At 41.1% G+C, this 144,179-nt stretch overlaps 3 protein-coding genes across 7 annotated transcripts; 1 reads left to right on the forward strand and 2 right to left on the reverse strand.

The window, feature by feature from the left end:
- Positions 1-8,182: 8,182 nt before the first annotated feature.
- Positions 8,183-47,216, forward strand: PDZD8 (PDZ domain containing 8). The gene is made up of 5 exons (XM_083741207.1): positions 8,183-10,456; positions 25,086-25,208; positions 26,059-26,161; positions 39,244-39,406; positions 42,826-47,216. Exons 1-5 carry the CDS (start codon positions 9,579-9,581, stop codon positions 45,114-45,116), a joined length of 3,558 nt encoding a protein of 1,185 aa, XP_083597333.1. The 5' UTR covers positions 8,183-9,578; the 3' UTR covers positions 45,117-47,216.
- Positions 47,217-49,432: 2,216 nt separating this feature from the next.
- Positions 49,433-76,633, reverse strand: SLC18A2 (solute carrier family 18 member A2). Of its 5 annotated transcripts, none has more exons than XM_083741414.1 (16): positions 76,423-76,633; positions 73,659-73,809; positions 69,050-69,407; positions 65,059-65,117; positions 64,343-64,426; positions 63,697-63,789; positions 62,705-62,794; positions 62,551-62,594; positions 62,409-62,469; positions 58,077-58,172; positions 56,615-56,693; positions 56,317-56,368; positions 54,538-54,601; positions 52,821-52,940; positions 51,711-51,844; positions 49,433-51,133 (listed from the first exon to the last, which is right to left on the reverse strand). In XM_083741414.1, the coding sequence occupies exons 2-16, from the start codon at positions 73,777-73,779 to the stop codon at positions 51,023-51,025; spliced, it is 1,566 nt and encodes a 521-aa protein (XP_083597540.1). In that variant the 5' UTR covers positions 73,780-73,809; positions 76,423-76,633; the 3' UTR covers positions 49,433-51,022. The 5 variants fall into 5 exon arrangements, with proteins under 5 accessions (XP_083597540.1, XP_083597539.1, XP_083597541.1 ...); XM_083741413.1 differs by having other exon boundaries at positions 76,277-76,435; XM_083741415.1 differs by lacking the exon at positions 76,423-76,633 and adding an exon at positions 76,162-76,213.
- Positions 76,634-102,541: 25,908 nt separating this feature from the next.
- Positions 102,542-112,975, reverse strand: KCNK18 (potassium two pore domain channel subfamily K member 18; the record flags this gene model as incomplete). The annotated part of the gene is made up of 3 exons (XM_083738594.1): positions 102,542-103,353; positions 111,547-111,690; positions 112,756-112,975. The coding sequence occupies 3 exons, from the start codon at positions 112,973-112,975 to the stop codon at positions 102,542-102,544; spliced, it is 1,176 nt and encodes a 391-aa protein (XP_083594720.1).
- Between the last annotated feature and the right edge of the window lie 31,204 nt (positions 112,976-144,179).

A 144,179-nucleotide genomic window follows, 5' to 3' on the forward strand; every position in this document is an offset into this window, starting at 1 on the left:
TAACCACTACCCCACACATACAAAAGAGAAGACTCATATTCAATCCCTAATCTTTGTTTTAAAGTTCTACATTTTCAGTTTCCCAGACTCATCATTCCCGTTCATTTCACGGCAATGGTGACTGGCTAGTGTTAACTCCTAACTCTAGTACAGGAATTATTTTAAAACTCTTCTCTGGATCACACACCTCCTTTCCCTAAGTCACAGGTACTATCATCAGGGCCGTCTTAAGAATATCCGGTGCTGTGGTGCAAAGCTCCCTCCAGTGCCCCTGCCCCCCCCTCGTTTCCCAGACTTGTTGACCTTTTTTTAGGGAGGACGGTGCTACCGGTGGGGCTGCAGGAGGCAGGCAGTAGCTGGAGGGGAGCTCCTCCGGTGGGGAAGAGGCGGAGGCTGGACGCAGTGCTTCTCGGCTTAGCTGGACACTTCGTGCCGCTGTGGCCAGGGCAGATGGAGGCTCCAGTAGCGGTGCTGCTTTGGCAGGGCATAGCGGAGGCACACGAGGGTGGCGAGCTGATGCTGGGAGCTGCCGCATTCCACCTCCACCTCTTCCCTGGTGCCCTTCAGAACTTGATGCCCTGGCGCCCTGCACCTCTAGCCTCTATGGGTATCTGACTATCATTCCCCTTACTATCATTCCCTTTCATGCTCACAGAAAGCCCATTGAAAATGTCAAAATTCTGTTTCTTTGTTCACCTTGGCTTTGCTACTTGCAAGGTGTGCTGCTCTCTCTTAATGGGGTTGTGAGTTAAGGATGGTGCAGGCTGCAAGTTGTCCCCTTCTTTTCTCCTAAGAGGTGCCGAGAAAGGAAGAGGTCTCAGTTCTGATCACACTAGGTGGATATGAGGCAATGACCATGTATGCAGTACTGGCACCTTTTTGGTTGTTAAAAAGTGTGGCACTTACTGTAACAACTTTATGGGGAGTACCGGCACCTATTTTTCTAGGGGGAAAAGCACTGCTCAGGACTGATAACAGATGTTTCTGTCTAGCCCTTGTAGAGACAGCAAAGCAATGGAGGAAAATTACCTTCATCGTATACCCACAGGAGCATGTGGGGAACGAATATTCCATGTTGCTGTGCAGTTCTTCTGCTATGCTGACCTAAAAATCTCAGGGAGGAGCAAACAAATAAGAGTTGCTTTCTGGGAGCTGGTGCATTCATGTGGTCATGCTAAGCCGTACTCCAGTTTACCATCATGTACACACCAGATCATTAGCCTCAATGCCCAAGCTGCAATACAGCGCTAATAATACCTCACTGCCTTACAGGACTCATCTATGTAAAACTCATTAAGACTTGAAAAGTGTCATATGCCAAATGTTGCTTATAAGAAAGAAATCATGGTCCTTGAAAAAGGATGAAGTCTAAGGTGGTATTCAACTCTGTTTTGCTCAGAGTAAATCTGTCGAAATTAATTTAATTATGCTCATTAATTTAGTGGATCTGCTCTGAGTAAAACGGAGTTGAATGCCACCCGTAATGTTTACCCCGCTCATGGGACATTAAACATTTCACATCTTTAATATTTTCAGCACCCTTCCATAGATTTAATAGTACGATCCCATGCAAATTTACTCCCAAGTAAGTCTCATTGTTTTCAGTGGTGCTTACTCCCAGATATGTATGTATAGGATTGCAGCCTTAGTCAGAGAGTGGAATAGAGATCACATTACAACAACAGATGCACTGAACAGCTGGTGAGGAGGTGGTGTTAAGGCCTACAAATCTCTAGTATAAAATTAAACACAGACAACTACCTTGATTTTAGCAAAGGCGGGAGGGAGGATATCAAGCCTTTCGATAATCTCCCAGGTTCTATGTGGGATTGCAGGCTTGTTGAAGAGAATATCGGGATGATACAGTAGCTTTTTTGGCTCTCCTTTATTTGGCAATAGCCATGCGCTATTACTGGTCTCCTGGGCAGACTTAGAAATGCTCCTCATCCAAACAGCCATTGACAGTGTGGGGTGAGACAAGGACGAAGCTTAAAAGGGATGCAGGTGCACAGGCCAAAATGGATTAGCCTGGCTGATAACACTGTTCACCCAAAAGGATTTCCCCATGCATTAATATCTCTAAGCCACGGGCCTGCTTTTAGGCTGAGCAAAGTGGGACGAGAAGGGGGAAGAGAAACAACCTGCTCTCAGGGAAAGCAAGGGCAACAGACTTCTGTCTTAACAGCCTCTCTGCTTTGGAGCTCAGGATGTTGTTTCACTTGCTGTCCCCTTCAATTGCCAGAGCTGCTGGCTTGTGGAAGTCCCTCTGTGCTAACTTTGCACAGGAGGCTGGGGAAAGAGGTGAAGCCAGTTGCACAACATTCTCTTGCCGATTCTTATGCACAAATCAGATGAGACTTGTGTAAGGGGACTTACAGGGTAAGGATGCCAGATGGGGAATGCCGCCGCCAAGTCATTGATACTTCTTTTTCAAATGCAGCTTTCCCCTTTAAGATACGTCAAGGTGCTGTGGGAAAGAATTAGGGCCCTGCTTATGTATATTTAAAGGGAATATCTAAGTTTGAAACACGTGTCCATTTTTGTAAACAATTATGTTACAGGATGCAGGCTTGGTCTGGATGTCACCTTAGGTTTCCTCCAAGCCTGTGGTTTTATATCTGTAAGATGTAGGGAAGAGGCTGCAAAAGTAGTCATTTTGCTAAGTTGATGGTTCTAACAAGTTCTGCTAAGTATATATTTGCATGAGTAAATAGTAGGCCAAGTACAGGTGTGTTCCTATAGGAATTACTAGTGTGATATGCTTCCAGGAGAAGGGGGCAGGTCTTCCTCCCCTCGCCAAGGTGGAGGCAATGTCATTCTCAGTGGGTGACTAAAAGGTCAAGGGCCAGTCTCATCTTACCTCTTGTGTATCTGGAACTGGGAAACACAGAGGACTTATGCTGAGTCTGAGTCCCGCCACTTCAGCACAATGAGGGAGCAAGAGTGTTAATGTTCTGAGCCCTTAAATTGCATGCTCATGTGCAAATAAAGCCATATATCTCAAATACAACTCAGTCTCTAGTGCTCTTAATTTCAAGGAAACAAAACAAGAGATATGCACTCGCACCTTCAAATTTCTCACTGTTCAGAGATTGGGAAGCATGCAGTGCTTTTATTCTAGAAAAAAGGTGCCGGTATTCACTATGATGTTGTTATGGTAAGTGCCACACTTTTAACAAGTGCTTTTCTTCGGGAGGGGAGGGTGCTGGTACTGTGTACCCTTGAGTACCCCCAGAAAAAAGCACTGAATACATGTAGAAATGGGTATAGGGACTCCTGACCATTAGGTCCAGTCGTGGCAGACTCTGGGGTTGTGGTGCTCATTTCACTTTATTGGCCAAGGGATCCAGCATACAGCTTCCAGGTCATAAGGCCAGCATGACTAAGCCGCTTCTGGCGAAACCAGAGCAGCGATTGGAAATGCTGTTTACCTTCCCGCTGGAGCGGTACCTATTTATCTTGCACTTTGCCATGCTTTCGAACTGCTAGGTTGGCAGGAGCAGGGACCGAGCAATGGGAGCTCACCCTGTTGTGGGGATTTAAACTGCCGAAAGATTGGCAAGTCCTAGGCTCTGTGGTTTAACCCACAGCGCCACCAGTGTCCCATAAAAATATGTACAGAAGTCTAAATGTTTCATAAAAAGCAGCAAGGGTGGGCATGTATGCATTGCCAACAAAAGGAAAGATGAAATTCATTACTCTCGGAAGAGAACAGATTTGCATATATTTAGCATAAGGCGGCATGAACTATTGTCAATCACTAGTTTAAGCCTTCCAGAGTTCTTTGCCCCATGCAACTATCACTGCATGAGGGGAAGCATGGCAATACTCCCTGGCTGACCTCACCGCTCCTTCATTATCGTCACCTCTCCCAGAGCTCTCTCACTTGTTGGGGGCTGAACCTCTGCAGCAGGGAGCCAGTTCTAGTCCTGAAAGCTTCTTGCATGGTCTAGAACCCTGGAATATTAGGATTCTAAACCATTTGGGAGCCTACATGTATAAAAAAGCCTTGCTTCAGAAGTTAACTCTCCAGTGCATGGAGGGCTGCGGGAGTGGTGGGGAATCTGTGTCCCTCTAAATATTTGTTGGATTCCAAATCTCATCAGCCCCAGCCAGCATGGCCAGTGGTTAGGGATGATTGGACCTGTAGTCCAACATTGTTTCTCAGGCCTGGGCTAGAGGGAGGCATTAAATAGAAGGATGAGAAAATATGTGTGTTTTGGCTAAGGTATGGTTTTGTGCCTGTGCTTCAAAATAGAATTTAGTGTATTTTTGGCAATAAGGTGTGGATACTGTTTGAATCATAAGGTGGCTGGCTGCCATGTCACTATATTTGGTTTCAATAAAATTTTATTGGTTTGAGTTTCTGCCCTACATTGAGTATTTGCATCTTTAAGATTTCAGCTATTGCAAAGACATTTGTGTCTCTCCACACTGTGCCCCCCCCCCCATCACCAGCAATAGTGGTGGTTTCTCTGCTCTACCTCCTCATTGCCTCACCTCACTCTGAGAAAAGGCCAAGGGGATCCTTCAGAATGAGACCTTCTGGCCAAAGTGGCCAGAAGGATACCAGAGTTGCTCTCGCAGTTTGTCATGGAAGCTAGAAAGGCTGTTTTTAAACATATATGCCAAGTTAATAATATATGCCAAGTTAATAATGAAGTGAGCAGAGGATCTGGGGAGCACCAATGTCCTCACCCCTCCTCCATCCTAAGATAACTGTCTCACTCTGCCATATTTTGGACTGGCCCTGTCCAAGGATGATGGGCATTGTAGTCTAGCAACATCTGGAGGGATGTAGGTTCCCCATCTCTGCTTTGTGATTGTGATGCCTTTTTTTTTTTACTACCACCACAGCATGTAGCTTAGGCAACAGTTCTTCCTGCATACTTAAGCACCAGCTCTTTATTCCTCTCCAGGCTTTTATTATGCATGTTTATCTGCAGACCTCTCTTCCTGTGCCTTTAATCATCCTGCTTCCTAAAACTCTCCGGAGAACAAATAGAGGGGTGTGTGTGTTTATAAGCTGAATAATGGATGAACACCATGCTGCATTTACTGTGCTGTGTTTCCAGCTAAAGTACATTATTTCTACATGGCACCATGCTGCAAGACCTATGTTTAAAGCTAATGAGCCATAGATTAGCATCTCGGAAAGACAATTAACACAACTGTCTCTCTTGCTCTCTCCCCCCCCCCCCTTCATTAACTTGTATTTATATATTATTAATACAGAAAAATACGTGGGCTCCTTCTGTGGTGCATATAATACCTGTGTTATTGCTGTGGACAAAATAAATCATGTTAATGGCCCTGAATATTAATCCCAGAAGTGTGGCAACTTTGAAATCAAAGAGTTGTATGTTGCTTCTGGTAAGCAATCAAACTGCCACAGTAAACATAGCTGTTGATTTAGTGTAGCTCCACACACTTTGCTTGACTGGGCTTCACATTCCTGCCTTTCTGCTGATCTCATATAATGTAAATGTAATAGTCTCTAACTATACATGTAATGTGATTAGCAAAGGAAAAAAACTTAAGAGCCCTGTTGAACAAGCCAAAGGTTCATTGGTTTCCAGCATTCTGGTCTCACAGTGGCCCAGGAGAAGCCTGCATGGAGGACCAAGAACAACACTTTCCTCACTTGTGATTCCCAGTGACTGGTATTCAGAGGCATACTGCCTTCAGTAGTGGGGGTAAAAGCATAGCCATCATGGCTAGTGGCAATTGATAGCCTTTTTCTCTTTGTGTTTGTCTAAGCTTCTTTAAAGACATCCACTTTGGTGGCCATCACAAAGTGGGCACCCACAAAGTGGGTGAGGGCAAATTCCCCAGTTTATTTATGCGCTGTGTAAAGTATGAAAGTACTTTATTTTTTCCTTAATCTTCCAACTTTCCTGCTTCATTGGAGAGGGCAAGGTTCTACTGCTCCCTATCCATCTTCTCCACACAAAAGACACAATGGAAAAAAGTAGCTTGCTAAAAGACACATAGTTGGAAATCTGCCAGTGTTTATGTTGCAAGATGAATCTATGTGTTGGGAATCAGAAATACTTGGTGTACAAAAATACCAAATTGGAATTAAAGTTGCTACCTACCTGTGACAATTGCCTTAGCTCCCTTTAAAACACATATACACACACACACACAGAGAGAGAGAGAGAGAGAGAGAGAGAGAGAGAGAATGAATAAGAGGACAAAAAGCCATCTGCCCAGTCTTCTCCTCTTTGCAGCAATGTGTCCTGCATTATCTGGCCAGGTTGGATCTATTCACATCCCTTAATGTCATTTTTTTTGTCCATGTGCCACATGCCAATTGCATCCCGATATGTTATGTGACACTGGCAGGCTAGACAGCTGCACCTGTCAGCAATTTCAGCTTCCCTTCCATAAAGTGGTTATGCAAAAGCAGGGTTGCCAGATCCAGTTTCAAAAACAAGAGCTCTTGTGTTGGAAATAAAGAACACACCTTATGTTAGGTTGAAATACGGTGTTGTGAACTGAGGATAGTCATTCAAAACAAAGGAAATGCTTTATAATTTCAGTGTTGATATGCCTCTGAATGCCAAGGACTGAGGGGTAAGATATAGGAGAGGGTAGTTGCCTTCATGTGCTTCTGTGCTTCCCAGAAGGTCCCAGGACTAGGGCTGTATACATACCCAAGTGCTAATGAGTTTGTGCGTCACGTACATCAAACTTTTTAATGTGTGCTTTTGCATATGTATGTCCACACATGAGCCCTTTCAATTAAAATATCATCTCATTGTTTTCCATCCGCACAAGGGGGCAGTGTTCAATGGGATGTATTTGAAATATGTGTTCCCACCCACCCTGAATATTTATCTACCAGACCTGTGCAAAACAGTGAGTTAAAATGTGTGTGTGCGTGTCTTCTTGCCTGCCTGCCCCGCCAGCAGCCCACCCGCCCTGAGTTGTGGAAAACCTGGTTTCATTTTGGGCATGCATCCTTTTGCCTGTGCAGGCACTTGTTTGTTTATTCAAATTTTGTGGAACACCAGACTTGCTCAAAACAGCTGCAGCCCACTGAGGGTGTTTGGTGATGGATGGCACCCAACAAAAGATTGCCAGACATTTTTTTAAAAAAACCACCCCCACAATGCACTGCAGTATGTTGATTGGGGGGCAGGTCAGACACCCACCTATCCCCGCCCTGGATCCGTCCCCAAAACAATTCAGAAGACATGTCTAAGGGTTTTTAAAAGGATTTTTTCAAAACTCAATTTTAACTTACAGGTATTTATTATTTTATTTCAACAATGTAGAAGTGCATTGTGCAGTAAGGTCACAAAGGATACAATATTATCAATTCTTTGTCCAATGTGATTAAATTTAGACTCTTGATTAATTGACCTATCTCTAGGTCACTTATCAGGTAACATGAGGTGTGATATCACCACCTGTCTTTTTAACTGAGCAAGGGTTTGAGGGAAGGAGAAGGCCCAAACTGAATGTGCACTGGCTAGAACAGGCTGCATTGAGACATGGATGGGGACATGACTGGCTGCTGCTTTAGACCCAAGCTTGCTGAAGCTATGAGAGGAGCAATGAGAGCCACTATTGGAGTGTAATGTTCTGCACTTCCTCCATCAAAACTCAGGTTGTAAATTTGTATAAAACAAACCTTTATTCTCAAAAACACTAGTCGCAGGTTTGCCTCAAAGAGAAACTCTTTACCCAAAGTGCCAAGACCCCGGAATCTTGCTGTTGCTCAGCTATTTCAAGTAGGTGCTGTTTGGACTGCAATCTTAAAGCATCACTCAGAGACATGTAGTTTTTCATACCATCCAATAACCATTATTGTAGAGGAAAAGAGGGACAACAGTGACTCTGAATCATTAATACTCCATTGCACTTTTGAATCTGGATAACATTAATGGAAAATCGGAAAACCTGTGTTTGTTATTCTTTTCCCTTTAACATAATGAATTCTGTGCCTAATTCAGTTGCATTGTGTAACTGGTCCGTAAACAGCATATATGAAGCAATATACAAGTTCTGCGTGTTTCTTAAGGTTAAAGGCCTTGTTTTAAAAAGGTAAATAAAGGCAACCCCCATCCGCTGGACTTTGATTTGGTATTTTGTCATGTTCACAAGAGCCTAATTTCACACCCAAAACCCACTCCCGCTCCTCTCCCTCTTCCCCTTATTTTTGCATGGGGGAAAAAGTTCACAGGTTCCTTTCGATTTGTCTGTTTCATTACAAAAGCCATCCTTCGTGTTGATTCGGCATATTTAAGTCACTGCAATCCTTCAAGGTCCGGCTACCTTCTTGCTTGAAACTGTTATGTTCAGTGAAGTATAAGCTGCGTGCCAATGTTATCTTGGCTAGAATACTTTCATGCATTTTCTTGGCAGTAGTACTGTAGTTGTCTAAATCTGAACTAAAAGCAGGAGAAAGGGAGTGATTTTCACGGAGATCGGAAAACGACGCGGATGGGAGGAGCATGCCGTTGAAGTGCAAACAAAAAAAGGACGTTTGTTTCCCACGACATTCGGGTAGCACCCAAGCATTTGATGCTTCTGCTCTAATTATATTTTTGATGTGCTTGCGTATGTTTTACTCTATCGCTTCGGGACGTTCTGTTGTGGGAAGTGGCTTATAAATTCAATAAACTAATGCGCTGGTTGCAATGTCTTTGTCGGTGGACCAGGTGGGAAGACAGCAAATAAAATCCAGGCCAGCAAAGCGGGTTGCGGGTGCGCGCGTGTCCGAATTCAGAATCCCTGTTGTTATTCTTAGAACACCGCTTGCATCCTATGCTGATAAAGAAAACACCGCTTCCGCAATCCCCCTGGTGGAGACAGGATTCAGCCCAGGCTTCGATCACGTTTCCTTCTTGCGGTGCCTTTAAGGACCCTCACACTTTCAACCCTTTTGCCTTACAAACACTAAGTAACCTCTCAACCAGCCTTGAACACAGAACATGCCGGACGGGCGGGGGGAGTAGCGGGAACCAAAAGCAACAGAAGGGAGGAGGAGGAGGGGCCAGAAACAAACACGCACGCGCACTTCCTATCTCATTTTTTCCGCCTTACTTTTTTTCCCCCTCCTCCCTCCGCAGTATTATGAGGTCAGCGTATGGGACTGCGTAGCCTATGACGTAACCCACCCACTCCCGGACCTCCCCAGCCTTCACAATCCAGACAGAAGAGGGGACGGGGCAGCCAAAGGGAGAAAAGTGGCAGTTGGTCTCTCCTCAGGAAGGGGGCGGTGGACGCGAGAAGACGAGAAAAGACCCGGATGCCGCGGCCGCTGCTGCTGTGTGAGGCGGAGCGGGCCACGGAGGGAAGGAGTTGTGGATACGGCGGCGGCTTGTCGTCTGGGGCCGGCTGAGGGGAGCGAGCGTTGGGGGGGCTGCGTCGAGCTCCCCGGGTTGTTGCTTTTGTTTTTTGACGGAGTTGCGGCGGCGCCCGTTTCCCCTCAAGCCGCTGCTCGCAAGATGGAGGTAGCGGGGCTGGCCGTGGCGCCGGCGGCGTGAGGCGGCGAGGGCCGCGGGGTAGGCGGCTCGCAGGGAGCCGGCGCGGCTGCGTGAGGGGCGGCGAGAGGCGCTGAGGCGATGCTGTCGGTGTATGGAATGCTGCTGTCGGCTCTGCTGGGCTCCTGCCTGACGCTGCTGTGCCAGATCCTGCTCTTCTACCGGAGGAAGCCCGAAGCCCCCGAGGGGCCGTCCTCGGCGCCCAACACCGGCATCTACACCACCCGGGCAGTGCCCGACACCAGCCTCAAGGAGTACTTCGCCGGCTTCGTTGGCGGCGGCGGCGGCGGGGTGCAAGAGGGGGCTGGCTCCCGCAGCGTGCCCCCCAGCCAGTCCCCTTCCAAAAATGACCAGGGCACTCACTCGGACTCCTCCTCTAGCTCGGTGGTGGAGTTCACCGAGGAGACCCTCTACTGGCTCAATGCCATCTGTCTCTTTCTCTTCAGGGAGCTCAAGGACACTGGCTTTGTCAGGCACTGGGTCACCAGGAAGATCAAGGTGGAGTTTGAGGAGCTGCTCCAGACAAAGGTGACAGGCAAGGTGCTGGAGGGGCTCAGCTTGAGAGACGTTGCCTTTGGGAACGTTGTGCCCGTTTTCAAGAACATCAAGATCCTAAGGCCGGTGACCTGTAGCGAGGAAGGATGCCCCGAGGAACTAGACTTTGAGGTGGACGTTGAGTACAACGGTGGCTTCCACTTGGCCATTGATGCCGACCTTGTCTTTGGCAAGTCGGCATATCTCTTTGCCAAGATCTCTAGGGTGGTGGGTCGGGTGAGGCTGGTCTTCACCCGCTTGCCCTTCACTCACTGGTCTTTCGCCTTTGTCGATGAGCCTGTGATTGGTCTTGAAGTCAAGTCACAGTTTGAAGGAAGGCCCTTGCCACAACTTACTTCCATCATTGTCAGCCAGTTCAAGAAAGTCATTAGGCGCAAACATACTTTACCTCATTATAAAATCAGGTAAGGTGCTTTGGGTTTAACTGGAGCAAAGCTATACTTTACTCACCATTATAGTTTGGGTAATTGTTGGAAGGAAAACTTTCTATTGACTTACTCTTAGTAAACATTGTGTAGTAGTATTTGAAACACGGTAATAACAACAGTGATGATAACATTCGCAAAAATGCCTTCTGAAGGTGGCATTTTTAGAAGATGAAATGGTTTGTATACATATGCATAGGTCTACAGATTTTTGGTTTGTCTTATCAAAGCTATTATTTAGTTGTACTGCTGACCCCACTCCCCCATTCCACACCTCATGGTGCCCCTTATTCTGTTGTTGTTTTTGAACAAAGTGCAAGCAGTAACTCACTGCTGTTTTCTTCCAGTCTGCTGGAAATCTTGATCATGTGGAAAGCTTAAGGTGAATAGAGCCAAACATGTTCCTTTGATTTCAGGAAAGCTGGATTTAATCAGCTCAGAGAAATGCTAGGTAGGATTCCATGGCTAGATATACTAATAAAGAAAGGAGCCCAAGACTAGTGGGAGTTCATGAAGTGAAGAAGTTACTAAAGGCAAATCACAATTCTAATGGGAGAAAAATATGAGGCAAAATGTAAAGAGCTGATGCTGCTGACCAAAAAGTTTGGTGATGAATTAAAAACCGCCCCCCCCCCCGAGACTTAGAAAAAATGAAAGGAAGGAGAGGTCGTCACAGAGGGCAAATACAGATGCATACCCAGACCTGTTAGAGCAGTGATAGGAAAACCAAGGCTGGCATACTATGTAATGAAATGGATTCTATGGTTTAAGAAAGAGGAAGGTAACTAGGCCTGCTTCATTGTAAGGATGATGAAATGTTAGAGAAGGAACTACTTAATACCCTTTTGCCTCTTGTTTTCTCCTAAAAGGGGAACTGTATGTGACGTTGCGACAGTAGTTAAGGGTCAGGATTGCAATTTAAGATAGAAGAGGAATTGGTCAGAAAATGCCTAGCTACCTTAAAAGAGTTCTGGTTTTTAGGACCAGATGTATTGCATTCTTGGGTACTAGAAGAAGCTGCTGATGTATTCTCGGAATCTCTGTCTATCATCTGTTAAAACAAAAAAAATTCCTTCCAGTAGCACCTTAAAGACCAACTAAGTCAGTTCTTGGTATGAGCTTTCGTGTGCATGCACACTTCTTCAGATACGTGTGCATGCACACGAAAGCTCATACCAAGAACTGACTTAGTTGGTCTTTAAGGTGCTACTGGAAGGAATTTTTTTTGTTTTGACTATGGCAGACCAACATGGCTACCTATCTGTATCATCTGTTAGATATCCTTGAGAGTAGGCAAGGACTGGAGATAGCCAAATGTTGGTCCAGTTCTCAGAAAAAAGGAAGATTAGACTGCTTTTGCTACCAGGAAAGATACTTGAACAGATTAGATAGGGACAAATTTGTAAGCATAAATCTTGACAACACGCAGTGGTTAGTAGAAGCCAACATAGATTTGTCAAGCATAAATACTGAACAGCTGTTACATAGTTCTCTGCTATCCCAGAGCAAGAGCATATATAATGGGCTTAAGTTACCAGAGTGTTGCATGTTAAGTTAGACTTGGGTTGCATGTTAGGAAAAACTTTTTAGTGGTAAGAACATGAAACCAATCAGTTATCTGGGGTATATGGTTGGGCTTTCTTTTGCGGGAGGTCTTCAAGTAGAGACTGGTCATCTGTTGGGGATGCTTTTGCTCTGGATTTCCTGGATCTAGCTGGGGGTTGGACTAGGTGGCCTATGAAATCCCTTTCTACTCTGATTTGCAAAAGCCTTTCTGGAAGGAAAGAAACTTCATGTCTTTCCTCTCTAGTTAGGGAAAATAACTAATATTCTCTCTCTTGCAAGAGATGTAAATAACATCTCACTCACTCTTTGGTACTCTTTGACCTGCAGAGAACTCTGGGAATGGAGGACTCTCTGTGTTTCCTCTTGGTATTCTTCTATTTATGGACAACTTGGGGTGGGAATATTTTTGTGCTGGGTGTTTGGTGCAGGGATGCTTGCAACTGGCAAACAGGTGAGTGTATTTATGGAACCCTGTTTACAAATTGGAAGCATGGGTTTTTTTTTTGTTTTGGTAAACTACATAAACTTGCTAGAATTTTTAAGAGGCATGGTTTTAATGCTCTCTTATTTTGTAGATAGTCTCTGTTGGGAAAATGACTTTGTATAAAGTAGCAGAAGAAAGAGAAAAGTTGTTGTCTGTTCACTGACACCCCTTGGCTACACCCTTTTCTTCTAACACTTTAAAACACCCACGCCATGTTCAAAAGATTATGTACTCTGTTGATATTTAGTACAGATCAGCTGCCTTTCACAGCTTTTGGTTTTGTCTTTTAACCACTAATGCAGGTAGAAAATATTTTTCTGTGTTGAGCTTGTCCTGAAAGGAGTGGTTACTTGTCTTCTTCCTTCCTTTCCCTTTACCATCTTTATCATTAATTGTACAAGGTATTTCAGCTTAATGTTAGATTGTGGATGTGTGCCCATACATTTTAAAAACACCAATTTTGAGATATCCTACATATCTCAATCCCAAATACTAAGTTTAGAACTTTATAATGTTTAATAATAAAGCACTTGGTTTTATTCTAAATGCAATAGTAGCTACCATGCAAGGCGCTGGGAGATGTTGGATGGTTTTTCACATAGCATGTGTTTCTGAGCACTAGAAGATTCTGTTTCCATCAGCCTGATCCCCTTGGAGAGGAAGCAGGCTCCCTCATTCAGGGGTGGGAGTGCCTTGCAGTATTCAACTAATCATTGGAGTGATTGTGTTGTTTGCACACTACAAAGTATTCTGCAATTGAACAAATGGTGTAAGTTTTGCTTTTGTGGAATTTCAGTTTAGATGAGTAAGAGGCGACATGAAATAAGCATATAAAATTATGCATAGCACATAGAAAGTCAATAGAGGGAAAAATTCCCTCATAATGCCAGAATTTTTGGATATCTAATGAAGCTGAATATTGGAAGATTCAGGAAGATTTTGAGTGTGGGGTGCAGAGGGAGGAGAGAATCCTCATTGTGTGAGTGAATACCTTGCATTACAGTGGATTTTAACCAATGGATATTGGTAGAGAAAATTTAGTAGGGCCTAACTGGCAGTAAATCACTGATACCACAGAATTATAAAATCATAGAATTGTAGAGTTGGAAGGGACCCCGTCATTATCCAACTCCCTGCATTCCAGGAATCTCAACTAGATCATACATGACAGATGGCTATCCAACCTCTGCTTAAGCACCTCCAAGGAAGGAGGGTCCACCACCCTTCATGGGAATCTGTTCCACAGTTGAACAGCTAAACTTTACAGGCATGGCTATTCCATAACAAGCCTGGAATATACCACAGTATAAAAGTGACCTCCTTTATTCATCAGATAATACCTCAATATAGACAGAAAATAGACAGCTTTTTATTTTATTTTTCAAAATTTTAATCCTTTTCATATTTACCTAGAAGTCTGTTCCGTTGTGTGTGGAACTTGCTTCTAGATAAGTGGACATTATTGGCTAGGGTTGCTGTTCCTTCTTGCTTCATTTTTTTTTAAATTAAGCTGGAAATTTTGGCTGAAGAACCCAAAACACTGAAATATCGTAAAAAGACTTTCCACTTCCATTCTCACAGTTGAATTAAATGCCAAAAAGACTGAAATGGAAAAGGGAGAGACAACTCTGGTCTTTACTTTATGATACAACTTTCTATTTTCCTAGTGATTTTGGAAAGCACAGATCTTGGTTCCTCATAGGAGTTTATCTTGTTCCTGGTGACAAAATTGATCTGTGATTATTACATATGTTGGTGTTTTCATTAACTGAAATATGGCCACTGGGTCCAATAGGTTTTGCTAGTACCAAAGGTTAAAAGTTAATTTTTCACAGATCTAGCTATTGTTGTTCTCTCTGTTTGTAGTATGCAGATTCCAGGTCTATTATAATCTGATGCTGGTCAGGCAATCTTCCAGGTGCTTTCTGGAGTATTAATAAACCCCTACTGGAATGATGTACTGTTTCAGCTAGCAAGTCTCTAATTTGAACTATAATCCCAAATTTAGACTGGTTTTTAAAATGTAACTTTGTGGTTATAAGAGCCTTTTCTCACATGGCACATCTTGTATTTTAAAAACGTATCTAGTGCATATCTGTTTTTAAAAACAGCTTCTCCCTAGACGAAAAATAAAGGAGTTAGAATATTAATAGCTGCTTCGTAACAATATTGGCTCTGATTTGATATTTTTCATCTCTAAATCAAGTGAAGCTAAAATTGGCTTCTTTTGTTTTTCTTATATCCTTCAATTGGTTCTGTTGATAGAACTTCTCCCTTGTTTAAAAGTTTTCCTGATTTTTTATGTTTTTGTATTCTGATGCTGTGGCCTAGATTTAGTTAAACATGATTTAATTATAATAATATTGAACTTGGATAGTATTAAAGTGATAATCAAACTAGATATTTAAAGAGGAGGGAATCCTTTTCTAAGGTGGCATTTGCAGGTTTTAAGTACTGTTTGTGTAATCATAGAATCTGTCCAAATCTATGATGCTATGATTCTAAGTTGAATTGTAGAGTTGGAAGGAATCCCGGGGGTCATCTAGTCCAGTACCCTGCAAGGCAGGAATCTCAACTAGATAATACTTGACAGATGACAGTTCAACATTTGCTTTAAAATCTCCAAGAAAGGAGAGACCCTCACCTCTCATGGGAGTATGTTCCACTGTAAAAACAGCGCTTATTCTCAGAAAGTTCTTCTTGATATTTAGTCAGAATCTCCTTTTTTTGTAACTTGAATCCATTGGTTTGGGTCTTGGCACCTGATGCCTTATTGATCATGGGCACCTTTTTCAACCAATCAAAATGGATATTTGATTAATTGGATAATTACATATTGCAGCCTTGCTTTTGGTAACTAGAAAACTAGCATATCGGGATAAAGGTTAGACTAAAACATAAATGTGCTAGACATTTTTTATGGTATTTCTTGCAGGCTGAAGTAATACACGCTGATCAATCTTCTCAGTAAGAAGTATGCCTGAGTTGTAATGTGTTGACCCAGCTGGATCAACCCCAAGGCTTTGACATTTGTCCAAATTATTCTTCTCTTTTTTGGCAAGGTGTCACCTTGGTGTCAAGTCATTTCCAGATATTTGGGAATAGTACTTCCTACCAGTGTATGACTGAAGGACAGAACAACAATAATAGGCAGCCTATTTACTAATTAATAAGATTTGAAAAGAAGTGGTGTGGTAATTACTCCTTTTCAAAGAGGTACTTAAATGAAAACGATGAAGGGATCTTTCAGAGATGAAGAAAAATAGCTGTTTTGCTCAGAGCATATGAAATGCTATTGTTTTAAAAAAGCTATTAAAGTATGTCAAGAATTAGAAGTCCTGGAAAGGATAAAGTAATGTAGAGTACAAAAACAAGGTACTTTAACATTTCTAATCACCCATGCATAGGACAAATAAGGTTCAGGTAATGAAGCTTTTCCCAATGTGCTGCTCTCCTGTTGTTTTGGACTTCAAATCCCTGCAAGCATGGCAAATGGTTAGGAATGATGAGAGCTGTAGCTCATAATGTCTGGATGACACCATACTGGGGAAGGCAACTTTGACCTCAAGCTGCAGATACATTGTTTGTTATTAAGTTATGTATTTTTTGTGTTTTTATTCTGAAAACCAACTCTGTCTGAAGGGTGGTATATAAACAGAACAAACAAACAATATAGGTATTAACTGGCAATATGGACATAAAACAGTAAATAGTCTATTGCTTGTTCTTTGTTTTGCATTTTGTTCTAGTAAGTATTAGCAATTGAAAAAGAATTAGAACATTCTTTTAATGGGGACACTGTTCTCTGGGGCAAACAACTGTTGCATTGAAGGTGACTGGTTTACTCTCTAACATCTGTTTGGTGAATTTGCATGTTGAATGATGTCCATTCAAGTGGTAGATACACAAATGCAGCCAACACAGATTTTGAGGCTGTTACTGATTAGATGTTTGCAGGTAAAGACAGTCTCCCCAGCTTTGTGCAGTACTACAAGAAGGTTCCACAAATAAATCAGTAGATGGGTATAATTGCTAGCTGTGGAAGGAAAAGTTAAGAGTTTAAGTAGATACTTTCTAGGGCAGACTAATAGTTAATCTAGTCCAGCATCCACTTTCCCATAGCTGCTAACCTAGTGCATCTCTGTTTCTCACAGGTAGGGTATGAAGGGAATAGGGCACTGCCTTTGTTGCTCCACAACTGCTGATACTCGGTGGCATACTGCATCTGAACATGGAGGCCTGTCTTTGATAGACACCTTCCATGTATTTGTTTAATACTCTTTACAAAATAGCTTAACACTGGTCATTACAGTGTCTTGTAGCAGTGACTTCATTTAATTTCTTACACACTGTGAGAAGAAATTATTTTTTTTATTTCCTGAATCTCCACCATTAAACTTCTTTGGATGATCCTAAGTTCATCCAAGTTTTAAGAAGGTAGGAGACAAACTTACCTTGTTTTATTTTGCCCACACAAATCATAATTTTAATAACTTTCATCATGCCCTCTCTTTAGGTTACTTTTAAAAAAATAATCTAAATATTAATTTTTAGCAAAGGTGCTCCATTCCCATGGAAAAAGACTTGTGGAAATGAAGTATATATAATTAGCAAGAATGCCTATATTGAGAAACAATCCCTTGGGCCTGTGGGACCTCCTGTAGAAGAGTAATGCTTCAAAACAGCCTTCCTAATTGCATTTGGTTTTCCAGCTCTCAGATCTTACAATATGCATCCATCCATGTGCTATAAAGTCCAGAGGTCCTTTACCTTTATCTTACATTTACTATTACAAGCTTATAGTAGAGGCTTGCTGTTTGTTTTGAATTAAAGGTAAAGCTAAAGGTACCCCTGCCCGCACGGCCCAGTCGTGTCTGACTCTAGGGTTGTGCGCCCATCTCACTTAAGAGGCTGGGGGCCAGCGCTGTCCGGAGACACTTCCGGGTCACGTGGCCAGCGTGACGAAGCTGCTCTGGCGAGCCAGCACCAGCGCAGCACACGGAAACGCCGTTTACCTTCCCGCTATAAAGCAGTACCTATTTATCTACTTGCACTTAGGGGTGCTTTTGAACTGCTAGGTGGGCAGGAGCTGGGACCGAAAGATGGGAGCTCACCCCGCCGCGGGGATTCGAACCGCCGACCATACGATCGGCAAGTCCTAGGCACTGAGGTTTTACCCACAGCGCCACCCGCGTCCCCTGTTTTGAATTAGTATGGGTAATTTTGCAGCCTCTGTCACTATGGCTGTTTTGTCCAGGGCCACCATATAGGCAGTGTTGTTTCTGTCTCCTTTCTTAGGCCTATCTTTGTTGACCCTTAATACTTAACCTCTCAATATGGCTCCCTGATTATGGGTTTTTCTCCAACTGGAGATGCATCTTCAGGTGATGAAAAGACATCAGAGGGAATTGAAGCATCTGCTCCACCTGGCCTTCAGAGGTTTATAAGATGGTCACATCGGTACTGCATAATGATAATCTAAGCTGCTGGTGGTTATTTTTTATCATAGTTATGACAATTATAGTTGTATTGTTTCTTGTTTTGGGGGGGGGACAGTTCTGTGGTTTATTGTATACTATTCATTGCCTGGGGAACTTTTATTGAGGCTTGGTTTACACTAATAATAATAAAAAATATTTGCTACATGCATTTCAAAAAGTGCTTTGCAACTAAAGCATTGAGTTCTGCTTTTCACACACCTGCTTTTATGAGAAGTTATTTCCACATAAGTAATATGAAAAATCTGCCAGCTGCTGTGTTTCCTAATTCAAGGTCTTGCGAGTTCATCCATTAGATACCTAATCTGCTTAACATAGCTAAATCAGTAAGGGAGCTCTGTATATAATAAGGACATTAGTCTGTTACATAAAAGGAGCGGAATTCTTTACTTTTTTGTTTCACTTGAGAAATTTTAACTTGCAGGTATGGTAATTTTAAATTGAAATATACTTTTTTTGCAATTTGGTTCTTAGATTAGGTTTGCAGGATGCTAACAGTTTCCCAGTGGAATTCTTTATCTTTCGGAATATGACATAACCATTTTATGTGGCACCTATGGTGTTTAGGAAAGAATGAATAATGTGAATCCTCATTCTGACCATTTATCAACATATTTCCTCAGATTTGTCTATCTCAATAGTATACTCTTGCATATTGTTTCTCCTTTGCCTTTGTTAGAGCTTCTGTAACATTTCTGCATTACAGATACAACAGTAAAAGGTAATTATTTTGCGGAATAATTATTAATATTTTCAAGTAAACTTTGGGTAACTGGAGAATATTCTTTCTGGGAACCATTATGTTAATCCTCTATCTTCCTGCATTCTAAAAATTGCCAGTGTATATTCCAGAAAGCATAAGTTACAAATATAGTTTACGTTTTTTACTTTGAGACAGTTATATATCATACAAATTAAACTGAACATAATTGGTGTCTGTTATAACATGATTCTTGTGATGATGCCTTGGACATCAGATGAGCTTGTGTGATGGCACAGAACATTCTAACTCCTCAGAGAACCAAGAACTTGGCAACAAAAGGTTCACTGTCTAAGTTATAAAAAGGAATACTTGTCTGTCTGGGTATAGAACCCCATAGACTTTATTGAAAGAAAAGCTGTATGGGGTGAGCTAAGCTGACTGAGAGAAGGCCTGGGAGGATAGGGAATGTATGAAGTAGAGTGCCCAGAGGCTAGGCAAATGAAGAAAAGCAGGGTGAAATATATGATCCTGAGGGAAAGGCAAGTATAGGAGCCAAGAGGCCAAAGGAAAAGCATTGGGGATGTGGGTGAGGGAGCCAAGAGGTCACGGGGTGCCAGATCTCCTGTGCCTTTAAGAACTGCATTGAAGAGAGAATTCTGCCAGTTATTGCTTCTAGTCACTGCAGCATTTTAAATTGAGATGGCAAGAGCAGTAATGGAGTACTTGGTTTTATTTCACATCTTTGTCACAACACGTGTCTTAAAACCGGGGAAATATTCCCTCTTGTCTGTGAGGGGCAACTGCATATCACATGCAAATATGTGTTCTTAAAAATGAAAAGCACCCTCTGAAATCTGACTGGGGTGTTTTTGTGTATGTACTTAACCCCTTTCCCCGCCAGCCATCTACTCCAAATCATATCTTTCTCCAAACTTAATTTCCACAATGGAAGTGTGAGTAGCAATGCCTAAGTACTCTTGTAAACTTTTATATGGAACCTTTCAAGGAGGGAAAGCTGCTGGAGGGGTGTGTGGAGATTTTGTAATAATTCTGTTTTAAATTTCCCCCACTTCGCCGCTCTAAACAGCAGCTCCTTGTGGCTGCTTCTTTCCTCTCCACATAAAGCCCTGTTCACATGTATTTGTATATGTACTTTTTAGGGCTGTTTCAAATTTCTTCCTACATTTGTTCTTATGACAGTAATGGGAAGATAGTATTTTCATAACTTGAAAGTAGTCAGACGTACGTTTAGAAGATACATTCAGCAAACCTCCAAACGTCTGTTCAGCAGAAACATCTTTGTAACTTGATAATGGTCAGGGGTGTCAGTCAAGGACACAGATCATTTTACTATATGTTACTTAAAGATTGTGTGAAAGAAGAAGTAACAAGAGTCTATTTTAAGTTTTATGCGTTTTTACATACTGCTTCTGCAATGTTTCCTCACTATGGTAGGATATATAAGCAGCTAGCCAACAGTTAATAACTGCAATAACTGTTGTTATAGCCTGATTTTATTCCTGTTACCTGGGAATAAACACCACTAAATTCATTGGGACACATGCATTCAATTTTTAGCCTTTAGTTAAGGTTAAATTGGCAGCACTAAATTACTGTTTTCGATGACTTATTTTAAGAACTCAACAACTTAAGAGGTTTTCAAAGGTGTTGTGTGTTGAAAATATGAGACAGAAAGTTTAATGCTGAATCTCTCTCTCAAAAGGATAAGAGAAATCGTTTTATTTTTATAGTCTGATGATGGCAAGCATCTTTCCTGGTGGCAGCTAAAAATAACAGATATATTTAGGAAGCTATGCTTGTTTATATAATGATGTTGCCACACATTACTGAAGTTTTAACTGGTCATACCTTAGAAATTAAAAATGAAAGCAATCCTAAGTACATTTAATTAAGAAGCTCTATTTAACTCAGAACTTTCTGAGTATAACTTTCATGTATAAATAATTATGAAGAGGATTGCGCAACATCTGTCTTATGTATTCGCTAGAGGGACTAGGGCTGGAGAGATTCTTTTCATATTCTACTCTGCCATGAAGCTCATTCTGTGACCTTGGACCAGTTATTGTATTGAGGTTTAACTTACATCACAGGGTTGTTTTGAGTATAAAATATGTTAGTTCAAGTGCACCAGTCTGATCACTTTGGAAGGATGGGATGAAAATGCAATAATAAGCTATAGATCATTATTCTATTTAAGATAGTGCTTGATTGAAGTATTCAGCCCTACCCAGTTTTGTAGGTTTGGCAGATGGTAGCTGGGTTAACCTCTTCCCAAAATTGTATTAATCTTCTAGGAGGGTGGGCAAATTTAAAGAATTTTCAAGTTGGTGAAAATTGAAGTTGATGACAAAGACTAACCATTTGTCATCCTCTTCAGGGGTGGTGCCGCACTCACCATGACAAGTGGATTTGTTGAAGCCTGCTTATTCTTGAAACAATCATGTATTTATATAATATATTATTGACACACATTACTGAAGTTTTGACTGGTCGTATCTTACAAATTTAAAATGGGTGCTACAGTTCAGCTAAACCTAGCTGTAGAACAGGTTCTGTATCTTTTGCTGGTGGAAAATGGATCTGCCTAAAGTTGCAAATCTTCTTTCTCTCAAGAAAATCCAATTTTAAATTATGCTGAGCTTGAGAATTGTTTTAAATTGAATTAACAAGCTGCTTCATGGGGCAGTTATTTATTTTGGGGAGTTCCGTATTGAAAAACATGCCAAATTCCATTCTGCTCTCTTTACTTTTAAACTTAAATAATATGCAATGGGTATCTTGACAAGGTTCTGTAAACTGCATTGTGAATGCAGACAAACATCTGCACCCTTGGTTAGAGTAGAGCACTGTAGTTCTGCAGCACTGGTGAAATTTGTATCTGCAGCAAATGTAGCCATATGATCAGTTATCAGATCTGCTGGGTGTAAAATGTATTGCAATAGTTATATTGTATATGCCAGGCCATAGTAGAAGTCTGTGTTATAAACTTACTGTCTTGGTAATAGTGTATAAACATTAGCTCCTAACAAAAATAACTTGTACTAATTATTTCCAGTACAAGTTTGCTTTTCGGAAAACACTATCCCACATGATAAGGAGGAAATTGTTCTGAATGGCATAATAAAATGATACCATTGTAAAATTTGTTAGTCTTTAAGTCTAACACAGCTGCCCCTCTGGAGATCATAAGGGTTTGTTGTGCAATCCTGTCATTTGATATTCCCCTTGTCATAGAGGTCAGTGAAAGGACACACATAAACTCATAATTTCAGTGGCAGAACATTGACAGATAGTTCTGATTAGAATGTGTTAGGAGTTATTTTATTTCTTTATGCTGTTCTTGTTGAAAAAAACTATTTTTCAGCAGTTATTCCAATACTAGCATGCTAGTATTGTATACATTAAGATACTAGCATGCTAGTATCTGCATCCATTAACATTTTATGTATGCAAAGGTGAGCAAATTAATGTGAACTCCGCTTAGAAGGATAGAAGTCTATAGTAATTTTATCTTGGCATTTACTTGGCTGCATCTGGTTGTAACAATAAGCTATGGTTAAACACTGGATTTATCATTACATGAACAAGCCCAGGTGAATCTCAGCTTGTGTACTCCTCGCTCAACTGCCTGTTCAGTTCTAAAGAGAATAGAAGCTTTCGCTTTCATTTTTAACTAACCACAGGTTGTTGTTGTTGTTATATTAAAAAAAACCAATTTCATACTGCCCATTAGGGCAGTTTACAATTGCACATTAAAACAGCAATAAAACAAATTCTAAATCAGTCTTCCAAATAATTAATACAACTACACAATTAAAATGAGATGTATAGCTGCAGTAAACTGATTGCTTTTCTTGTGGCTGATCTCATCCAGAGATTCTGTTTTGTTCAGTATTCTGTGAAGGCCTGGGCAAAATGCTGTCTGGTTGGCACCAGAATTACAGTAGTGAAGGTACATTATGCACCTTTCGGATGGGGCAGTTCAATAAATGTGTGCACTACAGAGAAAGCCCTCTCTAGAATCACTGCTGAGCTAAGCTGTCAATGAGATCCAATGGCTAGGCAGGCTGATATAGGCAGAAGCACTCCTTCAAGTATTTGGGTTCCAAGTTCTTTGGGACTTATAGGGCAGACATCTGAGGCCCAGGGCATGAATTTCGTTAGAACAAATTTATAAACTCAAAAAAGCAGTCAGTCCCTAGTCCCTCTGAGGCCCAGGGCAAGTGTACCCGGCTGCTTCCACTTCTGCACAAGCCTGCTTATAAGCTAACAAACACCCTGAATTGATCCCAGTAACATTTGGCAATAAGTGCAACACCACTTAGAATCCTTGCAGCTCTATTTTACACTAGCTGCAGCTTTCAAGTATTCAAAGGCAGTCCCTTGTAGAACATGTTAGAGTAATCTAATTAGAAGGTTACTAGGGCATGGGCTGCTAGGCTATCCTGGTCTAGGAATGACCATAGCTGGCAAACTAGCCATAAATGCTGATAGACACTCTTAGCCATTGAAGCCACACACACCAGCACCTATACCATCTGACTGGCTTATGGAAAAATAGAGTCACGTTTCATCAGTATATTGGTGATGCTATGCTCCATACTTCCTCAATAGCTCTCACCATGGTTTCATTAAACAGCAGTGGGAACAGAATAAAACCCTGCAGGACTCTTCTGCTTATCTGTCAAGGCACCTAGAAGAAGTCTCCCAATGTTTATTGTCTGGAGACAGCCCTGCTGGAAAAACACCCACCATATCACAGTGCCTCCAATCCTCAACCTCCAAAAGGACACATAGGGTCAGTGGTATCAAAAAGCTTTTGAGAGATAAATGAGGATCTACAAGGTTGCACACTCTCTGTCTCTCTCATAATAAGTCATCAACCAGGGCAATTTTAGTGCCGAACCATGACTAGAGTGGGTCTGAACCAAACTAAACTGTGGTTAGTCTTAAAGATAGATTACTGAAACAAGCCAACTTCAAACCATAGAGTATAAAGAATAAGGTGTCTTGAGGAGGCAAGCCATATGCAACTTGTTACTCAGTAAAAATTGAACGTCTGTGGATAACTTGGAAACTTTGTCTGAGCCTCTGGAACTTCCAGGCCCAAAGGAGATTTTAGGGATCCCAAAATATATTGATGGAAGAAACAGATATTTGCAAATCATTAATTTATAACATGAATAGGCTGGCTGACTTTAGTTTCAGTAGGGTAAAAAGTGGCTTTTGCTGTTGCAACAAAAGCCAGCCTCAACATCTGGCGATAGGGACATGGCCATTCAGTTCCAATCCGCATGTCAGGCAAATACCTTATTGCAGGGATTGGCAAACAGTGGTCCACAGTGTGTCTGTGAAGAACACTTAATATTTGAGTTCTTTGAACTTCAATGTATTCAAATTGTAATACAATAAAATACAATACAATACAGTGGTACCTCGGGTTAAGAACTTAATTCATTCTGGAGGTCCATTCTTAACCTGAAACTGTTCTTAACCTGAAGCACCACTTTACCTAATGGGGCCTCCTGCTGCTGCCATGCCGCCGGAGCACGATTTCCGTTCTCATCCTGAAGCAAAGTTCTTAACCCGAGGTACTATTTGTGGGTTAGCAGAGTCTGTAACCTGAAGCGTCTGTAACCTGAAGCATCTGTAACCTGAGGTACCACTGTATAAGAAATAAAAAGTAATAAAAATACAATTAAAAATGATACAGCACCTAGCACAGCACATTACAATTTCTACAACAGACAGAATAAACATCAAATGGTCCAACATGACACTCAGCAATTTTCAAGTGACCTATGGGGGGAAAGTTTGGGAAGAGGGTAGGAGCTGGGTAGATTAATTTTAATCAGTGATTTAAATTGGCAAGAAAAAAGACTGTTTTAAATCAAGTTTCCAATTGATAACTGTTTCATATATTTCTTAAACAAATCTGAAAAAATCATGTTAATTTTCAATTCAACATACAGTGGTACCTCGGGTTAAGTACTTAATTCGTTCTGGAGGTCCATTCTTAACCTGAAACTGTTCTTAACCTGAAGCAACACTTTAGCTAATGGGGCCTCCTGCTGCTGCCGCGCCGCCGGAGCACGGTTTCTGTTCTCATCCTGAAGAAAAGTTCTTAACCCGAGGTACTATTTCTGTAATCTGAAGCGTATGTAACCTGAAGCGTATGTAACCCGAGATACCACTGTATTGTATAGTGTTACTTACGCAGTTGCTTTGTTCTTACAATCAGACCTTTCTTCTCTTTGTTGCAGTGTGTAAATTTTGTATGCTTTTTTCACCTATGGGGGAAAGTTTTTAACCTATTTATACATATATTTTGACTAGGTTCAAGCCGTTTTTTCCATTTCAAGTTGTGCCACCTGAAGAATTTAGAGATTGGAATCTCAGTATACAAAATTTTTCACTAACTGAAGGACGACTGAAAGTTTCCTTAATAGAATGTTCAAGGTATGTTCTTGGTACTCTCTGCATGTCTGGTTTCACTGAATGTCTTCCATTGGATTTCCCTTGTGGATTGTGGAATGGGACTGTAGCTCTTAAAAATAAAATGAGTTTGTTAACCAACACTATTTAAAATTAATTCCTAAATATGTGTTCCTTTACATTAGTTTGCTTTTCTCTGCTAATTACAAAGACGATTAGGAGTTGTTGCTCGCAGCTTCTATTAGCACATTTTCTTCTTTTCTTTTTTTTTCTATCTTCTTTTTTTTTGTATCTTCGAAAATGTATTTCAAATGAAGAATACCTTTTTTCATTTTGTTGGTGTTCTAAATGGAGTAGGAATAGACTGTAACTGTAACACTGCTTCATGCTTAAGTATTAATGGTGCAATCAAGTGCTTGCTGTGTTCACTGTGGTTTACTGCCATGTAAATTTGTATAGAAGTACTGCCTTAGCACTTCTTGAGCAAAAATGAGTAACTCTGTCAAGCAGATCTTTAGATAGCAATTCAAATTTAAAATGTATTGTCAACCCTTACATATGTAGTAATAGTGCAAGATTCAACTTTCTGCCTACTTCAGTGTGCATGTTATGTTTTTGAGAAATTGAGAAACTGCATCTGAACAAGTTCATGTATCCTCCTTTCCCACTAGAGGGGGCAAGTGCTTTATAAAACTTCTGATGTTACTTGTGCTACATTTGTCAAGTAGAATCATGTGGGCTTAGCTATACATTCAAGTTATTTAATATTTTAAGGGGTTCCTTAATATGGGCAAATGTTAAACCAATTACAAACAATGAATGATGGCTTAAAATATATGTTTGTGTTAATGCTACTGATATTCTTGTGTTGCAGATTACTTATTTTTGGATCCTATGAGAGAGAAGTATCTATTCATTGCACATTTGAATTGGGTGAAAAAGTTTGGGAAGAAAAAGAAAGATCTTTTATCAAGACGGTAAATTATATATATGCTATTTTATATTATTTTTATGTGATGGCTCATATTTCCCCTCATTTCACTTAATAACTTGACACGCAAGCACAATTGAATACAAAGTACTCACTTCTTGACTCTAAGAAGTTCATGAGATAAAACCAATAGGAAACCCCTCCACCTTTAAGAATATGCACATGAAGTAGCTATGTAACCTTTTACCCAATTACATCAAAAATTTTGTTTAAATAAATAGCACTGAAATAATACTATGAATACAGTGTATCAAAATATTAAGGGCAGGATCTATTTCTCACACACTCACCTACACCGCTCCCCACATTCTTTGAGAGAGATTTCTGTAGATCCCAATGGAAATCTCCCCTGTCAATTCTTGGGCCAGCTAATGGACATAAGGATTGGCCCTTGTGCTCTTCCTGTACATATATACAGTTGTTGTTTTCCTCCCTGGGCCCCTGGCCTTCAAATTACAGTCATACCTTGGAAGTCAAATGGAATCCATTCCGGACGTCTGTTCGACTTCCAAAATGTTTGAAAACCAAAATGTGGCTTCTGATTGGCTTCTAAAAGTATCAGCTCCTTTTTGCACAGAGGGCCAGTAAGGTTAAGCAATCTAAATACATCTGGAGGTTTCTGCAGGATTTCTTTTGCAAATAAATACCACCTGCCCACAACCCAATTGCGTACTTTGTAAATATGTGTTTCTTCCCTTAACATACATAGTGGTTACATACATTTCAGCACCAGATGGCAGTATTACTACACATATAACTAGACAGCAGAGTAGGAATTAGACCAGCAAGAAAGAGAGAACTGTGTTTTGAAAGAAGTTAAAAACTGATGATGATGTGTGTGTTGTGTTTTAACCTACAAGATGTTTATTCTTGGCATTATGGTGATACCAGAAACCAATTACTCAAATTGAAAAAATGTTTAAAACCAGGGTGGATTTGATTTAAAACGAATCAATTTAAATAACGATTTAAATCACTAGTCAGCAAGGCTTGACTTAAATCATTTTTTACAGAAAGGTTCAACCCTGCTGGCATCCTCTTAATATTTACAACCAGAGGAAGGTTTCATTTTTGGAATAATAAATGTTCAGCGTAGTTTTTACAGTTACATCAAAAAATTACTGATTTGGTTATACCTATCAGAAATACATAGATAATTATGAAATTATTGTTTATATTTGGACAACTTTTCTGCTGTACTTTATTGGAAGGAGAAAAATAATCATTTCCTTAATAACAATTTAAACAATTTATTTAACTAAAACAATAACATTATAGCATATGTATCTATGTTTGTTAACCGATGTGGTTAAACAATTAAAAAAAAACCTTAGACTGAGTTTTAGCACACATGAAAAACTTGAAACAAATCCTCATTTCCTGATGAATAGCCTTTGGGCTATAATGTAACTTAAATAGAAAACTATATTTAGAAAGATTTTTCCTCCAAAAGCATTTTATTTTAAAAATCCAATTTAAATTTTTTTAAAAAAACTGATTTTTTCATTATTTTTTTAAAAAACAGATTTTTTCATTATTTTTTTAAAAAAACTTTGATTTTTATTCACCCTGTTTAAAACTCACTCAAACTGCTAGTGAAAATACTCAGATTCTCCTTTACAAGCAGAACAATAGTCTGGAACATGAGTTGGCAGGGGACAAGATTAAGTTTGCAAGGAAGAGAGACTTCAAGCTAGATGAGCACTGTTTAAGGAAATATTTTATGTGTGGTGACATCAGTCAGGAGAGAGACAGAGGAAATGTGTCCTTGTTACTTCTCTTTGACCTCTCAGTGGCTTTTGATAACATTTGGTCATGGCATCCTTCTGGAGCGGCTCTCTGAGTTAGGGGTGGCACCGCTTTGCAGTGGCTCTGGTCCTACTTGGATGGTCGTGTCCAGAAGGTGGTGCATGGAAAGTATGTTGTCAGCAATAGGCTGATGACACACAGCTCTACTTTTCCTTTACTTTTGTGGATGTGGCAGTGGAATTGCTAGACTGTTGTCTCGCCTTGGTAATGGACTGGATGAGAGCCAAGAAACTGAAGTTCAATCCAGATATGACAGAGACATTGTTAGTGGGTGGTTCCCTGGACCGGATGGATGGGAAATTGCCTGCTCTTGATGGGGTTACACTCTCTTTGAAGGAGTTGGTATGTAGCTTGGGGGTACGCTTGGATCCTTTGCTGTCACTTGAGACTCAGGTGGCCTTAGTGGCATGGAGGACCACCTCTCTCCATATGAACTGACCGAGACCCAGTGATCATCATCTGAGGCCCCTTCTTTGTGTGCTGCGAGGGTGGCAACACGAGAAGGAGCCTTATCTGTGGTGGCAAAGCCAGTGACAACACTGTAGAGAGAGGTAGGATATCTTACACAGAGTATCCACAGGATCAGATGAAGCCACAGCCCTTCCATGCAAAAGTAATATTTGAATGGTGAGGATAGGCGACATAGCTCCATGGCAGAGCACATGCTTTGTAAATCAAAGATCCTTGGTTCAATCCTTACAACCTCCATTGTGATGAGAAATATTCTGATTTCCCCATACCACTGCTGTTTTTTAAAATGTACACCTATAAACACTTATGTAGAAATTGATCCCACTGAAATAAATGAATTGTAATGGATTAGCATGTGAATAATGGTCCTTTGTGACCTAGAAACTAAATCACAGTATAGGGACCTCAAATGTCATAAGTCTGGATATTTTCAAACAATTTCTTGTTTTGCAAGTTTACAGAAAGAGCTAAATTTGTTCATGGGCAGTTGACAAAACAGTTTTTTTCTTACTATAAATTGTCCTCTATAATTATTTCCAGTTGCAAAATACCCACCTTAGGTCTTGCTTTCATACTATTGTTATGTAAGCAGTGAGGATAAATTAGACAGCTTGATGCGCAATGACTAAAAATAGTGAGACTTTAATCAAATCATGTCCCTTTACATATTGGTGTATAATTGATTTTGAACAAAGATTCTAGGTTATTAAACCTGTCCAGTACATTACTTCAAATGTCACTTGCAATGGAAGATGGATCTGTTTCAAGCAAATTTATATGGTGCATGGGCTGCAATTTTCCACATTGCCCCTAATATGCTAACATTGCAAATAAACCATTACATGGAGAAACCAAATGTACAAACGTATTAATGGGAAATAGTTGTGGTTGCACATGGATGCTGTTGAGATAGTTTGGGCATGGTAATAGTGAAACTGCATGTAGAATCAATACTATTATAGATAGGTAGCCGTGTTGGTCTGCCATAGTCAAAACAAAAAAAATTCCTTCCAGTAGCACCTTAAAGACCAACTAAGTCAGTTCTTGGTATGAGCTTTCGTGTGCATGCACACTTCTTCCAAAGAAGTGTGCATGCACACGAAAGAAGTGTGTAAGAAGTGTGCATGCACACGAAAGCTCATACCAAGAACTGACTTAGTTGGTCTTTAAGGTGCTACTGGAAGGAATTTTTTTTGTCAATACTATTATGTAACTCTGCAAAACTTAAATACTTCAGATAAAATATTGTACATGAGAGGTCGCTACATATGGGGTTTTGGATTTATTTATCCAGTTCAAAGTTGAGATTAATATGGTAGGTGAACCTATGAAGCTGCCTTACACCAAGTTATCTAGCTTGGTATTTACATTGATGGGCAGCAGCTACAGGGTTTCAGACCAGAGTCTTGCCTAACCCTACCTAGAGATGACAGGAACTGAGCCTTGGACCTTTCCCATGCAATGCCCATAACCTATAACCAAGCTACAACCCTTTTCATATTTTGTTGGCTGTGGAATATACAGTAGTTGTTGTGGTTGGAAATTTTCCATTTTCCATTACTAGATTGATTTTAATCAGTAGTTGGATATGAAGTAAGGCAGGACTTTCCTTTAGACTTTAGATGTTCTCCATTAAGTGACATTGAACAAACTATTTGTTAAAACTGAAACCTGGAAAATTAAACTAGTGTTAGTCTTTTTTTCCAAACAAACAAATTGTTGAGTCTCCCGATTAACAAAGACTGCATTTTCATTGAATACCAAACCATGTTTTAACATTAACAGAATGAACCATAGTAAACCTTGGGTTTGCCTGCTATCTGCTCTCCTTTCTCGCACTGCTCTGAAGAGATGGTTTTGCTTCCATTTTAGACTAAATGCAATTGGTCATGCTTAGCCTTAACCACTGTCTCCCCCCCCCCCCTATAAAAATAGGTGCTAGTACTCACCATGAAGTTGTTAGAGTAAGTGCCACACTTTTTAACCAAAAAAGAGAGGTGCCAGTACTGCATACCCTTACGTCCCCCCTGGGCTTAACTATGGTTAGTAGAAACAAGCCATCTTTAAACCCTGGGTTATGCAGCTGACTTGCTTATGCTAAACATAGTTAAGGTTAGTCACGTTTTAGGGTTTCAACAAAGCCAAACTGTAAATGCTTCTGATCTTCAGTTGGTCACTTTAGAGGAGGAGGAAGGAGTGCACAAGCTCTTCATACTGCTTTCTCTCATAATGCTGAAACATAGTTTAGCATTATGTGCCAACTGGGTTAAAGAAAACAGTCTTACTATATCTCTACCTATTGGTTGGCAGATGAGGCATTCTGAATTTAAATAGCTACAGTGGTGCCCCGCAAGACAAACGCCTCGCAAGACGGAAAACCCGCTAGACGAAAGGGTTTTCCGTTTTGGAGGCGCTTCGCAAAACGAATTTCCCTATGGGGTTGCTTCGCAAGACGAAAAAATCTTGCGAGTTCCCACGGGTTTTTTTTTCGCTTTCCCCCCCTTTTCCTAAGCCACTAAGCCGCTTAACAGCTGATCCACTGATAAGCCGCTTAACAGCTGATCGCTAAAAGCCGCTAGACCACTAATAGCGCTAATCCGCTAAGCTGTCAATGGGCTTGCTTCGCAAGACGAAAAAACTGCTAGACGAAGAGAATCACTGAACGGATTCTTTTCGTCTTGCGAGGCACCACTGTATTATAAAACAAGCCAACTTAATCATATGGTTGAATTGATGTCATCCAGTAAATGGCCAACACTGTAGGGTACCAAAATTGATGGCATTCCTAGAGGGTTATTAGCATTAATGGCTAGAGAAGACAACTGGGGTACATTATGCTGCTACTTCACTGGTAGATGAGCACAAGGAACTCTGTTGTTGGCTTGAGCTGGACTTTCATGACACCCAATGTAATAAACATATCAAAATATGTAACCTTATTGGGTCCTCCTTTAGTTTTTTTTCCCCCATTGCAAAGAAATTGCAGTAGGTGTGGCATGATACATACTCTAATAAAATGCCATTTTTTCAACTACTTGGTAAACTTGAAGTAGTTGTGAAATAATAGTGTAAATAGACTCAGTCAAATGTCTCTCAGTAATAGTATTTTAGTGAGCTTACTGAAGTCTGCCATTTCAGTCTTTAATCCTGTCAAAGGAAAGAACTGAGATTAAGGCAAAACAAATAAAAAACCTTCCATTTTTGAAAATGTCACTTTTTATGAAAATACCAAGTCTTGTAAAACTTAGCATTTGAAAATACAGTGGGGGATAATTTTGAGACTTGCATAACTTTCTGTAATCCATATTGCATGTAAAATAGAAAGCTGTCTGCTTTCTCATGTTGAGCATTAACTATTTGGCTTACTTAGTAACTGCCTTGATTTAAAGTTGTTATATTCTGTTGAAATAGCTTTCCTCTATCTTCCCTTTCCTGGCAACAGTTGCAAGCATTACCCTGATGTGCATATTATTATAATAATGATTGCAGTCATATGATATCTGTCCTTTCCCTCCAAGATCCTTCCAATAAATAAAGGACACAATTTTGTACATACTGTGAATGCACCAAGGTGTGTTTTTTTTAGCTGAACTTGGCTACTTTGGATGAGGAAAAGTCAAGGTGTTCCCAGTCCTATTTTATGTTACAGTTTCCCCTTTCTTAACTCTGTTCTTGAAACAGCAGGTTTACTATTATTAATTAATTAATTAATTAATTAATTATTGTTTGGATGGCTTAGGTGTTAATGATGGTTCAGTGCGCTGTAACACATGTTTTGTAAAGGCATATGTTATCCTAGGGTATAAACTTAACTTGGTTTATTTTCTTTAAGCAGCTACAAATCCTAAAAGAAACAAAGAGGAGTATTTATTTTTCACAGATGCACTGTGCTGACAATCCATTTTGTATTCACATGGTAATCTGTTCTTTTGCTTATATAAATATTGGACACAAGGCAGAGTTTTCAGTATTACTTGCAGACAGCCATGTTTCTCATTTGAAATTGATTTACAGTGACAAGTGATTTCAGCCATAAAGGTGGACTCAGCATGAAAGCTAATTATTTGTGTAAACAATATGGCCTGTTTGTAAGAGTGATAACAATGTTTGTTTTCTTGACCCAACTAAACATGGTGGTTTCCAGGTAAGGTGCTTAGTTTCAAATGACTTTCTAAAGCATATGTGATATATTGTACAGAAATGTTGCTGCCTGGTTATAAGGTTCCAGCGTAATCGAGTTAACATTGTGTCTATGTATGTGTGTGATTTACTTGGGAGTCCTGGCTTGTGTTCAAACCAGAGTTTCTCAAAATATGGTCTGCACACTCCATTCAGGTTGTCCATGGAAAGGTTGCAAAACAGTCATCTGTCCTTGGCACTGCAAGTTCATATCTAAAAGAGAGGCAAAGTTGAAATGGTTCAAGGGCCAATTGTCATTCTTGGTGTTCTGGTTCATAGCTACTGCAGCCATGTTTAGAATCTGTTCCTTCTGAAGCCAAGTGCTGATGTCATAGCACTAGCAATACTAGTTGTTGTTGTTGTTGTTGTTGTTGTTGTTGTTTCTCTTTGGACACATTAAACATGTTTTATGACTATATGAACAAACTAGAATGAGCAGAGTGAAGCCTCAGATTAATATGCTACCTCACCTCCTCCCATATGACCAAGAGAAGGACTTCTGGCATGTAGACTTCAAATTTCTACAAATACTGGCTTGTTAGTTATGGCATAAAACAAACTCTTTTTAAGTTTCAGAACAAGCCAACTTCAAACCATGGATTGTGAAGCTGACTTGTTTAATTTAAGCTTAAACAATTGCCCCTGATTTGTGTGTAATAAGAAGCCAGGATTCATGGAAATTTAATGTAAACATGCCAGTTCTATTCCCAGCTGTACAGGGTGAGGTGGGGGTGAGGGATGAGAGAGTACATGAGGCCAAGACTTTGCTCAAGCTTATTCTAGTTCATGTATGTAGTTCTAAGCTATGGTTTAACGTTATGTGCAAACCAGCCTCTTCTGCCCAAAAACATATTTTTGCAAGTTATTGGGATAAGCTCAGTATCAAGCAACGAATATATTGCCTTACCGAGCATTTCCTCTCATTGTTACTAGAAAGATGTTCTATGATAGTAATGATCTCAGTTCTTGGAGGAGAGCCTACTCTTTTAATCTTCCTTTATATAAAAAAATTAAATACAGCCATTTACTCCTACTTTTGCTTGTTTCCTTCTAGCTCGTTGCCAGTCTATATAAGAGGACCTTCCTTCTTACTGCATGGTAACCATATTTTTTTAGAAGCCTTTGATAGGGGATTCCTTTCTAAAAGGTTTGGAATTCATTTCACCAGGTTGTCCTTATCTTCATATTTGGTGATACTCCAGAAAGCTACTGAGGAATGACTTCCCTTTTAAACATGCTAAACTGATGCTTTCTGAATGTTTAATTGTTAATAGGCGCTTTCTTCCAGTTTGCATTTCTGAGACAGAAACTAGGTTGACAGATCTGAGTTTTCTGGATCTTCTCTGGGTGTATTTAAAACTTGGCTTTACATTGGCCATCTTCCGTATACCTGGCAAAGGGAGTGTATGATCTTTGAGGAGAGAATGTTCAAAATTTAATAAAGGCTTAAGCCCAAATATGAATTATGGGGAGGAAGAGGGGAAAGGCACAAGAGATAACCTACTGAAAGCATTAAAGAAAAATACCCTGGGTGGAATTCAAAATAGCACTAAGAAGAGTTAGTTATGCCAGCACAAGAATTATTGTGCTGGCATAGCTATCACCTTAGCATGACTTACATGATAGAATGATCTTTCCTGTCCTCCCACCACATGCTGTTCTGGGGACTCTCCTGACCCCCTATCCTTGATGGGGCACACAGGGGAAGGAGTCAAGGGAAAGCCTTGTTGTACCAGCCAGACATCTTGTGTTGGCTTCTGCTAGCGCTGCTATTTAGTTGAATCTGGCCAACTGTGTTACAAACTAATACTATTGAGAGTGACATTTCCAGTCATATTTCTTCCTACCAAAGGGTTTTTGAAGTATACTGATGTGGTCTGGTTCACATATGCTAAGAAATTATTTATTATGTGTGAACCCTGTACACTAGTGAGATTTTTTTATGTCCAAAAACATGATCAGAAGCTTATTGTTGACTTGTGAACCTTTGTTTAACTATGACTTTGTGTTAACCTGCAGACCTGCCACACCTCCTTAGCCATGGTTTGTTCAGCCATCCCATATCATATGCTTACCAAACCAGAAAGGCACAAGGCAAAAGAGAAACATATCAAACTTTGGAGAAACAAGCCATAGTTTGTTTGAACTTCTGTGGGACAACTTGTGCTTTATTGTTTACTGTTATTGTGCAAATCAGGCCAGTGTTGGGTCTGTTCTCTGCCCCTGTCAAGTGGTAGGTGTTAGGGCATATGATTGTCCAAAAATGTTTGTTTTCTTTACATTGCTGTTTCCTTATTTTTACTTCTGTGCTAAAGCATTTAATCATCCTTGAAGGAAAAGTGGCATTTAAACAAATCCATAAATTAAACCTATTTTTGTACAATAAAACTCAAAACAATATTGGTTGATTTAATGACATAGAAACATAATTCCATCTTTACTTTTCCAAGCTATCAAATCATTTAAATGCCATCATACTGTAGAATCTTTTCACTTTTAATTATTTTACCACACTCGTGTTTAGAGGATATTAAAGTATATAGGTCAAAGGATATGAGCCACCAGAGTTCAGTGATGAAAACAGAGGTTTACTCTTCATGATTTTCTGCTGACATTTGAAAGCTAACAAATTTCCTCAGTAGGAAATAAAACTGCCTTATTGATGTATTATGGTAATTGACAGAACTGAGTGATCTTAAAATGATAAGGTAACATAGATCCCTTTGTTTGCAAATAGGAACAAAAAGGGGGGAAAATGTAGCACTCTTTCTGTCTCTAGGACTTGCATAATTTCCTGAACATTCTACTCTTTGAAAGGCTCACAGAAAAGATCATTTTTTAAAAAGTATTAAAAGCACAGACAGTTTTCAGCTGCATATATAGAGATGAAATGTCAAATTACTGCATGCAGAGGAATAATAGTCATGATATACTGTGCAAATAATACTGATATGTTTCACAAATACATTGTGCTCAAAGCAGTTCACAATAAAATTTAAATAAAATGATAATTATAGTATAAAATTGCCAGTCAAACAATTAGTTTATTTAAAAGCCTTTTTTCTTCCAATTGTGGTTAAAATTTACCCCACCGATACTTTTCTTTACACCTAATTAGTCCCTCTTGATATATCATCATCTGCACAGTTGTCACCTACCCAGGGTGCTCCCAAATTTCAACCTTTAAGATTTATTTCTGTCAACAACAACAAAAACCTGTGAAATCTATTGATTTCTGCCACTGAGGTGCATTTTCTGTCTCAGTCACTGTTAGTATATTGGAGTAACAAATGTACCACGCAGTTTTTAAAACAAAAATCAACCCAAGGAAGCAGATAAGTGCCCTTCTTCTGATAGAAAACACATTGCTTTTGTTTTGGAACATTTTACTACCCAGATGCATATTAGAATTTCACTTGGGATAGTAAAACATCCCCCTCCCCCCAAATTACCTATGTTATTATCTTAGTTTCAGCTTAAGAATTATAATATTGGGGTAAAAAAATCCTAGATGGTTTTTCAAACAAAAGCAGTTACAGGGAAGCAGATGAAAGCACTCCTGACACACACCACATGGCACTGTTGGGGTCATTCTGCTTCCCTGAGATGCACTGAAATTTGGTTTAGTCAGCTGCTGTTGAAACGTGAAAAATACAGCACAGTGTAATGTTGAACAATAGTCCTTGGGGGAAAATAAACACAAAGAGGTAGAAACATTTTATAGCTCAGGAAAAAGAAATGGAAAAGCAGAAGAGACTATTGGTACTTAGGAAACCATAGACAAGGGGTGCAATCCTAAGATGTTCTTTTTATGTTAAGTATATTCTGCTTAGAGAAGGGCTAGCTTGCACCTTGTGCTAGAGCTATGCACTGAAAAGCGAAAGAGTTTTGCATCTTGCTCCACTCAGCCTGAGACAGTTTTTGGAAATGAAATGCCCTTACTGACGGTGAAGAAGGAGGGGCCTTGGTCTGCACCAATGGAATGTCATATTGTCCCCTAATCAAGGGGATCAGAGATTTAATTTTAAATGCTGCATAAGAGAGTCCTAGATTGGGCATTCTGAGACCTCCCTTAGATCTATGCCTAAATAATGTTTTATAATTTATTCTATATTCCCCCCCCCCCAGATGAAATAATAGAATTAGCTGTCATTGCCATTTTTTTTTTTTAGTAAAGAGGAGGAAATATGGATGAGCAAAACCTGGAAAAAATATGAAAAATGTGGAAGAATAGACATTTTAATCACAGCTATTCTGCCAAGTCAACTCAGATTTCTAAAGGCAGTGCTCATGGCGTGGAGACATTGGGACTCATTTCTGGCCCCCAAACCCTCTTGATTCTCTCCCCCCCCCCAGCTCTTCTTGCAATATTTGAAAATTGACTTCATGAGTCAGTTAATGTGAGATTGTACAACATTTTGCAATAACTGATCCATGCTCAAGTGCTATATTAGAGGAATCTTTTCTATCAGTGGCTGTCAGAATTGAAATATGAAAAATCAATTGTTTTCCATTTTTTCAGGACTGAGAGAACATCACAACTGCATTTAGCAAGAACTAAAAGTCAATGAGTAATAACCATTCAGCATGAGTTACACTAGCATCTTTTTCTAAATTGCTTTCTTTAGAAGAGGAACAGAATTGCATGTAAAACCAATGGCTTCCTTTTTACATGGTGCAGACATTGTCCTCCTAAATGCTAGTTACCCTGTTGTAGTTGTTTGTATCTGCTGCTTCCATAATTGTCATTGCTTGGAATACCTGGGCAATTCATGCTAATCGCTAAAGAGATTGCGTCTTACATGTCACAGAAACTGGTTATTTCTGAGTGTTCTGAAAAATTACTGCTTTGCAATTCGAAGGTAAACATAAGCTATTACAAGTATGCCCAGAAAAGCCCACTTTTATATAAATCACATATTCTAACAGTAGAGAATGTTTTCTATGTTGGGAAAATATGAGCATTTGTACATATGAAGTTGTCAGACGTTGGTCCATCTAGCCCTGTATTACTCAAACTGTTAGTGGCTCTCCAACTTCTCAGGCAGTTAACTTTTCTAGCTCTACTAATTGCTTTCCTTTACTAGATGGCAGGGATTGACCCCTCTGCATGCAAAACATATGCCAGGGACGGCCTGTCCCCTTGTGTTGCCTGAGGTGTCCCCACCCTTCCACCCCTGCAAAAAGCTCTGCTTACTAGGGTCATGCAATGGCAGCTTCCAGCAAGATCTCACAGAACTCTCCCAAGATCTCTGCAAAAGCCACCATTGCAGCCACACGACCACAGTAAGGAGTTGTAACCCTTGCTTAGAGGAATCTGGGTAATAACTGCACTTAATGAGGTCCATGGTGTAGGGGCCCATGAAAGGTTTTTCCTTGTGGGGGCTCCGCACCTGTTGAATGAACACCCCTCTGAGGTGTGTCACACTCCAGCATGTTTTTTTGTTTCGTCAGCAGGAAAAAATATGTACCTTTTTGCCCAAGCCTTTGGGGAGGGGTGGTGGTGCCAGGTGGCTGAACGGGTCAGTGCATCTGGCTTTTAACCAGAAGGTTAGTGGTTCAGGTCCACCCAAGGACAGCTGTGGGCAGGATTCCTCATTGCAGGGTGTTGGACTAGATGATTTCTCGGGGTCCCTTCCAGCTCTATGACTTCTATAACTTCTGTTGAGAGAGCCTCATTTTGCAGCTGCTGTTGCAATTTTATTGGTATGTGTTTCATATTGTTAATAAATTAGTTTTAGATGTCTGTTGGGGGCTGCCAGGTGCCATCATACCCACAAATGCCTTCATTGGCATGCCCAGACACTGAGCTTTTATTTTTTATTTTTTTAAAAAAGTAGCCCTAGAAACGTAGTTTCTGAAGCAAAATGTGCAGGTACACTTCTAAGTGATTTATCTTAAATGAGTTAACCTGGGTGTTCCCACCTGTCAGTGTCCACCATAAATGTATAAGTTTTTCTGCCCCTGGTTTTGTTTGCTTCAGACTGTACCTGGAAAAAAACTTAATGTTCCTCTGAGAAGGGAGACAGATGTATTTCCCTGATGCCCATATGATGTTTTTTGAAAAAAGGAAATGGGAAATAGTTTGAGCTTAGTTTATCCCCTACAGCAATAAATGCTCTATGATTTCAAATCACTTCATCTTTAGTAAAATAAGATTTTTGAATGCAAAATATGTTGATTTGCAGCATTTCAGATTAACTTCTGCTTGAGACCCTGAGCACTACTTGTACTGGAAGAAGCAAATTGTTTGCCACATGGTTTTGAATACAGCATATGATATCTGTAGAGCTGATCTTAATTTGGTTTTCTTTTTCTGTTAACTGGCTTGATTAAAGTCATGGATCACATAGTGTTCTGCTGAGTTGGAGTATGCTATAGTTCACGTAACATGTTTATATTCAACTTTATTTGATAAAAAGCATTCATTTTGCAAACATGATTAGAAAATGACATTGTTCATTATTGATCAACCCTGTTTTAAACATACCACATTTTGTAAGACAGATTTGTCTAGAGAAAACATAGCAACCTTATGCATTAAATCTTTATTAGATACCAGATTAAATGTCATTTCATTTTACAATTTTACAATTTCTTTCTTCCCAGGCGGAACTAATAAAAGGAAATTCACCAAGTGTTGGACTCACTCTGCGCCAAATACAAGTTAAGGAAGGTGAAACAGGGCATGTTGTCATTGAAACTATCACACCGAACTCAGCTGCAGCAGCTGCTGATCTTCAGAGAGGGGATAGGCTTATAGCTATTGGAGGTAAGTAGTAAAACAACTTGGATAAAACTGTATGTCAGATCCATCTTTAGCTATCCTCTCTGGACCAGCTTCCCTAATACTGTACTAGTCACTTCTTGCACACGTAGCATATTGTTGCTGTTGTTGTTGTTCACTCCTGTCCCATACTTAAGTGATCTGAGGTTTATTTATAACCTCTTCTTGCTTTCTTTTCCAGTTGTAACTGTCCTTTTCCTCAAGCCCTACTCTCTCTCTACATTTTCTTTGGGCTCATTTCAATCCATACTTTGTCCTGCTGCTTCACCCTCCTAGAGCCAGTGTGCTGTAGTGGTTAAGAGCGGTGGACTCAATCTGGTAAACCGGGTTCGCGTCCCACATGCAGCTGCTGGGTGACCAAGGGCTAGTCACTCTTCTCTCTCTCAACCTCACTCACTCCACAGAGTGTTTGTTGTGGGGGAGAAAGGGAAAAGGAGATTGTTAGCCGCTTTGAGACTCCTTAGGGTAGTGATAAAGCAGGATATCAAATACAAACTCTTCTTGGCTTTCTTTCCCTTAGGTTTTTGTTTTGTTTTGACATCGTAAAACCTCTTCCCAGTTCCAAGCCTGTCTGTGTATGAGGTTCCAATCCTGTCAGCCCTAAGATGTTAGTTTTACCTACCCTTGGAAAAACAGACACAGTAAAATCTTTTTCAGTTCTGTGGTTCTAGGTTTACACCTACAGTTTATTCTAATCCAAAACTATGTTTTTGTGCCTCTTGCTGTTAACAGTTAGGTTGCACTTGCTTTGAAAGTACCGTATTTTTCGTCCCATAGGACGCACCTAGTTTTTTGGGGTGGAAATCAAGGAAATTTTCCCCCTTTATTCCCCCCCCAAGCAGGTCGGAGAAACCGAACTAGGTCGAGGAACAGCTGCGCCTCCCTGCTGTCCCCCGAGCTTGTGGGGCTGGCCGATGTCTGTCCGGCGCGCGGGGCGCTCTGCTTCAGGGTGCCCCGCGCGACGGGCAGCAGGCTGCTATCTGCAGCGTGGGGAGCCCTGCGGGGAACTCCTGCAGGGCTCCCCACGCTGCGGATGTCTGTCCGGCATGCCAGGCGCTCTGCTTCAGGGTGCCCTGCGCGCCGGGTGGCAGGCTGCTATCCGCAGCCTAGACATCCCTGCGGGACCTCCCGCAGGGCTGCCTAGGCTGTGGATGTGTTCCCAAAGCGCCGGGCGCTCTGCTTTCAGGGCGCCCAACGCTCCGGGAAGCAGGCTGCTATCCGCAGCCTAGACATCCCTGCGGGACCTCCCACAGGGCTCCCTAGGCCGTAGATGTCTTCCTGGAGAGCGAGAGGGGTCGGTCCAAGCTTCAGCAAAAGCCTGCACTCACCCCATAGGACGCACCCAGATTTCCCCTTCATTTTTGGAGGGGGAAAAGTGTGTCCTATAGGGCGACAAATACGGTACTTGCTGTAATGCATTACTGTAGATTTAAAGCTTCCTTAACACCTGACTTCCATAATTGCACTGAAAGCATCTGAAGATCAATATAAACACATTTAAATTGTTCCTACTCAAAGACAGACATGGTGTCTCCACTCATTAGACATTTCTTTGTTTACGTGCAATTGTGTTTTTCTTTTTCATGAATACAATTTTTTAAAAAGTTTATTTACACTTCAATCCTATGATCCATGAGATGGTATCCTAGAGGATATTTAGAGAATCTCTTTCCAGAGTAGAGAAAAAGAGAGAGGCCCACTCTTGGGTGAGTGATATTGATCTTGTGAGCTGTCTCCTAACCATTATGAAACTACAGCACCCTTGCATTGCAGATGTCAGTAGTATAGGAGCCAGCTCCTAGAGGGGCCGAGGGGGCTTTGCCATTCAAATGGTGTGTGTGCACTGCATCATGTGATTGATTATGTGGGGTGGATCTTACCTGGGCCCTCCCAATATTTTATTCAAGTGGCACCCCTGGTCAGTAGAGACATAAGGGGGGCAAGGAAAATGTGCCAGAGGAAGCCCTCCCATTCTCCAGCTGAAGTATGGAACAAACTATGCTAGTCCTGGACATGACATTTCTTGCCTGCCCCCCACCATTCAAAAACAGTAGGGGAGGGATCATAAAAAAGGTGGAGGAACCAGAAGGAAGGATGGGGGGGGCGCTGCTCCCTTCCTTTCTTCTGCCCTGCCACTTCACTCCCAATAGAACTTTGGAATCTGAGGGTCCACTAATTTCAGTCCCAATCCCTCCTTGATGGACTCGTGGAATTGCTATGTTGGAAAGATAAATTTACCTACCCCAGTGCCTGCAGATCAAAACCATAAGGCACTGACACTGTTCTTGGTATGTAGTGTACCAGTGTGATGCAGCTGCTAGAGTATGTGTGGAAAATGCAGATTCAAATGTGCATTTGGCAAAGGGTGACCTTGAACCTAGACTTCACTTATGTGGCAGGGGGGCGGGGAAGGCAGCTTTTACTGCAGCCCCCCAGCACCATTCTAGAAGGTTGGAAGGTACATTAGAGGTATAGCTCATCACCCTCTTCAATATTTTAAATGTGAATGGGGTTCATCTGAAACTACCTTTTGTTAAAATCTTCTAGATGGTATCACAATGTTTCTTACCTGGCAGAACTACAGGGTGGTTTTTCCCAGCAGCTGTTGCTTCACAGTTTCACTTCCCTGGCTATTGCCTGTGTGTAGATTCCAGCTGCACCTAAACATGGATCATGGTTTTTGCAGGCACTATGGGCTGATGCAACAATAATTATTGATAAATTATTACCTAGAGACCTGAAAAATATATAAATAATTTGGCCCATATCACATGATTAGGCACCAGCCATTCCGAAAGTGAGGAAGTATTTTGGGTTCTTGTGCAACAATATCCAGTAATTCGGAGTTCACAAAACAGATTCCTGAAGATTTTTCTATATGTGGTATTCTGGTATATTAGCAACTTACTTCTATCTTTGTAAGTTCATATTTATTTCTTCATCATCAGTTGGAGTGACAATAGTGAAAATATTCTCCATGGCTCTGGTTTGTATTAATAGCTTGTGTCTTCTTCCTTGAATCAGGAATGGTTTACATGGTTAGCTACTGAACCAAGTGTTTCACACTGCCATGTTTGATGGTACCAATTCCCTTTAGGATCAATAAGGAGCTGAATTCAGGTGCCTATCACCCTACCACTAGGAGGGGCCAGAGTTCCATTTCACATGTATGCTGTCAAATCTGATTGTCTTGTTCATCATGGAAACAAGATATTCCGGTCAAAGTGCTGCCAAGATCTCCATGTGTTGGGCCCTTTCTGTGCACACAGTTCCCAGTCAGCAGAATCTGGTGTTTGGTATGACCATTGTCCTCATTGAAACAGGGCATGAATGTTTTATAAAGTCAGCTATATATATTTTTTTTCATTACTGTTGATTCTTGGATTTTTTCTCTTTTTTGACAGGAGTGAAAATTACATCAACAATACAAGTGCTAAAGCTCATCAGACAGGCTGGTGACAGAGTCATCGTACATTATGAGAGGCCTGTTGGCTATAACCAACAGAATTCAGTACCGCAAGATAGTCTTGCACCATTTGTAAACTCAGTGTTTCCAGATGAGGAGACATCAGCAGATCTAGAAAACAAAGAACTAGATTTACAATTTGAGGATTTGGCAAATGAATTAAAGTCATATGAACCCGGAGATGATTCTTCAACCAGTCCCAAGCATACCACAGTGTCATCTACAGCAAAACCACCTGGAACTGTATCACCGCTACCAAGCCGCAAGGGACATTTTGGAAGTCCTCAGGCAACTGGAAAGGCACTTTTCAGAGAGGCAGCCAAACAAGTGGTACAAAAAAATTCTGAAAATATGGATGTAACCCACCAAACAAACAAACAGACAAGTAAACCTCCTGTCCCACCCAGGCCACAGTTTAAAATCACACCACTTCCTAATGAAGTTCAAAATACACTAGAAACTGGTGACTTATCTGCTGAGAAACCAGAGAAGCAGCCACTTCCTGCAAGTAATGGAGATAAAAATTCAGTAAAGCTAACAAAAAATACTGATATAGAAGAAGAACCTACAGGATCCAAATTAGTTGTAAATAAACCAGAAGCAGTTAAGGAGCCTTCCGATTCCACACTGAATGTTAAAGCAGTTACAAACAAACCAGCTGCAAACAAACTAGAATTAATGAAGGACACTTCAGAATCATTACAGAGTCCCAAAGCAGTTACAAACAAAGCAGTTACAAACAAATTAGAAACAGTAAAAGAACCTTCAGAATCTTCACAAAGTTCTAGATCAGCTACAGAAAACCATAATTCATGGGAAACACCAGAAATTTCTTATCGCAAACGATTAGGTAAATGGACAAGGACAAAGACCTCTTCCTACATATTTGAAGTAGAAAAAGAGCACAAGTACCTAAATGTTGCTGTTTGGTGTAGGGATCCTTTCAAATTAGGTGGGCTTCTCTGTTTAGGATATGAAAGCATAAAACTTGAAGAAATAGCTTTAGATTGTATAGCTACATCCTCCATGGAATTCATTAGACAATTTAGATTAAATCCTCCTGCACCTAAAGCTTCAGTAACTAGAACTGCATTGCGTAATTTGATTTCTCACAAAGGTTTCAATGAAAATTTTTGTTACGGTGATATTACTATACATTTTAAATATTTAAAAGAGGGTGAACCAGAAGACTCCAGTTTTCTCCTGGAAAAAGAAAAAGAAAATATTTCAGAAGATGAATCTGCTCCCATTCTTCCCAAAGAGGATCCTTATTTTGGACAGATTATCTACACTGAAAACAAGCATAATTTTCAGGACACCCAGTTTCAGAATCCAACTTGGTGTGATTACTGCAAAAAAAAAGTTTGGACTAAAGCAGCATCACAGTGTGTTGTTTGTGCATATGTTTGTCACAAAAAATGTCAAGAAAAATGTCTAACGGAAAGCCCATTTTGTTTAGGAGCCACAAGACGGCTTGAACGAGACCTTCGCACTTTTAAATTTGATAGCCCTGATTCTCTAAGCGTACCAGCATCTCGTGCCGATACAGAATTGAAAACTGCAAACAGAACAACAGGTTTAACAAGACATATCATCAACACTAGCTCCCGGTTGTTAAATCTTCGTCAAGTTCCTAAAGTTCGTGTTAGTGAGCCAGGGGCTGATGTAGTAGAACCTTCGCCAAAGCACACGCCACATGGTTCCGATAATGAAGGTAGCGACACAGAAACTGGTGGTCCAAGTAGCCCTTCCAAGCAAGCAAGTACAGGGATAAAGTTAGCAAGAAAAGAAGGTGGATTAGATGATAGTGTCTACATTGCTGTTAAAGAAATTGGTCGAGACCTTTATAGAGGTTTGCCTACAGAAGAAAGAATCCTAAAATTAGAGGTTATGTTGGAAAAACTACAGTATGAAATAGACCAGGAACTGGAAAATAACAATTCTTTAATAAGAGAAAAGAAAGAAACAACAGATACAAGAAAAAAAATGCTACTGTCTACTGCATTGGCTAAATCAGGTGAACGACTGCAAGCCCTAACACTCCTTATGATTCACTACAGAGCAGGCATTGAAGATATAGAAGCTTTAGACCTGGAATCCAGAAAAGAGGATAAATATGAAGACGAAGAAATGGATAATGAAGTTGAAAGTGCTCTAGTAATGGAGCCAGTACTCGAACAACTACTAAAAGAAGGAGAGCTTGAAAGATCTGATGACTTAGTAGATTGATGTTGCACATTTGGCCTTGAGAATGATAAACTGGGAAAATACTTTGCACTTAATCAAAACCACACCAGATACATTAAAATGTAATTAAACACTGGTAAAATGTATACAAGCTGCTTTCCCACAAGTGTTTTTTTAAATCTCTGTAAGAGTATAGTTAGAGTTTTCTTTACAAGTACAGTTTCCCTTTCTTGTTTTTTGTTGGCATAGCTGGTCCAGTTTGTGTTTAAAGAACATTTTGGAAGTTTATACTGGAAGATTAATTTATTTGAACTTTTTCTAAAGTTTCATGCTAATACAGTTGTTTTATTTTTTGTTCCGTTCCATTTAATTTTCCAGTTTAATGTTTTGATTTTTAACTGCATGCTGAAATTTACAGCCATGGGGACCAGGTTCTGAAGATTTTGATTGTGTCTCATTATTTGGCTCTTTGATTTATTTCAGAGCAGGGGTGTTTTGTTTTTTTGCCAATCATGCATCATAGCCAACACAGGCTTTATTTTCAGTTATTTAGTAAAGGTGTTACTACATATCATGATGCTTACTTTCCATAATTTTTTTCAGTCACAGATTTTTGAAGCTTAATTGACACTTGAATACCTTTTTCCTTTATGGGTTTAGCAGAATTGTAAGCTGGGAGAGAATTCTAAAACATGTCTAGTTCAAAGCTCAAATAATTATCAGTAGGTGCTCATCTCCCCCTCTCTCCTTCCTTAAAGACCACAAACATTCAATTTCGCCTGATCATAAGCTGTACCAATATTGTATAGCAATTTCTTGGAAATGTACCAGCAAAAGATATGTTAATGTAAAAATAGGTGGAAGCCTTATAGAACATATCACTGTAATATTATAATGCATAAAGACCTATTTTTAAGTTGAGTTGTAGCTTTTTCTGTTTACCTAAGCATTGATTTTTCCACAAAATGTATGACTTTTGTGTGTTAATGTTTAAAGGGTAAATGAAATGCTAAAATAATTTACTTCCACTGGTTGTAATGCCATCGTGAACAGAAAAATGCTAGTTAGATACCCAGCTTTTTAATATAGCATGTGAGTTTCCTTACTGGTTCCTGGGCCCAACAGAAATTGGGGACCTTTTTTAAATTTCTTTTTTAAAAGCCCCAGCTGGTCTGCTAAAAAATATATTTGGGGGGGGTTGACATTTATGTGTCATAAGGCTTTGTTTTCCATATCATTATTTTAGGCCCTGTGCTATATATACAAACACCTGTAGAAACTGGCAAAGCTAGCACACCTAAAGCCTCTTATTTTGACAGACAAGCAGTCAGATATCCTATTATGTAGAATCTGCTTTTCAGTTTGTATAGGAGTGATAACAACCTCTTCACATCTTTTTGGCCTTAAGAATAACCTTTTGCTTTTTAAAAAACATAACTGAGCCGAATATTAAATTAGAATACAATCCATACTAGTAAAAAAGGGTACAATTCTGCTCTTTTAAAAAATTTGCTTCATAACTTATACTAGATACTTCCAAAAAATAAACCCCTCCAACATTGTGTTCAACATTGTGTTTAATGAATTTTATCTCTCAATTTATTTTCTGCAGTTGCTTACCAACTGAGGTGGTTTGGAATAATTCTCCATTAGTTTTTCGCTTGAGTCCAGATACTGCCTTGAAACACTTGCTCATTTGAGAAAGCAGCTGCAAAAATAATATAGGCATTAGGTTTTTTCAAAATAATACCTTATAGTTTATCAGTTAATGAAACGGGCATGAAAAGTTTGGTATCAATACTCTGCTATGATGATTGTATAATAAATTAAATGTAGTGCAATATTCTAAATGTTGCGTGAGAATGGTGGCAAAATAATTGTATGGTAGCAAGGGAAAACATAATTATAACAAACACTGATCTTGAGAGGCAAGCTGTATTAATACATTCCTATTATATTCTTTGCTTCTGTGCTTTACTGTACATAGCTGAAAATAAAAAATGCCACTGAAAGCAAGGCTATCTTGATGTAGTGGTATGTAACTACTTGACACTTGCACATATTTATAGAAAGTCTGCCCAAGATGATTGTCAGACATGATTTTATCATGAAAACAAGCTTTAATAAATTTTTTTAAAATAAGTTCTCAGTTTCTCTGTTGCAAGCTGTTATATTTATAGGATATTTTCAGTACTTATCTGCAAATATCTTATCCATGTTGTAGAGGATTGACATCCAAAGTTTTTATCTTCAAGTGAATCCTTTCAGTGATGCCCTGGAAAACAACTCAGTGATAGAGAACATGCTTTGTCTGCAGATGGCCCCATCTTTACTCCCTGACGTCTCCAGATAGAGTTGGAAAGGCACCTGCCTAAGCCCCTGAGAGTCACTTCTACTCGCTGTAGACACTACTGAGCTTGATGGGCTAGTGGTATAGACTGCTTTCACTGTTCCTTTCCATTGACTTCTTAGCTAAGGAACATCTTTCACATCCGCACAGAGGATTCAATGATACATTCTAGGTAGCATGCTAAATTTCTCCTGCATTTGGGGGGCCTCAACAAGTGCAGGGGATTGAAAGTATTGTAGGCTGCCTATCAGGATCCATTCCGTTGCAAAGCTGCTTAGATAAAAATCTACTACATCAAATTAGTATAAATTCCTTAAATGCACTTTGGCATTGCAGACCTAAACTTCACAGTATTTTGATTTTTTGTGGGGGGAATGTTTCAGTCTCACATATCCTGAAACTGGCAATGCAACCTTGGAAAGTTGCTTTAGGGCCTATAGTTCATCTTGTGTGGGTTTAACCTGAGTCCGAGAGCACATCCCTTTGTAGCTGCACACTACAGAGCCTTTCTCCTCCTTCCAGAAACATGTATCAAAGTGACAGGACCAATGTCTTTTTCACATGCAAAAACTGACAAATCCTCATATGGATGTGGGCCTACAGGTACAAATTGCAGTGCAATGTGTTCAGAAGAGAATTTCCACAATGATGCTCTTTTTGTGAAACAGCTATGGCATATTGTCTAATGCTTGTGGGTATATCAAAAACATTTTGAAATTCATTTTACCATGAAATTAAAGCTTCAGTCATAAAGTACTTCAGATTTAGTATTAATTTTCATTTTAAAATAATAAAGTTAACCATCTCCTCTGACCCAAGTTATACCGACGCCACTTGAAGGGATGTTTCTGAAGTTTAGTCTGATAGAAAAACAATATGCAGACTACAGCGTTTTCAGATAAGTTTTGAAACAAATGCAACCATTATGACATAGTTCTAGTTACAGGTAGCTGTGTTGGTCTGCCGTGGTCGAAACAAAATAAAATTCCTTCCAGTAGCACCTTAGAGACCAGCTCAGTTTGTTATTGGTATGAGCTTTTGTGTGCATGCACACTTCTTCAGATACACACATTATGACATAGATCTCACTTCCACAGTGGCTAGGGCAATCCAGTCTGATGGGTGAGGTATATTATATTCAAGGTTCTGCTGAAACCATGTATTATTAGCATTAGTACTGTTTCCATTAGAAAAAAATTAAAAACATGTTTGAATAGTTATCACAGGATATTTGATTTATAATTTGAACCATTCAGAAGCATTTTGATAGTGTACAGGCATGTCCAACGGGTAGATCACTGGACATCTATGGTAGATCACTGCCCCCCCAAAGAAGCTCAACAACTTTGACCTGAACCCCTAAAAAATGGGGCTTTCCTCCTACCTAAAAGCTCAACCTGAACTGCCAGTTTTAAACTCTATTGAGTAGATCGCAGTCTCTTGGGAGTTGGCCACCCCTGGACTATATAACAAAATAAAACAGGCTTATATCCAAAACTCTGAGCAGCATTCTGCTCCTGCAATAAATAGGGCTTCTTCATCTTCTCTCCCTGTGCCCCCATCTGTTCCACAGGGGGAACAGAGACAGACGTTCTGTTTTCGCAAGTGAAAATCTGTTTAAAGCACAAACATTTATCTGGAAGTTAAGTCAAGCCGTCTGAATTTGTATATGACCAAATCCTGTACTCTTAAGTGACTTTGCAGCAGAAGTTGCAACTACAGCTATAGAAGCACCCTTTGCAAAATAGACACAACAGAGTACTCTCTTGTTATCAGTCACTATACTGTCCTGTGCTACAGGAATGGTGCTGACTTAAGGATATGGAAACAGCATGCAGGAACAAGTGTGGTTTGAAACAGCTTCCCCTAAGCTCTCGTATGATCATATCAAGAGCTGTTACAGCAAGAGTGCAACAGCATGATGATATAATAAGCCTATTTTCTTCCTAGAAGACAATGTTGGAGTCATTCTACTAATCTGTACATCACTTGTAGCAAAACAACATCAAATTGTCCACCATTTATTTTGGGGGTTTTCCAAGAAATGATAACATTCCAAGTTGTTACTTTTCTGCATAATTAACAACAATAATTAATCTACAGCATCTCTAATTTTGACCAATATATACACTTACAAAAATATGTAAACAAAGTGTCTGCTTTAAGACACAAACCATCTGTTGATAAATGAAAGAAGGCACAGAGATCATGTTTTACAAACAGCATGACAAGTACATGACACTAAATATTTGATATTGATACATGGTCTATCATTTGTTGGAATTCTATTTTCACAACTAAGGACACCACACATCCTTTCATGAGCTCAGGTCCAAATGAAGGACAACACTGTTGTAGGGCTCAATGGACTGCTGAGTTGCCTACCAATTAGAAGAGGCAGGGGTATTACATTCCTCCCATATAGCAATCTACACAGTCCTCGTCTCTCCAAATCCCCTTGCTGCAAGTTACTCTGCCCAGAGCAGGAATACTTTCTAAGGCTCTGTTTCTGTAGTCTCCTCATGCCCGAGGGCCAGCCAAGAGTGAAAATTTTACTACCTAATTGATAGCTCTTAGATTTATATTATTTGGGCAGACACACAGGTCCCCCAGGAGACATTTGTGTCTTGCAACTCAATTAAAAATCAAAATAAAGCTTTAAGAAATAAAAATAAGAAAGAAAAAACAATTTCATCCAAATTGTTGAGAAGTTTCAAATCGACTACGTGAAACTGTTCAGACATCGACCAGTCTTGCTTCTAGTGTCATATATTTGTCTAAACTGTCTTCTCTTATGTTATATGGGAGGGATTGTCCATCTGCGAGTATTATGCATCTGTAAGTGTCTGACACAATTTAGATTTAATTTATGGTGTGCACCTAGTAACACTTGCCTGAAATTTAAATCATATAATGCACTGTGAATCAATATTTCTATACAGATAGATTTTTTCCACCTAAGTTGCACAAATGTGTTGGCAAGCAAAATATACAGCCATTTTTGGTTTAGTGCCTACTATCTGATAATAAAGAGTTCAATTAAATGTATCCTTCACAATTTCCATATTTTATTTTTCAATGATTTTTTCCTCTAGGAATAATGGGGAAATGCATATAATGAGGGGAATTACATATTCTATTTCATGGCTTCAAGGAAAGCTATTTAACAAATGCAACATTTTCATTTTTTTATGTAGTGTCCAATCAGATAATTTATCATTGTTAGTTTCAGGCACTCTCTGCTGCTGATCAGTCAAATAGAGAAAATGGTGGAATAAGCAAAGTGTTAATGAATGGACATTTTAAAGGCATAGATCTGGATTTAGATTTACACTACTAATTTAATCAAAAATATAGTGCATAATGTGAAATGCACAAATTCTTGACACTGTAGCAAACTCCTATAAAAGCTTCCCTTCTCCTTTTATAAGGCAGTAGGTAATCTGCTTCATAATCAAGGGCAATAAATAAAGCTACCTTTGGCTTTTTCTTGTTTACTATTTTACCATTAAAAGTACAGTACAACTAAAACGTCTTGATGAGATGTTCCACAGGAAACACTTGTATACATTAAACTACTTGATACGGCTTTCAGAAATTACTCATCACTTTCTGATTCTTCTTCATTATCGCCTATTGGATGTGACTGGATGTTGTTCTGCGTATACATTTTGGTTTTATAGTGACAGTTATGGTCCATAAGTATTGCCTGCAAAAGAACAAAGCTGTGCATTAGTAATCTGTTAAGCATTTTATTGCTTTCAGCAACAGATGGCTTAGAACTGGGACCAAGTATCTCCTAGCTTCTGTGCATGCACTGCAGCAACCCTGAGGGCTCTCACACTGAAATCAGATGCCTGAAGGTTCTCAAGACATTCCACTGTTCCTAAAGTTGCCTCAGGTTTTTGACACAATTTGTTAGCATGAGGGTTCAGAGAAGGTGTTAGTCGTCTCAAATACCCTTCCATGTGAACTCTTCACAGTTACTTGAATTCCAGCATCAATGTAGCAAAGCCTCACACATCAAAGAAAACCAGGTGTCTAACATGCACTGTTAATTCAAACTTCACCCAAAATATAGTAACTTTGTTACTGCTGGTTTCCAAAGATAAGCCAGCTTTGTATTTTTTTTTGTCTTGTGCAAACCAAGTTACCCCACTCAATACAAAAAACTGATTTCAGCTAATGAAATAGAACATTACAAAATAATTCGTTTCTCTATTTGCTTATGTACTAAAATATATCAGAATTGAAATACAACAAAGCAAGAAAAACTTTGTGCTTACAATTTTTTCTTCCTTGGCAGGAGGGCTGCGCAAAAACAAACACAGAGGAGCGAAGAGGATGTCAACGATTCCTATAATGGTCATGAGCCATGGGAATCCAATTGCCTTTGCAATGGCACCACCAGCAGATGGACCTTTGGGAAACACATTTTTTTAAAAAAAAGAAAGAAAGAAAAAGTCTTAGGGTACATACATAAGAAAAACAAGAACTAGCCTAAAAGATACTGTATGAGCAGAATTAACAAATATACGGTATGCTTGAAAACCTGTGTGTTGGAAAATTATTCATTTTTTAAATGCCTTTTAAAGCCAGTGAAAATAGTACAAATTCAACATGGATTTTAAAGCTACCCACTAGTTCAGTGCTTTTGTTTCATTACCAAGCAAGAGGCTTGACAACAGTTCCCATAATTACAGAAATGGAAGGCATTCTGCCTTCCCTCTATTCTCCTCCCGCCCCGCCCCCCCACCAGTAGCCACAAATTAATACCAGTTCATGAGTCCTCTCTTTTTCTGTAATCTGTGGAAGCAGAATGTATGGGTCTGAAGTCTGCAAGGGCCTGGGCCTATAACAGGCCTGGGCCAGCTAAGATCTTAAGGCCACATCTCTCTTGGAGAGTAAACAGAAAGTAAGTGTGATGGTGGGAGAGAAAATGAATGTAGATGAATGGAATTGTCAGGGGTTTTGATTTCAACCTAGCTAGTTTCTTGCTGTTCCTTACTGACCAGGTTGTGACAACTTTGTCATCCCTGTAAGAAGCTGTTATCTCTGTATGTAAGCAGAACACTCTTATTGATCAGTTCAGAAGAGAGTCTAGCTGATGGAGTTTTCAATGCAATTGCCTTGTCCTAACAGAGACTTGGGTAGATATTTACCCCAATAGTGTGGAGACTGAACAGCATGACTGTGTGATACAGCTAATAGTGCCAATGGAAAAGGGATATTTCATACCTTCTTCTACAGCCTTATCACCTGCATATTCTATGCAGCAAACCCCACTATTGCTGCAGCCTACCAGGCAGCTGGCATTGCCAGCATTTGCTCCAAGACCTTTGTAATATCCTTTTGGTACTCTTAGATGCATTTCAGGAAGCAAATTCAGCTCTTACCTAAAGCAAATCCCATACAAAATGCAACATCTGCAATTGCATAGACACTTCCATAGACTGAAACATGGCGCAGATCAACAAGGTAACCCATAATAGGCATCATCGAAGAATCCACCATCCCTGGTTATAAGATAGGGAGAAAACAAATGCTATTTTGAGAAAGACCTTTCATTTTTCCTCTTTCCACAGTTTAGAAAACTTATTTTAAAGCATGAATATGTGAAAAAAAAGATAATAGTGAGACAATTGCTCATTTTTATGACCAATATGTTGTGTTCAATTTTCCTTATACCATCTTTGAATGTATGAGGGTTTTTTCATTTTAAGATGGTGCCGTTATCCTAAACACAAGATCTTCCAGCAAATGCAAAACCACCCTCTTCACAAAACCTTATACAATTATAATATTGCACAGCCCTCTGACCCTTTTCTCCAGAATTGGAAAAAAATGATATTCAGAGAACTTTTAAAACCTTCAAAAGAAGCTAAATTTCTAAATATCAAATTATTTCATCACCTGTCAACTCCTGTACTGTATAATAAAGACACTTACATGACTTTACTACTCTCAGCACAGTTTAAACACATTTGCTTGAAATAAGATGAGATTGCTAATATACCTGGTTGAATTACTTAAACTTGAATCTGTTCACCTGTTGCATTTCAAGCAATACATAAATTGCTCTTTGAAAGGAAAGGAACAGTAGGGAATTTACATTTAAAAAATTAAAAATTTATGTCATATAAATTACAAAGAATTTTAAGTTTTCTGACACACACCCCCCCGAAGCTAAAGCCCAAGCCATAATTATTCACCTGAAGCTGTGGGCCACACCCACTGCTGTGAGCGGCAGTGCTGATCACCCATTAGCAGTGAAAGCTGGGAAGGGTTCTGAATTCAGAGCCACCATCCCCCCAAAAGCAACCATCTCTTAGAAAATCCAAATAAGCAGGCCTAATTCAGAAAGGATCAACACATCCACAGTCTAGAGCTTCCCTTGATTTTTTAAGCATATCCATCCATACGGAGTTTGGTAAGCAAAGCCACACATGAAAGTCTACTTACGGGCCTTACTGTTTAGAGTGACATGCTGCAACAGAATCATTAAAATCTAGAACACAGCAGAGCATGGGAGGCAATCCCCATAAGTTAACCTAGCACTTTCCCCTTCCTTCCCTTTTCCTATCAGTCACTAGCCTGGTGCATATGCACCAGCCCTTACTTGAAATGCGATCACATGAATGCACACCTGGCAGGACTACTCCTCCCCAGTTATTACACAGGTGGACATTCACCCCATCTAGAGAAATCTAAACCGAGTCCTATCTATTAACAAATATATTAAAGTGCAGATTGTTTTTAACCCTATTAGCATGGGAGGAGCCAGGATTATTGTGGGGGAGGTGAGGTATTTGTTGGGGAGCAGAACCGATGTGATTGGTTAGTTATTTCTATTGTTTTACTTGATCTAGGAGGGCAGCTGCCCCCCCCTGCCCCCATTGGCTATGCCCATGCCTATTAAGATAACATTCAAATGTGATCCTGTATATAACTTTGAAGTCATACTTTCAACCACTAAATCAAATTCCCAGCTACAGTTTCACTTACTTAGTATTTGTACAGTATATGCCACTCAATAACATACATTCTCTGAGCGACTCACAAAAAAATAGAATACATCAAAAAACAGAAACAAGTATTTTGTGTTTTCCTTACCAATGGCAAAACCAACCCCAAAATTTGGTGCTATGAGTCCATATATATTTCTAGCAAGTGGCACCTGAAAAAAGAAAAGCAAACATTCAAAATCAAACATCAAGCTGCTTACTAGATTGTATCATATGACCTTCATTTAATTACTGGTGAGTGTTTCTTTCATCTGATCTATTAGCTTTAATCTGATCCATTAGCTTTCTGATCTATTAGATTTCTGCTTATTGTTTATTGTACTGCTTTCACTGAACAATTATATTTGAAATCTCTCTTGCTTACCCTCATGAAAACTCTTCACATACCAGTAGCTCACTAAGTCTTCAAATACTGAGGGGATCCCTAATCACAATCTTATATCCAGAGCAGCTGTCTACCAGCTCCTCCTCATACACTGGCTGAGACCCTACTTACCCACAGACTGTCTTGCCAGAGTAGTGCATGCTCTGGTTATCTCCCACTTGGACTACTGCAATGTGCTCTACATGGTGACACCTTTGAAGGTGACTCAGAAATTACAACTAATCCAGAATGCGGCAGCTAGACTAGTGACTGGGAGTAGCCACCAGGACCATATAACACCGATCCTAAAGGATCTTCATTGGCTCCCAGTGCGTTTTCAAGCACAATTCAAAGTGTTGGAGCTAACTTTTAAAGCCCTAAACGGCTTCGGTCCAGTATACCCGAAGGAGCATCTCCACCCCCATCGCTCAGCCCAGACACTGAAGGGTCTTCTGCTGGTTCCCTCACTGCGAGAAGCAAAGTTACAGGGAACCAGGCAGAGGGCCTTCTCGTTAGTGGCACCCTCCCTGTGGAACACCCTCCCTTCAGGTGTCAAGGAGATAACAGAACTATACAACTTTTAGAAGACACCTGAAGGCAGCCCTGTATAGGGAAGTTTTTAATGTTTGATGCTTTATTATGTTTTATAGATTCTGTAAGCCATCCAAAGTAGCTGGGGAAACCCAGCCAGATGGGTGGGGCATAAATACAAAAATGTTATTAATATTATGCTCTGTAGTCAGTAAGTTCTGACATACAGCGATCAAAGGGCAGGGTGCAAGGAGAAGGGTGCATTGGCCAGGGTATCATTTTCCTGCACTCTTCATATTATGGGCAATGGAAGGGAATTAACTATGCCAGCTTCAGCTCGAGCCTTTTAAAAGTGGGATTTTGGGGAAATGAGGGAATTGGATCATGAAGATTCACAGCCTCACCTGGCACTCCCCAAACGTGTCCTGATCCTGGCCCTACCACTGGCAGCTTTTTCCTGCCACACCAGGGACATCATGCCACACCATTCATTCATTCATTCCACCCACCCACAGAGGTCCACAGTTCATTAGGGCCCTTCAGCTGTCCTCCCAAGCAGCATATGATTGCTCCCTACTAGCATTAAACATGAAACATCTAATAACCCATAACAGTTTAGGTTCAAGTTAAAAGAAGCTAATCAGCCATAGTGACGCTGCTGTAAATGAGGAGACTGTGTGCAACCACAAATAAAGACAGCCCAGATAAAAAAACAAATATAATAGAATCTTCTCGCAGCTCTCTTCTCCATATTCTCATGCATGAAACCAAAAAAGCATGAATGCTATAGCACCCTTCAGGGGATTACATTCAAATTAAGATTGAAGAAAGTTAGTGTCATCACTGAATCCCAAATACCCTCCCCCAATTTACATCTACAAATACGCACACCAAAAGGATAGAACCATCAGTAAATTATAGAAGTTATAGAAATAACAGAATTTGCTCTTCAAAGTATCAACTTTTACTCACACACAAAATGCTTATTCCCACTATCACCATCCCAATTAGAGCACAAAGCCACCTATGAAAGAAGAAACATTATCTTTTAGACACCAAGAAACGTAGGCACTAAACATGCTTTTGCTTCAGCATTTCTGCTACAATTACTACTAAAATATTAACTTTAAAATAAAGCAGCAGGTTAATTTATTTATCATGAAAGCTGCAGTTTGTTTCTCATAATGCAGCTACCTGAAGGAACACTGAAAGAATAGAAAATACTGTACAACTGTGTTAAGGAATTAGATAATGTTTAAATTCAGCATACCGTCCCATTTTGTGTGCAAGGACCCCAAAAATATTAGTTCCAATCAGATAAGAGACACTGGCAGGAATAAAAGCAACGCCTGAAAAATATGAACGGGTTATCTTATCAACACTGGTTTCTGTGAAGCATTGGGAAAAGCAATAAGTTCAGACACAGCAGTTTTGATTAGAACATATCTAATGAAGGTCTTCAGCCTGAACCAAAAAAAATTAATATCCGGTTTGTTTCAAGCCTTTTGTTTGATCTAGCAAGATTATCCATCAAATTTAGACCATTGTTATATTTAAAAAATAATACTTGCTATTGGACACCAGTATCTGTGCATAAGTGAAGTAGTGTGTGTGTGTGTGTATAAAACAAAAGAAAGGTAGCTTCCAAATTAAACACAATAATAAACTGTGTTAAAAGGAGATGAATTAAGATTAAGAGTATTGCAATCCAGACCTGGACGGGGCAGAATTTATTCAAACAGAGGGGACAAATTGCATCTGTAGCCCTGCTGCTCATGCCAGCCAGAGTGAAGGGGGGGGGGGCAGAAGGCAGGCAAACATCTGACAGCCTGGACGTGGGACAGCAATGAGGTTCCATGTCATCATGTGAGGCTCAGCCCCTCTCCTTCCTCACCCCCAGAAAACAGCAGGTTACTTATAAGGATGAAATGGGTAAAACTCCCAACACATTGCCCTGAGCTTCTTGGAGAAAAGACAGGATACATATGTAATAACTTTGATCATGCATATTCTCTTTTCCTATACTGAACTTGGGTTATGATAAATGTAAAATACCATATATACCAACACCAAACTCAAAAGACTTCAGCGGTTCACCTTTCTGTAGCCAAAACCATATCACTCATGCACAAGAACAGGATATCTAGAGATCTACAGAAGTACAACCCCCCCCCCAAAAAAAAACACCTTTGGAACAAACACTAAAGTAGGGAAGAGGAATAAACCAGCCCAATGAAGAATGAACATGCTCGGTGCACACAGAAAGCTGACACAACCAGGGGTGGGGTGTGCTGAAAAACAGGTGGAATGTAAAGGAGTTACTTGGGGAAAAGAAGGGAGAAAGACACACAGATATTTGTGTAGGTTAACAATTGCTTGATGCAACAATGCATATCAAACCAACCAAAATGAATGCTCAATGACAGCATCATATAACCTCTCATTGAAATCAGGATGTTGTTGTTTAGTCGTTTAGTCATGTCCGACTCTTCATGACCCCATGGACCAGAGCATGCCAGGCACTCCTGTCTTCCATTGCCTCCCCAATAAATAGGTACCAAGGTGTCCCTTGATTATAAACTATATAATGGCATACCAGCAATCTACAGTATTCACTCAATTGTCTAGAGACACATTTTTTAAAAAATGTTACCATTTGTCATATGATCTGAGATGGCAATCACAAACATTCTCAGGATTAGAAATACAATAAATGAAAGAAAACACTTTACCGAGTTGCCATTTTCTAGAACACATTGTCTCCATCATCCAGATGGGCAAAGCTGGTTCCAGCATAGCAATTGCCATATTTGAAAAACATATTGATCCTTGAAAAGAGATGGAAAACAAATTGCTGGAATTGTTTCACTTAAATTCCAATCAACAGCTCGAAAAAGCAACACTTACAGAAACAAAACGTCTTTTGAAGACTTGCTTGTCAAATAATACAACACTGATTACTTCTAAATTACTAGTGTGGGAGGAAAGTCATTTAATCTGTAATTTCATATATAGTCCCGTTATCCCCCCCAAAAAAAAAACCACCCAAAAGATTTACCTATTTTCATTGCATTTCAGAATAGAAAGACAAAATATTTCAGTATGTGATGATACTGTGAAAGTGAACTCTAGTAGGAGCAACACAGTTATCAATAGGAGATTTGCCAATAATTCTATTGCACCTGGTTCACATGCTCCGGTTGTAACAAAACAATTAATCTGAAAATATACTTCTAATTTTGTTCAGAAACAGTTTACTTTGTTGGACACAGATTTGTTAAAAACCTATTCCTCAGGTACTTGAAGCAGAATAAAAGAAGAACACCGAAGACTTTCAGTTGTATTCAATGTAGTACTAATGTGAACTTTTTGGCAGCTCATTTGCAATGGAGCATGCTCCCCCTCATGCGTCTCCTAAATCTGTTATTGGGGTCCCACCAACTCTCTGGAGCAGATTTGAGGTTGATAAGGGGGGGAAGTCTCATTGTGCTAACATTAATCCATCCACCAGAACATTTAGTTAGTTGAATTGCCTTTCGTCCCTTTCATCCCTATGGGAACTGAAGCGTCGATCACTTGTTGGCATCCATTTGTCTCAAGAGACAATGGAGTGCACCTCCAGGGGTGAAGTCAGACCAAAGTGACCTTCCCAAGGTGCAAGTCTGGGCAGTGTGTATGGAGGTCCTGGGCTGCCCAGATGACAATACCCCCCTCTCAGCCTCACTAATGTGGTCCAAAGGAAAGCAGAGTGATACATCTGGCAGTTAAGGACTTCCCCTGCATGCAAAGACAGGCTCCAGCGAATTGATCACTTGTAATAAAATAGAATTGTTGCCTGGAGAGATAAAGCTAATGAGAACTAAGAGTGGATTCAAATGCACACTTTGGTACATGTGCATATACTTGTGGATGACATTCACTATATGGTATATTATGAACTTGCATGCGTGCAAAACATAAGCAGATTCAGGATGCAGTCCTAAACATACTTACTAGGGAGTAAACCATATTCAAGACAGGAGGACTTACTTCCACAGAAAACATGAATAGGACTCCATTGTCAGTACTCTAAGTACACACCCAAATTAATCTTAATTAAGGATTATTCTTCATGATAAAAAGCTGACAAAGATCACACTAATTCTATGTATATGATGATGCATATATGTGGGCTGCCTTACTCTCTGCTGCTTAGCCTGTGATGAAATGGTCACCACTAATTTAACAGGATGCCAGATCCCAGCTAATCAAATGTTTAACAGGACAATGTCCCAATATATTGAGTGCATCTAATATATCCAAAAGAAAATGTGATATTCCATGTAAGGGACATAGGCTAAACAGCATTTGTCAATACATATCTGAATTTCAACTTTGGACTATTTGATATATTCTTGATGTACTATGCCGTGTGCAACAAAACGCACATGGGTTTATTTTGCCATAGCAATATATCATACTAATGCCCCATCATTATGGATTACAATATGTACATGTGACAAAGCAGGCAGTGTGGAATCATCATGCACACACTATATTCATGCAATTTTTCCTACCTGGAAATCTAGGATGTTTGTCTTATGTAAAGAAGCCCTGAATCTACAAACTGCCACTCCACTTTGTCGAACAGCACATTCAGTGCTGAATGTACCTTCAAAACATGTTTATACCCTTTCGATCACAATTAAAAAATACAACAGACTCATGCTGCAGCCATTTACAGCTAAATGAGCTTGTTATCTTTAAAATTCAAGTCTAATTTGTTTTAAATCACGGATAAATTATTTCTCCTAGGAAAAGGCTCTCCTCTTGTAACACAGTTCAACAAAAAAAATGACCACTGCTGTCATTCTTTGTTCAAATATGCCAAGTTGCATTAGACTCTGTATGAAGAATCCCTAAAACAATATTGTGGTCTCACTAGTGCTGTGATCCTGAGGGCAAGAAGCAATAGTTCAGTGCTGTTCTTACAAAGATAAAATGTTATGTCTAATGTAATCTTTCCACTATAATCTCCACCTGAAAAACTCATGTCTATGAGCACAAGGTAGTAGATTTGTCCTTCTATCACAACTGAATACCTGAAAACAACACTGGCTGTTTGTTCACATTATAGTTTTAACTATAATCAAGGATTCCCTGGCAGACGAGGGAGGGGCATCCCTCGCAGAGGATCTGAATGCCTTTTTTGCCCGTTTTGAAGCAACATCTGCAGCAACACCTGCTGAGGCTTTACCACCACCACCACCACCACTCCCTGTGAAGGCTTTGCCACCATCACCACCATCGTCATCATCAGTACAAAGGAATGTGGTAGTCTCTGTGGAAAAAGAAGAGATGAGGAAGGTGCTGAAGGGAATCAACCCAAGGAAGGCCACAGGGCCAGATGGGGTAGCTGGAAGGGTACTGAGAGACTGTGCAGACCAACTAGCAGGAGTTTTCACTGGGATTTTAAATCGATCCCTAGCCCAGGCTATTGTTCCATCCTGCCTAAAGTCCTCTACTATCGTTCCAATAGCAAAAAAATCTAACCCGGAAGATCTGAATGACTTTCGTCCAGTAGCACTCACACCTATAATCATGAAGTGCTTTGAAAAGCTGGTACGAAATTATGTCATTGCCTGTTTACCAGAGGGACTGGACACATTCCAATTTGCTTATAAAACGAAAAGATCGACAGAGGACGCTGTGGCGATTGCCCTCCATGCCGTTCTTGCACATTTGGAGCAGCGGGGGGGGGGGGGGTGTTATGCCAGACTGCTTTTTTTAGATTTCAGCTCGGCATTTAATACCATTCTACCACAACGTCTGGTGTCTAAACTGGAAGATCTGGGGCTCCCGTTATCACTTTGTGGGTGGATATCGGCCTTTCTGTCGGACCGCACCCAGAGGGTTCGGTTGGGCCCTTATACCTCTAATACACTTAAGACTAACACAGGAACACCACAGGGATGCGTACTTAGTCCGCTCCTTTATATTCTCTACACGTACGATTGTGTCGCTGCTCACCCTAGTAATAGGGTTGTCAAATTTGCAGATGACACAACCGTGATTGGGCTCATCTCTGAAAGGGAGGGTGAAACGGACTATAGAGATGAGGTGGAGCGGCTGACAGTGGTGCAGAGCTAACAACTTGCTCATAAATACAAGGAAGACAAAGGAGCTTGTGGTGGACTTCAGGAGACAGAAGAGCAATGTCCAGCCACTTCTGATTGATGGGGTCTGTGTGGAGAGGGTAACAACGTTCAGATTTTTGGGTATTGAATTACAAGAGGATCTGTCCTGGAGTGTCAACACAAGGGGGCTTGTGAAGAAGGCGCAGCAGAGACTGTACTTTTTAAGAATCCTAAGGAAAAACCATCTTCCGCAGAAACTGCTGCTTGCCTTCTATCACTGTGCCATTGAGAGCGTGCTCACTTATGGCTTATGTGTGTGGTACGGAAGCTGTACTACCCAGGACAGGATGGTGTTGTGCAGAGTTGTTAAGGCAGCAGAGAGCATTGTTGGCTGCCCACTCTCCACCTTAGAGCAGATTTATGCCACAAGGTGCCATAGGAAGGCACTGGACATAGTAAAAGATCCATCGCATCCTGGTCACTGTCTCTTCGAGCTCCTGCCGTCGGGACGGAGATACAGGACGATGATGACAAGAACGAGCCGTCTCAAGAACAGCTTCTTCTCCAGAGCGATCTCGGCCCTGAATGGGAAACCTGGACTTTGAAGTCATCTAATCTTCCTTACTGTATTATATTATATTGTTTTAATTAGTGTTTTTATAGTTGTTCTGATTTTAAGTGGAGTGCCCTATCTGGGTGGATGGAGCAGCCAAGTAATTTCGTTGTCCCTGAGAGGTGGCAATGACAATAAAGATATTATTATTATTATTATTATTATTATTATTATTATTATTATTATTAACCATAATGTGCACAAGCTGCATGCTGGTGCGTGCAGCTCAAGTGATCCTTCCTTAGTTGGACTAAGTGATCCTTCCCACAGACTACCCAATACAGATCAGAAATGACCACAACAAATAAATGCAAGTGTGCAATAACTGCAAATACCTGCAGCAATTATGATGTATGGATCCCTCAAGAGTGTCAGCAGCGATGCTCCTTTCTGACTCTATCAACAGATAAATAACCTCAGTTTTAGGGAAAGTGTAATACAAGCATTAAAAAAAAAAACAATTGTTGAACTACTTACTTCTGGTTGTATCCTGGATGGTTGCAGAATTAGCAATTGTATTGCTGCAGGAAAAGAAATCATAATGTTGGAGTATTTTTCAAAAATAAAAGTAGGTGACAATGTCACAATTCAAAGCTATTGGTCATGTCATAGATATGGGAATTTTACTTACCACCATCTAAAAGAGCCAATGCTGCTAACACCAGGAAAGGTGCTGTCTTCCCAACAAATTCATACATTACACTTCCAAAAGGCGGTCCCACTACCAAAAAAAAATCATTTACACATTTCTTAGGGTGGAATTCAACATACTTCTAAGTGGGGTATGTACACAATGAATGAGGTCCACTTATGCAACAGGACTACAGTTATACCTTGGAAGTCGAATGGAATCCATTCTGGACGTCCGTTCGACTTCCAAAGTGTGGCTTCTGATTGGCTGCAGGAAGCTCCTGCAACCAATCAGAAGCCGTGGAAGCCCTGTCGTACATTCGGCTTCCAAAAGAACATTTGAAAACTGCAACAGTCACTTCAGGATTTTGATCATACGAGAGCCAAAATGTCCGAGTTCCAGGGCGTTCAATGACCAAGATACAACTGTATTCCATCCCCCTCCACCAAACCTGTTTTGGGAGTTCACACAACCCTCCTCCAGGGACACAGAAGAGGAGAGAGGGGAAGTGGCACTGAACAAGCAGATCTTGTTCTAGCATATTTTAGCTATGTCACTAAAATGACTTTATGAGACAGAGGGAGGGCAAAGAGATACCTGTATATTAATAACTGAAATATTTGACACTTAGCAGAAAGGAACAATCCTGAAGCAAATGACTCAATTAAATGATATACAGCAGAAATAATTAAGATTACACAGCGCCTCAGGTATATCTTCTCCAATCTGTACCAATATGGAAACTCATACTAATTTACTAGAAACAGCAGAGAAGGCAAAGGCAGTGGTGTCCTGATGGCAGCAGCACTACCCCTGCTGGGATGGGGACTGCCTCCTCCACCAACACCACCCCCATTAGCCGCTGTTGATTAGAACATTTTAAATTATGCATTTATTGCAGTGTAGGTACATAAAGGCATCAGTGTATGAAAGAGATAGAACTTGTGGGAGGGGACCACACATTCTTTTTCAATGAATTTCCTCATACTAACCTAATACCCCCATAGCCATGCCTCCCAAGGCAATCCCCATTGCATTGCCTCTTTCTTCATCATCAGTATACACACTGGCCAGCATACCCATACCTGCATAAGCAGTAAACGAAAAGGACAAGTCAGTACTGATGATTTTTCTCAGTGTGAAAATCAGACAGGAAATCACACAGTGATATGAATGGCAAGGTACATATGAAGCACAAGAACATGCTTCGTTTGTTCACAAAAAAAGCTAAACTTAGCAAGCTTGTTGAAAATAGAACACCCAAATGAGAAGGAAAAGGAATCCCAAGAGCCAAGAAGACCTGCAGTAAAACGTATCCTACCTCACACAAAATATATTAATATCATCTGACCTATAAAACTGAATTTTAAAACTTTTAAAGCAAAAGAAAATTATGCAATAATTATTTTAAAAAGCAACAATAATGGGGTCATTAGACCATTTAAGCTTATCTGTAAACAGCAAAAAGCTAGATGGACAAAATTTATCTGATTAAATAGAGGAAGTAAATGAAAGTAAAAATTATTTTAACTAAAGAAATACTTAGCTAAAACGACAGAGTCAAGAATATGTTGATTGCTCAAAATGACAGATCTAGCAACCACCAATCTATATCATGAAGTGCATATGAATACCTACCAGCTACAGAAGAACAAGAAGATCCGACTCCTTGAAGAGATCTTGCTATAAATAGTAACTTATAGCTTTCTGAAAAGGCAAACACTGTGGAAAAGACAGAACACACCAACACAACTGTATTAAACTGAACTAGATTGATCCAGGATCTTGTAAAGGCATTTCACAATGCATTTACCATAAAAAACACACCACAGGAAGTGTCCCATACCAGATACAGTTCACACTTGCTGGCAGAAGTGCTTTGCTGAAAATAGCACAGGAAGAGCCAAGCTAACGTCAAACCTCCATAAGAACATGGATACAGCACAAGGAAACATGCAGATGGATGAGCAGAAGAGCATAGAGTTTCCTCTTTAATTATTCTGCGGCTGCTTGTAAACTAGCAAAGGAAGGCGGGCAAAGTGGAAATGCCAGTCTTCTCTTCCCACTGACTATGTTAGGTTGTAAATAGTGCTGCTGATTCAACATTTTGGACTGGACAAGAAAAGCAAATATTTTAGGCACCAAGCAACACCACCCAAATTGAAGCAAGGAATGATCATGTCCATACTATACTGTTATGGAACAATATAAGCAGGGAAGTTCCTCAGTACACTCATGCATGCTTTAAACTAGTCTCCCCATTTGTGTATTTCCTATCCGTCCACCCCTCCATCTCCAATATAATATAATATAATAATTTTTGGTGACATGGGCAGGGGAGGAAATGCACTTACTAATTGTTGAGACAAACATGATGCAGAAGCCAGCAAACATGGGAATCTGATAGCCTATTCTGGAAAACAAAACCAACACAATTTTTTGGCTTGCTGTTTATGCTTTCCTGCATCTTAACATACTTTAAAAGACTTATTTCACTAGAAAGCTGCTTTAGAAAATTCAGTTACATGGACCTCTCTGTGGTCTCTCCATTGGGCCTTACTATTTAGCTGTAACAAATACTAAAGCATCAGGTGCTATTGGACCATTCACTAAGTCCTAAATGCCACTAGTTATCAACAGGGCAGTTATCAACACATTTCTAGCAGATAGTGTCAAGGGGTAGAGGCACTTACCTGATCTCCCAGCAGGCAAGTCACCACTGCTTACTAGGGGAGGCGGGGTGGGGTAAGGCACTGAGAAGGGCATTGCAGTGCAAATGCACCAGCAGGAGCACCAAATTGACTCTGCTGGTGCATTTGCACTGTGCCAACCTTACCTGGCAAGCAGCAACAAGTTACCTTCTAGATCAGGTAAGTATCTCTGCCCCACCATGCCAACCACAACTGTCATATATTGTGGAGCAAGAGGCAGAAAATTATGTTTAGATTTCATTTTATCTATTATATTAAATTTATATCCCAACTTTCCTCTAATATGCTCTATATGATGTACCTTTCATCCACACAACAACCCTATGACAGGACAAAGGTCACCCAATAAGCTTTATGGCTGAGCTAGGATATGAACGGTGATCTCCCAATCCTAGTCCAACACATTAACCAGTGCACCACACTGGCTTGGTTAATTTCTTGGCAGCATCTGCTTTGGGTAATGGCTACTTCCACTCTAAGCCACCAATTATTCTGGTAGATTGGAGGCTTTGGATCAGCACATTTCTCTTCATAATGCTCTGATACAATGCTTAGTTTGTCATTCAGGAGGGGCAAAAGTGGAGCAGCTCAGAATCCAACATGTTTAAAAAGGTATGTCTCCAGCTAAAAGAAAGTACTGATCTCCAGAAAAGTGTGCATTGTTAGGCTGATAGAAAGCAGGCAGTGACTAGCAATGTATGTATAAATTGCCAAGACTGTGTGAAAAGATGGATCCAGTATCACAGAACTGACTGGTAATGAGAATGTACATTAAAAAGAATGGTTTAAACGTTAAACCATTTATAGATTTATTTTCTTGCAATGAAATAATGTGGAAAAATAATATACTTGCAACAAGTGTCTAATTCTACTTTATAATACATGGTATTAGCACATGGTAATAGCACAGTTCTATTAGTTGTGCATAGTTAGCTGCACAGCTGTTACACGATTCAATCCTCCAAGTGGTCTATAAGTGAAAGCCAGCTTTGCAGCTCAGATATCACATTGTTCCAAAACTCTGTCTGTGATACACCTATCATATGTGGGTGGCGCTGTGGTCTAAACCACAGAGCCTAGGGCTTGCCGATCAGAAGGTTGGCGGTTCGAATCACCGCAATGGGGTGAGCTCTCGTTGTTCAGTCCCTGATCCTGCCCACCTAGCAGTTCGAAAGCACGTCAAAGTGCAAGTAGATAAATAGGTACTGCTCCAGCAGGAAGGTAAATGCTGTTTCTGTGCACTGCTCTGGTTTTCCAGAAGCGGCTTAGTCATGCTGGCCACATGACCCGGAAGCTGTACACCGGCTCCCTCGGCCAATAAAGCGAGATGAGCGCCGCAACCCCAGAGTCGTCCACGACTGGACCTAACAGTCAGGAGTCCCTTTACCTATCACACATTTTCCATCTGCAGAAACACTAACAATCTGTTTCACTTGCATCATATTTACTTAAAAGCACTTCTAAACAGCTTAATATTTTGAAATCTCTTCTACAAAGATACATTTAAAAAGTAGAATATTATAAAAATTAAACACAGATTCAATGTTCCAAGAGTTCTGTCTGCACATAGAGTAGCCAGGTGAAAGAGAAGATAGGACTTCTTCACCTTTAATAGTTGTGTAGAAGAGGGAAGTTGAGTAGAGGCAGGCACAGCTTGTCATTCAAGCAACACCTGTTGAAATTGTATCTTCTAAACAACTATTAAATGGTGCAAGAGCCATGTGCCCTTTTCCATTTGCAATCACCAGCAGTCTGGACAGTTTCACAACATGGAAGAACATGCATACATATGATGAGCAAACCCCACATGTTCTGTGGATCTGGCTGCCAGACTAAAGTTGTGTACACACTATAGCAGGGAAGCACATTCAAAGTACATTTTCAGTCAAATAATTCTGGGCATTGCAGCTGACCCCATGAGTTACATTTCCACCAATTTAAACAACAGTGCCCAGAATTATTTGAGGATAAGAATGCACTTTGAATGTGCTTTAAATGTAGTGTGTATAAAAAGCAAAAAGAAAAGTGGAGTAGGGCAGATTGATAGTTCATTTCATCCCAGATCTTTAGTGTTCTCTGTTTCGGGACAATTTCACATGGATACCAATACAAATGTGATGTATGCAATGTTCTTCATGCTGTCTTTGTGGGGATCCTTGGTATTGCATCAGGACTTGAATCCTTCTTGGGAAAGGAAGATGATGGTTCCATAAAGGTATTACATACAGATCTCCTAATTAATGGGCCAACTGAAGCTCTGACAGACATGTTATGGCCTTTTCTTCATAACATGATTGTGCATTGTGTATGATAGTATGTGTGAGTGGAACATCATCCTGGAATTCCACTCATTGCTCTTTGTTTATTGGTGTCTTTCATGCATGGCTAATGAGGATGTATCACCAGGAAATGCCACCGTAATCAGTAGGTGGAGCAGTTGCTAAGCACTCTGTGGGAGTGGATCACAATATTGTTGTTAGCTTTTGCTTCTACCCCTATTTTTTGTGCTTTTGACTTTGATGTTCAGAAACATAGGATTGTGACACTGGGTGGAATCCAACATGGAGAATGTTCTGTGAGTTCAAGGATTTCCCCAGCAGCAGAAAGGGCATGAGATACACTATTATAGATTTTTAGCTCTGCTTAGCTATCAGTAATATGCCTTATTTAGTCTGTTTAAACTGTGATCCATTACGGTAAGTGTGCATTCTTCAGTTATATGCTTTTTGTGCTTTAATAAAACCTGCTTTCCTCACTCAAGCATGCCTATTGCCTCTGAATCCATAAAGCAACTTACTGTGGCAACACAATTGGCCTTAGCAGAATAGATAGCTGCACAGCCTGCAACCAATTTCTGCTACTGAGTTGACCAGCCTGTGACCTGTGATACAAATTCCCCTAGGCTGAGGACATTGGCACCTGCTGAAATTGGGGGTCTTGGTCCCTCACTCCCAGACTTCCAACTAGTTTTTAATTAACCAAGCAGGATGGTGGCCTGTTTGTATGAGATACTGTTTTATTGCATTTTGGAATATGCTGGAAGCTGCTCAGAGTGGCCAGTGCAACCCAGTCGGATGAATAGGTTACAAATATCATCATGATTTAGATTTAGATTTAGATTTAGATTATATATATTATTCTGAGATGTAAAAATCCAAAACCTTCAGAAGCTCTTCAATCTTACAATTTCATATTTTGTAGTTGTATGAAATAATCCTGAAAAGTTCTGAAGACAAAAATAAATATTCAAAAAATTTACAAGTATAACAACCACTGTTACGTATTTCTACTTCACACATGCTGGTATTTACCCTGGTATAAAAGAGGTTCATTCTTTCTACAAAAGCCTTCATAAACAAGTGCTATTCAAAGAATACAGAAGGAAGGAGATGTTAAAATTATTTAACATAACCAATAGAAGCCCGTTATTTAAAAAATATTGCAGGCTTAGAGGAGATTTACTATTCAGATATATATTTTAGTAAGAGCAATCCATTAATGTGAGCAATCAATGAAAACATACACATAATGCAAATGATTAAAGGAAAAAGGCAAACCTCACTCAGAAATGCTGATATATAAACTGGCAGATCAGTATTAAATGCCACTTTAGTGCGTAAGAGATAGAGCATACCTATTTGTCATTGGCCCTATAAAAGGGTTAGTAAGCAGCTGCACAGTTGCTTTGGAAGCAAACAACAAACCAACTTGGACATTTTCATTTAGCAGGTCTTTGTCTTCCTTGGGGCAGTCAGAGGATGGTGATGCCTTAGTCATATTTACCACCATTTGCTCTGTCCAAGCGTGATAAAAATCTCCTGGTCTTGTCCCTTCAGAATGATTTCCAGTAATCATTGTGGAGTTGTCATAATAGGAGAAGATACTTTGAAAACTATTCAGGCTTGATGTAGATGTCTCCGGCCTAATAGTTTGGATTTCAGTTGCATTTTTTTGGTGTGTAATGCTGTACAAGTAACTGGGAATAATTGGCACTGAAAAAGCAAACAGAAAAAATATTATATAAGGAAATATACAAATACCACTACCAAAACACATATAAATGTTATAACTTTGCTGGATCAAAGTACAAGAAGATTATGTAAGCTTTCAGGTTATACAGTACTTATTGCCAGAAATCATGGAAGAGTACATAAGTTATAACTGAATCATAAGCTGTGATCCTTACAAAAAATGTGCAGGAAGTTCTCATGCAACCTGAAACACTGACACCTTAGGCATCCTCTTAACTTACCTCCATCTTTGGGGAAAACATAGGTGCCGCTACTTTCTAAAACGATGGAAATTCAACCTCTCTCCCCTACTCTTTTCCATACGGTCAGGAGAATTTGCAACAAGGCTCAACAAAGTTCTGCATGGCATCCATTTTCAATGCAAAGTTCATTTCTCTAAAATGCAAGGAAACTAAACTATAAAGTTCCCAAAATTTTTTCCAATGTTTGGCAAATAGAGAGTGCCAATTTATCAAATATTGTGGGGGAAGGGCTTCTGGATAGACTTGAGCACCAGCAACCAGTAATCCAGTTATTAGGTACTAAATGTATGAGAGGGCAGGTCCAGGGAGAAGGGAAAGACCCATATAGTTGATGAAACAGATTTAAATGTTTTTCATATGAATAGGAAAATTTAGTATTTCAATTTTTATTATGTAAATTGCTTTGAGACACCTTAGTGCAAATATGTAGCTAATAATAATACTGTAATTAAGATGAATTTCTTTGTTGGTTTGATAATGTGGGTATAAAATACTTTGAAAGATGTATTTAATATATGTTGCTTTTTATGGAACACATTTATTCTTTATTTACTGTTGTAATTTGAGTATACTTTGAAACAGTAGCATATAAATAAGCATCATGATGATACATTATTGCAAAATAACAGTGGGGTAAGTTTTGATGAAAAGAGAAGTGGGATTATGCTCAAATCCATTTCTAAATGGATAGGGCTTGGGAATGCACAAACAGCTGAAAATTGTGAGTGGAAGCCATGCCTAAACTGATTTTTAGTTCTAACACAAATCAACAGTTTTAACCTGTATACCCCACAGACTCCAGTGGTATTTTTGATATGAATTACAATATAAACTTCCAATCATTTAAAATCAAGAATGAAAGTGACGCATGCAATGCACACACTTCCCTTTCATAAAAGAATTGTCCTTCTGTGTCTCAAATATATTTCATTTGTTGAGGCAAAAGAAGCACTAATATTACAAGAGTAGGGGAATAAAATATAAACAAGAGATGTTTATACTGAAAGTCACCTAACTGCTATTGTCTTCAACACATCACAATAATTGTTCCAATATGCTAAGAATTGTTTTATTTACAATTCCCATCAGCACCTGCCAGTTGTAGTAAACATCTAGAGAGCATTGTGTACTTATAGTACAAGTTTCATTCAGTATCTTTTATCAGGAACACTATATTCCTCTTCTGCAGGCCTTTTACCAGAGTTCTTTATTTTCATTGTTCTTTATTTTATTATTAAGTTTGTTTATTCTTCAAACTGTTTTACACAAAGCTTGAACGTTAAAGAATAAAGGACATATACAGACTAAAACGCAGCACTTGCAATTAAGTCTCACTGATTTCATTGGGAGCTAAGTCACAGCTATTTTTTATTGATTTCAAAGAGACTTAAAGTGTAACCAAAGAGGCAGAGAAGCAACTTGCCATGGCCCTGCCTCCTACATGATCTCATGCTCCTGACAATAAAAAAGCTGAAGAATCCCATATAACATTGGCTTTACCACCACTAGTACCTCGTTCCCTTTTATATAATGCAGGAAGGATAAAGCTAAACTCTGAAAGGTAAGATTAAACTTCTGCATGCGATTTAAAATCCTAATTACATCCTAACTGTATTGAAAGGAAGGAAACGAGAACTAAAAATAGTAGAAGCAGGTGAGGCAGCATGTTTTATCAGGAAATATGAGTGACAAAATCAACAGTCATTTACGTGCATCAAGACTTGCAGATGTCTGGATCGATTTACTGTGGCAACAATTATATTTATTTAGGAAACCTTTCTGTCGAGATGTGAAAGGTCAAGTGATACAGCAACAAATTTGCAAAAGGGTGTTTTTCAATTTCTGAACAAAATAGCAACTCTGGCAAGAATATAACATCAAACACACAGGAAAATAAACACTTCAGAGTGTCACTCAGACACATTGTATTGCTCCTGTTAGAGCACAAACGGCCATAAAAGGGTGTTATTCAAATAACTACCCAAACAGTTACACGGTGCTTTCAAGCAGGGAGAGGGGGAAGATGCAAAGCACCGAGAAGACAGGAGTATAAACTGGAACAGCTAGGAAATCTAGACAACTGAGACAGGAAAATGAAGATATGATAATCAACTTCAAATGTTATCAACATTTGGAAAGTCCATTTTTTAAGCCAGTCTCATTCCAAATTATTTCACTGTGTTGAAGTGGCAGTCTGAACAATGAAGGCGAAGCTAGGTTTATAGTTAGGGGAAAACCCCATAGATGTCAGATTATTATTTTTTAAAAGCAAATCTCCTTAACATCAATCACACACATGACTTGGTAGTAGAATTAAATCCAGGTTAAAACAAAAAAAATTCCTTCCAGTAGCACCTTAAAGACCAACTAAGTTAGTTCTTGGTATGAGCTTTCGTGTGCATGCACACTTCTTCAGATACACTGAAACAGAAGTTACCAGACCCTGTTTCAGTGTATCTGAAGAAGTGTGCATGCACACGAAAGCTCATACCAAGAACTAACTTAGTTGGTCTTTAAGGTGCTACTGGAAGGAATTTTTTTTGTTTTGACTATGGCAGACCAACACGGCTACCTATCTGTAACTAAATCCAGGTTGACACTCAAGGTTTCATGTGTGTTTGTGTGTGTTATAGTGGGAGAGATACAAGACAGAAGAGCATCAGCTCTATAATTTATGGATTTCAGTTTATTTTGGTAAACCTAGACTGCACAGCAATAAGGAATTTGTAAAATGGACTTCCATGATATTTTGAAATGCTGAAGAAATCGTGTATAGAGCATGGTGGATTTAAACCACTGAGAAAAGAGGCCAACTTAAAGGACAAGTATAAAGCAATCTGCAAAGTTTCTACAGCACATAATTTCTGATTAAGCACTTTATTAACTGGTTGCAACAACAATTAAAACACTTGGGTCTATATTTAAACAGAGCCTTCATTCTGCCAAGGAGCATCCTGGAACCTAGTCCCTCCCAGAAGCATCTTACCCACCATGCTGTCCACTACTGAGTGAGTATTCAATGCCATGGAAAGAAATTTTTCATGCCTTTTCATTGGCTACATTCAGACAGCAAGATAAACAATGGTTTATCTTGGTAGCAATGTACTGCAGCAAGCATCATGTTCTTATGTGGCTTTCTCAGGTTCCTCACTTTACAGCACTGTGGATGCATTCCTCCCCGCCTTTTGACGCCTAATTACACAAGATAACATCTCGGTAATGGCATACACATACAACCCAGAGCAATTAGCTCACCACTGCTGAGTCAAAGCAGGAAACTTGTGTTATTCCATGATAGTAACCACTTGCTTCAACCTTGGCCCTATAAGCTGACCAGCAAAAACAAGAGCTGGGCAGCTTAAGAAGATTTCACTATGGGTTTAGTAATGTTAGTGAGTCTACTCTGAGTAAAACTAGGTTGAATGCCAACCTAACAGTATTTTGGTATTGATCATACCTTGCTGAAGTCAAATAATGTGGGTGTCGTGTTTACTTCTCTGGCCATTTCTTATTAAATACAAGCAGTGGTGCAAGTTTTTCCATCTGTGGCCATATTCATAATCTATGATGACTAAATGCTGTAGCTTTGCAAAGCCAAATAGTCTCATAAGCTCAAAGATGAAAAAGAGCCTATCTAAAGGAAACATGCATCTCAAGTCCTATCCTCACTGTCATTTTGGTTTGTGAAACCACAAAGGAAAGTACTGTAGATTTTTAAAAAAAATAACTACATTGCTATTTTTGTCTTATGAATTTTTTTTTATTCAAAGCATTATTTGACGGTTCCTGCAGATATCCACAGAAGCAATACTGTTATAATTGTAACTGGAAATGGTTAAGTGATATGTCCTAACAAATGGCTAGCTATGTTTATAAAGAAATCAATTGCACTTTCATAGCAATTGTAGCATTTTAGCCTCCTTTAATGGTTGTTAAAAAAAAAAAGAGGAAAGAATAAAAAACTACGTACCAACTACAGTAAGCAACATGTTGTCCAAGAGCAGAGCAATGAAGACAATCAACAAGATTAGTTTCCGGGATTGCCGACTCTCTCTGAGCCAGCTGAGGACACCGAATTCACTCCAAGCCATGGTTTAGTTTCCCTTGAGTAATGGCTTATACTACAAACATAAAAAATAATATTTTAATACAAATCCAAAATTAAAATGCCTCATCCACTTTTGTTTTCAAGGCAACCTTCTTAAGGAAGAACATGATTTCCAATCTGCCACCAGAAATGTAAGAGATGTTTGCTTCTCTTCCATTCCTGGGCATAATAGGGAGGGGTCAATGAGGCTGCTTCTGCACTTGGGACCTACTTATAATAGCCAAGTAAATCAATGTTTTCCTGTGATCACTATGAAAACAAATGATAATTCCAGCCAAGCTCTCATCATTGGTTTCAGCATTACCATTCTAATTTACTATACAAAAGCCACTTGCCCTTTTCATAAAACTGACTACCAAAAAATAAACTGTGCCAAGTCTAATTATGTAGGATTTAAAGGGGTTGTGGGGAAGGGTGGAGATAGAACTAGCAATGAGGTGCACCAGCACCCAAACATATTAAAATAAGGGCAATAAAGATGCATTCAAATACAGTATGAGCATTAACTGAACTGGTATAAATGGAAGATATCTCTAGCCAGCAGGTTTCATTTCCACTTCTGTATTAATTAATCCCTCTACACATATTTCCCAAGGCAAAGAACATCAAGCACTTCAGCTTCATTTAGAATATTCTCAAAGCACTATGAATGGTCAGCAGTATCCAGTGAGTATGTATCTTCTGCTTAGCTTTCAAATCATAAACATCTAGAACTCCAAATGCTACAAATATATACATTTTTAAAAGAAAATCTACATTCAAAGAGGACTGAACACATCTCTCTGAATTATGTTTTGTTCCAATTCCCATATTAGAAAATGCTCACATTCTAATTCTTCACTGCTTAATCTAGTTTGGCCATAAACAAACAGGATATCAGACAGGAATAATGGATTACTAACATTTGACTTCTCAAAACCTTGTCGAAACTCCAGACCAGGGATCCCTACGTTACTGCCGCAACTTGGGCTGTGAGGACAAGATACTCAGCACAATGGGGAAGGGGCAAATTTGCCTCAAAGCAAGACTCCTGCACCACCTTGATCAATCCCTCAAATTCCCCTCTCAGAAAAAATATGTCTCTCCTGTTTTCTAACCTGCAAACAGGGCAAATTGTAGTTCAACAATCATGTCTGATTCAACAGGTTGGAGAAGTGTCCATCACACAAAGAACACAAAGTAAGGATGCTATTAACACAATGGGGTATTATTGTGCGAACTACCAAATGCATGTAAACCCCGCTATACACTCTCGCCGACCAACAATTACACTCCCTTCTGACTGACAAAGCAGTTTTTGCACCAGAGACTGGTTGCTCTTTTTCTGCAATTGCATTTGGGTAGAGGTTCATTACATGGATTTACTGTGTGCCCTGCTAACTAAGAAAGCCTTAGTTTTGAACCAGTCATATAGCGGGTTTACAGTAGATGACTGAAATCTCCATTCATCAGAATGGAATCTGAATGTATCTTTGGCACTGTCCAAAAAACAGCTTGTGTTACACAACAAGACACATAAAGTGAACTCGGCGTGCACTTTCAGAGCACTACCTTTGTGCTCCCTGTTTTCCTCCACTGTCCTCTCCTACAAAGTGCTGAAATAAAACTGCCAACAATTAAACCAGCTTGGAAGCCACTCTAACTTACAAGCAGCTTCCTAAACCTAGATGCGTTGAAAGTCCAGCAGTGAGCCAAATGTTTTTTGTGCATGCTCAGAAGCACTCTTGCCCAATTTCAGGTCTGACCTTAGTGCAGAAAACACATCATTCACCCCTTACTTTAAGGACTTCAAGAAACAGGAGCCAATTTACAAAGCTAATAACCCACAGGTGCCAGCATCAATTTTTGAGCCAGCCACAGCAACCAAGGTTACTGGGATTAATGCTTCTAGACCACTTCTATTGCCCTTTTTTCAATACTTGTTTGAGTATTTTGTCACCTCCATTGCCCAACTAGATACTTTCCCTGCTCCATCTCAGTATCCCACACAGCAGGGGTGGGGCAACTGCAGCCCTACAGATGCTACTGGACTCCAAAACCCATCAGCCACCCCATCCAGCATGTGTGGCGTAATGGTTACAGAGTGAACCTGGATCAGTCCCTGCCTCACAGGGTTGTTGTGGGGATTGAAGGAGGAAGAGAACCGCGTGCGCCACCTTGAGCTCCTCGGAGAAAAAGGTGGGATATAAGCGCAATGAATAAATAAATGTCGAGGGAGATGGGTGTTCCAGTCCAGCCACGGGCACAGCTTCCCCCCACCCCTGCTTTGCAAGGCCTAAATCTCGACGTTTCCCTCCCAAGTATGCCTCACATTCGTGACCCCTTTTTTCCTGCCCGCCCCCTCACTTCTCCACGTGAGACCCACCCCACGCCTCTCCCTCTGGGCGCGCCGCTCGCCCTCACTTTTTTCCCGCCTTTTCTCTCGCCTGCTCCCTTTTCCCGCCTAAATTCCCTCCCCGCGCGCCAGGGGCTTCGCTTACCTTCCTGGGCGGGCGAGGCTTCCCCAGCCGCGGTCCCCCGAGCTCGCCGCTGCTTGCCTGCTGCCCTCCGCCTCAGCGAAACGCTGCCTCGTCCTCTCCAGCAGAACTCGAAAGAGCTCCCAGCGCCTCTGGGCAGCTCCACTTACCAGACTCCTCTCTGACGTCACGCCAGATCCTTATCGCTCCCAACAGACTCCTCTGGGGCGCTACTTGTTCCAAGCAGGCACCCAACTCGACTCAAGCGTCTCTCCCAGCCCCCGCTTTTACTCCCCGCGTCACCTCGCCGCTGCCTTGGACCAAATGCTCCCCGCTTGCAAGGAGCTCCCGGAGGATGCTCTGCTCAGGCGACTCTGCCAGACTTTGGCAAGCGCCTGGCTTGGAGGTCCGGGAAGAAAGCAGCAAAACCATCGCTTGCTGCCGTGCACTTGGTCCCTGTTGCAGCTGCGAGGCGAGGGATAAATACTAGGGGCGCGATGTGTAAAGAACTCACTCAGCCAGCTGGGTTTTCTGGCGTCTCCAGCTGGGACTCATTGAACAGGATACTGACACTCCTCGCCTCCTCCACGCTGCTGCTAATAGCAGATGCACCTTCCTTTGTTATAGACAAATGTGTAAATATTTAGAAACGGCATCGGTCCTTTAGCAGCTTTGTTAAACCACAGGGACCTTTAAAATAGCATAAGTTTTTAAACAACAACAACAACAAATTAAACTCCTATGTTTCCCTGTTGGCATTCTTTGTGGCTGGGGAAACCCAGCCAGATGGGCGGGGTATAAATAATAAAATATTATTATTATTATTATTATTATTATTATTATTATGCCTTTATAAGGGATCAACCAGAATTATAATGAATATATATGGAGTCATTGAATCATAGAGCTAGAAGGGAATCCAAGGGTCATCTAGTCCAACCCCCGAATCTCAACACACAGTCTCCAATTCAATTTGAAACCATACCAGACCCTGCTTAGCTTTGCAAATGTGCTAGCCAGTTTATTTCTGCACCTTTATATATATTCACTTACCCAAGGACTCTTGCAGGGTACTGGTGGCAGCCGAATCCTACATATAATTCCTTGGAAGTAAAATAATAATGAAAAAACACTGATTTTACTCCCAACAAAATATATTTAGGAACAGTTTTCAGATGGCAGTGAGGAAAGGAGAATCTCATGGTTATGCTTCCCCCTCCAAACAAATAATTGAATTCTAATTTCTAAAAGAAGTGAACATTTGACTAATCTCTTTCAGCAGGTTCCACAGCTGATTTGATAATTTGTCCACCACATAAGTAAGGTAGCACAAGGAAGGGGGCAGGTCCGGCAAGACTCACAGCCGATGCTCTCAGGCCATTGGTAGACATCGTTCACTATTCTTTGCTTGAACATAATCACTATCATTGGCATACCTATGATAATAATTATGATCAGAGCTTTTCTGATCAAGCTGGAGCTTGCCGGAACTCAATTTCAGTTCAGATCAGAAGGTCAGCAGTTCAAATCCCTACAACGGGGTGAGCTCCCGTTGCTCGGTCCCTGCTCCTGCCAACCTAGCAGTTCAAAAGCACATCAAAGTGCAAGTAGATAAATAGGTACCACTCCAGCGGGGAGGTAAATGGCGTTCCCGTGCGCTGCTCTGGTTCACCATAAGCAGCTTAGTCATGCTGGCCACATGACCCAGAAGCTGTACACCGGCTCCCTTGGCCAGTAAAGAAAGATGAGCACCACAACCCCAGAGTCGTCCACGACTAGACCTAATGGTCAGGGGTCCCTTTACCTTTATATTTCTATCTAACCATTTTGGTCACTTCTTTTTAATTTATTCTTCCAAGAAGCTCAAGGTAGCATGCATGGTTGTTCTATCTTCTCGTTTTATTCTCACAACAATCCTGTGAATTAGGTTAGGCTGAGATGTGATGAATGCCCCAAGGTCCAGATCCTTGCCCACCACTCTAACCCAAATCCCACAATGGCTCTTGAGAGAATGAAAGAGACTGAAAGGCATTGCTGAACTATCATGGCATCTTTGGGTCAGACTCATGAAGCTTAGGTCTGTAAAGCATTAGGCATGAAGAAGGCATTTTAAAAATACGTAAGAAGTCATATCAAAGTATGTATTAATACATTTTCCTGGGATAGAAAATAATTCTCCTCATGATATGTAAATGCCTTCTGAAACTTCCATATGTACAAAAACTGACCAGAGTGAGAGGGACAGACATGCATTTCAGGTTGAAGGTTTAGCTGTAAACATATGTGTAACCATATTTGTGTTTGAAGTCCTAGTCCATCAAAAAATGAATAGTTGTGTAGATAATGCTTCGGTGATAGGGAATCACATTTTTAATGCATTTAAATGAAACATCAATAGAAATATTGCATCAGAAGAAAAAGGAATTGGGCTTTCATAGAACATCAAAGCAGAATTAGCCTTCAGTTGTATTTCTACATGTTTTGTAGATAGAATGGAGAGGAACAAATTTGCTTGTGACAGAATATACTATACTGCGAACATCGTGACATGAAAGGTCTTCTGATCTGTAGACTGTTATTCTTTGCCCCATCTCACTGCAGTCCATGTTGACAATGGCTATTTAGTATTGCTCAAGTTTAAATCGTTGGCTTTCTTAGTCTCTCAAGCCCTCCTTGCCTCCAAGGAGCTGACATTCTCACCGCCAGATACAAAAAGCCAATATATATTAAAAGGGATCTTGTCAGTACCTTAGGCACAAATGGTTGAAATTGTTTCTGAGAATACTTATTTGTGCACAGATATATTATTAATACTTGCATTGTGGTAACATCCAAAGGTCAATTTGGACAGGTTTCCATTGCCTACAGCAGAACATGCATGGACATTTGGACAAACTGTTTATTCACAAGTATCCATGTGAATTAAGGGCCCTTCCAGGTGTCCTTTTTATTGTGCATTCATGGTTATCTGTGCTCACAAGGCATACTATCGGGACAGTCATATACAATCCCCCTTTCAATATTATTTCATTTCATTGTACACAGGTTGTACAATGACAATAAATGTATTATTATTATTATTATTATTATTATTATTATTATTATTATTTGTCCCTGTAAAGGTTTTGGGGGCAGTCATACAATTTCATTTCCAATCAGGGCATATACTTTAACTTTCTGCTGAAATTCTGATCTTTTCACATTGATCTCTCTCCTCTACCTTTTCCCTCCACTCTCCTTCCATAGTGTGCATTCATTTTGTTTGTAAGCCTGAGGGAAAATAGCTCTTCCTCCCCCCTCCCCTGCCCACATGATAATAATTATCTGAAAAGGTTCACTGAAATCTATGGATATGATGAATGTAGGTACGTTAATTTCAATGGTCTACTCTAAGTAGAACTTAGTTGGATACTGCCCTTGTTTTAATCTAATGCTTTAGGAAGTGTGTATGTGTGCTAGGACCAGTGATATACACTGTTAATTTCATTATAGTCTGGTCTGGATCTTATCAGTGAGTGAAGATGTATTTGAAGCGTAACTGCATGCTGCCCTGGGCACTTTGCACTGCAGTTAGCCCATTAAGTGGGCAGAAGTGCCATTTTGTTCTTATTTGATGTGGTTCATTTAACGTTTGATGCTAAAACAAAAGAAATATAGATGAAGTATTTTAAAGTACTTCTGTTAACAGCCTCCTCTGATGGCCACAGTTCAGCCAAGATCTCCAAGATCATTAGGCTTTGAGTCACAGTGATGCTCCTACTAGTCAAAGTCATCACTAGAATCTTTAAATGAGAAGGAAGAAAATAGATGTCTGCTCACAGAAAAGACAAAGGTCTGCCAATCAGCTCCTGGATGCTACTCACATCTCACTCTCTTTTTCTTGTAAGGGACCTATAGAAATCATTCCAAAGTTATCATTTCATTATCCAGAGGTCAATATCTGTGGAACAATATGGCAACATTTTGTTATTCTCTCTGCACAATATTTATATTATAATTGTAAACTAAATTTCAAATAATACTACAGCCAAAATCCATCAATAGTAAAATCATACTCAAATACTATGGCTACATCAGTATGCTGGTCTGGAAAGTCATGTAGCCTTACTGAAATCCATAGTTATTTGAGAAAACTCTGTATGTTTATTCTGGAAATTTTTGGTAATTTAGGATTTTCAATTTAAGAGCTACCAGCAGGCCATATTTATTGCAATATTTTCAGTCCTTTGCCTCGAGTCTATCCCATAATTTTGTCCATCCCAAGAACACCACATTTTTGCACTTAAGATACACTTAAAATTTTGAATGTTTACTCCCAAGTGACCTCTGCTCCATTCAGAGTCAAAGCAAAAGGAAGTTCAAAACTACAAAAAGCACGATGCAGTGTGGCTTCAGATGAAATTATATTATAAAGTGAAGCAATTTTAAGAATATATATATAATACTCTGCAGCCCTGAGAATGTGCAACAAAATTTAGGGTCTAACCTGAATGGAATTTTGAGAAATTATAGTAATTTATGTGTGTCACGACCCCTGGCTCTGAGTTCTTACAATGCATGGAGGATGTTGCAGACAAGCAGAAGGTTTGGGGTGTTGTCTCAAAGTGGGATCTTTTGGGACCCTCTTTTGCACTGCCCCAGCCAAAATACATAACCACATTGTCAGAGGATGAGCTACCAAGCGCACAACACCTCTCCTCACCTTCACAAAAGCTTAAGAATACAAAACCAGGCAAGGGGCCTTTAGTCTTTGCACAAGCAGAAAGTGGCCTTTGGGGAAACTATTTTACAGCAGCACAGTGTTTGCTTGCAATTATAAGCCCTCATATATCACCAGCTCCTTGTTGTAGGATTTATGAACAATTAGAATAGAGGAGTAATAATGTTATAGCCTGGAAATGCCATTAAAATCCAAGGAGAACAACAACTTGCTGTGTTAACATCTTCCCATGTTATCCAATGAGCGAAGAAACTTCTTCAGGTTTGGCTCACTGGGAGCTCTCTCAGGTGCTGATCAGGTTACTCGAACTTGGAAGCACCGTGACTGTACCAACTGTGACTACATGTGATCCTAACTGCTAAATTTCCCTTGAATAATGTCTTGGGCCCTTGCAGAACAGGTTATGATTGACACGAGTGAACTTAGAATAATCATCAGATTATTTTGCTTGGGTCCAGCAGAGTTCTTCCTGTGTGTTTCATTCATCCTTAACATATCACACTTTCTAGCACCCCCCCGAAATTAAGTCAAAATTAATAATAAGTTCAAGCACTGAATTACTACTGTTTTCAAAGTAGTCAATTTTAAGCCTCATCTTATTTAGGTGAACTTTTTGTAAACATTTAATATTAATTTACAAATGCAGATTTGCTTCTATCTACATTAGAACGTAGTTTTAATTTCCTGGAACTATGACTGTAAAGCTTTTTTGAGGAAAGGCTAATGCAAAGCAATTATTATGAAAATGTTTGTTGATTTGTGAAATACAGTGGTACCTCGGGTTAAGTACTTAACTCATTCCGGAGGTCCATTCTTAACCTGAAACTGTTCTTAACCTGAAGCACTACTTAAGCTAATGGGGCCTCCTGCTGCCGCCGCGCCACCAGAGCATGATTTCTGTTCTCATCCTGAAGCAAAGTTCTTAACCCGAGGTACTATTTCTGGGTTAGCAGAGTCTGTAACCTGAAGCGTATGTAACCTGAAGCGGATGTAACCCGAGGTACCACTGTATTTTGGTTTTGTGTGTCTGATTAACCCTTTGAAAAATTAAAAACACAGTAGGGATAAACTTATTTTCCCTTAATAACTCTACAAATGTTCTCAAATACCACACACTTTATTGTGGATGTGCAATTCATTCCATGGTTCCATTAAAATGGCATAAAGATGCCACCATTAGATTTGGGGGAGGTTTGCATTTTTAATGCTCCCACCTTTCAAAATCTAGAAAACTAGTTTCTCCTTCCATGAAGCAAAATAGTTTAGGTACCACAGTTCACTGCATTCAGCAAGCTTTTTACACAGGGAAGGGTTCAAAATACAGGGTCCACCTGCAGAATGAGATACTACCACCCACAATTCTACCACTTCAGTCTCCTGTTATTTTAAAACAACTTTCAAAACTGACCTTGCAAAACCACTGAGTCAGGATGAGGAGTCAGCAATCCCACTCCACATCCCAACTGTATCGCTACAGATGTTGTATTGAACTAGTGAGATCTGCAACAGAATGTTTGTGGCATGGAATGTTTAAGTTCCATTATCTCTTCCTCGCACCTCTCTGTTTTCCCTTAGAAAAAATCAGCATCACTTGCCCGCTGGGCTGTTTTTAGATAGATATAGTTTTCCCCTTGATGGGAGAAAATGTTTTTATTTCAGGTTTGTAATAAGAATATTTTTTAAAAGAATATAACACTATACAGAGCAGTCATACAAGTTCATGTCAAGATTAACACACCTTTAACCAGTCCAATAATATAATATAATGAAGTGCCAAATGTAAGATAGTATCATTTAAAAGGTCTACAAACGATGGAGATGCTCCAACCCTATCAAAACGTCCCCTCTTGTGATTTTCATTGTGGCTAGCTAAGGACCAGCACTCAGAGAACTGATTTCTCGTATGTTATATTTAATTCCTAAGATACTGCCTTAATTCCATGGACTCTTGACCTGTGCAGTGCTTTTCCAAATCATTTCCCCTGTTCTCTACTCCTTGTCTGGATTCCTGTGTCAATCTTTTCTCCTGTTAAATTCTGCTTTGGCCAAGTATAGTCCCATTCTTGTTATTTCCATTGCATCCTTTTGACACCATAAAAAGTTTTATTCCGAGGAATCATATCAAGCACTAACAATACAGCCTCAATGGAATTTAAAAACACAACATTTAAACTTTGTCAGGCAATCCATTCAATGGGGAAATATTAATGGCCAATGGTTTCAGGAGCAGCTGGCTATATCATTATACACACACAGACACACACTGCGCCCTGAAAGGAAGGCCTCTATTGCCATGTCTCGTTACTCTAACAAGAAGAGAGGCTCTGTCAAGCAAAATAAAAGCTGGCTAACAACCAGGCTAAATCTCACATTGTTTTATCTGTCTTTTCAAACCTAGTATTCCGTTAACACTTGACACAGCCTTGAGGGCAACTTTGCTTTAGCTTCATAATCAATAAGAAGCCACACTGACTGCAGTGTTACAAACCTAATTATTTGTTTCTGGAAATTTGTCTCTCACAAAAAGGCATCTGACAAATAATCTTCCCATTGCTTGAGGTTAGAGGAATCCAGTCATTACATGCAAATTGTGTTTATATTGACTGTTTACACTGCTCTTGAAACCTTTTGGCATTTAGTTTTCTAAGCACCGAGCAGTAAATACCACCTTCGAGGCATGGTGGAAGTACAAATGGATGTAACTATAGATCTGTTTCAAATGTGATTATGTTTGCATGTTGACCTGTGTGCAATGGTCCACATTTTAAAAAAATAAAATAAAAATAAAATAGCAATATGCTTCCTCAGTTAAATATTGGCTACATCAGGGTGCACCCCTCTGTGTTCATTTGACAAGCACATGTAGCTTAACTGTGCATTGGGCAAGCTAAGAAAGGGAAACAGTCATCTGTGCTCCTCTGGGCCCTGAACTTTGAAAAGAAAATGTCACATCTTGCCTTCAGCCCATAAACAGTTTTCGTCAGGAGCACAGAGGTAGAAAGAAAGGTACAAAGCAAACTTTCCATGAGCATCGAAAAAGGCAGAAAGTGCAGTGGCAACTTGGAGATGAATTGATTTGCTGTGGCATGAGCTTTCATGGGGAAGAGGCTACTTAACCGGATGCACGAAGTAGACTGAGAAATCAGTGCATGTACAGACACGTGTGTGTGTGTGTGTGTCCACACACATACACACAGAGATTTAGGATCAGGGATAAATAAGCCAAGGCAACAAGGTTAAAGCAAAAGAATATAGGAATGCCAAAACACCACCATTGTGGCAGCTACGATGCTAAATGTGAATTACATGCTGGATTATAATTATGTCTCACACATCAGCGTTTTGTGTTTTGTATATACATGAGTATCTCAGATGAGATCCATGGGGGAAATTGTGGCTCGCTTGAATAAGATACTGAATTTCCCCTTTTAAAACTGATGAGTTTCCCAAATTCATTCAAATTTATAGACTTAAGGACTAAACAAGACATAACATGGGAGACCTGCTATTGGATCTCCCTACATGTTATTTTCTTACATAAGGAGTTGGATAGGGAGGCTCTGGTGGGTGGGGGGGAGGGTTCAAACCACCTCTTCTGTGCCATGTTTCTGATGCAAATCCAGCCCAAGGTTTGCTTTTAGGAAAAGAAAACAATGTGGAAAGATATAATATCAGTTCTCCCATATAAGATCTAGCTGGGCTTTCATAGTGACTGGTTTGTTTATTCCTTTGAAGTTCATATACTGTTTTTTAATATAAAAGTTCTCTAGGTGGCATCAGTAGGTCCACAGAGGCTTGCAAACATGCTTCATCAAGACATTGACTAAAGTGCAGAGTGTCAGATGTGGGCTTTCACATGTAGATGTTCAGGACTCAAGAACAACCCTTCTCCCAAAGCATCCCAGACCTGACCCAGAAGTTGAGCAGGTATCAATGTCTAGGTCAGGGCTGGTTCTTTCACACAGCTCTTCCCACAGACAACTGGCTTGATGGCAGTTAGTTTAACCATTATTATCTCTCCAATGAATCCTTTATGGGGGTGGAAAGAGTATCTCTAAGAGGAAATTGTCTGTGCCTTCTTCAGACTATAAGCTAGGGTAGTTATATCAGTTAAACTGGTATAATGACAATGACCTGAATCCTAAGGTAAGTTAACCCAGCAGTCTCCAACCTTCAGAGGCTTGGAGACTTGTTTGGAAATCTAAGGAACTGTTAAGGCACCACAAAATACCTATCTCACAAAATAACAACTGGTGATGCTCAGAACCACCAAAAAAGAGGGAAAACATAACCACCCAAAACAAATAAAGCCCAGACAAAAAAGCAGGCAACCCGCCCCGCCCCCCATGCAAAGGCAGCCCCTTCAAATAAAGAAAAAGCAAAGCAAACCCCATAAATTTTAAAATAAAAAATTAGGAGGGACAGGAGACAGTACAAAGGGAAGATGTCTGAGGGTAGTGTCGGGGGGGGGGCAGAGTTAATTTAAGAAAGCTTACAGAATGAAGCTAAAATTAAGTCACAGAAGGACCATTTCCCATTCCTTCTGCACTTCAGCAGCCCTTCCTGACACCTTCTGCCATGTTCTTCAGGCGGGCTCCCCAACCTCTGAAAAGCCTTGCAGCTGCCTGCAGCTGGGAGGGAGGAATGGGAAACTTCACCTCCCTGAATGTCCTGAGGTTAACTTTTCTTAGGCTCCAAGCCAATATGTTTGGATGTACACATTGCTTGCGTTCACACACAGATACTCTTTCATCCACAGGCCAGTGGTTGATGTTAGGAGGTGCAAATAATCTTGCAGCAATTCCCACCTGAAACTTGCAGTGCAGACCCTATTGAACTCATGTAAGTGTAGGATTGCAGTTTTATTCATACAGAATGTTTATATTGCTTTTTAAACAAGTTCTCAAAGCTTTTTACATAGAATTGAAAACTGTTCCTTAGCTTAGTTGAATGTAATTAAAATATCGCTGGAAAACGCATGCATTTTATAAGCACTAACACCAAGGGTAATGTCATGTGCCTGCTTTGTGGCAATTACGGCAATTAATTTTGTCGCAGGATTAATCCCACCACCCTCCCTTCCCTCAATTGGTCCTATGGATTTAGGACAGATTTTAAGAAATAGAAGGATTGGTCTAGGAATAAAACGAGCAATATAGTGCTGATTCACAAATGGGCAAATGCAATGTGATACTACAACAGATTGTGAATGTCTGTGTTCTGTTGTGTTAATAAATGCTCCTGTGAGGCTCTTAAGGATAATAAATTGCTGCTAATGGAACATTGTCCCCAGCACGTACAAGTAATTTCCACCTTCCAGACATTTTCAGATGATGTACACATTACTATTAGAAAATCCTAAGTAAGTTGCCTGGGAATGGATGGGCAGCTTTTTCTAAGGCAAACAGCTGCTCTTTAGGATAGGTAGTCTAGCAGTATCTGTTTAGGACAGAGGTTTAATATTCCTGTCCCTTATACATTTACTGCAAAGAGAAGGAACAGTCAGTGAAATATCCTATGATGGAGGATTTAAAGACATGGTGAAAATATACCAGTGGGTTCTGAAGCTGAAAGTCATAATTAGGGTTGCAACAATTAATATGTTTTATCAGTGGAATGCAGCAAGATCCAAAACCCATAGCATTTACTTTTTGCTAAGTGTTCATAGGAATGGCAGTCTCAGTTACCTACACTGAATAAATTATTGAGTCGGGGCAATTTTCAACCTGGGAAAGTTTTAATTGCTGGAGCTGTGAGTTTAAGCACTTTCAACTTCTTCCTTTTTTTGGGGGGGGGGGTGAGGCTATTTTGCTTCTGCTGTAAAAAGGAGTAAAGAACATAAAACAGCGGCCTTTCTACTAACAATGGATGGCAGTTTTTGTTCAACAAATTGTATATCCGCTTATACTCCCTTCAGTATCTCCAAAAGGCACAAATAATCAGTGTTTGGTAATATGCAAATTCATTTAATTGTAACTGATTACTCAGTTCATTTATTAAAATGACAGATTTGTGAACTAAACACCCTTTCATTGGGTCACTGTCCTTGTGTTAATTACAAATGTTCATTAGATTTCCTGATATATGTCCATTGTTGTGGAATGTACCTGACCTGTATATTTTCAGGACCCACCTTGTTCTTTGTTATTGTATTTTTAAAATACTTTATTTTAAGACTGCTTTTAATGTTGTATTTTAAATAGTTTTAACCCACCTGGGACTTTAGGGTGAAGGGCAGGTAATCACCACCACCACCACCACCCAGATGGAAAACATCCAAAACACCATTTATTTGAAACACCATTAGAACAGTTTCATAGATCTGCCTTTAAAGCCTCTTCCTGCAGCAGAGATTGAAAATAAAGATGAGTTGAGGGAAGCGGATGGCATGTTTAGGCTCAATAGATAAATCAAGATCTTTAGCAAACTGAACCACAATGCTAGTGCTGAGTCAACTGTAGCTTCCGTTTTCTTATCTCTCTCTCTCTCTCTCTCTCTCTCTCTCTCTCTCTCTCTCTCTCTCTGCAAAGGCCATTTTGCTTCTGGCTACTTGCCATGCAATGTGAACCAAGAGAGGAATAGAAAGAAGAAAAGAACTGGGATGTAATTTGGTTCAGGGCTTAGCCAGAGAACTTGTCTTTAGCCTGCAAAATTCAATGAAGAAGAAAGCGCCTCTGAACTAGCGCAGAATGTATTGCTTTCATCACAGAGAGAAATACAGTACTTCCCACACATCTGGGATCAGGAGACTGGGCTTCTGGGTCAGAAGATATGGCTTCTAAACAAGATTGAGCCAAAGCTTAAAGGTAAAGGTAAAGGTACCCCTGCCCATACGGGCCAGTCTTGACAGACTCTAGGGTTGTGCGCTCATCTCACTCTAGAGGCCGGGAGCCAGCGCTGTCCGCAGACACTTCCGGGTCATGTGGCCAGCGTGACGAAGCTGCTCTGGCGAACTGGCACCAGAGCAGCACACGGAAACGCCGTTTACCTTCCCGCTATAAAGCGGTACCTATTTATCTACTTGCACTTAGGGGTGCTTTTGAACTGCTAGGTGGGCAGGAGCTGGGACCGAACGACAGGAGCTCACCCCGCCGCGGGGATTCGAACCGCCGACCATGCGATCGGCAAGTCCTAGGCGCTGAGGTTTTACCCACAGCGCCACCCGCGTCCCGAGCCAAAGCTTAGTAGAAGCTAAAAACTGTGCAATCACATCAATAGGATTCAGGCTGCCATTGTATACACATTTACTGAGGAGTAAACCCCACTGAACCCACTGGGATTTATTTCCAAGTAAACATGCACAGGGTGGCACAGCTATAACCAGTCAAGCCATTTTTTTTGGAACCGCAGAGACCACAGAGATAAACCTCAGCTGGAGGCTTCCAAATTTCCTGAAATTTAGATGGAATTTAGGACATTGTATAGGTTAATTCTCACCCAGATGTTCATAGCATATCCACCATGTAATTTATGACCATGTAATATGATTTTCAGAATGTTACAAATGCAACTGTTTCTGAAGTCTCTTTTATGATCAGGCATTGTTTTCAATTTCCTGTTAAGCTGGAACTATTATTATTTATATGTGAAAACTGAAATACGCCATGAGCATGTACAGAGTACCTTTTCCTCACCACTAAGTCATTCCTACAAACTTCTGCACATCTGGGAAGGGCTTCGAAGCAAATGTAAACCATGCCACCTCTTCTTTAAATAAAAAAGCACACATTTTTATTTAATAATAATACTTGCACAGTGTATGTGTGAAGTATGTGGAACCAGAGTATTTGGATCATATATTTTATAAATACATTGATGTTTTGAATCTGGGCAGATAAGACCCTTTCAAATATGCCAGTTTTAGTCTCCTAGAACCAGACATATCGGTTAGGGCTAAAAAAACAACCCTCAAAAGACTGCCTTTGTTGCTTCCATCCTTAAATTTGCAATATTAGTATAAATTCCCTCCTTGTAAAAAAAAGGACAAAGACAAAGTAATAAAGGGGCAAATTAGAGATAAAAGAAGTAATTTACAATCTTTGGATGCTCATTACATCCTGCTGCCGCTTTGTTCTTCTGAGAAAGTCAGCTTTAAAGTTTGAATCTAAGCAGAGGATCGTTTCAACATCCATAGCAAATGTTCTGCACATCCCTGAACTACTGCAATGCAAAACATTTTGTACAGGAGGCCATAATTAAGCGAGAGACAAAGGCCCAGATCTATCTCCTGCTGACACTACCAACAGGAGTTCTGATATGGCTAAGCTCTACAGAAATCCAAGTTGAATTAAAATGGTTGACCCATGTTTGCAGAATTTTACAGCCCTGAGCATGCTCCAGGTTGCTACAGACTGGTCAGAATGACCAGGAGAATGTGAACTCTGTTATTCCTTTTATACAAATATTTTATTGCTTTTATTTAAAATACTTATTAACTGCTAGCTGGGGCTGATGGGAATTGTAGTGCAAAACCTCTGAAGGGCACCCAGTAGGGGAAGGCTGATTCCCAAAGATACAGGAATGGATATATGGAGCTGTTTAGTACAGATCTCCGTCTCTCATTCCCCCTAGTTCTGGCTAAGTTGTCAGGTGTTTTATCAGAGCTGTATAAGAGAGACCGTATTCCTTTTCTTAATGAAAGTATGTTATGCAAAAACCTCCAGCGTTTCATTTTTCAGGAAGTCAAGACCATAATAGGCAGCATATGTGTCTCACAGGTGCAAAATCACTGGTGTTTTGCCCTTCCTGTGTTTTCTTAAGTGTTTGGGGCAGGAAGGGTTCAGTGGTGGTCACAGTAGTACTTAAAGGGGAGGGGAGGCCATTGTCATTCTGCAATTAGACCTTTGTGCAACAGCTGACATTTTACAAGCCTGCTGCACTGCTAACACTTGCAATCAGCTGTACCATCAAGACTGTGAATCATATGCTGCCGTCTGAGACAAAGAGTGGACTAATCAAAACCTGCACAGGGCTTAAAATTCCAGGAAACGGGCAACCAGTAAAGGAGGAGATTCACCGCTGAATGAAAAGCTTAAGCAGAAGATGAACATTTAATTATGTGACTCACTTGCTACCTTGTCGATGTTGACGAGGTGTTTGACGAAAGATCTGAAAGGCATCCCAGGGCACTGCAGGCAGGAGCAAGGGAACAGGGCAGGGATGACAGCTTTGATCTTGAAGGCCTTTTTTCACAAAAAGGCACGCCCTTCTAGGTCATTGCCATCTGCTAATATTGTCCCAAATCATCAGATGCCCCCCCTCAAGCATCCCCAAGCATGACACCACTTACCATAGTCCTTTGCACAACTTGGAGGCATGCACAGAGATACTGCTTCTGGCTGCCCTACCCAAAATAAGTTCAAGAAACAGGAGAAGCTATGGCTAGCAGGCTGAGTGACCACTGACTTGCAAACAGGCTCTCCACACTAGTTGCGTAGGAAAGGGAGCTATTCCCAGACCCCCTTTACTAGTTGTAAAAACCCTAGCTGCTGAAACCCTGCCCTTTTTCTGGCTACCCACATAGTCACAGAGCAAAACCAAAAAGGCGGTAGTGAAAATATGTTTCTCAGTCCATCATTTGAACACCTGGCATTAGTCGGGTATGCTTTTATCATAAGCATCTTATTAAATGCATCAGAGTTTATCATCCCTTGTAGAGCAAGCACTGAGCCAATATTTAAGTCACTTATTAAAACTGTTTTAAGACATGACATGTGTTATATATAGTCAGTGTTTAATCACTACTGGCATGATCCAACCAAAGCATTTCATTTCAGTGGAAGAGAGTTATAGCTTAAATACCTCCCATTAAAATCAATGAGACCATAAGCCTGCTTTATTCTGACTGACTGCTGTGCCTTAAATATCTAACATACCTGTGCATGACTGGAAGTCCAACCTCTGACCAGAATCCCCTGTCTCTCCTCTCAGATCTTGATGTTGTAGGCAGTCAGCATTCAGTGGCAAGGGAGGTATTCCTTGCACATGGTCAGAAATGCTCTTGCTGGCTCTGTATTTTGAAACATGCCACATAACAATATTTGAATAAATGCTGTTTAGATACATTATACCAAATACGAACAATATTAAATTCCCTAAAAGAAATATGAACACAACAATATATGTGCTTATTTGGAAATAAGTTCCATTGGGTTGAATTACTTCTAAGCAGGGTGGCCAGGTGAAAAAAGGAGAAAGGGCTCTTGTATCTTTAATAGTTGATGAAGTTCTCTCTTTTATACAGCTATTAAAGGTGCAGGTGCCCCATGTTCTTTTTTACCTGATCAGCCTGCTTTCAACTTGCACACAGTTGCAGCCTAACAGCACAGTCCTATACATGCCAATGCAAAAGCAAATTTCTAACTTTGATGAGACTCTGAAGTAAGTGTCTATAGGAGTGCAGCCTAAGACCTGTATATTGATGCCCCAATATCAGTATACAAAAGTTTAATGAAGATTAAATTCTAATTCTCCTAAAATGCATATTTACTTTTTTTATTCCTCACATTGTCTTCTAATTTTAATTAAGACCTAGACTATAAGTGCGCACTTTTGAGTTGACAGAATATACTGGGTACTTCTACATTGTTTCTCAGTAACAATTCTGAATGAAAATGTGCTAATATTAAGAATAGTATACTAAAGTACTAGCCAAATTGTTTGGAAAATTGAGGGCTTTGCTGCCACAGAGCTGCACTGTGGCCCTGGGTCTATTATTATTATTATTATTATTATTATTATTATTATTATTACTACTACTACTACTACTACTACTACTACTATTGCCTCATTTACCCCAAGTAATGGCTTTGTAAATCACTGCACCATGGGATTTACCTACAACATTAAAATCAGTTAAGGTCTTTGCATGACATTTTATGCTTACAAAAATAATGATGGGATGAGAATACTGAAGCAAGGATCCAAAAATAACAGTTTGTGTCAGAGGATTCCATTTGGTGTCTTTTGATTTTTTATATCCACAAGCAATTTGTGTTTCAAAACTATTTATATGTTTCAGTGATGCCATCTGGTGGCCACTTCTAAGTCTGTCTGATGAGTCAACTTGTGTTGCACGTAGAACAGAGGCCAGCCTTCCAAACAAAAGGATGGAAGCACGCAATAAAAGTCTTTGGGAGGATGTATAAGAAAACAAGTTATTGCTAGGGTGGTCCCTCCCCACCTCCACTCCAGAGCTCCTGTGCCTTAACAGCTGCTTTGTCCAAACCATCTTAGGGTTGCCATATGTCTGGAATTTCCTGCACATAGCCAGAATATTGCAAAAAGTGTCCGGGCAGAAATTGACTAAATGTCTGGGAAGATTTTGCCAGCAAAAAATGGTGCTTCGCCCATGTGCTGCATATTTACAGTGAAGATGGAGTATTCTGCTATCACTGTGCATTCACTATATTGATATGAGGTTCCTTAACGCACCATATAACAAATTATGCCTACAATGATGCACTGTACAGATTTTTTTTTAAAAAAAAATGGACAATAGACCTTCCTGCAGGCATAAAGTCTAATATGTAAGACTTAGCACTTCTTCATGTGGGCTTTTAAGCTCACACTTTATGAGTCAGCTTTGGGCACCTCAAGAATAGCCAATGAGATTACATCAGGGATGCAATTACTATAGATGTGAAAACAGATAATGGTTTGATGTGGCCTGAAAGCACTATTACAAAAGCCATAGCTTTGGAGTTACAGTGCAGTTTGTTGTTGCTGTTTGGGTGAGAAAACAACTTCTCTTGAAATTAGAAAATATTGAGATAGTGAGGCTGCTGTTCCTGCAGAAATCGCTCACGACTCTCCATCTTCCCTCAACTATTTGGCCATGGACCAAGAACAAGAGAAAGAATTTTATATGCCTTCTGTAGCAGGATTGGAGAAGGAGGAGACCAGGTCACTTCACTACTTTCAAACTATGAAAATAGCAGGGTGGGGGGGGGATGTGTTTGCCTTCCAGACCATGCCACCAATTCATCCTTTAAATCAGCAGGTTCTGAATCATGTTTGTAGCAAGCCCTCTACTGAAACGGAAAAGAAGAGGCAAGTCTGATGTCCAATGAATGTTGGGAGATTCAGGACAGATTACAGAAAGTGCTCCTTCATGCTGGGTGCAGTTAAACTATGGAACTTACTCCCAGGGGGGCGGGCAGTGGTGGGTACCAACCTTGGATGGCTTTAAAAGAGGGTTAGACAAACTCCTAGAGGAGAGGGGGCTATCGAAGTCTACTAGCCATGATAGCTATGTTCTGCCTTCATGGCCAGAGAGGTAGTCATGCTTCTGAAACCAGTTGCAGGAAGAGAGAAGGCTCCTGTGCTTGAATCCTGCTTACAAGTTTCCCACAGGCATCTGGTTGGCTACTGCTGTGAGAAGAGGACGCTGGACCTGATGGGCCATGGGCTTGATCCAGCAGGCCATTTTATGTTCTTAAGGGACATACAGTGGTACCTTGGGTTACAGACGCTTCAGGTTACAGACGCTTCAGGTTACAGACGCTTCAGGTTACAGACTCCGCTAACCCAGAAATAGTACCTCGGGTTAAGAACTTTGCCTCGGGATGAGAACAGAAATTGTGCTGCGGCAGCGGGTGGCCCCATTAGCTAAAGTGGTACTTCAGGTTAAGAACAGCTTCAGGTTAAGAACAGACCTCCAGAACGAATTAAGTTCTTAACTTGAGGTACCACTGTATGTAGTTTTTCCTATGAAAATCCCAAGTTGTTATTGTTGTTGGCGTGTTGTTGTTTTTTAATGGAACCGAGTGAGCACAGGCCTGAAAAGTCCTTCAAAAGTGTGAGCATTGCGACAGCAACAACAACAAAACAACTACAACTTTTGTCCATATACCAGAAGTTGCATATTTCTTCACAAATAGGCTCACTATATTTATTTCCTCCCTTGCTAGTGGTGGAAAAAATCCTGCTTTGTTGCTCCTTTCAAATAGCCCACTTCTGCCCTCCTGCAGGGATCAAGATAGCTGGTTCATAATGGAAAGTGCTATAATTTGAAACCTTTGCATTCTTCTCCCTGGTGCTTGCTGGAAGGCTCCAGTGTGTTTGCACAATGATCATAATGTGTATTTATTAATGGAAGCACACAAAAAATGAATGCTCTGATAAGACATTGGCCTTTTTATAAATGCTGGTCAAATGGCTATGCTCCAAGATGTAATTTGAAAAAATAAAGGCAGTACAGCTGGAACACTTTCCATTTGGACAATTGCATGCTGCACATGCTTTATTTGCAATGCTTTTTAATTGCGTCATTTGGACATGGACAGACAACAGTGCTGATGTCACCAGACTCTTTTATGTTAGTAAATTGGCCAAATTTATGACATGGACATACTTTAATAAGCTATACTGCAATATATTTGCTACCAAGCCATAAATACGTTTTCATTACATATGATGTAGATGTGATAGATATTGTAGTGGCAGCCCTAGAAGAATTATTAGGGCAAGCTGATTTTTTTTAAAAATGAATACATCCACATTTTGAAATTTGATGTAAGTTCTTTAATTTAAAATTTAAATTCATTATGTGGCTTAGAGTACAATTAACTGAGGGGGGGGGGAGAGAGATTTGGCCAATGAAAACAAAGCACTTAAAAGCATATGCTGCAGGAATTTTGAGCTAAGTAGCAGTAGATTTGGAATTGAACAGGATACTAATTTTAAATACCGGTATTTCTTCAAGGACCTACCTGGAATAATTTTCAAATTATAATTTAGAATCTGTTGTACCATAATAATGTGAAATGAAAACACAAAATATAATTCAGCAGCTTGGACCCAAAGAGAGGACTTGCCTTCCTCTCATGAGAAGGCATTTCAGGATTCAAATGCCAACTTGGCTGTGAAGCTCACTGGGTGACTTCAGGCCAGTCACTTTTCACTTTTTAAACATATTACATACACAGCCACTACTGAAGGAAATGGTTTAATTTCTTGCAGACAGGATGCACCTTTTAAAGACAGCTCCCAGTTTATCAAATGTTGGAACCATACCCAAAGCGGAAGCACAGTTTCCACCAGTTGAAGTTGAAACAGGGCATATAGAGCAAATCAGAAACTCCTAGTTATCAGTTACATCTTGCAGTATTGAAGTATGTTTCTGCGGGACAAAACCACCTAAAATGTGAAAGCCTTCACCTGAATTAACACTGCTGGTCTTGTTTGCATTTTAGTCTCTCAGTACTTGACCCATTGTTTGAAATGAATAGCAAGGCAAGCTTATGGAAGAGTAGTATGTGTCGTCTGGAAGCACAATCCTCTAAACATGTGAATGTTTCTTTAGACCTTGTATCACATACGGCAATAGGCAGCAGTGTCAACAATCACTTATTCTTTCCTCAAGTCAATGAGTTGCTCCTTCAGAGCACTCAGCATGGAGCCAGCCAACAGCCAACATTGCATGAAAGCCAAGTAGTTCTGCTGAAGCGGAGAATCAAGTATCACCAGCTTTTAGAAGAAGGTCTGTGCTAGAGCTTTTCTTGATTATCTTGTTTCCATGGAATTATGGATACATTCAGATGATCTCCCCCCACCCCCAAGAAACAATCACTTTTACAAGAGCATTTTGCTTGCACTACATGAAGACGTTCGCAGCATGCTTTTATTTGTTCATTTGTGGCAGCCCTTTATTCTTCACACAATCTCAGGCCAAGGAACAACATTAAAATACAACAACAAAAATATTTCATTTAAATACAACTTAATGTAAAAAAACAAAAAGCAAACACCAAGCAATGTGCTAGCAATGTACAGCCAAGAGAGGGCACTAGTCTAGCCAAATGGCTGTGTGAATAGTCACATTTTTATGTGGAGCTGACACTTTATTATCATGGGAGGGGAGGGCATTCCAAACTGGGATGCCACTATTCAGGGTGTTTTTTTCTTAAAAAAAATGTTTAGGGGTACTCTCATTTTCCTACTCATATTGAAATACTCCCCCTCAAGGAGGCCAAACTTAGATTCACAAAATGTTTAGAAGAATGCGTAGCCCCTGCGTGCCCCCAGAAAAAAAGCACTGTCACTATTGATAATGTTCCTTTCCAAACCAATATCAGGCTTTGACACAGCTCTGTTATGTCAAAGAATATATTCTATTTTACGTTGTTGGTGTCTTCCTGGGAGAAACTATCCTCAGAATTGTGGTGATATTAGATCAAGTTCCATTCTCTTTCATTTCCACATTATTGTGAGAGACACTTCAAACAGTTGAGCATGCTTGTTTGACATTTCTGACATTAGAGCTCAGTGGAAGAGCACAGATTTATGTACAGAAGGACCCAGGTTCAATCATGCCTGAAACCCTGAAAAGCTGTGGCCCGTCAATTTAGATAATATTGAGTTAAATGGAACAATTGTCTGGCTCAGAATAGGTGTCATGGACTCTGTGGTTCCATCAAGATGTGTCATAGTTTGGCTATCCCAGATGGACAAGGAGGAAGAGCCGATGGAGGGCTGGAAGGCTGGTACAAAGGCATGGAGAAGGGAAGTCCTCTGCTTTTGCCTCTGGATGTCAAAGAGAGAGAAGCAGATGGGCCAGCTCTCTCCCCTGCCCCTTCAGGGAGTACTGAGCCTTGTCAGGGAGCAGGCAGGACTTCAACCAGTCAAAGAGAGGGGCAGAACAGGAGGAGATGGCAGTGGTGCTGGAGGCAGAGGGACAGGACACAGTCTTGTCACTGAAAACAAGGTGCCACCTTCTTTGGTGGATTCAAATGCACCCAGAGAGAGCACATGTCTGCAAAGCAGGCCCACAGAACAAGAGTGTGTAATGAGGAAGCTCAGCTTGCCTCGTCTTTAAAAGTTTGGCAGAAGGGACATGTTACCTTTCAGGACGTCTTCGAAGCATCCATTAGGTTATGAATCTCTTAGAATCTAGACTTCTGGACCTTAGGTTTGCTGCTGAGCCTATACTGCTATTAGTCTTTCTTAACAACAACAACAACAACAACAATTTTATTATTTATATGCCACCCAACTGACTGGGTTGCCCCAGCTGCTCTGGGTGGCTCTCAACGAAATATTAAAAACACCTCTTAAGTGTTCCACACTTCTGTTTGTGTTGTGCCTTTCCCCCTTGCTGCCCTGCTCCTTTCCCGGAGAAAACCTGCTCTTTTATGCTAAATTGGAGCAAACGTCAATCTGGAAAGAACCCCAATTGCTGAATGAGTGCTGGACATTCAGCGGTGGTGTTTGGGGTATGTGAGTCTGACAATAAGGCAGCTTCTGGTACTCCTATGGCATTCCATCTCCCACCCACGCCTATTTTCAATTTTACCTTTCCACTATGTTTAGTTTGCTTTAGGGTTTCCACGCCTAAGGTTTTTTCTAAAGGTTTCCTTTTGTTTATCTGCAAGCCTTGTGGTTGCACCAGGTCTGTTGATATCTCCCTCTTCTGTGTGTATGGTGCTGTTTTGGGGACTTAAGAGTCCATACTCAGTGCCACTTCAGAGGGGCCACCCAAATTTACATCTCCAGAGTAATTTCAAGACAGCTTCATATTTACCTATGTTTTCCTGGAAGCACTAGTTGAGCTTTGGGTGAAATTGTGTGCGTTACTTTTCAGTTATATCAGGGCAAGCTTAGAGGCATTGTAGAGCATAAGTAAATATCAGGCAACCTGAAATAAATTTGTAAGTCATTCCAAACAGTGCTGTTATTTTGGAACAATAGCTGCCAAATAAAACTAAAGATTAAATACCTAGAATGGTGTGATGCAGGCATAACCTTTATTTGTATTGTTTTGCATACATTAAAGCACATGATAAATTATTCATTAATTCCTAGCAATCAATCATGATTATTGAGGTTACTGAAAGCCTCTTTATTTAAATACTCTTTGCTTAAACCATAGGAAACAAACATAAAACAACTGCTTTTATTGGACAAACGTCATTAACAGTTTGCAAAAAGATCAGGAACTCAGAACGTGGATTTTTATTTTCTCACTTCTTACCAGTGGTGTGCTTAGTGGGTGGTTTAGCAGGCCCCCTCCAAGACCCACATCTTTTATGCTGGGCCCCGGATCTCTGGACTCCTTTACCATTAAAAACAAACTTTAAAAAAATCTGCTTTGGCTTGCATTGAATGTAGTGCTCAGGAACTGTCCCATGAGCACAAGGATTTCTGCTTGTGCAGTGGGACTTTCTTCCCTCACAGGCCCCCTAAATCTGTTCTGGGGGTATCCCCAAGCCTCTGGGGCAGATTTGGAGAGGGGCACACATGGGGGAGGGGGCAAGTTCCATTGTGCAAGAAGAAATCCTTGCACTGGCAGGGAAATAAATTAGTGCAATGTTGAGGGGGGGGGGGAGCCTTTGCTTACAGGGCATGTTGGGGACGCTATGAAGCACAGTGGCAGAGAAACCCCAGCCACACCATCTTAATTCACTCAGGCACCTAAACTTGCATCTATACATATAAATTTGCATATGTACATGTTGTGCCAATTTGTGGCATGGTTGTTAATCTCTTAAGTACCTAGCAGTGCTCCTGCTTCTTATACGGGAAAGACAATCAGCTCAGATCAAAATGTCAACTGTAAAAGGAGTCCAGCATATTCAAATGATACATATTGAAGAACTGCCCACTTGTATTGAAGCAGGGTTTTAAAAGTCAGAGGAGTGACCCTACCAGGAATACTTCACTGATACGAGAGCCTATATACCTAGTTCTGCACTACTGAACTTTCTGACAATCAAAATGTACTTGTATATAGCATTTGTGTGACAAAGAAAATCAAACCCACTTTCGAGACCAAGTGTAAGCACCATTTGGAAAATATTCATGCATTAGGATGACAACGCTTTTCTGTGATCAATGTATACATTAAGTTTCATTGATTTAATCTTTGTAACAGCACTGCTATGAGATGGTGGTATTTCACTGTAAAAATGAAAGAGGTTAGTGAGAAGGCACCAGTCTGTTCAGCCAAGTTATCATTGGCAAAATTTGGTATAAGAATTTAAAGTGCTTTTCAGACTGAAGTTTTACAGAAACACTGACAGTGCATGCCCAACTCTGCCTCTCTGAAAATATTATAGTAGCTGCAGCTAGAACATTAAATCAGATTAGTTGTGCACACAATGACTGCTAACTCAGAGCAAGTGCATGCCTGGGGGGAGGAATCTTTGCTGTTTGCAAGGTGAGTTTTCATTATGTGCTTTAATAACAGGAGTACATTGTTGTGAAATAAAGTTTCTAGTGATAGTACTGTAGGAAATAGAAGAAATGCATTCACTATGCTTAATAAGAAAAATTGCGGTATTTATGATTTTAAGAAATTATTGGGTTGTTTTGGGTTGTTGTTTTTTTTTTTGCTCTCAGCCATGTTTCATTTCTCCAGCTCTGGAAGCATGAGAATCAGTTGGCCCCTCACCTCCACATTCCACAAAAGCTATTAGTAACACACACACACACAATTCTGAACACCATCCATTATCAGCAGCGCATAATACATAGTTGAGCCATAAAAAAGAAGAAGATCAGGATGTGTGATGAGTGCTTAAACTCTATCCAAGTGTTCTCTGCAAAGTAACAAACAAAGATTGGACATATGCAGGAAAAACTGATATATCTCTCTCACCCACATATATTTTCCAAGGAACACATTGTGAAAAGCTTCATGGGGCGGGGGGTATGAGACCTTGTTATTCATTCAGTGCCTGGCAAACCAATTCAATCTTCTCTCTTGCACCAGGCCCAGGGGTGGGAGTGTTCAGTCACTTCCACCCAGCTCTCCTGGCTAAGCTAGCCTCCAGCCTTCTGCCACTGGTGAAATGTTGCCGGTTTCATTCCATTGATGTTATTATCCTTCTGCCTACGAAATGTTCAGGTGTGCAGCAGTGCTTCCTACGGGATCTCCTCTACCCTGAAATGGAGTATTTTTGTAGAGGAGGGAAGCTGCCCTAGGATCTGTTCATCCTGAGCCACTGCTGTTGTGTGATGACACTGGACCCGGTTGAAGCATCAGCTCCAGCACTTTTGCTGCCTCCCTCCACCTTCCATGTCGGCTGCTGTGTGTGTCGGGGCTGGAGATGTGACAGAGTGCCTGTTGCTTGATAAAGCCTTGCCGCTTGGCAGCCAGGTTTAGGATTGCACCCTAAATGCCACACTACTCAGTATTAGGAGCAAGCTGTGCCAATTAAAGGGCTTTTTAGCAGAGGCAGCCGGAGAAAAATAAAGACATCCACTTGGTGACAGTGGTGAAGTGGCCAAGAAGGGGTTGGTTGGACTGGTTTAGTTGCCTTCCTTCTCTCTCTCATGGGGCAAGCTACAGCCTAGGCTGTCATAGTGCTTTTCGTTAGCTTTGCCTGGTTTAGTATCTGTGGCTTCTCCTGCACAAGGCTAGTCTGGCCACAGTTGCCCATGCCCTGATAACCTCCCAATTGGATTCCTATAATGTGTTCCATCTGGGGCTGCCTTTGAAGGCAGCAGTTTGGGAGCTTGAGCTGCTACAGCTGCCAGGATTTTAACTGGCACAGCCTATTCAGGTCATCTATCATTAAAAGAGCTCAACTGGCTGGCTGCCCACTTCTATTCCCACTTAAAGTGCTAGCATTGACTTTTAAAGCCTAAACAGCTTGGGATCCCAGTACTTGCAGGAGTGCCTTCCTGCTTGCACTCTCAGATCATTAGCTAAGGTTCTTTCCTGTGATTCTTTATTTTCTTTAGCAAATTTGTACACCATTCAGTCAAAAGGAAAGTCCCACCTCAGTGCTGAATGATACAAAACATTACATGAAACAATAGAAAATTCAAACAGGAATACTGTACTGTTAGTCAAGTAACTAATAATACAAAAATGGTCACATTTCAGGAAAGCTTGATTAAATGGAGATCTTTGCTTCTAAGTTAATACAGATGGAACTTGCTTGATCTTCTTTGGCAGGTAGTTCCATAACATCAGTGCTGCTACAGGTAGAGGCTGATCTGTTAGGGTAAATGGACAACTGGCCACCAACCTCAGATTGTCCTCAGCCATCTCTCACCTGTCCACTTTCTTGCTGCTGACCATTCAGGGGGTGGCTTTGCCTGGCAGCGGCCCCAAATTGTTTAAGGCTTTATATGCATACTAACAGCAGCACCTTAAATTTGATCTGTGGGTCTAGAATTGGTCTCCACAGTCACCTACGGACACACTGTTAAGACCATATTTGGCTATGAGTGATTGCCAAAGAAAGAAGAAGAAGAGATTGGACCCAGTAGCATATTGGCTTGTTGGCAGATTTTGCAAGCTTAGGAAGATACCTGAGTTTCCAGTGACAGACACCTGTAGGAGCATCCCCCAGACTGCATGCTTGCACTTTCAAAGGTCATGCAAGCCTGCCCAGAACAGACAGCTGGCCTATCTTCTGACCACAGAAATCATTTGCCCACAGAAGCTCTGTCATGCCAGGATTCACTCAGTTTCCTAGCCTTCATCCAGCCCACCACAGCATCCAGTCCAGAGCTTATACAGCCACTTCTGGTTCAGATGTGACAAAAAAATAGACCTGGGTGACATCAGTGAAGTGAGTGATAACTGAAGAGGGGGCTTTGTCAGCCATAGTGCCTCATTCATGGAATGGCATCCCCCAGGAAGTTCACATGGTAGTAATGTTGCCATCTGAAACTGTCTTTTTTGCCCTGGTTGATAACCATCTCTAGGAGAGACAGAGGGAATGTAACATGGTGGGTTCTTATGGATTTCTTCTCAGTGGTTTTCAAAGCCATTTGCCGTGCTTAGATCAGGGACAGCTGAGAGAAAACCAGCTTCCACACCAGTGTCCATCAAGGAGTTCTTGCTGTTATGGATGACCCCTTAATTGCAGATTCAATTGTCTATATTTTGATGAAATTGTTTTATTGCACATTTTAATTTTGGATGCCTATATTTCAATGATTCTGTAATTTTTAAAATATACCTGTAAACCATATTGAAGTCCTTTTTTTGCATCAAGTGTTATTTAGATTGATTGATTGATTGATTGATTGATCAATCAATCAATCACCATCATATTTTAGGTGCCAAACAACCCCCCTTTTATTATCCCAGGCTTTTAAATTTTAAGCATTTTGAAATCTTACCAATTGCCTGTTTTATTTTGTTATTTCAATTGTGTAAACGTACATGGAACCAATTTCAGTAAGATGTGGTATATTAATATTGTAAATATTTCATTGTTATTATCAATTATTCTAGCTCACCGCTGTCATGGCCAATGGAGTGGGGGGAGCCAAATGGTGGATATGTCCACGCAATTGTAAATATTCATATTTAACAGAGAGGCACCTTCTATATTACCTAGTGTTCCAAAGAATAGTTTTATTCCATCAGTTTTACTCCTTAAAGGGGAGGAATGCCCTCACTATCATTTGTGTTCAGCTGCTACATAATCATTCCACTAGTTTACAGCAGATCCCACTGTCAATGAAAATAATCACCCATCGTGATTTTCCATTACTGAATCAAAGGTGGAAAAACAAAAGCATTTGCAATAGCCTGCAGCAGCTGACCATCAACATGAGTTTGGAACTGATGTTGCTGCCTCTCCTTTTATTTAGATGGACATTTTTCATAACATTTTTGGTGGGGTATTTTTCCGTCCGATGCAGCAGATCAACTTTTTGTACAGAGAAATGAGCCTGTCTTGTCCCAGCTTGAAAGCGATGATGACGATTTCCATGCCGACCACAATATAAAATGACAAAAACAAAAAGAAGTTGGGGTGTTCCAGGGCAACGTCACCAAAGCCAATTGTTGTTAAGGTGATGAAGCAGAAATAGAAAGCGCCCTCGAAATTCAAACGGCTTTCCCAGCGCGGAAGGATGGCGGCAGCACAGGAAATGTATACAAAGACAATGAGCATCATCAACCAAAATGGCACATCCAGCTTTTCTACTCTTTTCCCTATATTGTCAATATTGTCAATCATGTGGTTCATCATTGCCCCTGAATCCAGTTCAGGGCATGAACTCCATCGTTCAAACTTGCCAGGTCTCGGTGGTGCAAGGAACTGGTTCTCCCTGGCAATAAGTTGTTCAAATATTTCGACATTTCGACTTTGGCAAGGCTTTATTTTCAGTGAAGAATGATGTCTTAGCACTTCTTTGATGTTTAAAGGTTCATGAAGGACTACTTTGGTTTGCCTGAGGGCTAAGGATCCAGATTTTGAGTCTCTCTTCTTCTTCCAGCAGGATGCAAGAGAAAGCCTGGCTAATATTTTTGACTGTAGTTGTCTCCCTTTATTGTAAGATGTGGATAATATAGATGAGAGGATGTCTCCCATATCAGTGAGAACTAAGAACATTAGAGGGATGCCAAATAATGCATACAGCATACACAAGTATTTTCCAGGTCTTGTCACAGGGTAGGTATGACCATAACCTGAAACCAAACAGAATCAGAGAAGCACAATTTAAATTCCATTTGATTTGTTTTTTCACTGGTATGTCAATTAAATCCAAGCTGATGAAATATGCAAAGAATTTCCTCCCTTTATCCTCCCTTTATCCAATATTGCTTCCCTGCCACCCAGAACGTGAAGTCTAAAAACAGACAGCTCTACTACATTCATGTATTTCCATTGCATGTGACAAATACTATGCAGAACTTAATTTTCCTACCTACAATGCAAGATGAAATGGTTTCTTTAAGTCCGCTTTTGTGCATTTTTAAAATTCTTTTGGAAAGGTTGCCTCCTTCTGTAGAGTTTATCCTTAGTTTCTTCATGCTTATCTGCAAATAACAACTTCTTCCAGTACAGTAGTACCTCGGGTTAAGAACTTAATTTGTTCTGGAGGTCCATTCTTAACCTGAAACTGTTCTTAATCTGAAGCACCACTTTAGCTAATGGGGCCTCCCTCTGCCGTCGTGCCGCCACCGCGTGATTTCTGTTCTCATCCTGAAGCAAAGTTCTTAACCCAAGGTACTATTTCTGGGTTGCGTGCTGAGGTCCCCAAGACACCCCTACCCCAATAACTCACACATAACACATTATTTTTGTTTAAGGTTTTTGGCATAATTTTGGCCACAACTTTATTATCATACAAATTGTGAGTGGTTGCTTAGGCATTGGTTATGACTAGCTGTCCCCCCCGCCTTGGGGGACAGCACTGACTCCCGGATTCCAGCGAGAGTCAGTGTGGAGGAACAAGATCAGGGATAACTGGAGCTGCGACACAGACCCTCAGCTACTCCCTGCATGCTCCTTGGAGCTTACGCGGCCCGCACCCTGCACCAAGGGTTTGGACGAGGGGATGGTAAACCCCAGAATTCCTTTAACGGAATTCCCGTGCGGCAGCAGCATTGGAGGGGCAGGCACAGCCAATCCATACCCCTCCACCAACCAATTTAACCAATGCCTAACCGCCAACCTTACAAGTTGTGACGATTTGCTACGCAGTAGGCAAAACCCAATTGGCACACACTAATCAGCCAAAAGGAAAAATTCCTACCAGGTCCCCGCACCAATGCGAACGACCCCATGACAGGCATAGCAAGGTCAGAGCAAAGCCCAATCAAGGGAGGGTGGGCGGGTGATCCGGTGTCCACAGCAAAAGAGAAAGGAACGAGCTGTGGACCTTGCTTAAATAACCTCTGATCCCACCCCTAAATTGGCAACATCACATTTACCCCAGTAACTCCAACCTCCAATCTGATCCAAGCCTCTTGAATCTAACCTGCCTGACAACCATGGGGGTGTCTTGTTCGGCCCCATCCGCAACCCGTGCTCTCCTTTAATGAGAACATGCTTTAGCGGAGTCTGTAACCTGAAGCGTCTGTAACCTGAAGCGCCTGTAACCCGAGGTACCACTGTATCTAACTTGGGTATCTTTTGCTCAACTAAAGACTGACTTTTGGTAATCCTTGGTTGATTTTTATTTTTTTAAGTGCTGGTAGGTGATTTAGCAAGATGTTAGCATACTTCAACTTCATCTCTTTGTAATACACCGATTGACTACAACACAAGGCCAGCCCAAGACATTTTGCTGCCTGAGGCAAAGGGAAAGATGGCACTTCTCCCATTCCATGCACGGAAGTTGATCAGACTTGTACTTGACTCTTACATTTGGCAATGGGGAAGAATTATCCACCCCATCTGAGGACAGCAAGCTACCTTAGGGCTTTCAGGGCAGTCTGTGTGGGTTACACAGTTCTGCCTGCTCCCTTCCCTTTAGTATCTGCTGCCTGAGGCCTCACTCTCCTTTAAAGATCTAGCAGCAAAGGGCAAATTTTCAACAAATCAAATCACATAATGTCAACTTGCATTAATAACATTCCTATATGTTATGATCAGAGTCCTTTCCTCCTAACAACTAATAGAAAATTGGGTTGGGGGGTACAGAGATTCCACACTGCATACAAAGTACAATATGAAGATAGTAGTTTATGAGGAGATCTGTCACTACATATGCTACTTAGTTCATCAAGAGATGTTAGCAAACCAAAGGTTTAACAGCATATCTTATTTGTGTCCACTCAAAAGCATGTCGCACTGAGTTCAATAGGACTTACTCCCAGAAAAGTTGTTATAGAGGTACGTCCCAAATACTGCATGAATTCTTGCTACTAAGCGTTCCTACAGTCTTTAGATTCCATTCTCAACTTTACAGCCAACTTGATGTGTGGCCTTGAAGCTTGGAATGCCTTTACCTCCTTACTTTCACACCTGGAAGCAACTAATAATGTAGACTTCAGGGATTGGCTAGAGGAGGAAGTAAAATGCTATAATTTAAATGTATGGAGTAGGGTTTTTTTGTTTCCTTTTTATCTCTTAATGATAGTAATCGAAAAGGCTTAAGTCCAGACTCTGGGATTTTTTGGGGGGATGGGGTGGGGTTGTTATTTGTAAAATACTTTAACAATACAGTCCACCCAAATACTAACAAATTCTGCCTGAGGTTACAGGCAACAGAGAGTGTGTCCTCCTGTCCTATCTCAAATAAACAAAAAACCCTCAGCAAATAGATTGGCATTGCTTTCATGATTTTGCTGGCTTGGCTTGATTTCCTGAGTCCAGGGGTATTTGCCTTACAGACGCGCCTTCTAGTTCATGAGCCACAACTGTCTGGATTGCGTATATGAATTGGACCAGGAAGGGGAAGAGAACTGGTGGAGGGATGAGCCTTCTTTTGGAACAGGGAACTATATTATTATTATTATTATTATTATTATTATTATTATTATTATTATTATTTCCAGCTTTATGATAGTATGAAATCTCCAGTGCAAGTCTACAGCTGGACAAATATTCTTTTATATGTTTGCTGCTTTAAGATAACGTTGAAAACCTGCTGTACTAAAATATCTTCAAATTTCTTGGAGGTTTTATTTCCCTGCAAGATAGATTCTTATTTTTCTGCCTCATTCACAACACCTGTATGTTTCCAGTAGTTTTAATAGTCAATGTTATCTATTCTGTTCAACATATAAGGTGGCAAATACCCAACATATGAATTTTTTATAATGATTTTATTCTAGGTTAATACAAATGGACTTTGCTGCAGCTGCTAAGAATGTCATATTCAAACTGGATTCCTTTATTTGTTCATTTATCATTTGCCCCCTAACAGGATTTGAAAACTAGTATTTCACTGGGGAAAAAAATTTTACAATCAACTTTTTGATACTTAAGTTATAGAAACATTTCTACGGCTTTTCTAACTGTGAGGCTACAATATGGGGAAGTCAGGATGAGTAAGGTCACTCTGCATGAACTACTTGCATCACTGCAAACTCCCTTTGCATGCTTACAGAAGCAAATCTCACTAATTTTAATGAGGCTTACTCCTTAGTACATGGATGGTCAACCTTTCATCTGTCTTTGAGAGTAAGCTATGGTGGGCTGAATGCCAGCAGTTGGCATAACCAGAGCTGAAAGTGGACCTAACCCCCACACCCATCCTCGTCTTTATTCTCTCTCTTCCACTCTTCTGCCTGCACAAGGGGATGGGGACAGATGGCTCTTGACAGACATCTGATCCAATAGCTTTCTGCAACCTAAAGGCCATAAGACCCAAACACACCTGCCATGCTCTACCCTAGCAAGTGGGTTGTGGGTTGCAGCCTCACTGACTTCAGTGGGCCAGCTGTTAAACTGATTCAGCCCATCTCACTTGGAATGCTGTTGCTGGATTGCAATGTATGGTGTCAAAAAAAAATGTCTTATAGTCCATTTTAATCCTCACAGCAGTCTAGGCTAGGCTGAGATATAAATTCTGTCCCAAGGACACCTGTCCCAGGTGTCTGAACGTGGAACTCCCTGGCCCTCTAAATACTATACCACACTGGATCTCAGTTAGATAGTAGGAATTTGCCACATATCAGGTCCATCTAGCTAAGTAGTCTCTACTCTTCTGTCCCTTTATATTCCTTTTCTTCTAATATACACATTTTTGTAGAGTTTTACCTAATATACACATTTTTGGAAAGCAGTTTTCTTGAGTGTATATATATATATATATATATATATATATATATATATATATATGCAGGTTTTGGTGTCCTCGGGTGTCTTCCCGTGTAAAAGTTGGGGTGTCTAGGCGACGTTTCGACGAGGTCTCACTCGTCATCTTCAGGCAGTGAAGTGAGACCTCGTCGAAACGTCGCCTAGACACCCCAACTTTTACACGGGAAGACACCCGAGGACACCAAAACCTGCATTCCTGTACCCGTGAAAATCTACGAAAGCATATATATATATATATACACACAATAAATGCCACATATCAGGTCCATCTAGCTAAGTAGTCTCTACTCTTCTGTCCCTTTATATTCCTTTTCTTCTAATATACACATTTTTGGAAAGCAGTTGATTCTCATACACATTTTACCCTGAGGGAGTGATTTGAAAAATTCAAAGATGTGCAAATTTCAGAGGCTGGCTGTGCCAGTTGGTACCTCCTCTGATGCTCATGAAAGGTCTCAGTGAACATCCCCTCTTTCTCAAACTGTTGTCTAAACAGTTTAGGAAATTTTTAAAAACAGAAATCAATGACAGACTATAATTGGCCATTAACTCCCAAATCCTTATTGCCTGGATTCATAAGTGACTACAAATCAGACATGCACTGTCTTGTAATCCCAGAATTGTTGACAACAGCAAAAATGATAATTGCAAAAAGTTGGTGTAGTTCCAAAGTGCTCACAATCAAGAAATAGGTTGCCAATGTATGGCAAGCAGCCACAAGTGAGGAGGGGGGGGGGAAGAATGCAGAACAGTGTCAATCACGTCTTAACTTTTGAAAATCATCAAATGACATCAATACTAATATTTATATTTTATTTTTGTTAAAAATTGTCATGTATTAATATTTCTGTTATGAGATACCTTTTGGATCTACCCTGTTACTTATTTTACTATAAATTCAATTGCTAAAAATAGCAATATGGCATTTGTCAGCCACAAACAAATTAGGTCCCTATTACTGTGAATCTTTTGGTATGCATATGTTGCTTAGATTATTCTTTCTTGAAACAGTCATCTTAAATGACTTAGCTAGCAGAAGAAGACTAGATTCACCAAAGCCCACCTTTCCCCATATGATGTACTACACTGGAAGGAAAATGCAAATGTTAAAAACCAACATTGCTCCTTGCTAATATATCTTTAGTAGAACTCCAAGTGAGATTTTACTTGCTCCTTGAATATCATTGGTTACCCACATAATATGTTCATTGAAGTGGTCCCTATAAGTTATTGTCTTTACCTCAATCTCAGGAAATAAATTGGGGTATACCAATTGATGACCTGAAGATTCATTCATTTATTTATTACATTTATATTCCACCTTTCCTCCAGGAAGCTCAAGGTGGCATACATGTTTCATCTTCCTGCCCATTTATCCTTACAACAACCCTGTGAAGTAGGTTAGGTGGAGAGGTAGTGACCCAGTGAGCTTCATGGCTAAGTGGGGATTTGAACTCCAGTCTGCCAGGTACTCCAAGCACTATACTATACAGGCTATCTGTGCATACAGAGATAGAGAATCTATCTCTGGTGCATGCATCACAAGAATATACCATATTTTTCGCTCTATAAGACACACCAGACTACAAGACGCACCTAGTTTTTGGAGGAGGAAAACAAGAAAAAAAATACTCTGAATCTCAGAAGCCAGAACAGCAAGAGGGATCACTGTGCAGCGAAAGCAGCAATCCCTCTTGCTGTTCTGGCTTCTGGGATAGTTGCGCAGCCTGCATTCGCTCCATAAGATGCACACACATTTCCCCTTACTTTTTAGGAGGGAAAAAGTGAGTCTTATAGAGCAAAAAATACGGTACATAGTGCACATAGCCTAAGCACTAAGAGAGGCATCAATGCTCTGACACTGAAACCAAATCATCATTTATACATTATGCACTATGGTGGTTTGCGACTAGTATCCTCCTGAACTGGTTTCTTCTTCCTGGTTTGAGGTAGTGGCAATCATATTTCACTGAGAAAAAATTGGGTTTATTTTCTGGAGGGGGAGCTCCCAATTTAATTTGATTATATACCAGTATATTCTGACAGGAGATGAAATAACATTATTAGCAGCTGAATTAAATAGGAGGGATGAATGGGGCGTTAAGAGAGGGGTAGTATCTCTGGTGGGGGACACGTGGTTCTCCTTCTGGGGTAGTTTGTCCACTTTGGTCCCCACCCTGCACTCAGCTCTCACCTGTGGGTCTTTGAAGCCGTCAGCACGTGACAGCAGCCATATCCCAGGAATGACTTCACTGGCTGGCGAAACCAGGTGAGGGTAGCCGATGGGTCTCAAATCCTTGTGAGTTAGGGACTTCTCCTGCATGTGAAGACAGGCGCTGCCAGATTGAGTGGACAAGACCAGTAGTGGGTCCAACGGTGAAGAAGGGGGTTTCTGCACATGCTGTAGAGCAGCGGTTCTCAACCTGTGGGTCCCCAGATGTTGTTGGACTACAACTCCCATTATCCTTGAGCTCTGGCCTTGCTAGCTAGGGGTGATGGGAGTTGTAGTTCAACAACATCTGGGGACCCACAGGTTGAGAAAGGCTGCTGTAGAGGGAAGTGAGGGGCAGATGAGGCTCATCAACCTGGGAAGGCAGCCCATCTAGAAGAAGGAAAACTCTGATCCTAAAACTCTGCTGCCTTGTGGAATATCTTTGGGAGAAGAAAAGGCTAAGGACTAAACCCTACACAAATCCTGAGTGGAGTCCCTAAGACAGTTGGATGGCATCTTGTATACCTCCTTCAGGCAACTCCTGCAGCAATGCTGGTGTCAAACATATTGCTTGGCTTTCCTTTGAACCACAACAGAGAGGCTGAGAGGGGGATCTTGTCTTGTCAGCTTGGCAGCCTTGGACCTCCATACACACTGCCCTGGTTTGTGCCCCAGGGGAGTCACTTCAGTGCTGCTAGCACAGCAGTTTGACTTGTGCCTGCCCCCCAGGCACACTCCATTGTCTCTCAAGATAGATGGAGGCCAACAAAATTAATAATAAGGAACATCTCCACCTCCATTGTTCTGCCTGGATGCTGAGGTGCAGCTCCAAGGGCCTGCTGGCAGTTCCCTCACTGCGAGAAGTGAAGTTACAGGGAACCAGGCAGAGGGCCTTCTCGGTAGTGGCACCCTCCCATTGGATGTCAAGGAAATAAACAACTATCTGACTTTTAGAAGACATCTGAAGGCAGCCCTGTTTAGGGGAGTTTTTAATGTTTGATATTTATCACTTTATTATTATTAATACTGTATTAATATTCTGTTGGAATATAATTAAATATGAAGTGAATGTGTTTTACCTGTTCTCTAAATGTTGTTCATCGACAAGATTAGTAAAGATTTGATGTGATGTAATTTGATTGGGGATTAAAATATGAAGCATAAATCTTCAGAATGTATATAAATTAGAGACACGTCTTTAGACATAATACTAACTGACATACTAAAGTTATATTCGAATATTGCAAATATTATTTTTTTAACATCAATAACTTTAAACTTTAAACCTTTTCCAAACAAAAATGTAAGAAGATTTCTAGATTTGGTGTGCCTGGGGACCCTCATGAGCCCCACATCCTGTACTCCCTTATATGGCTGCCCCAATGAATAATCCTGGAAGCTTTACCCCTTCTTTCTATGGGAAGTTTCTGCAGCCAATGATGACTTAACTTACTTGTTTGTTTCAGCTATTTTTATAACACTGAAGAAGTGTCTTCACATTGTATGTAAAAACTTTATGAGAGGTCCTTGATGTAACTTGCAGTACAATCACATGTTTTCTCGGAAGTAAATCCCACTGTATCCAGTGTGACTTACTGTCTGATAAATGAGCACAGGATTGTAGCTTTGCAACCATAAACCCTATGCGTATATATATTTGGAAGTAATCTCTCTGAGTTCAATGAGAGTGACTCCTATGTACATGGACACCGACATTCACCCTCAAATGACTATATTCATGGTGTAATGTAGGTAACTTTGAGATTCTGGTGGCATATGCTGTTGCTGAAGAAGCTACAGGTCCCCACTGGGGTTTATATATTTCTTGCAGACATGCTGATGAGCTCAATCATCTTAACAAGTCAAGTGCAAAATACTTTCGAAAAGTCATACTTACCCACTGTTGTGAACACAGTGCAGCAGAAAAAGAGAGAGCCCAGAAAGGACCATTTCTTTTTAGGGTCGCCAAACCATTCCCATTCAATTGTTTCAATCAGCTTACGTGCTTCTTCCTTGAACTCATCAAAGGAGATCTCATTTCCTGTTCATAAGAAAGTGGGATTTAGTATTAAACAAACTGAAAATTATGGTCCTGGATGATGGACAATAAGTAAGGGTTATGGACCATTGAGTTATTCAGCACAGACTGGCTGGCTGGCTTTTATTGAGGTTTAGCTTTTTTAAAACAAGTCCACACACGCTTCTCTTCCAGTGCATCATTCCATGGAGAGGAAAGTAATGATTGGACGGCGGTGGGGGGGCATGCTTATGATCTGGCAGCTGTTCTTCCCTAATTCCTGGGTGAGGGTGGGGGTTTCCACTCTAGCTGGTGTTGAAATAAATGCAAACAGCACCTGCTTGGTAACACAAGCATGTGCGTTTACATGTTTTCCATAGTACTGAGTGAAGGCATGGAGAAAATACTGAGGAGTGATAGAAAAAAGAAAACATCATAAAATTAAACCTGAGATTGAATTTAAAGCATAATTTTAACAAAATGTTCCTGACAAATTTGGATCTTAAATATTTTTTCAATAAATTATCACCATTGTTCCAAACCCATTCTTTCTTAAAATGATACATCCTGGAACAATCACATTCCTCGAAAAGGACTTATTGCTTCTTAGGATATGTACAAAACTTGACTTTAGGATTGTAGCATTGTAGGGCAGGCATGGTACAGCTGCCTACAGCGATTGGTATGAAAGAAAGCCTCAAAATAATGAACTGCTTTACTAGAACCAAGGAATCTGTTTCACACCAAAATGTCCATTCATGGGCAGTGCCCCACAACCCATGACCAAGATTGAGAAAGATCTACACAACAATAAAGTCACAAAATGGGGAAGAAGACCAAACAGCAGCTGTTTTCATAAACCAGAGATAAGTATAATGTTCGGAAACTGGGAGCAGAGATTCCTCCAAAGATGAGAAATCCTTTCACATTAAAACAAGCAAAAAACAAACCAACCACCCAACACAGTATATTGCAGAGTCACAGGTGCCCAAATATATTCAGACATTCAAAAGGACAAGAGAATTGACATCCACTCTGTGAAATAAACTTGGGTTAATACATCTCTGCCAATGCTACTTGTGCACTTACCTGATGAATTCTTTGACAGATTCCAAAGCTGTCGCATGAAAGTCTGATATGCTTCTGTTTCATTGCTTTCTCTGTTGCCTTCAACATGAGAAAACATGAGAGCACCCAGCAATGCGTAGATCACTAAGGAACAAATGAAGCAGACATGAGGGAAGACTGTCCAAAACACTTGGTTGCAGGACTTTTTCTCTGTCTGGGAAGGCGATGGTTCTGTCTTCATCTTCTCAAAACTTTGTCTCGGCAAAAGCAGACTCAAGAAGGCTCCAGCACTCCTGCGAAACCTCTTCCGCTTAAGAGGAATAGAATACACTATTTCTGTTCCATGCTTAAAGCGCTCTTGATATTATAACTGGAGTTATCCTCACAATACCCAAAGGAGCCTGGAGAGAGCTTGCAACCAATCATGTCTGAGAAATATCCGTCTGTCAGATGTTAATACTTTGTGCAGAATGGCTATTGATTTCCACCGGAGCTATAATGCATGCAGATGACAGGCTACAGTACAGCCTCTCCGACAGTTACGTGATATTTGAAAGGAGGGGATAGTTTGGGTACTGTGCAGTATAACTTCCTGCGATCTGCCCTCTGGCAACAACTGAAACGAAATTTCCAGTAAGAGAAAGCAAACTGCAGAGTATAGATAATGGATACAGATAATGGATCGGAATATGATCAGGGGGTGTCCCCAAGGAGTGAAGATGTAGCATCTATTGTGCTTCTGCCATTGTATGGATTAATGTCTATTTTCCAGGGAATTCAAAATATCACTCTGTTTTGCTATTCCTCCCACCCTTTCATCCTGGCTTTCTGGGTGTTTGCTGCACTAAGACTGCAGTCCTAACAACAACAACAACAACAACAACAACAACAACCCCACTAACTTGGAAATAAGCCCCATTGAATTCAAGTAGTAGACAGGATTAGGACTGTGTTGTAGGTCAGTATCCTGTGTATATATACAGATTAGAATGCCTTAAGTGCCTTCATTATACACCTTTAGGTGCCAGGCAAAAACGTTCCTCTTTAACCTGGCCTTTGGCTGATGGCCCTTTTAAAATGTGTTCTGGAAGGGTAGATTATTGAGTAGAGATGAGTTGGGGGGCTCTGCTGTGGTGGAGCCCAACCTATACCCAAGTGGACAAGAGGATTCCTCCAGACAGTCTCCCACCAGCAGTAGGCAACATTAACCCCCCCCCCTCCCAAATGGAGTGTTTGCCGCAAGGTACTGGACAGTTTGGATACACTCCATCCAGTGGGAGGGGCTGAGCAGGAAGAGGTGGAGGTGAAGCAGGAGTCAGAGTTAGCAGGGCACAGTCTTGTTGCCAGTAACCAAGTGCTGCCTATGTGAACTGGATCAGATGCACTAGCCCAGACAGAGCATGACTTTGAATGGTCACGTAAGTGAAAGAGTCTTGCAAGTTAACTCACCCTGACTCATATTTAAAAGCTTGGTGGGAGGTGGGGGGAATTGTTGGGACATCTGCATTGCTTCTGTTCAGTTCTGTATGTGTTACCTTGGGATCCTGATTTCTGGGCCCTATGCTTGCTGCTGAGCCTGTAACATTTTTAGCCAAAATAAAGATCCCTTTCTTATTCTCAACTAAGAGCCACTGTTGTTGTGTTTGGGGATGAGGGTGTGACACATGGGAAGAGGCCTGAAGGACCACATTCAATTCCCAGGCCTGGCAATTCTACTCATTTCTCTCAAACCAGGCTGTCAGTCACTATTTGCTATGTGCTGTTGTATCTCTGAGAAGTATTTTCATGAAATTGCTGGGACATTGTTTAATCTGCTCCTGAAAGCATCCTGATGTTGGGATAAGAAGATGTTGAGTAGCCTTCTGACTAGGCACAGACTACCTGACCCATTCCTGAGCATGATCCAGTCTACATGGATCAAGAAACTGGGTATCTGTGCACTCCCTCCCCATGTTCAGGTCTGTACTAATAAAAGGTAAAGCCCAACACATTTTCAAAAGTCTATTTCATTTGCTAACACAGAGATGTTGTGCTATGAAAATATTCTGTGGAAATAGGGGGAGGGGGATTACTGCAGACAAGCCTAATTCAATTATTCCGTCAGATAAGTGCAAATTAGAATGCAGGCAGTTCTTCTAATTTTCTTGGATCACAGTAGTTCAAATTAGAAAGCTCTTTCTTTGGATACTGAAAGGCTTTTAGATAATCAATAACAAGTCTCCCTGCATTATTTTATCAATGAGCTGTTGTTTAGGTGTTCCATTATAGTCAACTGCTGTACTTCCAAGCATTAAATGCTCAGATTTCAAGTCCATATAATTTATACATATACTATACGTCTTCCCTTCCTGCCCATCACTAAGTGATTCATTGGGGGAAGGAGTAAAAGGAAAGGGGCAATGTTTGCTACATGCCACACTGTACTCGAGGCATTCCATTGGACAAGAACACCTGCAGGAATCCCCCACCTTCAAGATCACTGAACTGAGTGGGAAGGTTGGCAAGCCTTGGAGATCAAGAACAGAAGCAGTGGCAGATAGCATGGCAGTGTGGCACCATGTGCCTGTCCTTCTGTCAGTCATGCTGCTGCTGCTGCTACTGCTGCTTGCCAGGACATATAAAGGGGGGGGGGGGAGATATGTGGTGGTGAAGCAAATGCATTCATAATAAACACATTCCACTAGTTTGTTGGGAGGAAAATGAGAAAGTGGGCAGGGCAAAGGGAATGAACTGGAGTGGGTAGAATTGTTAAGAGGACCACTCTGCACATCACTGTTTTGTTGCAGGCGCAACTTGTATACAGTCTAAATGGACAATCTCTGATTGGCTATTGCTTTGATGCAACTCACTATCTCCATGTTTTGGGGTCACAATGACCAGATATTAATGCTAAGACAAATCTGGGTACGTAAATCAAGATTGTCATATTTTTTGTTCCATTTCATCTTTTGAGCCATTATCCCAGGCTCACATCTTACAATATAAGACTACTATGGTGAAGATTATGTATTACCACCAGCAAAGATGGTACTACCTGAAACCATATGGTTAGATGTGACAGAGCCATAGCCAATAACCAAACAACCGCATTTCATTTATATGGGCATTGATTTTCATCTCTTATTTTGCCTGCTCTTGCCTGCTGCTCTCTTGAAATATTAATAGGTGGGTTATAGTATCTTCCATTAGGCATTGCTGGGCCAGGATAGTAGCTTTTCAAGGCATTCCAAATGATCAGAAGCCAACACACGCACATTAACGTTACACTAAAATCAATGGTCTTGAGCTCACATAACCCAACGCTGGTTTATGACCATGAAATTATATTTCTTTTTTACCTCTTTGATGGCCTCTCTTCAATTATATTAGTTTTTTAAATAGCACAGATATAAATAGGACTTGACCCAGAAGTATGATCTTTTTTATATATCTCACAGTACCTTTAAATTACAATTCATGCTTTCCCGAACAATTTTTATATGTGATGAATCATGCTTTACATCCTGAATATAAATTAACTAGACTTCTCATAGAGCTGGAAAAATAATGAACAGGGTGGAAACAGCCAAAGGTGTCTTTCAGTTACCTTTAATAAATATTAATCTAAATAGATCTCTGAACCAAGTCATCTGTAAATGCTTAAATGGAGGAGCTGAATGTTGTTAAACTAACAATAGATGTGCATTTTATGGAGTAAAGAAGCTCACTGTGTTTGTGTTATCATAAAGGAAAACCTTTTACATTTAGATATAATATAATTCTGTTGGGAGCTGCCCAAAGTGGGAAACCCAGCCAGATGGGTGGGGTGTAAATAATAAATTATTATTATTATTATTATTATTATTATTATTATTATTATATTTATTTGGTGATCTCATCAAGATAAGCTACAATCCTAAGCCTGGCTGACTGTAATATTCTTGTTATCAGTGTGGTTTTATGCTCTTAAATACTATACTTGCTTACTTTGGAATATGTTCCACAGGGATATACGTGTGTTTAGGACTGAAATAAACCATTCTCAAGATCTAGGCAGCACCAGAAAATAAAAGGAAAATATTTTTTATGTGTCTGTGCTGGTTGCATTTGAACAATTTAGATTCTTTTCTTTTCTTAAAAAACCCTTATTCTATTGATACAGTGATTTTTATATGAAAATTATTCAACAATAAAGAATGAGTTGTATTGAAGAGTTGATTGGGTTAAGAATCTGTTTTTGATTGCTCTAAGCACATCACAACGAAGGCAGAAGGAATCTCACACACAACTCGTAATAGCATGAATCTGCTTTTTCTATCTCTTTTGGATAAATTAGTAGATAAATTACACTTGCTCCACAGCATGGAACCCAAAAATCTGTGTCTTTTGGTCCTGTGCTCTGGCACAGCCCAAACGGGACATCTGGTGTTGGGATCAGAAGCCAGGGTAGTTTCTGTAAATCTGGGATGTCTTGCTTGAAATGGGACAGTTGTGCGGTATGGGGTAGAGTTAATGTTAGCCACTGAGATACTGGCTTAATCAGGGGAATCTTTCTTTCAAGAGGAATGGGGCATCCGTTTACTGCTTTCTTCTTCTTCCCATTTAAACTGGCGGAAGAGGATCTTTAAATTCCCCGTGGCACCTTTGTTTAATTTAATGCTTCTACAAATATTGCTCTTAGATAAATTATTGATGGGCCTTATTGAGGAATGCCATTTAGAGTATCAAGGGCATATCCCACTATGCCAAGTTTTGTAGTAGCATTTAAAAGAGCCAAATGGGAATGGTGGTTTTATGCCACTATTATACTTAACAGGGAGATGCCATTACTTCATCCTTAAATTGCACCACAATCCTATCTTCATACTCAGGTCACATTTCTGCTCTACAGCACCTGGCAAGCATTGGTGGTGCTTAGAGAACAAGTTTGTGCTTGTGGATTTAAATAACAGCAGGAACACTCCCAACCCTTGATGCATGATTCATTCCCAATGCAGAAGGTTAACAATCTTAAGAGAGAAATACACTTGCTTTTGACATAAAGGCTTAAAACTAATGACCTTTAAGACCAACCCATATTATTATTATTTATTAAATTTGTATACTGCCTTATACCCATAGATCTCAGGGCTGTTTATAACACAAAATTACAATATAAAAAAACACAAATAAAAACAAAAACAGAGACAACCCAATAATCCCCCCCTTCCACAAAACATTTAAAAGGGCATTGGATGTCAATTAGCCAAAGGTCTGATTAAAGAGCAATGTTTCACCTGGTGCCTAAGGTGTAAAATGAAGGCACCAGCTGAACCTCCTGGGGGTGAGCATTCCACAAATGGATAGCCAGAAAGGGTCCATTCTCGTGTTGCCAAACTTGGGACCTCCCATGGAGGAAGCACACAAAGATGGGCCTCAGAGGATGATCTCAGCTTCCAGGTAAGTTCATATGGAAAGAGACGGTCCTTGAAGTATTGTGTGATCATGACCTATATGTCCGCTGACACCATACCGAGGGACAGGGAATGTGATATCTACAATGGCCGCCTAAGAGATAGTGACTTGCCCAAGAGTTTCTAGTTCAAAGTTTCCCACCAACCCAAAGTTTCCCCTGCCCTTGTCGCCACCTACCCTGACCCATCTTAGTCCTGATGAGCAGTAGTGCCATCACAGCCAAGAGGATAGTACAGTGACAATACCCCAGCTCATGTGCCACAACTCCACGGGGAAGAAGAATCCCCAAGCAGGACCTTCTGAAACATACCCTGACAAGAGGCACCATACACTATGCCTCTGAGACCTGTTTCTATGTATCCTGATACATAGCAGATGGTAATGGAAGCTGCGGAGGGGTCTATCAGAACCAGCAGCCTGGGGACATCATTTGTGAAGATAATCTAGCAGGACAACTGGAGCCAACTCTGCCCCAATGCCCAAGCTAGAAACCAGATTTCCCAGGCCTCAGAAAACTGGCCTCACTCATTAAACCCTGGACAATGTCCAGCCCTACCATTAGGCAGATTGAGGTAGCCTCCAAAGGAAGCTGATTTGCACGGCTAATGAGAGTGAAGCAACCACTTCAGGAAGTTGGTAGAAGGGCAGTAAATTGTTGGTCATCTAATTTGTTTGCGTTGGAGGTTTAAATTAATAATAATAATAATAATAATAATAATAATAATAATAATAATAATTTCAGAGTGGAGGTTAAGAGACATTTGTGGGATTTTCTGCCCGATGGACATCAACATTACATGACTAACCTTGAGTACTATGCACGCTGATTTAACATCCCTCTCAAGGCAAAATGAAAAGAATCACATTGTCAATATATAAAGCCCTGAACAACTCAGGACCAGGTTACCTGAAAGTCCCTCTGGCCCTGCATAGAACTGTAAGATCACTTCAATCATATGGGGTAATTCTTCTCGGCTCACTGCAGAGGGCATTTTCTTCTGCTGCCCCTGTACTGTGGAATGCCCTTCTTTCTGCCATATGTGAAGCAACTACCATCAGTTGCTTTAGATAGCTTCGTACAGTAAATGCTTACACTTTGTAAATGTTGTACAAAAGTGTGCAACAGTTGTACCCCAGAAGGAAAATAGGTTTTGTTTACGGTTACTCCAATGTATTTCTTTGCTGCATTAGACAAAGATGATATCCTTCTATATCATCAAATGTTTATATGAGCAAAAGTGATTAGCTCAGCAGGCCCATTCCATTAGAGAGCCATTTCATCTACCTGTCTGCTTCACGGTTATTTTGTATTTAATCATTTGGGACTGAGAGTTCTTCTGAAGCATACCACAAGTAGTAGGAAGCCAATGGACCATTTAAAGTTAAGTAACAACAATAAATTGCCTGGCACTAGTCAGTCTGTGGTGGATTGTGGCCAGATTCTGACCTCATTTACACTGAAGCTACCCAGTGTTTGGTGGTGTAACAGAAACAACGGGAAATTTGCAGGACTATTGATGAGCTATTACCAGAGTATTTTTCAAGGTTGTTTTTTCACTTTGGCTTATTGATTATTCCCTCTAGCTTGTTATGCATAGAACCGATGGTGATCAAAGAAAAATACGTGGATTTTGACCTGTGCTGGATTATCCATTATTCTAAGCATTCTTCAGTATAGGACACCAAGTTATATAATGTGTAAATGCATCGTTTTTGCTGCCTCCATGGGATCCTTTTATAATTTTTTGCTGTTAAGATTCATAATGCCCATCCCACTTCATAAATCAAAGGACAGCAGCCATGTACCCACCTGGAAGTCAACTTACCTGTCAGGAATGCTCCACAATTCCTACATGCACCATTCAGCTATTTACAGCCTTTTTTTGACTTAAGTAAAAAGAGCCACAAGAGGGCAGTCAAGGAACACATGATTTGTTAAACCAGGCTTTTAGGGAGAGGTGGGGAAAGCCTCATTTAAGATGTTTCACTTCAACAGTTCAAAGGTGTTCCAAAATGTCAGGCAAGTATCTGTAGGATAGTCCTTGGCTACAATCAATAATTGGGCAAGCTCGACTCATACCATTATTATTATGAAGCTGGACTACTTCATGAGCCAAACCACCCCTGATCCATCTTAGTATTGACTCTGGCAGATATGTTTGCAAATTTAGATTATTCAGATAGCCCGCGATGCATTTTTCTTACCTTTACTTTGCTTTAAATTAGATCAGGTAATAAGGTATCAAAATACCAGAGAGAGACAGATTAGACCACAGGAAATCTGCAAGTGCACCTTTTGCTCTCCATTTAGACGACTATGATACACCCTCTCGAAAATGATTTGGCAGGTGCAGAATGCAGACGCCATTGTGATTGTTGCTTCTAGTTATAGGAAATGTACAACTGCATGAGCATCACTGGCTGCCAGTTTGTTTCTGGGACCAATTAAAAGTGCTGGTACCCTTTGGAGCCGTTCATGGCTTGAGTTCAGGACATTTGCAGGAATACCCTCTGCTGTATACAGTGGTACCTCAGGTTAAGTACTTAATTCGTTCCAGAGGTCCGTTCTTAACCTGAAACTGTTCTTAACCTGAAGCACCACTTTAGCTAATGGGGCCTCCTACTTCTGCCACGCCGCCGGAGCCCGATTTCTGTTCTTATCCTGAAGCAAAGTTCTTACCTGAAGCACTATTTCTGGGTTAGCGGAGTCTGTAACCTGAAGCGTATGTAACCTGAAGCGTATGTAACCCGAGGTACCACTGTATAAGCTACCACAGCTTGGTGCCCTCCTTTTATTTTGGACTCCAACTCCCATCAGCCCTAAGGCCAATGGTCAGGAGTGATGGGATTTGTAGTCCATCAGCATCTGTTGTGCATCACAGATCCCTAGGGCAAGCTCTGTGGGAGACTGTTTTGCTTAAAGACACAATATAGGGAAACCATCTCCCACAATAAAGCAACCAGATTGTGTTTAAGCAGACAGACTATGGAATATATCAATTAGACTTGTAATTGCTGCTTTTCCCTGCAGTTGAAACTTATTTGTTTTTATGGCTTATTGGATGGCTTTCTTAATTGGATTATGGCTCTTTGATATTGCAGTTCCCTGCATTGGGAACACTTTGCTTTTACTGAAAGGCAAGCTAAAAAGTTTCTAAATAGACAAATAGTGCATGCTTGACTGAAAATTACTATCAACAAGTCTATATTTTCTTTTACAATATACTCAAATGTCCGCTAACCATCTTCTTCAAGTTTGGCCCTGCAAGTTAGAAGAGTGGCCCTGTTAATTGTGTCATTACCAATTTAACCAGAGATGACACATTAGAGAGTGAAGCTCACATTCCAGAAACTATCACAATTAACATCACTTGGAATTAACAGCATTCATTGCTTTCTCTGATCAGTCTAAGATTCCCTAGCTTTAATTTGGTTTTACACGGCTTGTGTGTTAAAGGTGCACAATAGCACATAAGGATGTTTGTGTGTAGATTCATCTTACTCTCTGGAGGGGTGTGGGCTTTATTAAAAAAAAAGAATGGGCCCCTTTTCTTGTGCCATATGCGTAACAAACCAATTCAATTGCCCTGTAATATTTCCAGTCTATGGCAATAATGGATATATTATTCAAAAGCCTATTCCATCCCATTGCTGCATTAATCTGCAAAACAAATAAATAAATCCATACGCAAATTCATATTTAAATGCATATTTGTCTCATGGATATATGCATTTCTGAATATATTTGATCCTAAAATGCACATGCTTAAGATGTTTTGGCATGTTTCTCGAGCTGAAAAGCAAATTGCAAAATCCAAGGAAGTACAAAATCTTATGGGCTGTATTCAAAGCCATGTATTAGTCCAGGAGATATGAATTCAATTACTGTGGTACCTCGGGTTACATACGCTTCACGTTACATACGCTTCAGGTTACAGACTCTGCTAACCCAGAAATATTACCTCGGGATAAGAACTTTGCTTCAGGATGAGAACAGAAATTGTGTGGCAGCGGCGCAGCAGCAGCAGGAGGCCCCATTAGCTAAAGTGGTGCTTCAGGTTAAGAACAGTTTCAGGTTAAGAACGGACCTCCAGAACGAATTAAGTACGTAACCAGAGGTACCACTGTAGTTTGCTTCTGGGTAGACAAATATAGGATTTCACTGTAACTGTGTTTAGGACTGCAGCATAACAGAGTTGTCAGATACAAAAGAAGACACTTTTAGAAAAAGGAATTTCAGCCATTATAGTGCACCATGCAATCTACAGTTGTATGTCCATTCAGAAGTAAACACCACAGTATTCAATTGGGCTTACTCTCAAGAAAGGGTGCAAAGAATTGTTGCTCCCCACATCACCACCATTGTCCATTAGGGCAAATGGGGCACTGCCCTCAACCATTCCCTGCCTGCCTACCTTCTTAAAGGTAAAGGGTAAAGGTAAAGGGACCCCTGGCCGTTAAGTCTAATCGTAAACGACTCTGGGGTTGTGGCGCTCCTCTCACTCTACTGGCCGAGGGAGCCGATATTTGTCTGCAGACAGTTTTTCCGGGTCATGTGGACAGCATGACAAAGCTGCCTCTGGCAAACCAGAGCAGCGCACAAAAATGCCATTTACCTTCCCACTGGAGCGGTACCTATTTATCTACTTGCACTTTGACGTGCTTTTGAACTGCTAGGTTGACAGGAGCAGGGACTGAGCAATGGGAGCTCACCCCGTCGCGAGGATTCAAACCACCAACCTTCTGATCGGCAAGCCCTAGGCTCTTTGGTTTAGACCACAGCGCCACCCGCATCCCAACCTACCTTCTTACAACCAGCCCAAAGGGAGGCACTGCCTGTCAGTTTCCTCCTCCTCATTCTCAATGTTGTCCCTTGTAGAACTCAGCAGGGGATGGAGACACATGAGTTGGCTCCACCTGTTGTTTACTCTGGCCCCGCCCATCATTGACTGTGGCCCCACCCACTGGCAGCCACCCTGCTTTGCTCTCTACCAGCTCAAATGGGCACCATCCACCACTGCTGCTATGCATTGCTTACAGAATATCACTGCCACCCTTTGCTTAAGTGAATACGTTATAAATAAAGAAATGACTAGACTGAATCTAATGTTTATGATCATGGGCAAGGCCTATAAGGAAAGGATCCCTCTGAAGTCTGGGGATCCAGTTTGCTTTTCTGCCTCCCCAAGCTAACCAGTTGTGCAGATTCCATCAGGACTAGCTAGAGGTGTTTCAATTAGTCCCTTTGTTTATGGTGTTTAAAGCTAGAGTGTTGCTGATCTCATTGTTCTTATTTGTATCACGTTTGTCTCAGCTGGAGGGATATTGTGCAAGGCAAGTTGGAGTCCAATCTAGGAAGGAAAATGTTCAGAAGTGTTGAGAAAAAGCTCCAATTTTTCAAACAGCATGCAGATCACTCCTCCACTCATATTATTAAATTCTAATTATAGCCTGTTGATCCCCAAGACGGTGCTTGTTGGTAAATCCATATATACTGTTTCTCAAAGCTTGCATGTTCCATTTCTTAACCTGTTGACGCTTAGTTAAAAGAAAAAGGCAAGCATTGCATATATATGTGAAGACAGGCTCAGGTTAGATATATGACTTTATTGTAATGTGTACTGAGTTAGTGAGAAATTCTGGTACTAGAATATATAGATCATTGCAGGCAGTGCCAGTTCCAGGCTTTGGGAAGCCTCTTGGACAAGATGCTCTTGGTGGAGCACCTGTCTGGCTGCTTCCACTATCCACTGAGTTGCCCTCTCTCTTTGGGCTCAATTCACACAACTGCCTAGAGAAGAAAAGGCAAGACAAGTGGAGGGTGCTTGGGGAAGGGCCATAGCTCAGTAGTAAAGCATCTGCTCCCCCAGGAGCAATCTCCAACATCTCCAGATAGGGCTGGGAATGTCCCCAGTCTGAAACCCTGGAGAACTGCAGCCACACATTGTGGACAACCTTGGTGGCGTAGGGCAGCTTCCTGTGTTCCTGTGCTGCCCTCTCTCCTCGTTCTTGTCCCTGCTTGGTTGCCCACACAGAGATGGCAGGTCAAAAGCCAATGACAACGAGGAGGAGAACAGAGTCAGGAGGTCCCAGGGCTTGGCAGTGGGCCCCCTGTGGGGCTGTGGACCTCATCAGAAGCCCAGAGATGCCACTGTCAGGAGCTCCTCCTACACTCGAGTAGAACCCTGGTAGAGACACATGCCCGACTGGCATGTTCTCTCCCTCCTGATCATTCGTTCGGGAACTTCAAAAGCTTTCTTCAACCCAAACATCACAACGATGGATGCCAACAGCCATCAGCACACTTAGGGATCCACAGAGTCTTTGCAGCTTGTATAACAGACCTCAGCAACTCAGCATTTTGGCTAATCTGCTTTATTTACATATAAACACACACGGAGCACTGCAACATGGCTCCCTCTCTAGCATCAGACAGCAAAGAGAAAAAGAACAAAGGACAATAGTCCCACTTCACAGAACACAGTAACACAAACATCCTGTCTCAGTCACTTTCCACTCTGTGGAGTCAAAACATAGACCGTCATGTGATAGACAACAATCCCATGACTGCAATCATGGAGCAGGAATACTAACAGCCACCATTCCTCATAGGCTTATGGAAATGATGTTTTAATCACCTGTGAGGGTGGAAGTGTCTCCTCATTATTTTCCTCTCTCCTCCAAAGCTGGTGATGCAAGGGTAGTAGAGGAAATCAAGGCACTTCTGCTCCTATTGCAGCTGGTTAAAGGAGATAGCCAAGACACCTCTGCTTTCACAACCTCCTTCCTTGTACCCTGAGTCCACAGTCAAGTTGCAGCAGCCAGACAAAATCATCTTGTGCTGCCCATCAGGATGCTGCATTGCATAATAACTGAAGAGATGGTAATGGTTGTAAATTTAAGACCTGGTGCTTGAGCTCACTTTTATCCTCCTCCCCGCCCCCATTCCTTATTCCTTGTGTGTCATGTCCTTTCTTGTGTGAACACTCTACAAGCAGGATATCAAAAACAAAACAGCAACCTTGACACAGCTGCTAAAAGTGCAGAGGAGCCCTGTCCCCTTTTCCTACCTGGCACCCTCCACCCCAGTTAAGAACTTTACTCTGCATCTCAAACAAGAACGGGACAGTAACAGGAAACTCCTGATTCCATCCAGAAACAATTAGGCGCAGTGCCAACCTTAGAACCCTCTCCACTCAATTGCTGAACTCTGTTTTATCTGAAAGAAAGGCATTGGTGGTGGGTAGGTGGATTCTCCAAGCAAAATCCCACATCTGTAAGAAAGCAGCTCTTTTGAGCCTCATGGACCTAGCTCAGTCAGTAGAGCATGAGACACTTAATCTCAGGGTTCTGGGTTCTAGCCCCACATTGGATGAATGATTCCTGCATTGTAGGGGGTTGGACTAGATGACCCTGGTGGTCCTTTGCAACTCTATAATTATATGATTCTATGATGAAAACCGTGAAAATTTATGCCACAATAAATCTTGTAAGATTTTAAGGTCCACAGGCTTCTTTGCTGTTGACCCTGGTATAAATTAGCTCTTAGCCATACAGTTCAATGAGTAGTTTTGACGAAGTCCTTATCTCTTCTTTAGCAAATCTGTAGTGGATCTTTGTTGTGATTAATTATAGAAACTTTGTGCCCTTTGAAAGTACATACTGTATCGCAGAAATAATTAATTGTGCCACAAGAGGGCGCCTGATCACTTTGAAGATTGTCAAGATGGAAAGAACTTGGTCCTCCTAGTTGACCATGTCAAGCGGGATGCGTAGGAAGTGCAATCAATACAGCAGTTACGATTTCATTTAGGCCATGTTAATTATATAATCTAAATTGTTAATTAGTTAGTTAACATCTAAGAGATAGACTAGTTGCATTTAATGAACCATATTTCTATCTTAGTCCTGTACCTGAAAAAAGGAGGACAAGAAGCAGAAGATTGCAGCATATCTCCACTCTGTAAGAAAGGGTCAGGGATCCTGGTGCCCTGCAGATGCTGCTGCCCCAGGCTACAGCTCCCATCATCCTAACCATTGATCATACTGGCTTGGCCTGATAGGAGTTGGAACTCCTCAACATCTGAAAGGCCACAGCCTCCTCATCACTGTCTTAACAGGAATACTCCTGTTCAGGGTTCAAGTCATCGACATTCATGTCTTCCTCCAGAATATAAACTGCAGGGGACTCCATTCACTTTCCTCCCTCTCTTTCCCGATTCTTCCTTTTCGAAGCTCGGTGCTGATAACACCAGGGTCACAGGTTGGATCCCCATATTCCTGCATTGCAAGGTTGGATCCCTGCATATTCCTGCATTGCAAGGGGTTGGACTAGGTGATCCTAAGGGTCCCGTTCCAGCTCTGCCATTCTATGATTCTATGAAATGGTTACTCCACATACACCAAGGATGCCAATTCTCTTGTTTAGCGCTGACTCTGTTTTGGCTCTTTTTCTTTCAGCACCAGGGCACTAGGAAACTGAGCGATGTGATTTGCCCACCTTCTAGGGTTGTTGTAAAGATCCCTGAGATAAGATATGTGGAGGGTTATGAACATTTTAAATGTGTGGTATAAAATGTTATTGTTGTTATACGAAATGGCTAACTATTGTTAAGTTAAAGAGGTCTGCAACCCTAAGCGTTCTTACTTGAGTGTTAGTCCCATTGAAATCAGGATTGGGCTTAGTGTAAAGCCACAATCCAATAAAGAGTTAAGTGCACTTAAGCCCATTGATGTCGATGGACATAAGTGCACTTGGCTATCAGTTGGATTATGACCTAAATGTATTTTGCCAGAGAGAGAAACAGTGGAAAGACTCTGTATGAAACACTGAGCTTTTGGCTATTTCATATTCATGAACCAAGTCAAGCATTCACGCATTTCAATAAAGCCAGATTCCAAATGGACACCCTTTTGCAGAGCTTATTAAATTTGTTTCTTTCATCAATTCATACCTTGAAAGTCTGAACTGAATGCATCATCAATTTATACTTTGAAAGTAGGTTAAAGCAACAGACATTTTAGAAGCAATAGCCAGTCACGGTCTTTTAAAAATTGTGTGGCTGAATACTGAACGAGTCCAGGTTATCTGTGTTTAAAAGGAAAGCTTAAAGAAATGATCATCCACATTGAACTTGAAATTTTGAATGGAGCTGATGGATGCATCACATTCTTGAACTGCAACCCTCAAATATGCTGTAGTTGCTCTCTTTCCATTGCAGTTCATTAAGAAATTTCAATAAAGGGTGGCACAAACCATGATAAAAGTTATTACCTCGTACTTCATTTGGTGCAAAAACATGTACAATTTCAGAACTCATAAGGGATTTCCAAGTCCCTATTTACAGAAGAGTGAACTCAGCCCCACTTTCATGGCAATCCCTGTTCTCAAGGAGGTCATAAAATTATGTGGTGCCAAAAGGGAATTTTGCAAAAGACACCAAGAATAGCTCGAGGTCCAGCCAATGTGTCAGTTCGGAGACAGTTTTCATTTGTGAACCCTATCAGCCTCTGATATATGATGTGTTATTTGTATCATTTTTAAAACCGTAGAATAGAAAGCAATCCTAAAACAGATTGTACAGTGTGCTCTATCAACCGTAGATTTTACATTTGCAGTATTAGATAGGGTGAAATGTTTAGTCAAGGGCTGGGGAAACTGTGGCCCTTCAGATGCCGGACTCCAGCTTCCATCAGGACCATCTGACATAGCCAATGTTCATGGATGATGGGAGCTGCAGTTTCACAGCTGGAAGATAGCACGTCTCACTTCCCTGGTTTACCTAAGACTGCAATCCTATACCCATTGAACTCAGTGAAACCCTCTTCTGAGGATTGCACTGCCAGCAACACTATATAAACAATGGGTGGGACTACATGCGGCTCCTTATTCACTGCCCATTTATGTAAAATGCCCGGAAAATTCGCCCCATAACAATTCTTCAACACCAGCATGTTTGCAGCCAGGAGGACTGTTCTTTTCCCTGACCCGAAAGACAGGCCTCTGCTGCAGCTGCCGATGACCCTCGAGGCAGCTTCTTTCTCGCGCTTCTGCTCTCCCTCGGCCGGTGCAGACGCTCGAGCGTTGCTGCGGGGAGATGCGGGGACGGAGCGGGCGCCGGTGTGTCCTGTGGGTTGAAGAAGCGGCGCCCTGAACTATCTTTCCGTAGGAGGGGGGGAGACTTCGCAGAGGCCCACCACGTGCGTGGCGATGCTGGCTTCGGCGCTTCAAAAGGGCAGAGAGCGAATTTCATTTTTGCAACTGTTCTTTTTCGAGCTCGTGTTTCGACCCTAGACGAGAAGGGTGGGCGCCAGGGGGAGAGTATAACCAGCAGAAATGGGGTTCGGTGTTTATTTCCCCCTTGGCGATTATTAAGATCCTGCTAGGGTTTCGGAACTGAAGACAGCAGTGACCCGGGCGTGATGCCCCCACAACTTTTTAAAAATACCACCTTAGTCACTAGTTCTGAGAGCTACGGGGGGGGGGGGCACGTTTGGACTAAAATTGGTGGGCGACAGCGGGTAGGGCTGAATTCGTTCAACGCCCCCCCCCCCCCCCCAGCTAGTTCTGGGAAGTGCGGGGAAGCAGAACTGGTTAATGCAGAATCGCGCAGGTATCTGCGTGTGGGACTTGGTTTGTCGGTACAGTATATTATATCAGAATCGTAGAGTTGGTAGGGGTCCCAGGGACATCTAGTCCAACCCCTACAATGTAGGAATCTTTGCCCAACGTAGGTCTCGAACCCACAACCCTAAGATTAAGAGTCTCATGCCGACTAAGTATGATACCTGATTCGGAGGCTTTGAGATGGATGGATTTATCCCGCCAGCCAATTAAACTTTACCAGGAAGGCTTACATTTATTTACAGTGCATTGGCGAACCCATTCTGTATGAGGCGATCGGAAAGCTGCTTCCGGGCTGTTTTAGCGTCTGATCGTTCATTCACACGTGCAAATTCCTGCATTTGTCATGAATTGTACGTATGCGAAACCTGCGTGCACGCACCGAGGCCAACGCGGTCGACTAGATTTCTAGCCAAAGATGAGCTTTTCTCCATGCTGGCCCCATACAATGTTTCTTAATTTTCTTCCACCGGCGACAGACGAAAGTGGAGCCAGCCTTGATGAGTTTACACCAGAAGAGAGGTCGAGAAAACAATACAAAATTCACAGAGCAGGAAGTTTTATATCTTGGGGGCGGGGGCGAGTTAGGCGCTCTGTCTCCAAGTTCCTTACAAAGTTCCTTGTCTCCTGTGCTAACTTGCAAGTGGAAGGGGAGTTTCTTAGTTACTCAAGTGAGACAAAGATCGTCTGCACATGCTCAGTGGCTCACCTCATCTTTCTTTAGATGGGTGTCGGTGTTGAGACCTGGCTCTGGGCGCTGAGTCCCGTGGAACCGAGCCAAGTTTAGGAATTCCATCTGGGCTGGAGGAGGAATCCCCACTTAGGGCAAAAGGAACTGGAGCCCGGTAGAGTGTTTGCTGAGCAGAAGAGCTGCTAAGCCGGGTGACTCCTGGGCGCCTAAGCAGCGCCGCCCTCGCCCAAATTCGACGGAGGCGTTTCTCTCTCTCAGCGCAGATAAGGAGATGCTACGCCTCTTCAGCGGGGGATATGGGGGTGGAATAGGGGCTAGCAATAATAATACTTTGCTATGTGTATGCCGCCCATCCAAGCCACTCTGAGAGGCTTCCAAGAAATTATAAAAAACCACAGTAAAAACAAAGATTAATTTATTTGACTTTGCCAAAGCGGGCACTTTTGGCTGCTTTGCAGTTCCTTATTTCGTAAAAATAATATTCATGGTGGAGCAAGCCTGCTAGCCAAGGCAGCTAACCAAAGCCTCCATGGGCAGAGGCAGTGTATCTCTGCATGGCGGTGGCGCTGCATTGCAGGAGAAGGCCCATCATCATGCTTGGGAGCCCTGCCTGGTCGCTGCTGAGTGCTGAGCCAGGCAGACCTGCTCAGCCTGAGGGAGTAGATGGAGAGAGTCTTCTTGTTGGGTTTGCGGGTTGCGATGGGATTCTGAAAAAAGACACAAGCAACGGTCTCGTAAGGCTTTTGGAAAGGTGTGTGTGAAAGAGAAGGGGGGAGGGATTCCCGGGATTGTGTTTCCTAACCAATATTTTATTAAAGGTCATAGTTTCTTCAACGGCGAGTCTCCTGCGCCCATAGTTCCAGAAATAACGTAGCTGCGCGGGGGAAAGGCGAGATGCGAATGGAAACGAGTGGATCATTTCAAGGACAACTTGCTCAAAAGAGAAAGCGTGTAGAGAAGTCACCATCGCCCTTAGCATCATGGCACACGGTACGAAGGTAGGGCATTCATTTGCTAAGGCTGCAGTCCTAACCCAATTCACCTGCGAGGAAGCTCCCTTGAAGTCAATAGCACTCTCTTCTGAGTAGAGCTAGTTAGGATACAGTGGCTCCGTTTTATTCTACGCTGTTACCAGATGTTTATATAATGATCATTCAAAACAATCCACCCGAGATTAGCGCCTATATTATAGTAGATATTGAATGCTGCAACAGATATGAAATTCAGAAACGGTGTGTACCAGAAAGGTGTGGAAGGAACACTCAAAACGTTTAGCACGGATTTATTTTTTATTTTTTTAAAAACAAACTTTTCATAACTTTCCTTGTGTCCACACAGAGATACAAAAATCCTAAATGGGGATCTTATTCTTCTCCCAAAATAGACCCCCCCCAAAAAAGTGGGGCGTAGATACTAATAAGGAATGATCCTGCAATTTTTTCATTCCTCGATTCAAAGACATACAGGACAATAGACGAACAAAAAAATACCACTTGCGGTTAAAAATAAATATAGAGGCTATCTTAATTTTTTAAAAAACAAAACCTGAGGGCGTGTGTAAAAAATATGAAGAAGCTGTCAAGGGAAGTGGGTGCAAAGGCGGAGGACAAGTGTTGCAACAGACGCTTCCGACCAAGTCCCATGAAAATAAAAATCAATACCTCCTACTTCCGAGTAAACATGGTTAGGACTGCGCTGTGGGAAATGGAAGGAAACACTGCCTAGATGCAATGTACGGGGAAAGTAAGGAGCTAAAACAGTAGAAAACCAGGATAATGCGACACTGATAGAAATAAAAACCTGAAAATGGGTCTATAGCTCTGAAGATGGGTGGAGACAGCACGAAAGAGCGGTGGGCGACTACCAGAGCGCCGCGCGTGAGCCACAGTTATGCGTGAACTCGGAGGGTGCGAAAGCAGACGTGGCGGCGTGGGGTGGAAGGAAGAGAGCGCGTTTGCTGCCTTTCTCCGACGTGGTGCCGCCGCCCCCTTCCACCTGGGGGAAAGTGTGGCTTGGGGGCATCCAGTACCCCGGAGCAGGTCTCTATGTGGCTGACTCTACGTACCTGCCCATGATCCCTTCCCTCGCACCCGCGCGCAATCCGGTTCGCTCCAGTTCGCGCAACGCGTCGCCTTTCCGTCGAACCGTCCTCTCGGGCGGGAGGGCTCCGTCTAGCGCTCAGTCCCGCGGCCCAGCAACGCTGCCCGCGGCGAGGAAACGGCGCTCGGACCTCTAAACCAGGATATTGATGATTGAAGAAGAGGAAGGTGATTCGCGACGGGGTGGGCTGCGACCGATCGAGCCCCCCTTCGCCCAATAGTTACACGCACCCCGCTCTCCTGGGAGAAACTGACCGAAGGCTTGCAATCGTCTCCGCTTACCTGGGAGTAAGCCCCACTGAATTCAGTAGGGTTTACTTCTGAGTAGAGATGTATAAGATTGCCTTGGAAGAAACAGACGCCCGACCTCGTCAAGTTCCACAGCCACTCCCACCAGGCGATTAAAGAAAAATGCCACACTTTGGGACAGGAGCCTAGGCGACTGGTGCCTGCCTGCCTGCCCCCCTCCCCAGACACGAGGCGTGGAAAAACACCCGGGAGGAACAATCCGGAGAAGGCCAGGGGTCAGTGGACAATGGACAGCATGCCGAAGATCCCAGGCACTTCCAGACTTGAACCCTAGAGAGTTGGTCTCAGTGTAGACAAGACTGCGCTGGATGGAACAGTGTTCCTACTCAGCAGAAAGCTATGTAGCTCTGTGGTCTGTCTCTGGATTCGTTGAAGTCTGTAGTATCTTGGGTTTCCAAGCATCCGAGGACTCGCCACGGGGGGAGGAAGGAGAGAGGTGGCGGGAGGAGGAGCGGGATGGGGGAAGTTTGATTTCTTATTAAAGTGAGATTTCATTTCAAAGGCTTGTTCTTTTTTTCCACTACTCTCTCTCTCTCTGTGTTTTAAACTTTTCTTGCCAACGCAACGTGCTGTCGAAAGAGAAGGGAAGAGACGTTGCTTTTGACAACTCCAGCTCTGTGCCCTTTACGCCCTAAAGTTTATGCTATCTCCCAGTGTTTTTTTTATTATTAAAAATGTTTAGGGGTACTCTCATTTTGACTCCAGAAAATCACCATTTTATAGTTCAAATCGAGAAAAATAAATACAGTAAATGGACAAAAGTACAAAGAGTCACAGGGACGCAGGTGGCGCTGTGGGTTAAAGCCTCAGCGCCTAGGACCTGCCGTTCGAAAGGTCGGTGGTTCGAATCCCTGCGGCGGGGTGCGCTCCCGCTGCTCGGTCCCAGCGCCTGCCAACCTAGCAGTTCGAAAGCACCTCCGGGTGCAAGTAGATAAATAGGGACCGCTTACCAGCGGGAAGGTAAACGGCGTTTCCGTGTGCGGCTCTGGCTTGCCAGAGCAGCGATGTCACGCTGGCCACGTGACCCGGAAGTGTCTCCGGACAGCGCTGGCCCCTGGCCTCTTGAGTGAGATGGGCGCACAACCCCAGAGTCTGTCAAGACTGGCCGGTACGGGCAAGGGTACCTTTACCTTTACCTTTTTACAAAGAGTCACAAAATGTTTAGGGGTATGTGTACCCCTGCGTACCCCCAGAAAAAGCACTGGTATCGCCTATAGTTAATGCAAATAGGCGTGGGAGACTGAAGGAATTCTTCTTTTTGGGCGATCACTCCTAGTAAGGTTGTCTTCCATGAACACAGACTTAACAGTGAGTCCATTATATTAAGCTCCTGAGCCATACAAATCTGTTGGGAATTTTATTTTATTTTTTAAGAGGACTATGTAAGGGAATAACACAACACACACTTAACTCCCAAGTCCCATTGAACTTGATATGGCTTACTTCTGAAAAGACACGTAAAGGCTCACGCTGTGAACCCAACATTTTATTTAAAAATCAAGGTAGAGTGAGGTTTGGGACTGTACTAGGTGAAGGATCAGGGGCTCCCATATAAGCCGGCCCGAGATCGACCCTCAAAGCCTGTGGTTTGACTCGCAGTTCAGAACCATCCGATTGGCGCTGAGACCAGAGATAGGATCTTATCGGTGTTGGCCCCTTATCTTCGGAATTGCCAGCGGTGAAGACCCCTAGGATCTCCTCAGTGCTGGCTTTCAAGCAGATTACAAAACTTATTATTATTCCACTCAACATTTTATAGATGGCTGTATTCGGTTTCGTGCATTAGCTGCAAATTTGTGGGTTTTGTTTGCTTGATCTGTGCTATTCATTTATTAAGCGCTGCAAGCTTCCTTGTGATAATTTTACTGTAAAGGGAGGGATATAAACGGACAAACAAATAAAGACGGATGTAGGCTTCTAGAAAGGCCGTTTTCCAGCCCAAGCCTGTCTGGATTTTCCCATAAGTAAGTCGCACTGATTTCAATGGGACTTACTAAATAGAATGCTCGCTAAATAGAACACAGCCGGATCCTGAATCCAGATTTGTACACCCATGAAGTGTGGCTTGAGATTGCGGAGACTGAAGCGCAGTCCTGATTTGATTCACAAGTGAATTTGATTTTCCGGAATTTCTTCCCATCGGTTTGTATCCTGCCTGTGACTCAGGTCACCTTGGCCGTTCTGAAACCTTGGGCAGAAGTCCCAGACCCCAGTAGAATATAGATACATATACTTCTAGGGTCTGACTCTGCTGCACTTGTTATGGGAGCTAAAACAATTTTTTATGTGACGAAAGTTGTGCTTCAAGACCCGCGGTCCTATTCCCCGCCCCCAACAATTCTGTCTTCTTGTTGATATTCTGCAAACATTTAGGAGATCAGAACAGCAAGAAAGCAACGACGCCAGGCGCGGAGATGTCTTTACAAAGCCTTGTGGAGGGTAAGAGATTTGAACGAAGAAGGCAGAGAACTAGCAGAAGCGCGCGCCTCACTTGACGGCAGTTCGCAGTCGCGGTGGCAATAATGGCTGCTTACAGCCTGCTTCTGAAAGTTCAGATAACGGTTCAAACACGTAGGTTTACATACACACACACATACACACACACGAGGGAGAGAGAGGGGGGGAGCAGCTTGTTCTCTTTCACAGAGAAATAGAAAAGCATCTGGGGTGTGTTTCTCAATATCATATGTTGTTCGCTAAAAACAGGGAATAGTTCCGCTGAAACCTTTAAAGATTAACACATTTATGATGGCCAAGAGTGCCAGCTTGAATAAAATATTGGGGGGGGGGGGTAAGCTCTGTCCCGCATAATTGATCACATGATGTGGTGTGCACACACCATTTGAATAACAATGCTCATCAACTGGGGGGCAGCCCCTTCACATGTTTTATTGGGGGAGCAAAGACCCCTCTGTCCATAGGAGTTGGCTCCTATGATGATGGGAGAAGTTCTTCTGAGAACTTCGTCAATGGTCCACTTTATTGTGTGCAAGAACAGCGTTAGAATTTGATTCCAGCTGCTTACATCAGCATCGCCCTTCCATATCTCTCTCTCTCTCTCTCTCTCTCTCTCTCTCTCTCTCTCTCTCTTTATGTCTGGGCTCAGTCTTACCCTGTCTGTTTGGGTCAGTTTCAGTTTGTAGTATTATCTGATGGGACCTCAGATTTTGGGAAGCCCACCTTCCCTGGATAAAGGCAGCTGGAAGAAGCTGAGTCTAGTGGGGGGATGGGGAAGCTGTGGCCATCCAGAAGTTGTCAGACTTTAAGGCTACATACACATTATTACTTAAAATCCAGTGAGGTCATTTCCCCTGCTGCATTTCAAGGTGCTTTCTTATGTTGCTGTACACACCAGGGGGGCAGGGATCTCTTCACCCATGCACAGTACCTGTTTTGTTTCCCTTTGCCAAACTCCAGTTCACTGAAACTATCATTTGGGCATGCACTGTCTTCTGGGCATGTGCAATAGCTGTCTTCAGTGTGCACACCTCAGCTTAACTGCAGTTTCTGCTTTGGATGGAAGCTGAGGGACAGAGCATCCAGCAGAGCATTTCTCAAGATGCTACAGGACACAGGTGGATTGTGATTGATATCATGAGTACATGATTTCAAATACCATTGGTGTGAGTGCACTGGAGTCAGAGTGTGACAGCCAGAAAGTGCCATGTGCAGCCTGCTTCCACTTGGTTGTGGCTGTTTTACACATTATAGAATCCAGAGAGTCTTTACCTCAAATAACTTGGTCACCATTAAATCAATTTAACAAATGTTTGGACACTTAGAGAGAGAAGTAAACTGAAAAGCAAAAAGTAGTAAAAACATCTTTTGTTTGTTCATGCTACTCAAGCATTTGCATGCATGCATATAATGATTTATATGGTAGATATATTTTGTTTGTTCTTGAGTATCCATACCTGAATACCTGAATGTCTTATAAGCCAATGTAAGACATGATCCCAAGGGTGGGTTTCTATTTATCACTGGAGCACTGTGATACAGTCAGCAATGACTCACAGACAAAGAGAGAGAAAAGGCATTCCAAATACAACATTATTTCCAGAGCTTATGTTTCACCTAACATCCCTTTTAGCATAACCATTAAATGGAGGCAGTTCGTGTAATTGGTCAGCTGCAAGCCACTGAGTAATGGAACACAAAGCCATAAATTGTCCAGTGATGTACATGCATGAATCATCACAAGGTCTGCTCAGAGTTATAACTGAGATAAGCTGCCTTCCTAGGGATGTCAGGCCAATCATCCAATCAGCCATGTAACTGATGGGCATGTGTAGCAGAAACATCTACATTATTTTAGGTGCTCAGGGGCTTAGTAACGTATGGCAAGGGTATCACTGTTGCAGCTTCTCATTGTCCCAGTGTCTGTAGTGTAACAAATAAAGTGAAGTCAGCAACTGAATACAGCTGGTGTGGAAGGAGTAAAGTGGGGATCTGTGATTCCAGCCATTTCTTCCTGTCAGAACTGGAACGGCTGGCTGAGCTCAGTCCAGGAGGAGACTAAGAGTGAGTGATCTTGACTACTTGGAAAGAAGCAGTTGTGAGGCCCCCCTGCAAAGAAAACCTTCTACTGCTTGGAACCAGAAAATCTTCTACTGCTTAAGATTCAGCATCTCCCATTTTAACCTGCCTGAGTACTGAGATATATTCAGAGAGGTCCTTCTCCAAATGCCTTTGCCTTCTGAGGTATTATGGTGATGGCCAAGGAAAGTGCCTGTTCAGTAGTGATGCTGTTTTTGTGCAACTCTCTCCCCAGAGAGGCACACCTGGCATGGAGCCTTTTCTCCGACCAGCATCAGGAAAAGACCTTTTTGCTTACCCAGACCTTTTTGTCTACTTTTGTATATTAATACTGGTGATCCCCTTTCTGAATCTGCTGCTGTACAAGTTATTGTACTGTCATTTGGTGGCTCATTACTAAGTTAGGCTATCTTATATACTGTAAGTGTAAGTCACCCTAGGAAATCTATTCCATCAGGAGGGTAGGACATCCAGTTTTAATTAAAGCACAGATCATGTATATTATAATCCAAAACCTTACATTAAAAACAATGGTCTAAAACTCTCCTGAATGAGCTACTTCCATTTGTGTGGTTTTAGTTGCTGCAGGGAGGGGAGGAGGAGGGACATAGGACTGGCTAGTTTAAAATAGTGTTTTAAACTCATCACCTAGATGGAACAACTCCATCAAACGGCACCTAGAAATCACAATGGTAGTAGTAGAAAAGCAATGACTTTGTCATATTGTTTCTGAAAGCTATTCCTTACCCCCATATCTATGATATGGATAAAAACTTCATCCATGACTCCAAGGCACAGCATCATGATAGTAATGTCAGACTAGAAGTCCACCTTCTCCTGTCTGGTTGGCAGGCAGAAGAAATATTTAATTTGCTGCTACTGCTGTTATTGTTTCTGTTTTTAATTTACCAAATTGAAGAGTACACATACCACATGGTGACCATTTTTATGGTTCAGTCGCTGAACAGCTTTGCATGCCATGCCTGATTCCACACTGGGGTATTTAGAGTGGTGTGAGAATGAATGTTAAAGCCAATGGGGCCATGTAACCCGCTTGATGTTAGCTGAGCCCCCAGAGCTGGTGCTTGTTGTCTCACAGGTGAAGATGCAGAAGCAAGTGGATGTTAACATTGTGTGGAATGGCCCATAGATTTCAAAGGCATTCTTCTAGGCAAGGAAGCAGGAAGGCCCAAAGGTGCAGAGGAGCAAATAGGAAAGAGCAACAAAGGATGCAAGACAGCATCATGCTAGTTTAAACTGTGAGGCCGAGTGGTGCAGTTGGCAGCATATTGAGTTTCCAATCCTTGTTCATACAGGAAGCATAATAGTCAGCCTTGGGTAAGTATCTCTCAGGACTGTTGAGAAAATAGGATGGGAAACCTATGTAGACTGAATAGTGCTATTTAAAATCGTGTTAAATAATAGCCTACATCAAGGTGGACGACTTACCTCTCATTACCTTTGGACTTGGTGACAAAGTATCTGCTAGTGACTGTGTTGCACATTATTGTCCTACACTTTCTTTCATTTTGTTCAATACAGTTCACTTTGTATGCAAAGTGTGGTGGTAAATAATACCCTACATTAGAGGAACTGATTGTATATACAATTTATGTATACAAATAACTTTCATTTAAACTCTCCGTCAGAGTTTTTTTATTTTGCTTTTCAATATATATCTAGAGAGAGATGCTTCATCTTTGACCTTATATTTTTTAATGCATTGACTTCACATTTATTTTATACAGCAGCTGGGGGCCATTATGAAGGTGACAATATACCACCACTCTTGCTTGCTGGCTTCTTTCTATTGGATGAAGTGCTTCTATTATATATGATACTGTGTACAACAGCACATGGTAACGGGCTTATTTGGCAAAATAACAGCATCTTAGTAATTTTAAGGGTCATGTTGATATCTCCCTTTTCTTCTATGTAATGGAGTGTGTTTAGGATTGCTGATTTTGTCCCTCTATTTCTAGAGTAAGTTAAAGCACTAGTCACAAGTGGAAAGAGTTTGAGTATGCCATCTTGGTCAGATTTCTTAGAGAGCTCTTTGACTGGGTGGCTTATAATCTTTCTAAGTAAGTAAATAAAATTAAAAATTAAAAAAAAATCCCAAATAGTATGTTCAAGTTACTGGGGTTTTTTTGCTTGTTTGTTTGTTTTGTTTTGTTTTTTTGTTTTTTGTTTTTTGCTAATGTATACATACTTGGTTTTCAAACAATTATGACCTCCAGCTATGGACTGATCTCCCCTTAGAGGTGTGCCTGCCTCTCACATTATTGAGTTTCAGGCACCAATTAGAAACGACGAGTATCCCACAGTAATCCAGTATTGTACCACATCAACTCATCTGTATCCTATACTATTTAAATCTTAATTTTCTATCCAGCTCTTCCAAGGGAGCCCAGGGCAGCAAACAACAAGGCAGCAGAACAGAACAATTGGATCTGGGAGAAAGGAAACACCCTCCATTAAGGATGGAAAAACAAAGCATGGAAATGACAAATGATGCCTCCTCTCACTCTCTAACCTAACTCCACCTCTTAATTAGCATTGCCATAATAAAAGAAGAGTGTATCTGCAATAGCTGCAAGTACAGATTCAGCCTTGATCTCTATGAGAACAAATGGTTTCATTATTTTTAAACCAACACAGTCAACTCCACTCATTTGTTTGCCATTGTACAAATGTTAGATAATCCTTTTATGGATGTTAACAACTGCCTCTCATTTAGAGCACAGCCAATCTAATAGTTCAGGTGCGTTACATGGCCACATTTGACGAGCCTTCCTTTTAATTTGCTCAACAAGATTACTTTGTTACGGCATCAAGGCCTTCATGCTCTTCTAATTCATCTCCCTTTTTTTAAATAATTGAATCATTATTTTCGCTGAGGACTAAATTCCTTTGGTAAGTAATTTATAGACACATGTCAGGTATACTGCACCGAAAACAAGCTGCATGTCATGCAATGCTTAAATGTCTGCTGTCTGCTTTCTCAAGGAGAGCGGCCTTCACCAGTCTGGTGCTGTCCAGATCTTTTGGACTACAAGCCAGGTATGCTGGCTGGGGCTGATGGGAGGACACCAGGTCAGGGAAGACTGAAGTAGAGCAATGCCTCTCTCTGGAAGCACATCATCAGGAGGTCCCAGTCTATGAGGATGCTAAGATATACGCTTAAATTAAGTGACTATTTAAGGACACCCTATGATTTCTCACTCTGACTGCCTCATATTCCATTCCTCTTTTTTAGATGTTGCAGTAGTAACCAACTGCTATGAGAGAAAAAGAGGATAGATTTTTTTTCTTGTGGTGAGAAGGTTCACACGCTGAATAACCTGGCAAATAGAAGTATATATATATATTGCCTGCTTTACTGATTTGAGTAAGCTCTTCTATTCTAGCCTGATCATGTGGGTCAACCCTAGCTAGGTCACAAGAAACAGATACCCTGGGAGTTGGTGGCAAAGCATAGACTTATACTGGGACGGAAAACCCCTTAAGGTCTGATGTTTCACTGAATCGCTAGGCTTACTGGCTATGGGGTATGGCTGTGCTGCCAGATTTTCTTTGGCACAGCTCAAGGTGTGTGGGCACAGGAGAGGTTGTACATGCCATTGTTCTGAGGCTTTGAGCCAGGTTAATGTTGCCTGGAAAAGGGAAGGCAATGTCATACATAAATATCTGATACTATGTGTGCCCCCTCAAGCAATTACATAAAAGATAGATTTGCATGAAAGAAAGATGTGACACCATCATCCGGGAAGTTTTTAAAGGTTTAGGGAATATCATACAATCCATTCCTGCCATCTTCCTGCCGTTGTGGCAGATTAAGCCCTGTCTGAGAGTTTCCTAATTTACACTCACTTGTTTAGAGTCATAAATACGTAGATCTCATTTTACTTAAATGCATTAGTTCCCCAATCCAGCAACCTTATTTAGCTAAGTGTATCTCCTATCTAAGGCACGCAGGAATATTTATAAAGCTGAAATTCTATGGAAAAGCTGGTGGGAGATTATTTTATTTCACAGAACAGGGATTCATTTGAAGTACAAAATACAAGATGAAATAAGTAGGTGCAATAAGGTACAGTATATTTTCTGATCATTATAGCATCTCTTTCATGTTCTAGCTCGATTACAATTTATGCAGTAAATAAGCTCTACATTTTAATCATCTACTGGAAATAGATCAAATACAAACAAATGCTGTTTTAAATACTGTATCAGAATAGACATCACCTAGGCATATCATTAAAATCTTGGGGCAGCACAAGGGGACCAGGATTTTTAGATTTTTGTGCAACAAGACTGAACTGAGCTCTGATACTAAAACAAATTAGGAATTATTTGTTCCAGTCAGCTGTACAACACAGGTTCTGTTATTTATGCAGAGAAGCATGCTGTTCCTTAATTTTATAATACCTCCACCCAGTCACTATTTTGCACCCAGCTCTGATTGCTGGACTTTGAGGTTCTGGTAAAAAGATGATGAAGATCCGCCAATCCTGACATCTGCTCACCTCTGAAATAAATCACCTTAGAGCTATGATTCTGTATTTATTGAAGAAGGCCCCTTCGGACAAATTCACCAATAATGTACTATTATTGAGTCAAGAACATGTTGCAAAATACACTTGTAATGAAGCAGCAGTCTGGAAGGGCCTGATATTTTATTTTGCGACATGCAGGGGCTGAACATTACCACGCCTATTCAGTTTGGCACATTTTCACTATGACCTTTTCAGCCAGCTACACTAAAGCAGCATATTTATTTTTTTAATATTTTAAACAATATTTTGCACACTTCAATAAATTATTAAAACTTGCAAAAGCATGGAAACAGCAGATTCCCCTATCCAGCAACTGTTTCCGTCATTTTGCAAAGAAATTAAGCAAGCCTATAATCAATTATAATGAAGTGCTATTGCATGGAAACGTTAATATAAGCAAAAATAGCATGTTACCATACTATTTATTTTTAAGATAAGCATGTTGCTGAAATGACTTGCTCAAGTGAATTTTCTCTCTCCCGTCTATGTGGCACTTATGCCCAATAGCACTGATGAAACACAGCAAAGTATACACCTACACACAGAAAACGCTAGATTCACTGAAGTTCTAAAGTCTTTTACAGTTTTACATAGAGGTTACAGCAATGACTGGTTCATGCTAAAAGTCCCTAGTCTGGAAGAGAAACTTCAATGAGTATGCAGCAAAAGCAGCCATCTCTCTCTCAAACCATCTTCAGCTATCTAAAATGGGTAACCAACACGATGCCCTCCAGACGTTTGAGGACTACAGCTGCCATAACTCCAGATCACTGATGGTGCTAGCTGGGGCTGATGAGAGCCATAGACCAAAACATCTGGAAAGCACTACCTCAGCTACCCCTGCTCTAAAACAAGGATGGATAATTTGTACGTCTCCATATGTTGTTGGACTGCTATTCACCTCATCCCTAAGCATTAGCTACACTGGCTGGGGCTGGTGGGTGCTGGGGTCTGTGAAGATCTTGGAAGGCCACAAGTTAGCCACCCTAGCCAAGAAAAAACCAACAGCATATAGTCTGTCTCCATCTTAAATTTATTAAGGTATCCATCTGCTAAGTCTTTAACATTAACATTTATGTGTTGTGCCAGTTGTACGCCTCCAGGAATGTAGTTCCTACTTATGAAGAAATTAGGTTTTCCTCTTCAGAATTCAAGAACAAACAAAAAACAAAGGCAGCACCTGACCTAACTAAGCAATTGTGAGAGAGAAAAGGCATTTGGGAGCTGACAGTTAAAAAGACAAAGAATGCATTCCACACAAGAAAGCCTTCTATTCTGGCACACTGGTAGTCATCTGATAGACGGGAGAAATAATCCAGAAATTATAAGAATAAACAGGTAAAATAAGATAGGATGGTGTTGTGAAAAAAGCAGTGGCTCTGAACGTTAGAGTTATTATCATTATTTGTTAAATTTGTTAGTCGCTTAGTCTTTCCCTAGGCAATTCAAAGTGATTTACAAACAAACCCACAAAGATACATTAAATTCCAGTTCCTTTTGTTTGAAAGAACAAACCAAACCCCTTGCATAATGTCTAGTACCAAATACAACCTATAAATAACATGGACAAACAATTGAACAGCAATCTGTCACAATGGGTGTGGGTGTGGAGGAAAGTATGAGGTTGTGGCTGAAGGATGCAGCAAGTTGCTCCTCACCTGCCTGTTACTCTGAGTAGGCAGGGGTTAATGCTGTAAATAGCCTGCGATGGCTTCTGAGGTTCCAGCTGGCTCAGTAACTTTGGAGTGAGGGGAAGGGGGGAGAACATTCTGCAACAGGTAACAGGCTCCACTTCCAACTTCTCCTCCTTCTGCAAATTTCATCCCTTGCCTTTAAAGGATTATACCTTTGACTCCTGCTAAAAAGGTAAAGGTAAAGGTACCCCTGCCCGTACGGGCCAGTCTTGACAGACTCTGGGGTTGTGCGCCCATCTCACTTAAGAGGCCAGGGGCCAGCGCTATCCGGAGACACTTCCGGGTCACGTGGCCAGCGTGACATCTCTGCTCTGGCGAGCCAGAGCCGCACACGGAAACGCCATTTACCTTCCCGCTGGTAAGCGGTCCCTATTTATCTACTTGCACCCGGAGGTGCTTTCGAACTGCTAGGTTGGCAGGCGCTGGGACCGAGCAGCGGGAGCGCACCCCGCCGCAGGGATTCAAACCGCCGACCTTTCGATCGGCAAGTCCTAGGCGCTGAGGCTTTAACCCACAGCGCCACCTGCGTCCCTTTGACTCCTGATAGGATAAGCTAATGAAATGAAGACTTTTGCCCTTGTTCCTGAGAAGGCTGGGCTCTCAGCTGGGACTCATAAGGGTTCAAAACACAGGAATTAACCAATGACAGGGCAGGCCCAGGATGTTTTTGTTTTGTTTTAAGGGGCGGGATCAGGGCTGCCTGGGAGTGGGGCCCCAGCCAGCACGATGGCTGGGACAAGTTCCACAGGGGGGGGGGAGCACTGGGACATCCAATCTTGGTGATCATGGGCAGGAGGCGGAGTTACGCTAAGACCAGACCATGTCATTACCGAGGAGGCAAGTTTAGTCATTGTTTGAAGACTATCCCTGCCTCCGGGTCTGGCCTTGACCGGATGGATACTGGAATCAACAGGGGAAACCCACATGACCTGAAGGTGTTGCTGTGTAATGCCAGGTCAATGATGAATAAAACCACTGCCATCCACGACCTGATTGTGGATGGAGGATTTGACCTGGCACGTGTGACAGAGACCTGGTTGGAGGAAGCAGATGGGCCTGTCCTTGCCGCTGTTTGCCCACCAGGTTTCTCTCACGCACAGCAACCCAGGTCATGTGGGCGGGGGGGGGGGTGTTGCAGTGATTTTTAGGAAGTCACTAGCTTGCACCGGGCGTCCTACTGGGAAGATCCAGTTTTCCGAGTGCATGTTCTGGAAGTTGGGCAATAGGGGCAGTACAGGATTCCTTTTGGTGTACCGACCTCCCCGTTGCACCAAGGATTCCCTGTCTGAGCTGCTTCAGGTCATGGCAGATTTTCTCCTGGAGACACCTAGTTTGGTTGTCCTAGGGGATTTTAACATCCATGCCGACACGACCTTACAAGGGGCTGCTCGGGACTTTGTGGAAAGCATGGCCTCCATGGGGCTGTCCCTGAATAAGTTTGGCCCAATTCATAGTCATGGACATGCCTTAGACCTGGTGTTCACCTCTAGTGACGTGGGT

The sequence above is a fragment of the Podarcis gaigeae genome, assembly GCF_964106915.1.
Source record: "Podarcis gaigeae genome assembly, chromosome: 5".
In the NCBI taxonomy this organism is placed as follows: Eukaryota; Metazoa; Chordata; class Lepidosauria; order Squamata; family Lacertidae; genus Podarcis; species Podarcis gaigeae.

Coding starts and splice junctions, on each gene's coding strand:
- SLC18A2 (XM_083741414.1), bottom strand. CDS start 73,779: ATGGCTTGGAGTGAATTCGGTGTCCTCAGCTGGCTCAGAGAGAGTCGG. Junction 63,790..64,342: donor TTCTTGTTCTTCTGTAGCTG/GTAGGTATTCAT, acceptor CTGCTTATGCAG/GTATGGGTATGCTGGCCAGT. Junction 56,694..58,076: donor TTCTAGAAAATGGCAACTCG/GTAAAGTGTTTT, acceptor CATATTTTTCAG/GCGTTGCTTTTATTCCTGCC.
- PDZD8 (XM_083741207.1), top strand. CDS start 9,579: ATGCTGTCGGTGTATGGAATGCTGCTGTCGGCTCTGCTGGGCTCCTGC. Junction 10,457..25,085: donor TTACCTCATTATAAAATCAG/GTAAGGTGCTTT, acceptor TATTTTGACTAG/GTTCAAGCCGTTTTTTCCAT. Junction 39,407..42,825: donor TAGGCTTATAGCTATTGGAG/GTAAGTAGTAAA, acceptor CTTTTTTGACAG/GAGTGAAAATTACATCAACA.